At 50.6% G+C, this 111,096-nt stretch overlaps 2 protein-coding genes and 1 non-coding gene across 9 annotated transcripts; 1 reads left to right on the forward strand and 2 right to left on the reverse strand.

Moving 5' to 3' along the window:
- Nucleotides 1-8,699: 8,699 nt before the first annotated feature.
- RPS14 (ribosomal protein S14) lies at nt 8,700-13,381 on the reverse strand. Of its 2 annotated transcripts, none has more exons than XM_019734426.3 (5): nt 13,126-13,381; nt 11,871-12,021; nt 11,052-11,213; nt 9,933-10,009; nt 8,700-8,820 (listed from the first exon to the last, which is right to left on the reverse strand). In XM_019734426.3, exons 2-5 carry the CDS (start codon nt 12,017-12,019, stop codon nt 8,753-8,755), a joined length of 456 nt encoding a protein of 151 aa, XP_019589985.1. In that variant the 5' UTR covers nt 12,020-12,021; nt 13,126-13,381; the 3' UTR covers nt 8,700-8,752. The 2 variants fall into 2 exon arrangements, with proteins under 2 accessions (XP_019589985.1, XP_019589986.1); XM_019734427.3 differs by having other exon boundaries at nt 12,922-13,134.
- A 2,803-nt stretch (nt 13,382-16,184) lies between these two features.
- On the reverse strand, nt 16,185-16,288 carry LOC141567412 (U6 spliceosomal RNA). Its single transcript, XR_012489995.2, has one exon. It is a non-coding gene; the product is annotated as a U6 spliceosomal RNA (small nuclear RNA).
- A 20,305-nt stretch (nt 16,289-36,593) lies between these two features.
- Nucleotides 36,594-95,672, forward strand: NDST1 (N-deacetylase and N-sulfotransferase 1). 6 transcript variants are annotated; one of them, XM_019734326.3, is made up of 16 exons: nt 36,594-36,814; nt 55,058-55,145; nt 64,857-65,756; nt 71,848-72,342; nt 75,112-75,199; nt 76,269-76,423; nt 77,085-77,270; nt 78,970-79,098; nt 79,865-80,047; nt 81,019-81,115; nt 82,264-82,387; nt 84,635-84,809; nt 87,077-87,247; nt 87,913-88,022; nt 89,730-89,832; nt 90,618-95,672. In XM_019734326.3, exons 3-16 carry the CDS (start codon nt 65,244-65,246, stop codon nt 90,735-90,737), a joined length of 2,649 nt encoding a protein of 882 aa, XP_019589885.3. In that variant the 5' UTR covers nt 36,594-36,814; nt 55,058-55,145; nt 64,857-65,243; the 3' UTR covers nt 90,738-95,672. The 6 variants fall into 6 exon arrangements, with proteins under 6 accessions (XP_019589885.3, XP_088654860.1, XP_019589887.3 ...); XM_019734327.3 differs by lacking the exon at nt 36,594-36,814 and adding an exon at nt 37,098-37,252; XM_088798734.1 differs by lacking the exon at nt 55,058-55,145 and having other exon boundaries at nt 36,594-36,836.
- The last annotated feature ends 15,424 nt before the right edge of the window (nt 95,673-111,096 follow it).

Below are 111,096 nucleotides of genomic sequence, written 5' to 3' on the forward strand. Positions count from 1 at the left end.
ACACTGTTGAACTTTCCTATTTGGGTGATGGAGAACATGACGTCATTCATAGAAACAGGAAGTCTCTGGCACATTTGAGGAACAGAAAGAAAACTAGTAAGCAAAGGGGAGAGTGATTTCGGATGTCGACGTTAGGCCAGGGCCAGACTGGATAGGCCTGGCAGCTGCTTGGGTGTTATTCTAAAAACAGTAAGAAGCCAATGGAGGGTGTCAGGCAGGAAGGGGCTGGGTGTGGTTTATGTTTTAAAATGCCACGTGCCATACAGATTTAAGGGGGGCAGGAGAGGCAGCCAGGAAACCAATTAGAAGTTGAAATAGTTTAGTTAAGAGACGGTGGTGACTTCAGGTTGTTGGAGACGGGGAGAAGTGGGCAGATTCGGTAGCTGTTTTGAAGGTAGAAATGTGAGGACTTGCTTCAGGAGTGAGGTCAAAGAGGGTGCCCAGGTTTCAGGCACCGATGTACGATGGAGAGCAGCATTCATCGAGACGGGGAAGATTACGAGAACACATTCTGGAACAGGTCTGGCTGTATCCTGTGGGACGCCCATATGCAGACCTCAAATAGAGGGTTGAAGGTATCAGACTGAAACTGAAAAAAAGAATGAACAAACACATTTGTGAATTATCAACTTACAGACAGTATTTAAAACCATGGGACTAGGGCTGAGCTCTGGGGACTCTCCACAGTTAGAGATGGAATAGAGGAGCAGCCGTGAGCAGCGGAGGAGTGGTCAGGGAGCAGAAGAAAATGGGAGAGGGTGTCATCACAGATCCCAATAGAGGAGTGAAGGAGGGAGTGTCATCTATGTCAAACACCGCTGAGAGGACAGGGCAGATGAGGACCAAGAAATGCCCACTGAACTTGGCCACATGGAGTCATGAGAGACCTTGACAAGAGCAGTTCTGCAAACTGGGCTGGGAGGTGACCGGGAGGGGAAGCAGCGGAGCCAACAGGATGAGGGGAGCAGAGAGGTGGGGGCAGCAGGTGGAAGAAGACGCAGGTCATAGTGTTCAAGCATGTTTGTCTACAGACAGATTGGAATGACTCTGGAGGGAAGGAGGAGTCCTGCCCAGCTCCCACTTTGTGAGTCCCATGGTGCTTCCACCGAGCTGCCCCTCTCACTGCAAGATCACTTTGTCATCCAGCCCCTCCCCCAGCAGGAGTGGCCCTCTCCTCCAAGACAGCCAAACCAGCTCCCTGCTACCTCTCTTCCTGCTTCCCAGCACTCAGACCTCCTTCCTCAGCCTGTCAGCTCAGGTCCCAAATGCTGCCACCAACAGCCCCACCCACTGGATTTGAGGACTTGGCTCCTGACTTTCATTCCCTCTTGGTGGAACTGTGTCTCATCTCTTAATAATTGAGTATACAGCATTCTCTATGTTTTCTCACTTTAATGAGACAACAGCCCTGTAAGTCTAAGTGTGATTAAATAAGACGTACAAGTAGTAGCTAAGTGTTCGTAAGTGGCACACCCGGGATTTGAACCCAGGTCTGAGCTGTCTGCAGAGTCCATTCTATTAAGTACCATGCCACACTGCCTCCCACAGACCCCTTACTCACTTGGATCAGTCTTAGCAGAGGCCATGCCTCCTGTGGCCCCTATTCCCAAGGAGACAGATTAGAAAGGCAGGCAGGATTCCTTCCCAATTTTTGTTTCATGTGGGCAATTTCTACCTTCATTACTCTCCAGACAAACTTATTATCAGTTCCCCAGGCTTCTGTCCTACTCACGAATGATCCTTCTCGAGCACTTCCTCACACGCTTGCATGCCTCCAGAGACAGAGAGCTCACTAACCACATGAGCAGCATGGCAGTCCAAAGCACGGACTCCAGCCAAAGTTGCTTTGGTTGAATCTCAACTCTGCTACCTACTAGCATCGTGTGCCTCAGTTTCCCCATCTATAAACTGGCAATAATAGTAGTACCTACTTCCTAGCATGATTATGAGAATTAAAAGAGATGCCACATTTAAGTTGCTTGGTAAATGCTTAATAAATTTTACTTACTAACAATACCATTATTGATATTTTTCCTGAGGTAGAGCTACAGTTTGCCTCCCTATAACCTCCGCACTTTGGGTTTAGCCCTGTCCCTTAGAATTCTGTCCTCTTCTGCACTCACCCATAGGTTATTCCTGTTCTGCATTTCTCAATTTTCATTTTCTCCTGATACCAGATTTTTTTTTTTTTTTTTGCAAGCCCAGTTATTCATCACACAAACATGATTTTCCTAATGTCATGGTTTCTCCTTGACAGAGTCACTGGTTGTTTGCCAGGCAAGCTTGATGCTGTCAAACACATAACTGGGGGTGGGAGAAAGAAAGCTTCAGGGCCTGGCCTCCTGCCCACAAAGGCCTGCTTGCTGGCTCCCAGGCTTTTGCTTTCCCTGGATTTGGAATCCCTGTCAGTGGGCCCATTGATTGCACATCCTAAGCATCTACCATCAAGGGAGGATTATGTTAAGATAAAGAGCACCGACTAAAGCCAGATGGAGCCAAGTTCAAATTCAAGATGCTCCCACTTACTTGCTTATGAGCTTGGCCAAGACAGTTTCTCTGAACCTCAGTTTCCTCATCTGCAAAATTAGACTAATCATCTTGCCTACTTCACAGGGCGTTGTGAGGATTCAAATAATCTATAGAAAGCACTCAGCACAGTGCCTACCTAACTAAATGGTTGCCATTAATATCCTGGGGCTATAGTGTCTAATAGGGCAGCCACGAGCCACGTGTGGCAGGTGAAGCCTTAAAACATGGTTACTCCACATTGAGATGTGCTCTAAGTATAAAATATACACTCGACTTCAAAGACTTACTACAAAAAAAGGATGTCAAATATCCTGATAGTAATTTTTATATTGATTATATGTTGAAAATATTTAGTACATAATAGGTTAAATAAAATGAATTACAATTAATTTTATTTTTATACTTTATTAATATGGCTACTAGAAATTTTGAAATTACACATGTGGCCCAGTTTTGTGATGTTCATTATATTTCTTTTGGATAGTGCTATGATAGTGGGGTTTATTTATTTTTGGTGATTTGTTTTGGTTTTTTCCAGTGGAGGAGAAGAGACTCGTACATTTGATTTGGGGGCATTTGAATTTTAGTGGCTACACTTGTCTCATAGATGCATTTAAACTCCGTGGCCCTTTGGAGATTATGGAGATCCAATTTCCTCTCTGTAAAAATAGGGACACTGAGACCCATTAGGAAATGGGACATGCCTAGAGCCACAGAAGTAATGACAGCAGAACCCAGATGCCACCCCACCCCAGCAGGAGTTTCCTGTCAAAATGATGCCACCACCTGGTGGTCACTGATATCTGATGGCTGCAAGTTCCAGAAGCAACTGGGCTCCCTTGAGGTGCAGCACTCTGCTGCCATCTGCTGCCCACCCCCCTGCAGACACACAGGGACAGGGAGGGTCCTTCTCTGCCTCAACCTCACAGCCAGACTGATTGCACGGAACCCCACCTGCCAGGGGTATGACCGCAGCAAGCAAGAGCGCAATCTGTGGTTACAGACAAACGCAGGTGTGCACCTCAGCTCTGCCTTTTCCTAGCTATGAGTCCCTGGACAAGTCACTTAATTCCTCTGATGTTCAATTTCCCCGTATGTAAAATGTGGGTAACTACTTACCTCAAAGAAATCGAAAGAGATAATGCCTGAAATGAGAGTCAACAAGTATTTACAGAGCACCATCACTCACGCACTGTTCCCAGGGTCAGGATACAGCAGTGACCTAAACAGACAAGTCTGGTGGTTCTCAAAGTGTGGTCTTGAGACCACTGCGACCGGCACTACCTGGGAACCTGTTAGAAATGGAAATCCTCAGGCCTCCATCCCAGATCTGCCGAATCTGAGTCTGGCGCATGCTCAAGGTTCAGCACCACTGGACTCGGAGACAGACATACATATCAGGTGGGGTTACGTGTATATGGCAGGAAAATGGATAAACAGTTTGAGAATGATGGTCGGAGGTAGTAGAGGGGAACACTAATTGATCTGTGAAAGACTGATAGATAAGGTGACAAGTTTCAACAAAGATCTAAAAGCAATTATCTAGAGGAAAGCGGAAAAGTACATGCCTTTTCCCATTCAAAACAATTCCTGTATTTATAAGATAAATAGGTCCTGGGGATGTTATGAGGTGTGATCAAAAACTACGATGAATGTCTAAATTTTAAAAAATTTTACTACAGTAAAAGACACATTGCCATTAATCACCCTGAAAATTCTACCCCTCGCTATGAACACACCCCTTCGTTCTTGCCACTTTCTGAAGCGGTTCTGGAAGTCCTCTTTCATGAGTATCTTTAGTTGCACTGTCATGCTGCCTCGATGTCCTGAATTGATTCAAAACGTTTACCTTTCATGGTCATTTTGACTTTGGGGAAAAGCCAGAAGTCACACAGTGCCAGATCCAGTGAATAAGATGGATGACAACATACTGTAAGGTTTTTTGACAGAAATTGCCATGTATTACCAGAAGCGATGTTACACAGAACATTGTCATGATGGAGGATGATTTACCATACACTTTAAAACACATCTCTCAAGCATAGCTCACACCCGACTGACTGCACTGAACAAGTTGCAACTTGTCACACACACTTACTAAGGTTCGATGTGCGGCTTCCTATATTGAAGATCCCTGCCTTTCCATTGGATGGCACTCAGCAGCAGCATTCACCATATTGTTTGTTTGATCACACCTTGTATCTAGAGCACGGTAACTATACTTTTTTTTTTTATATCAGAGGGATTATTCATTATGAATTTGTACCAACTTCACAAACAGTTAACCAAGCTTACTATTTGGAAGTGCTGAAAAGGCTGCGTGAAAAAGTTAGACAACCTGAACTTTTCACCAATTCATGGCTCTTGCATCACGACAATGCACCAGCTCACCTGGCACTGTCTGTGAGGGTTTTTAGCCAGTAAACAAATAACTGTATTGGAACACCCTCTCTACTCAGCTGATCTGACCTCCAATGACTTCCTTCTTTACCTGAAGATAAAGGAAATATTGAAAGGAAGACATTTTGATGACATCCAGGACATCAAGTGTAATATGATGACAGCTCTGATGGCCGGGCAACTATAATTTAAAAAATGTTTTTAAGATACTTCCTGTAAATTGCATACACAACTTCTGCTTAACTTATTGGCCACAAGTTAGTTATATGGGCCACACCTAGCTGCCTGGGGAGGCTGGGAATTGTAGTTTTATTCTAATCAGCGATATATCCAGCTAAAAATGGAGACTCCTATTTACAATAGAAGATGAAGGAGTAGCATATTGGGGTACAACTGTCTCTGCCACACTAAGAAATTCTGATGTAACTAGGCTTTGGAGTCTGGTTTATATTTCCATGCCTCCAATGACGGGGAGATAACTCTTTCATGAAGCAGTTTTATTCCCACCGAGCGGCTCTTAGGAAACTTCTTTATTTGATGCTCAAGTCTACCTCTCTACAACTCCTTCCCACTGGCCAAGTCCTACGTGCAGTAAGACTGCTTGCTCCCTCTCCCCCGGGATAGGACTTGACCTATCTGAAGGCCCTTACACATCTTCTCTTTGGGCCACCTACGGTCAGTAACACTCTACTGAAGCTACATCGGGAAAGATTTTCCTGATCCTGCATTAGGAGATTGAGAATGGCCTTGACAATAGCCTCCGGGATGACAGAAAGCCACCCCATCATCCAGGTCAATGAAGACAAGGCCTCAATTGTAGATGGTTTTCTCCGCAGAGGATATGCTTTTGTTTCTGTCAAGAGCCCGGGACAGTCCTACCTGGGACCTTAGCTCAGAAATCTGAGGATTTCCTGCTTACTGTGAAGGTCAAGTTCAGCTCCCTCACCCTGGGGTTAGGGACAGAGCTTAAGTTTAACTTCCTGGCACTGGTTCTGGTATTTGCCCTAATGGCTACCACAGCTTTCTTTACCTATAGCTCTCTGCTCCCTAATCCATTTCATTTTGATGTCTTTCTGTCTCATTTCTTTAATGCCCTTTACTTCTTTGGAGCCCAGGAACTTACATATTTTTATCCATGATCTAGAAAGGCCCTTCAAACTATCTAGTTGACTTAACTACAGAATGTGGAAGCCCATTCATCTATTTTTTCAATGACTCATCAAACAAATCTTGATTGAGCTCCGACTTTGTTGCAGAGACTGGGCTGGGTGCTAGGGTGGCAGACACTGAACAACACATATTCCCTGTCCTCTGAGAGCTCACAGATTAGTGGGGAAAACAGGCTACTGCGATAAAGGGTGACCATACAGAGAATAAGGGTGCTGTGGAAATTCAGCGAAAAAGCACCTTGAGGGGCAGCCAGGAAGATAACTTTGAGCGATGAAAAACTGATTCTAACAGATTAGCAGAAGGTAGTGAGGACAAGTAAGGGAAAGCAGATATTACAAGAGCCAAGCTGGGAGGAGGGAAGCATGGGCAAAACACTTTAGACATGAATTGGTGAAGTGAAAGGACTAGGCTTGGCTTGGGCAGAGAGGGTGAAGGGGGAGGGCAGGGCCAGATAAAAAACACTGGGGATTCCTGCACGAGACTGGATTCTAGACTGAAGACAACAGGGTAGGGCAGCGATAAGCCCCTGGAAGTGATATAATCCAATTAGTTTCAGATCACCTAGTTGGAGCAGGAGGTGGGGGTGGAGGGGTGGGGATAGGCAGGGGCCAGAGAAGATAAGGAGACTGGTTAGGAGACTGCTGCAGGAACTCAGGTGAAAGGAGCCAGGAGAGAAGCTGGGACCATCTCGAGGGGCCTGACTGGGCTTGCAGGTACAGCCAGGGACATCAGGCTCATTTGCCAAGGCTGGGCTTCCAAGGTCTGTAATCTCAGGTGGCCAACACCTCATGGAGTCCTGCCCGCCTCAGGGCCTATAGGTCACTACATTCCAACTTGAGCTGCAGAAATTAGCTCTCCTTGAAAACAAAACCCTCAAAGGAACTGCTTTCAAAGACCTGGCTGGTTGCATCCCTGGTTACCAAGAAACAGCAGGCCAATTTGCAAAGCCCCATCACAGGAAATAAAGAATGCCCCAGCAACCGCCAGCATTTTCCCACCAGGACTCCAGCCAGCTGTCACTCATTCTGCTTGGCATAAGAACCGAACCAGCATAAGAATAGCGGCTTCTTCAGTGCCAGGCGCTGTGCTAAACACTTTAATGATACACTTCTCAAAACTAAGAAACTAATTCGACACCAGACTTTTATTTAGATTTTTTTTTACACAAATGCACTTTCTGATCCAGGGTCTCATTGCACTATTATGTCTCCTTAAACTCCTCTGGTCTTTGTCCTTGTTTTTCATGACTTTTGACAGTTTAAATAGCTATTTTGTAGAATGTCCTCTAATTGGGTTATGGGTTTTCAGAAAGAATTATCGCAGAGGTGGTGCTCTCATCTCATCAAATCAGAGTACGTGGTCATCGACATTTCTCACAAGCAGTATCACCCTCAATAGTTTGGTTAAGGTCTCTCCAGAGCATCTCCCTCGTCCACGTTCTGTCCTTTGGGAAGTGAGTCCCTAAGCCCAGCCCACACTCAAGGGGAGGGAAAATTAATTTCCACTTACTGGTAGGGGAGTTTCTGTATTATTTGGAATTCCTTTAGATTTCCATTTTCTTCACTTACTAAAATCAATGATCAACATGGATTCCTTTTATACGTTAGGTTGTAATCACATTCATTTTTAGGATGGAGTCCAAAAAGGTTGACTTGTCCCCCATGGGTGCGTTAGTGAGCGCCACAGCTAGGCCTGGGACTCTAGGTGCTTCCAAGGGGTGAACAATGTCGTGTCTCCAGACAATAGAATGGTAAGTACTGACAAGCTATGTGATGAACCTGGAAACGTTCTGCTGCTGTCCTACGTCTCCTAATACCCGTTGGGGTAGTAGTCACCACAGGGCCCTGTGCCAATCCCTTACAGAACACTCAGTACCATCTGGTGCCACTGGGTGCTTGGAGCTGGATACAAGCTTCCGGAAAGCAAAACTTTTTTCATCGCTGATGAAAATAGGGCTTGGTATGTATTTGTGGGATGACTGGATCTTTATGTACTTTATGTACTGCTGTGGAACAGTCTCCAAGATCTTCCAAGTGAGAAAAAGCAAGACGCAAGAGTGCGCTACCAGTTCTGCACAGCAGGTATGGGGGACGAGTCTCCACCCACGCGTGTGTATATATGGCTCAAGTCTGGAAGTCTCCTCCTCTGCTCAGGCCACACTTGGCTCAAGTTTCCACTCCACTCTGGCTCTTTAAGAATTGGTCCACTTTTGGAATCAAGACCTCCACTTTTAAAACAAGCTTCCCGAGGCCTTGGTCTGCTTTAGGAACCTGAGGTAACTTAATGCCACAACTCAGTGCACACGAGTCAACTGCAGCACCAACCTCTCACCTCTCCTTGGGCTCCTCCTCCCAGGAAGCCAGTTTGCAGAACCAGGCTCACGCCGTCCCACGTCAGGGGCTGAATCACCCCTCTGGCGTTCCTGTCGGACAGGTTATACACGTCCTCTGAAGCGACGTACCTATTAAATGCCTGCTGGTTTAACACTGTACCTGTGATCTCAACTCAGTCCCACACCCTGGTTAGACAGACAGGAGAAAGGAATCAAATTTCCCTGAGGGGTGGCCTCTACATGAAGGAAAGAAAACTATAGTCGAAGCAGCTCATACAAAGGCAATTTATTAACAGAAAACAGAAATTTGAGGAGTCCTGTTCACAGACGGCGACCACGGCGACCCCCCTTCCTGCGGGTGCTGTCGGAGGGGATGGGGGTGACATCCTCTGTGGGAAGGAAGAGAAAAAACATCATTGACTGGAAGGAGGAAGGTGGGAAGGTGTCCAGGCCTCCCTAGGCTAGCGGTGCAGTGGATGAGCTGGTCCCCGAGTGAGTCCTCAGGATGTAACAGATGGACATGGAGCTGCAACCCCCCCCCCCCGCTGCTGCCTCAAAACTTTCGATGTGTTTGAACTCACTTTCCAGAAGGGAAACTGAGGCTCAGAGAGGGTAAGCAACTTGCACAGGATGTCAGAGGCAGGCAACAAATCCAGGTGTGTGACACCTAGCCCAGAGTCTAGTAGAAAAGTCCTCCTGAACAGTGTAACTGAAGACTATCTCCTTTTCAATAGGTAAAAGGAGGCTGAAAACACTCTGGGAAAAAAAAATCTTAAAATAGGATTGGACCATCAGACCGAAGAATCAGTGTATGTTGCCACCAAGTACACAGAAACAATAGAAAAGGGCTAAGACCTGTGACTACACAAATGTAGGGAACTTGCTGAATTCTCAACCATGGGAGTTGCAGCCCCACCTCCATTCATTGTCACAATGACTAGCATTCCACACTGACAGTTACAGGCATACCCCCAAGACATTGCAGGCTCGATTCCAGACCACTGCAACAGTGAGTCACAAATTTGGGGGTTTTTCTAGTGCTTATGCAGTTGTTTAAACTATAGTCTCTTAAACGTGCAACAACCTTACCTAAAAGAACAATGCACATACACCTCAATTAAAAAATACATTATTGCTTAAAAAAATGCTAACGACCGAGAACATTAGAAAAATAATGGTGCTGGTATTAGATTTGCTCGATATACAGGGTTGCCACAAACCTTCAATTTGTGAAAATTCACCTCTTAGTTCCACCTGCCACTGTCAGGAAGAGGTGCAGAAGTGACACGGTACTGACCAAATGCAGAAAGGAAGGACTTTCACATCACAGTGACAGGGGTGTCCAGATTTTGTCACATAGTGCGGCACAGCCTGCATTAACTAACCTAACTGCCGACAGTCACCAGATCAGGCCCTATATCCATTTGGCACACACACCACATGCTTTCTAGGGTCAATGCTTCAAAGCTAATTCAAGCATCAGCTAGAGGAGGGCACTTACCAATCCGTCCGATCTTCATTCCCGAGCGGGCAAGGGCTCTGAGCGCTGACTGGGCCCCTGGTCCAGGAGTCTTGGTCCTAGGAAATGAAGGTCTAGTTATTACAGGCTGCAAGCTCTCACAAGCCTCTAGTTCAGTGATGTGCACTTTCCGTAAAGGGCCGGACAGTAAATGTTTTAGGTTTAGCAGGTCACTTACGGTTTATGTAGTTTTGTCACATACTTTTTAAAAATGTAAAAATTATTCAGTCCACAGACCACACAAAAATAAGCAACAGGCCACATTATAGCCACGGGTCAGTTTGCACCCTGCTCTGCCTACAGCCTGTTTAAGCACTGCCCTTCCAGCCACATGTTATGATTCTAAATCTTCTTTGATGATTTGTCCATTTCCAACTGCTCCACCCACCCAAGACACTACCATTTCTCCACTGGACCAGCTTAATTTCTTATCTGGTCTGTTCCTCACAGAACAGTCATCTTAAAACAAACACACATACCCAATCCCACCAAGTCATTACTATTAAACAGTATTTATACCCCGCCCCCGGTCCAAATTCTTACCTACCAGATCCTTCATGACCTAACAGGACCTCGTTCCCGCCTATCTCTCTGATCACACCCCATGCCACTCTTCCCTCAGATGTGCCAAGTTCATTCCCTTCTTAGGACCTTTTCTTTGCAGTTGTTTCTGGTTGGAAGACTCTCCTCATCCTTCCTTCACTGGACTGACTGCTGGCACATTTAGGTCTTATGTTTAAATTACACTTTATCATCAATCTACCCGTGACACTGTATTTTCACCTCCCAGCACTTGTTGCTAACAAGCTCTCCTGTTCAAAGTCTCCAAAAGCCTAGGTGCCACACAAGAGGGCAGAGGCTGTCTTTACTTTCCCCCCATCACCCTTTTCTAGTACCCAGAACACAAGAGCCTGGTGTGCAGTGAATGCTTAATAAACATAGTAAGTTGCTTGGGGGAGGGAGACTATAGAAACCAATTATTAATTACGTACGTAGCTAAGATATGCTGTACAAAGTCAGAAAAGAAAAACTAAGCCTCAAATTAAGATGCTCTGGCAGCCAAACCCAGTCATCTTACAACCTAGCCCCAGCCTTACCTACCTATTTCCTCCCGTGGCCCGGAGTTTGATGTGGAGAGCAGTGATGCCCAGCTCCTTGCACCTCTGGGCTACATCCTGGGCAGCCAACATGGCAGCATATGGAGAAGACTCATCTCGGTCAGCCTTTACCTTCATCCCACCAGTTACACGGCAGATGGTTTCCCTGGGGACAAAAGCACAGGGTCATTTCTTTTCCATCTAACAAGGACTCAGAGTACATATCCTGCCTTAATGAGTAAAGAGATCTGCAGCTCTGGTATGACAGAGGATGAAAATCAACTGGAACATGCATCCTGGTCTCTGACAAGACTGCCACAGGCTCTGCCTTCATGGGTTTCAGTCTACTGGGGTTCAAAGGCATAAGATAGCTCAACTCTGTATTAACACTTTATGGTTAGTTACTTTTGCATTAATTTCTCCCAATTACTCTGTGAGGTAGGCACTATTATCGTAATTTACATCTGCAGAAAACAAAACTTAAAATAAGTGACATCACACAAATCACAAAAACTTGCTAATGACAGCCCAAACCTGTACCTAGGGCTAACGTCCAGCCCACCATTGCCTCTACAAAGTACCAAGACTCAGGACTCAATAATCACCACCCTGACAGGCCAGAAGTGCACAGAACATCTCTCTTGTAACTCCAGTGCCTAGGAAATTAGTCATCTGTGGACTAAGCACCCAAGCACATTTCACCTGAACATTCTTTTTAATTCTTTCAAGAAAACCCCTTAAACTACCACCCTGTTCCAGGACCATTTCTTCCCCCACACCCTTTGCTTAGTTGGGTCCTGCACCTCTACACCCAGATACTCACTTGCCAGAAAGATCGGTGACATGTACGAAAGTGTCATTAAAGGATGCAAAGATGTGGCAGACACCAAATACATTTTCTCCTTCAGCCACCTGAGGTCCGAGGCTGATGACCTGTTCTTCCTTTTTTTCCTTCCCCTTGCGAGGTGCCATTTCTAAAAGAAAATTTTAAAACATCACAAAGTTTACAAAGGGTTTCCAGAAACCCTTTTCCCTGGCTATTAAAGAAAACCCCAAGGATTAGCTGACATTTGGTCCTGTCCAAAATGCCCATGGAGACATTTGGTTTTGTCAAAAAACAAATCCAGGCTTAGAAAACGTCCCTGGGTTCAAATAGCCCGTAACGTTTATACTTTTGCTTTACAAGATTATTAAAAAACAAAACAAAACCCACCATCCTGTTTTACTGGTCCAGTTAATTGTACTGTGGCTGCATTACCAATAACCCTTCTTACCTAACTAGCCTAGGTGGTTAATGGCACATGATCAAGGACCCTTCGGCAGGGACCAAATGTCCTGCAAAGGATCCGGAGAAGTGCCCAGGACACGCACGAACACTCCCGCAAACAGGATTCCCAGGTGGGTCTTATTGGAAAACACCCGCCGCAGCCCCTCCCAACAGGCCTGCGTTCCACCCCCTTCTCTGCTTTCAGGGGCAACAGTCGCGTGGCAGGACTCAGCGAACACTGATGTGCCTGGCGTCCCTACACCCAATGTCTGGCTTGGAGGCCGGCCCTGAGCGCCCAGAACTTGCAACGTACCCGGCTTTGCAATCGCCCAGATTTAAGAAACACGGAACTGTTTTCCCTGCCTTCCCTCCTTGGATCCACACTACCACCCCACGAAATCGGCGCCATAATTATGCTTGATTTTCCAAACGAGGAAACTAGAGATTAGGGTCCTGGTTGCGACCGCCCAGGAAGAAACTGACGGGATAGAGGCAGGAGCCCACGTTAGACTAGGATACCCGATCCTTCCCAACAACACCGCCCCACTTAAACGTAGCGGTGGTCGTAGCGCAGGGCCAAGGCCTTTAAAGCTAGACCCTCACTCACCCCCACTTTACAGGCTCCTTCCTGAAGCAAGGAGGCCGCCTCCCGAGACAAGGCGAAAAATTGCGTATGGGGTCGACTGGCCGCGCTTTTCTCGCCCAGCACCTGGCTCAACTTCCACGGAAAGACCTCAGACCCGCGCCCCCAACTCCGCTGGACCCCCTTGCCGCAGGATGCCCCCCGATTGTCCTCGCCCAGCACTCCTACCTGCGTGTCTTCTCCAGACTCCACCACCGGAAAGAGAGAGGAAGGGCGGGACGAGGGGTCACGTTGCGTACCCGGAAGTGTACGTCTGAGGTCACGGGGCGAGGCCTCACGGAAAACACTGGCTTTAGCGTTTCCAAGGAGATTAAGCCTCGCTCTCGAAAAGACTCTTTTACTTAAGGGAGCGCCAAAGATGGCAAGGGCCTGGGTGTCGCACCGAGCGGGTCGGCCTCTGAGATTGCACCAAACAGCTACATCTATGTTCTAAGATGGCGGCTGCCAAGGCTAGAAGGACTTCCGCCAGTTTGACCCCAGGCCTGGTCAGCCTGGAAGCAACAGCGCACCTCGTGGCACGGAGGGGAACAACAACAACAAAGAAGCAAGAGTTAGGCCTACTAGGTATGTGCTAGGGAAAATAAGAACAAATTATTCAGTATTTGTTATATACCAACTTGGGCTAAGCAATATGCATTGCTTCATTTAATCCTTACAGCATGATCAAATAGATACTGTTTTGATTTCCCATTTACAGATGAGGAATTTTAACTGCGATCATACATTTGTGGCCAATTTGGAATTCTGACTTCAAAGCTTATAGGTTTAATAGCTACTTCTATATACCGATCTAATAACAATATTGGAGGACCTTGAAACATTGGGAGAATGTATAGATAGAGATATGGGGAAGGGCCAAAAAGTAGGTTATATCTGTGTGTGTGTATGTGTCTATGTATTTATGTATAGGTGCATATATATACCTACACATGTACGTAAAACCCATGAATATATATATATATATATATATATATACACACACACACACACACCAGGGTGCCAAAAAGTGTATACACATGACTTGTATTCCTCTTTTGTTATCAGTACATATTGAGTATTACAATTTTAATACAATTTTTTCCTTTCTTTTTTTCTCCCCCTTTTCTTCCACCTCCACCTGATTATGACAGCCCAACTCCAGGGAGAGCTGTTGTTCACAGTCTTAGATGTAGGGGGTGCAGCTCACTGGCCCATGTGGGAATCAAACCAGCGACCTCAGAGTTAGGAGCACAGCACTCCAACCACCTGAGCCACTGGGCCAGCCCAGTGTGCCAGTTTTTTCCTTTCTTAAAATGTATATACATTTTTTTTGGTCACACACCCTCTGTGTGTGTGTGTGTGTGTGTGTGTGTGTGTACACACACACACACAGAGGGTGCCAAATATATATTTATATATATGTAATTTTTTGAACAAAATGAGCAATTATGCAGAATCGCATATAGCCCTTTGTGCGTTGGAATTGATGCCACTGAACAACCTGAGTTTAATTTAAGGAAGAACTTCTTAAAACTGTAGTGCCCCCTTTCCCCTTCGCAAAATAAATTAATTATAGAAAAACCCATAAAATAGAAACATGCAGAATGGAGAACAAAAAAGAGAAAAGAAATGACATTTTTACCCACAGCTATTACCTTCTCCAATATCAGCTATGCATATACTTACAGAAGAGGCACTTCTTTTTCTTTTTAATGTTTTTTAACTTTTATTTATTTAAGTGTGTTTTTCCAGGACCCATCAGTTCCAAGTCAAGCAGTTGTTTCAATCTATTTGTGGAGGGTGCAGCTCACAGTGGCCCATGTGGGGACTGAACCAACAACCTTGTTGTTAAGAGCGCCGGGCTCTAACCAACGGAGCTATTCGGCCGCCCCCCGAGGCACTTTTCTTTAAGAAAATAAAATAATCTTAACAATATTTTTCCTTGATGGTTAAAAAAACCATGCTCATTATTAACAATTCACACAATACAGAGAAATATGTAGAAAAAAGTGAAAATCATCTCTAAATTCTTTCTTCTAGAGGTACTACCATTATCAAATTGAAACATCATTCCGGACATAACTTTCTGTACTTATGTGTATACCATATCTTTAGTATATAATATACAATCTTATGTAGATGAAATTGTATTCTGTACATCCCTTGGTAACTTTGTTTTTCCCATAACAACTAGTGAAACCTACATTTTTTACAAATACTTTAAGTTTTATTTATTATTTTGAATATTAAATGCATTCGCAAAAATAAAAAGTTACAGTTACCAAAAAGTATACACACAAAAAACCCTCCTCCTCTCACTTCTGTCCTTAGCAACCCAATCCTCTGCCTTGCAAACAACCAGAATACCTGTATTGCATCATTTTCACTACGATTTGATATTCTTTTGCATAGCTGTACCAGTATTTATTTAACCAGTTCTATATTGTTGGACATTTTGGTTATTTCCAGAATTTGCAAATATAAACAAAACTCTCAAGAACACACTTGTGCTATTTCCTTCTGGCAGGGTAAACTGCCAGAAGTCAAAAGGAACAGGTATTTTATGTACTGATATGTGTTGCTAAACTGCCCTCCAGAAAGTGCACATCAATTTTCACTTCTGCTAAACTGAGAAACTAAATATATCTCCTTGTTGTGTTGTGTTTCTCCCAGGATTAGTAAGGTCAGACATCTCTTTATGGATTGTTTTGAGCATTTGCATCTCTTCTGTGAATTGTCTGTTTATATTCTTTGAAAAAGAGGGCTTTTTGTTTTCGAGTAGTGAGCTCCCCAATAGAGGCCTTATGTTAGCAGAGACTGGAGTCTTGTGGAGTGGATCCCACTTTGTATTAAACAAACAGACCTCTAAACCTCAGAGAGGGAAGGCTTGCTGAAGAGAGCATAGCTTAATGTTGTGGCTGAAGGCCGTCCACCCCATCACCTCAGGACAAATTTTTCCACAGGAAATTTTTTTTTACAAATAATTCTTTTTTTTCAATTACAGTTGACATACAATATTGTATTAGTTTCAGGTGTACAACATAGTGATTAAACATTTATATAATTTACGAAGTGATCACCCTGGTAAATCTGGTACCCATCTGACACCACACATAGTTATTACAATATTGTTGACTATATTCCTTATGCTATGCCCTACATCACCATAACAATTTAGTAACTACCAATTTGTGCTTCTTAATCCCTTTTCTTTTTTCCCCTATCCCCCAACCCCCCTCCCATCTGGCAAAAATATGGAATGCTTCACGAATTTGCATGTCATCCTCACACAGGGGCCCTGTTAGTCTTCTCTGTGTAGTTTCAATTTTAGATTTCCAAAGGAAGCACAGGAAATCAGCATCCCAGAAACCATCAGTCACTGTTTTCAAACTCCATGTTGATTATTTAATCAACATGTTTATTATTTCTACAAATATTATTAGTGGTGGGTCTTTGGGCAAAAATTGTTTCCTTTCTGGGCCTTCGTTTTCTCACCTGTAAAATGGTATAATAACAGTATTGAAAGAAATGCATATTGAAACATATGTCTTTATTGGGAACTTACTCAGTGTTAAGCCCTGAGATGCAATAATAATGGCATTTAAGCTAAGACTTGAAACACAGAGTAGGAATCAGCTAAATGACGGGGGAAGAATGGTCTGAGCAGGGAGAACAGTTTATATGAAAGTCCTGAGGTGGGAAGGCTCTGGGAGAATTCAAGGAATTCAAAACACAGCCAGTATGGCTGGGGTATTGTGTATGAGGAAAGAGAGATGGAAGGAAGCTCAGGCTGGAGGAATGGCAGGAGTCACTTTCTGCAGTGTCTTCGCTCCCTGTTGCCTTGTCTGTTTTCCCCATCCTATCCCACCCCACGCACTGTCAACATTGTGAGCACAGGGAATGTGTTTACCATCCTCTCTTGTAGTTTATTCATTCATTCCATTCAGTACATTCTTTAAAAAAAAAACTATTGGGGAAGGGGTACAGGACTTTATTGGGGTACAGTGTGTACTTCCAGGACTTTTTTTCCAAGTCAAATTGTTGTCCTTTCCGTCTTAGTTGCAGGGGGCGCAGCCCACTATCCCTTGTGGGAGTCGAACCAGCAATCTTGTGGTTGAGAGGACACACTCCAACCAACTGAGCCATCTGGGAGTTGGGCGGCAGCTCAGCTCAAGGTGCTGTGTTCAATCTTAGCTGCAGAGGGCGGAGCCCACCATCCCTTGCGGGACTTGAGGAATTGAACTGGCAACCTTGTGGTTGAGAGCCCACTGGCCCATGTGGGAATCAAACTGGCAGCCTTCAGAGTTAGGAGCACGGAGCTCCAACCGCCTGAGCCACCGGGCTGGCCCCCATTCAGTACATTCTTATTGATTACCTAGTATGTGTCTGGCACTCTTCTAGATACTTGGGATACACTGGTGACCAAAACAAGATCCCTACCCTCTGGGAGTTAACATTTGGCAGGAAAGACAGACATAATATGTAAGTAAATTTTCTATTATGTTAGAAGGTGATCCATAATATGGGAAAAATAAAAGTCAAGCAAGGTAAAGGGTATTGGAGGTCTGAGGAAAGAGGTGGGGCGGGTGGCAGAATTAAACAGAGGTGGCAGGATCGCCACGTTGAGGAGAGATTGGAGCCGAGGTGTGAGGGAGGAAAGGGAGCAAGACATGCCAGCATCTAAGGGAAGATTATTACAGGCAGAGGGAGTAACGTGCAAAGGCCCAAGGGTGGAATCACCACCGGTATAGTCTAGCAATAGCAAGGAGGACGTTGTGCCTGGAATGGAGTATGAGTGAGGGGACGGGGTGACAAGGCGATGACGTGATGGGAAATACTGGGAAGTGGGGGAGATTATGTAGGCCTTTAGGTCATTGTAACGACTTTGGCTCTTACTCTGAGCAGAGCCATTGGAGGGCTTTGAGGAGAGGAGTGGCAGAATCTGACTTAGGATTTAATAGGATTCCTGTAGATGCTCTGTGGAGAATAGATTCTCAGTGGCGGAGGTAGGAAGCTAACATAGAAGCAGGGATCGTGGTTAAGAGGTGAAAGAAGATATTGGTAGCTAAGACCAAGGTGGCATGAGTGGGACCAAAAAGAAGTGGTCAAAATTTTATTGTATTTTGGAAGTAGACCCAACAGGATTTTCTGATAGATTAGACAAGGGACATGAGAAAATGAGATTATCAAAGATGATTCCAGTATTTACGGCTGGAGGAACTGGAAGGATGGCGTTGCCATCAGCTGGGATGGGGAATGTCGATGGTGGAGCAGGTTTTGGGGGGAAGAGCAGATGTTCAGTCTGAGGCCTGAGTCTGAGATTTTTTTTTAAACTATTATTTATTTAAGAGTGTTTTTCCAGGACCCATCAGCTCCAAGTCAAGTAGTTGTTTCAATCTAGTTGTGGAGGGCACAGCTCCCAGTGGCACATATGGGGATGGAACCGGCAACCTTGTTGTTAAGAGCACACGCTCTAACCAACTGAGCTAACCGGCCGCCCCTGAGATGTTATTACATAGCCAAGTGGAGATGCTGAGGAGGTTTGGGATGGATGAGTCTGGAACTAAGGAGAGGATCTGGACTCGCGGTGTGAATTTGGGAGTCGTCGGCCTGTATCAAGGTGATATTTGAAACAGTGAGACTGTTTGTGACACCGAAGGGCTGAGTGTAGCTAGAGAAGAGATCCGAGGACTGAGCCTCAAAACATGGGGGTAAGAGAAGGAGATGGCCAAGGGAAAAGGAGCAGGGAACAGGGAGAAGGGAGGAAAAGCAAGAGAGCGGATGTCCAGGAAGCCAAGTGAAGAAGGGAAGTCAAGGAGAAGGGAACGGGCAGCCATGGCAATGCACTGAGAGGTCAGGTAAGATGAGGGCTGAGCGTGACGACTGATGTAGCAACTTGGAGGGCACTGGGGACCTTGACAAGAGCAGTTTCAGGTGTGTGTGTGTGTGTGTCAGGGGAGTGCAAATACTCGAATGGAATACATTTAAGAGAGAAAGAGGAAGGTAAAATGTGCAAAGGGGCAGAAGAGTGAGAAAGTGAGATCAAGAGGTTCTTTGTTTTTCCTTTAAGATTCATCAATAACAGACACTTGCACACCAATGGGAATGGTCTAGTCCAGAGAGAAAAAGTGATGATGGAGCCACATCCTTGAGTAGTGCACAGAGGGAGGAACTAGCTCTATATAGGAGAGTGGATAGTGCATCTGTGCACATAGGGAGAAGGAAGATGCTGGAGGCTGAGCGCATTGGGAGTGGGAGCTTGTGAACATTCTCAAACGGGAAGGAGGAATCCAGCAGCTATGAGGCTGGGCCGTGGAGTGAATATTGAAGACTGGAGCTGAGAGAAGGTTGTGAATGGTCATGGAGGTGTAAGGGATTCGAGCATGATTCCGGGGTAGCGTTAAGGGTCTACTGGAGTTTGGTGCTTGGTGTTTTCGCCGGCCATGTTCAGCTGCATGGATGTAGGCACGGAGGAGGCAGAGTGTTGGATTTGACCAGAGTTGTGGTTCTACCAAGAGAAGAGAACTTGAGAGAGGGGCAGAGAAATCAAGGGTGAGTGCACAGGAGCAGTGAGCACGACTGAGAGTCGTATTGAAGGTAACTGGGGTAGTGGGAGCATCAAGGGGCTAAGGGACAGTATACAGGCGTGGGAGCTAAGGGGTTAGAGGTCCTGATGGGGCAAGGGACGGCTGGGGTCAGGGACTGGGGGCCATGAGATTGAGATGGTGGTTTAGGGAGGAGTTGCAGTCGTGGGTGCTGACCGTGGGACTGAGTGGCCAAGATGGGCTGGGGAACAAGGTCATTAGAGAAGAAAATATTAAGGGTGATGGCAGCATCATCTGTGTGAATGTTGAAATGACCAAGAACTAAAACATGAACAAACCAATTGAGAGTGACATTGAGTCCAGGGTAAAGCCCTCCAGGATGAGAGGTGTGAGCCAGAGGTTGGTAGACGGCTGTGCTGAGGTAAGGTATGAGTGCTACGGGGTAGCGACAAGCTTCAAACCTAGTGTCCTTTAGAGAGGAGAGAGGGCGAATGGCCTGAAAGTGACAGTGGGGAGCAGAGAGGACGACGTGCTCACGTCCTGTAATGTCTCTCTTCCCTCACCCGCCCCCCCTCACTTCCATGGGCTGTGGAAGAAAAAGGAGAAGCCACTGGGAGGCCTGAGGGGGACTGTCTCATCCTCAGGGGAGAGCCAGGTTCCCTGGGACAAGATGGAAATATTCAGAGAAAAGACTAGAAGAAAGGAGACTCCACTGCGGAGGTTCTGGAAGTCCTGAAGGCAGCAGAAGGCTTTGAGGCCTTCAGGAGGAATCCAGGGGAGGCCTGGGGAGGGGTTGCCCAGGGCCCCATGGGAACCAAAATGCTGGAGACAAGGGAGGCCCTGGGTGCGGAGTAGGCAGATAAAGGCAGCATGAGATTAGAGACCGAACACTGTAGTTGCTCTGTGAATAATAGTAGCAAAGATAGCCCTATGTTAATTGAACACTTACAATATACAAGACCCTGTACTAAGCGAGTTGTATGTATCATCTCATTGAATGCTCTCAATAGCCCTGTGATGTAGAAATCTTTTACTCCCCTCATTTTACAACTGAGGAAACCAGTAAGCAGTCAACAGCTAGGTAGTGGTGCTGGGATCTGAGCCCAGGCAATCTAACTCCAGAGCCCAAATATTTTAAATCTTGGATCCAGGCGTTGTCCTAATATCTGTTGAGTACATGAATGAAGAGCAGGCAATTGTTCTTGAAAAGCCAAACCTAAGCCCTTTCCTGGACCCTCAAGCCCAGCCTGGAAGGCTCCATACTTCCAATTCTTAGCAACACTTCCTACTTTAATTAGTCCGTGGGATCTGTCCTCTCCTCCCCTTGGAAGGAAGTTTTGCAAAAAGTAGCAAGGAGAAGGTGGGGAGCAGTAGCTGTGGTGCAGAGAGGTTTAGTTAGTTCACCATAGACACACATACAGGAGTCAGAGACCAGCTGCAGCCCAATGGGTGCTGGGCCTGGAGGTGGGGCCCAGCCTGAAGCAGCACCCTCCATCCTTCCTGGAAACCTCTAGTTTCCATCCTCCACAGGCTGTGACCCTCCTGCTTCAGATGCTGACAGGACTCACTGCAGTCTGAGTACATGGGCGCCGGACTCTCTCAGCACTGAGCACGGAGAGGAGAGCGTTACAGGCCTTTGTCAAGGTCTTCGCCTGACGAGCATGAAGGCAAGAAACGTGGTGCCTGTGCAGCAGACGTGGCCCCCGGGCTTGGGGAGGGGGCTTCAGACAATGGAGGGCAGCTCTAGCCTGGGCAGGGCCCATTGAAGTAGAGGCCCAGTGTGGGAGTAGAGCTCAGCCAGGACAGGAAGATGAAGGTGGGGAGAATTCCCAGACCATGAAAACCGCCCGTGTGAAGGTCTTGAGTGAAAGGAAAACGCCCATCATTCAGGATCATTCATGAAGTTCTGTGTGGCTGCAGTGGAGGGAATGGTGGAAGGTAAGCGCAAAGATTGGGGGGCAGGAGGCCTGCGGGGTTCAGGGTTAAGATTTTATGTTGGGCAAGAGGCTAAGCACCCCTATGGGCAGCCCCTCTGTTTGCTCCTAGGCCCAACTCTGTCCAGAGTGGGGGCCCCACCCTAAGTGGAACACAGGGGCTGAGAAAGCCTGTCCCCTAGAAGCCCATTAGATGGCGCCTGATCTCCACACACTGCTGGGGAAGGATGGGCCTTGGCAGAGGCTGGTGTGGGGGGGTAGGGGGGGCTCTTAGGGAGGGGCTTTGTGGTTTCTGAGCCTAGAAGGTGGTTGCGGAGTGTGAGTGTCAGTCAGTGGGTAAATCTGCATTTCAGTCAAGACATGTGCCTGGGGCATGGGTGTGATGTGGCCTTGGCAGAGGTTCTCCCCTTTGCCTGTCACCCCCGGGGAGCTCACTCAGATGATCGGTTCCGTTTTCAGAGTGGGACGCTGAGGCAGGAGGCCAGGGGTGTGCGTAAGGCCACTCGGCTGGTTCACAGTGGCATCAGTGGACACCGATTGCTGCCAGCCCCGCATGCCCTTTGCCACGCTGCAGGGCCAGGCTGCAAAGGACTTGCTCTGAGTTGCCCAGAAGGGAAGAACGGGACCCAATGGGCTGGTGGTACTAGGATATAGGTCCTGGGTTGCTTATCCATGTAGCACATTTGTTGAGCATGTACTATATGCCAGGCACTGTGCTGGGCATTGGTGAATGAAAAGCAACGGACAGCATAGGCAGCAAGCCACAATCTAGTGGGGGAGACAGACAGATGGTATATAGTAAACTGGCCGACAACTTTATCATTACAGATCCTGCTAAGTGCTGTGAAGGAAACAGGTAGAACTGAGGAGGTGACAGGGGTGGGCTCATTCTCTTAGAGGGGGTGGGAAGCAGACTCTGAGGAAGAGACCAGAAGGGTGAGAAGGTGCAGGTAGGAGGAGGGCTGGAGAACCAGCCAGCCTGCAGACAGAGGGAACAGCACGACTACCTTTACCTGATTCTCCAAACAAAGCCAGCGCGGACCTTGACATATACAAATCAGAACATGCCAGCCCCTGCTCAGAGTTCTTCCCTGCCTTCCCACGGTGTGTAGGACACCATGCATGCGCCTCGCCAGGGCCCACCAGAAGCCTGGCCTCCGGGTTGATTTCACCTCTTCCCCCTCTCCTTCCCTGCCCCCACCCCCACAGTCCTTCAGCCCTTCTCGTCCTTGGCAGCTTGCGCACTAGCTGTTCCCTCTGTCTGAACGCTGGCTGGTTCTCCAGCCCTCCTCCTACCTGCACCTTCTCACCCTTCTGGTCTCTTCCTCAGAGTCTGCTTCCCACCCCCTCTAAGAGAATGAGCCCACCCTTGTCACCTCCAGCGTTCAGACAGAGCTGACGATGGCTCAGAGCATGATGGCAGCTGTGAGCATGGAGGACAACATCCAGATTTGAGAGATACATTGGCAAGAGAATCTGGGGTTTCCAGATGGACTGGATGTGGAGTGAGGATGATTCCAGGTCCTAGGATTGAGCAATAGGGTAGATGGTGGGGCCACGTACCAAGGTGGGGGAGCCTGGAACCAAGGTGGGGAATTCATGACCTTTGTGGAGAGTGGGAATCAAGCTCAAGGCCTGTTATTTTTGGAGCCACCCATGTGATTTCCCAGTAGAAAGATGGGGCAGGCAGTGGGGGCTCATCTGAAAGGAGGGGGCTGCTAATATAACTTCAGGAGCCTCTAGATTGTACTGAATGTCAAGGGATTCGATGCAATCACACAGCCCACAGTCCAGGCAGCTCAACAACAGGAGATAGTGAGGGCCCATCCCTGCACACGTGCAGGGGAGCCTGGCTTGTGTCAGGCATGACTGCTAGAGAGGGGAGGCCCCTTTGAGGGAAGTGGAACAAACTGGCCTCTGAGGATGCCAGAAACCAAGACCCCAGGTGGTCTTGGGGCTGCGTGGAGGAGCGGACATGCTGACTCCGGCTCTTTGTTTACTTAGGTCCTTCCCAGGGCACTTCCCCCACTGCCATCTGGCAGGGCCCAGAGACACGGACCCCGGGGTGGGGTTGGAGGGGCAGCCTCAGGCATGGGGCTGTAATTTCAGCTGAGGGAAAGGCTCCTCTGTTTCAGCGCCACCTGGTATGAGGTTCCTCTTTCTGGCACCTCCCCCATGACCATCTCTGCTGACAGCCCCACCCCACGCCAATGGCAGTTACTCAGCATCTCTTGGAGGAGGGCCAGACCCAGAGAGTAGCTACTGCTAGCTACTGCGTGCCCACCTGGAAAGGCATTGAATTAGGTGGCTCAGCATCCTGGGGGTGGGGGGTAGGGGGTAATTGGAGGGGGCTGCCAAGTTTAATTAGTGGTTGTGAAGCCCTGTAACCTGCATCTGAGAGGCCCCCCCAGACTTTCATCTTCAAAACTTCCCCACCATCCTGGATGAAAGGGCCAGGGAGAGGCCAGGTATTAATAGTAATTATTAGTTTCACTAATAAAGAGAAGAAACAGGATTATCACCAAGCCCAACTCATCCTCCCCCCTTTGTCTGCCTTTCCTCTCCTTCCTCCAACTCTGTCTCCTTTTTCTTTCCTCTTTCCCTCCTCCTCCCTCTCTCCTCTTTCTTTTTCTTTCTCTTTTTATCCAGGCCTTGCCACTTCCATCTGTTCTTGCTTGAAGCTTCAGTATCCATCTACCCCTCTGGGTCTTGTCAGCTCTCTGTGTTGGGGTGCCAGGGGCTTGTCTGGGTTGCAGAGGGAGGGTGGGAGGTGATGGGGGAGAGAGGGGTGTGTTAGGATGTCTGTGTCCATTCACTTATGTATTCATTTACTGTTTTACACATAGTTATCGAACACCTACTATGTGCCCAGCACTGGGTCAGGCCCTGGCGATTTGGTGCTGAATAGGACAGACATGGGCCCTACCCTCGGGGAAATGGACAATAAACAGTAAACTGACAAGTACGTGTGAGGTCACAGATTGTGATGCACCCTGGGACAGAATAAACAGCAGATACGAGGGAGAGCGATGTGGGTGGCCACGTTAGACAGGGGCCATGAGGGCCTCCCTGAGCGGGCGGCATTTGGGCTGACTGACGAGAAAAGCCCAGTTATGAGAGAAGACTGAGAAATGGGTTCTCAGCAGAGAGAACAGCCTTTGCAAAAGCCCTGAGGTGGGAAAGAGCTTGGAATACCGAGGATATGAAAGGAGGGTAGGGTGCAGGAGGGGTGAGCCAGAGGGAGAGGGGTGAGAGGCGCTGGGGCAGGCCATGCATGGGCTGCCACCTCTGTACTCGCACGGGCCCCGCACTTGGTTGAATGCTCTGTGTCACTGTCTTAAAATTCTTAATTTTTGAACAAGGAGTTCTGCATTTTTGTTTTGCACTGGGCCCCATAAATTATGTAGCTGTCCGGTCCGGAGTTGGGGAGGTGGGCAAAAGAAGTGAATGTCTGTGTGTAGAAACATGAGGGCCGCTTGGCTGGTCTTAGGTGAATGAATGAAGGAAGAAATCTGTGCGTACATGTGTGAGCTCATCTCTGCGGCTGTCACAGGGCCACGTTGACCTAGACCAGTGGCTGCTGCTACGTGTAGAGGGCTCACACACACATGCTTCAAGCCCCCAAGTCCCGCAGGGCCTGCTACGTTTCCCAGGGCCCGCAGCTTGAGGGGCTTCCAGGCGCTATGTGCACCAGGTTTGGAGCAGCTCCGTGACGGGGGTGAGGCCAGGCACATACCAGGCCCCATTTTGGGAAACAGGGTGACTCCTCCACCCCAGGAAGAGGTGACCCTACCTTGCCTGTATGGACTGAAACTTTGGAGCCAGACAGACTTGAGTTCAAATCTGGCTTTGACACTCTGACTACTGAATGCAAATAACTGGACTTGGGCAGGGGATTTGCTTCTCTGTGCCCCAGTCCTCATCTATAAAATGGGGGTCACTGCTGAGAGTCGCTGAGAGGATTAAATAAGGTATTGAGAGGAAAGCTCGTGACAGAGTCAGAGCTTGGTAAATGTTTGCAACAACAATAATAGTTATTATCATGCACACTCTGGAGACTTGGATAAACATTGGCTTCTGCCTCTAAATGTCTGCATAATCATGAACAAGTCCCTTAATCCTCCTGGGCCTCAGTTTCCTTTTCTGTTAAATTGGGCGATAACCGTCTAACCTGTGGTCGGGACAATCTCACACCATCACTGTGGAGCTTCTTTGTAAACTGCTGTGAGTTGTTGGCATATTCCTGACCCTGTCCCTCCCATCTCGGGGCAGGAGTTCTCTAAATCTGCCCACACAGAGAGGAAAGCACCCTTTGGTTCTTAGCAGAGCACAGAATTCTGTCCCTGGATTCCCAGTGCTGAGTTGTTGTCTTCACACTGGGAAGTCTGCCCGGGATTGAACCTCAAGTTCAAGGTTAGTGGTTGCACAAGGAAGAGGAAGGTCCAGAAGTTGGGGCAGGGGTGGGGGAGGATGAGCTGAGGGCTTCCTGTCTCCCTCTGGACAGGAAACACCCAGAAAGTGGTGAGAATTAGTCTCTGACAAAAGGCCCAAGCGACAGTCTGACAGTCTCGGAGCCCCCAGTTCATCTCCCGTGTACACCCCAAAGGTTGATTTGCTGGAGCCTCCAAAACTTGCGGGAAGCCCTGAGCAGCAGCAGCAGCTGCCTGCGGAGGGGAGCTGCCTCCCAGGGGAGCGCTGGCTGGAGGAACCCTGAAGGGAGAAAGAAAAGGGCCCTCGGCCACCGCGAATGACTACTCTGAGCTCGGGGGACAGGATGGCTGGCCCACATCTAGGCATGGCCGCCAACCAGCAATTTGACGGCGGGGCTACTTCGCCTTTCTGTGCCCCAGTTTCCTCATCTGGAACACAGGGTGATAGTCACATCTCAGAGAGCTGCTGGGAGAACTAAGTGTGCTAAGGTTCTTAGCAAAGCCTGGCCACACAGTGAGTGCTTTAGAAAGGTTAGTTATTATGTCCTTTAGAAAATGAGGCCACCCAGTGAGTTGTGACAGAGTCTGTCAGATCGTCTGATAGACTAGTTCAAAGCCTTCCCCTATAGTTTGCTGTATTTTGGACTGGCAATAATCATTCATTCATTTGTTTGTTGAATAAATATTTATGGACCATATTTATGGCAGCAAAGGGCAGCAGCTTTGGGGGGGGGGGGTTGTTGGCGCAGACCTGACTGGTTCCTGGAGGGGCATTTGAGCAAAAATTAACATTTATTCAGCACTAACTAGGGGCTTAGCTTGTGTACACGCAGACTCCCACTACTCTGGAGGTGGGTATTAGCCCAGTAACAGAGGAAGGAGCCCAGGTGACGTCACAGACACAAGATCACACAGCTGCCAAGTAGCAGCCCTGGGACTCGAACCCAGGCCCACCTCACCCCTAAGTTTGTTTTTCCAAATCTAGATTCCAGGTCTACCTTTCTGCTGTAGCTCCCCCCCCCCAACTTTGGCAGAGCCAGATCCCAGAAACCAAAGCTCAGGGTGCTTTCTGTTGCCGTCTATAGCAGGATCTTTGTCATTTCCTCCCTGGTTCTCCTGACCGTGGGGAATGGCCTTGGGGCTCTCTCTGGAGGGGAAACCCGGCCTGGAAACAGCCCAGCTTGGAAAATGTGGCTGCAGGTGACTCCTGATGTTTGTCTTCTCGGCTGCAGAGCATCTGGGTAGGGTACCTGGTAGCAGATCCAGGTGGATGGCCACCTGGGTGGGTGCTGAGCCAGTGACGCCCCCAGGGGCCTCCCTCTGGCTCTGTAAGCTGAGACTGGTCATAGCCCCATTCAGGGCCTCAGTGTCCCCATCTGCAAAAAGTGGAACAGTCACAAAGCTCCAGCACTGGCCCTTCGCATTGCATTTGGGCTGGGAGTTTATGTGCGGATGGCCAGTCTTCCTACCCAGCTTGCTTCTTGGGCTCTTGTGAGGATAAAATGGGACTGTGGCTACAAAAGCATGTTGAGATGGAATACAGACCTGGATAACAGCGCCCATTGCTGGCTGGGACTCGCCCCATCAGCTCCAGCTTCTGCCTCACCCAGACCCCTGCCTGTGCCAAAGCCCTGATTTCCTAGACCCTCTGGAGGACCTGTGGGCCTGTGGGCAAGGGTGAGCTGGGAGCAAGATTGAGCCTGGAGCAAGGTTGGAACCAGGAGATATCTGGGCTTGGCGCAAGCAGGCCCAGGAAGTCACCTGGATACACATGGGGGCCTTCCCACAGCCTCCCGACATCCTGCCATGCGGATTTGCACCTTGACTTTCCCCAGACTGAGGCGGGAGTTTGGAGCAGCAAGAGGAAAAGCCATGGCTAACCAGGAGGCATTCATCTGGGGCTTGCTTAGGAAACCCCTTCTCTCGGGCCTCAGTTTCCCCATCTGCACCACTCGAGGCATACATCACACGACCTCAGAGAGCTGACATTTGCCCTCCTCGGGCATGACTTCTGCCCTCCAGGCTGCAGCCTCGGGCAAATGGAAACCAGTTCTACCCTCAGGGGATTCCATCTGGGCTTTTAACCACACTCCCCAGCTCCATCTGCTACAACCTGCCCCAGAGGCTCTCCAGAGTAGGAGGGAGGCAGGGGCACACTCCCCACCCCCACCCGGAGAGACTCAAAGACAGGAGTCTCACTGCCAGGCTTGTGCGCATGGATGGACAGATGACGAGCCAGAGGGATGGCGGGTGAGGCAGCTCCACGTGGAGAGGCCGGCACCCTGGGCACGTGGGCACACCTACCCCTGCTTCCACCAGCTGGGCCTGATGGTCGGGGCAGCAGAGGGGAGGGCTCCTTGCTCCCTCACCCCCAGAGCTTCTGCAGGGACCTGGATTTCTTTACACACACACACACACACACACACACACACACACACACAAAGTGTGAGGGGAAGCCTTATCCATGAGCGGACTTGGGGAGACATTTTAATCTGGTGGAATCACAGTTGTAGCATTACAGAACCTTAGTATGCTGCGGAATTCTAGAATCTCAGAGGCACAACATGCTAGAATTTTAGAGAAGTGAGTCACAGATTTTAGGTTTCTAAACTATGCGGTGCAACACTGTAGCCACTAGCCACGTGTGGCCATCGAGCATTGAAATCAGACTCGTCTGAAAGGGGATGTGCTGTAAGTGTCACATACACAGCAGGTTTTGAAGACTTGGCACAAAAGATTTAAAACATCTCATTAATAATTTCTTTGTATCAGTTACATGTAGAAATGATAGTATTTGGGGTATATTTGGTTAAATATATTATTTAAATTAATTTCACCTTTCTTTTTACTTTTTTTAAACATCTACTAAAACAATTAAAATTGTGTGTCGCGTTTCAGAACTTTAAAGGGACAGAATTTTAGAACCAGACTTCCAGATTTTTACATCAATGGCTTCAAAGCTTAGACAGTTAGTTACTCTGAGAACCTGGAAGAATCTGGGGAGTTCTGGTCCTCCCACCAACACGGGGGTCCTCCAGCCCACCCTGACCGGTGCTGACCAGCCTCTGCTTACCCCCTCCCTTCTCCCAGTTGTCACCTGGTGAAGAACGAACTGTGCCCAAGTCTACTGGGCTTTCTGAATGGTTTCCCCTCATCAGGTGGGATCTGCTTCCCGCAGCTTGTTCCACCCTCACGGTTGGTTCCCAGAGCACCTTCCAGGGCCTCTGAGAACGAGTCTGCATTCCCTTCCCCATGAAAGGTGGGGAGTCTGGGTCTTGCCCTCTCCCCCTCACCTCAGGCTGCTGACCTGTAGGCTGTGGACCTACCTTGACACCTCTTCTTACAGGTGGGCTTCAGGGACTCTCAGCTCCACATGACCCTCTCTGCTTCCCCATCCCTCAGCAGAACTGTTCCTGGGACCCCAATAATGGAGTGGGGGTCCTTCCAGCCTCTCCCAATTTGTAATTATCCTGTTTGTCCACCTGGGTCACTGGCCTGGGGCCTCTAGGTCCTGCCCTGTTTTCAGCTCCAGGAAGATGTATGATGGTGACTACAGTTGCTAGGACGTGGGGTGACACAGGAATCTTGAGGTTGATTTAGGGTATCCCATATTTGCCTGGAAAATACTTTTTTCAGTTTCAACGGACTCTGGGGAGGAAGAAGGAAGAGGCTTTCTCACCAACAAAGTCAGGAATTCCAAAGCAGTACCAAGTGGTCGTGACTCACTCAGAGGGCCTCAGCTATTCAGAGGAAGAAGAGCAGAGGTCAGAGAAGGCTTCCTGGAGGAGATGGGACTGGAGCTGGAACTTGAAGGAAAGTGGGGAGGGGTTAGAATTGTGAAGAGGTAGAGGTGAGGGCATTCTGGGCAGAGGGGATGCTGGGCACACATGGCACATACCCAGGCCTTGAAAGTTCCGGGCTGCCTAGAGTAGAGGGGTCAGAGGGTACAGGGCTGTGAGGGGGGGTCAGCTGGCTAAGGCTAGCCTGAGAGTTAGCCTGTGGTGTGTGTGTGTGTGTGTGCGTGTGTGCATATGTTATATGTACAATAGAGAGACGGGAACCCCAATGAGCTACAGAGAAGTGTCAGATAAAATAACAGTAACAATATAGCTATGCTAAGTGGCTCCTTAATATCTCATTTAATCTTCTTAACAACCCTATGAGGTAAGTACTATTATCCCCGTTCTAAAAATAAACAATTGAAGCCAAGTTAAGTGACAGTAAGTGAGGGCTGACCTTAGTTAGATTCCAATGCAGGACAGTCTGGCTCCAAAGCTCTTAAGCACTGGATGGAAGGAGGTGGGTGGAGGTGAGCGATGTGTGCAGTGGACAAGTGAGTGAGTGAAGTGTGTGTGTGTGTGTGTGTGTGTGTGTGTGTGTGCATGTGTGTGTGGAGTATCGCTCCCATTTCCCTCATTCTCCCCTCCCCAACCCCAGCTCCACCTCAGGACAGACCCAGCCCAGACAGGTGGGTGTGCAGAGGACCTCGGAATGAGAAGAATCCACATGCCTGTTGGAGCAGAGAGCCCCAGACAAGGGTCTGACCAGTAGGCCAGTCTGGAGTCAACTTCCCGCTGGAGTCAACGCTGTTCCCCTCCCCACCCCCCATGCTGGCTCCTCTCCAAGGGCCCAGGAATGAGATCTAGACTTGACCCCGGTAGTTCTTGCCTTGCTGGTGCTACTTCCTTGTCAGGTGCTGGTGCGCACACAGCTGGGCAGTGGGGAAGGGTGACAAGCAAGTCACTCAAGCCCTCCCCAGGTCATCCTAGCTCAGCTCTGTCACTGGCGATGTGGGCAGGCCCCTGCTCCCCCCTTGGCCTTGGTCTCTCCATTTCTGTAAGGAGGTGGATTGATTTTTTTCTAAGGAATTATAAACTAAGATGCAAGGGGGCCCAGGAGAATAATGCAAATGAACAAAACATGTTGGGAGTGGTGTGTGGAGCGGCGGGAGGGAGAAAAACTGGGCAGCAAACCCCCAGATCAGATGACTCGATGACCAGCCTTCCCTGTTTCACTTGGGGGGGGTCTTTCTAGATCTCTGCTGTGGGGGTACCGGGACCCTGAGCCTCAGTTTCTTTAAGTAGAAAGTGGGAGTTGTAGTATCCCTTACCCCACGCGAGTGGTGAGAAGGAACTAGAATAATCGATGGGAAGCTTGGGGAGAAATCCCACCCCATTTTTTGGATCAATCTTTTGATTTGCGTGCCCTTAAAAATATTTCGCTCCAGGTGATCAAGGGAAGAGAACTGAAGAATAAGGAGGTTAGATGGTGGAGGAGTGGAGGAGAAATGGCCTGGGGGTGCGGCAAGGTCGGGACAAAGCCCATCTGAGAAGCACCTGAGAGGTTTGGTCAAGTTCGTCCAGCTACTACAGACCTTGGCACCTGCCACCTTGACTGCTCAGCCTGAACTCGGCCCCGCCCTGCCATGCCTTCAGAGGACTTTGAGCTGATAGCTGTCACGTCATTTAGAGACCACACGTGCCTCTGAGTGTTTTTCTTTGTGAGGTTGTAATTGGTGCATCACAATGAGCATCGTAAAAAGGGAAATTAAGCGATTTACATTTGTTTGCAAAAGCCATTATCTTCTCTGTGTGAGGATTCTGAAGATCTTTCACTCCTCATCCCTGTTCTCTAGGTCAAGTTTAAACCCTCCAGGGACTTGGAAGAATGTGGGCAGGTGGTCCGAAACTGTGTTTAGCACAGCTTTGCTCTTTTGCAAGCTGAGGGGGTCTCCCACAGGTTCACTGAACCTCCGTTTTTCTCATCTTTAAAGTGGGAATGAAAGGTCTCCACTGTGACTACCTCTCAGGACTTTTGTGGGGTCCCCAGGAATTGGTTTACAGAATGGGAAAATGCTTTATAAAAGAAACAAAACAAAACAAACCAGGAAAAATGCTGTACACGAAAGGGATTGTGCTACAGTCTTTGGCCCAGTGGCAGCTCCTGGGAGTGAGGGACGACCTGGAGAAGGTGTGACACATATCCTTAGATTCTGCCTGAAACAGGAAACCTGGCCCCAGAGGTGGGACTGCTTTGGAAACCAGCTGCAAGTTGGTTGCCCTTCGAACAGCAGCAGCATCTAACACAGTGGATCCATGGGAAGGAAACCCTGTGGAAACAAAGAGGAGGCACAGCCCCAGGGGGTCTTGCACAGTTTGGGGACTTGTGGCCCCCCAAGCCCCGGGAGGTGGAGTAAAACAAATCGTGAGAAGAACTTAGTCTTTTAGTTGTGTGGATCAGGATTTGAAACCTCCTCTGCCACTCTTGTCTGGGTGACCTGGAGGCATTTGCTTCACCTCTCTGAGCTTCCCGTTCTCTGGGGTTGGGGAGTAACAACCAGAAAGCAGGTGACATGCACCAGAGTATGTAATCAATTGCTATTAATTGCTCCTATCTCCCACCGCAGTCTTGCCCTGGTTTCCAGAACATTTTATATCCGTTGTCCATTGGAAGCATTCATAACCTGCCCATTTCACAGATTTTCTCCTTATTTCTCCTTGTTTAACAGATATCAAAGTCTGTCAGGAAGCAAATAGTCCCATCCTTGAAGGATTTGCTGTGTGTGTGTGTGTGTGTGTGTGAAAGAGAGAGAGAGCGAGAGAGAGAGAGAGAGAGAGAGAGAGAGAGAGAGAGGAAACTGTTACACCATGTGGTCAGTGCTGTAATTATGGTGACCATGTTCTCTAAACCACAAATCAGGTCACGTGGTCTGACAGAGGCTATTTTCTGCCTCCACTGAAGTCCAACATGAAATCACATGTAGTTACACATTCATTGAATCACCTTTTACTTTTTTAAAGAAGCAAATGACATGAAATTTGGATTGTTCTTGACAAATCCCACTATAGTCCCAGAAAATCACTAGAGCCATGACTGAGGCCCATACAGAGCCCAGGCAGGAGCAGGAAGACTTCCTGGAGGAGGTGCTGCTTAAGTGAGGCCCTGAAGGATGAAGGAGGTCTCCAGGCAGAGAAGGAGTGGGTGGCCTGAATGCCCTTGGGACAGGACCTACCCTTCCTGCTATAAAGACATCCCTGCAGGGAACTGGGGATGATAGCTAAAATAGGCAACAGTGTCTGTTTTCAGTTACTTTTTATCTTTGTTGTTCCAAAGGCTTCACAAAACAAAATTGTTACAGGCCAGTGTAACAACCCCATTAGGCTACATTGTATCATCTGATGCATTTACATGTCTGTCTCTATAGTAGACTATACATTCCTGGAGGACAGGGGCTACAACTGTCTTGTTCATCTCTGTTTCCGTCTGCTTCCCCTCACCACAGGAGGGTGTGAGGGAGACTATAGGAGAGGTACTCATCAATGTCAAATGAATAAATGGTTGAAATACCGTGGTTGGGCATTTTGTAGGCAGACAGTGTCCTCTGTTTTGTGACGAACCTATTTATTTTCATTTCGTCTGTTTAGTCAGCCAATATCTATGGGTTGCCTATCCTGTGCCTGACACTGTGAGACAAACGTGGTCCTGCCCACACACAGCTTACACTCTAGAGAGACAGGCAACCTACAAGTTACTATACGGGTGATGAAGACCAGATGTGACATGTAGACCAGGAAGCGTGGTCTGGATTAGAGGTGGAATGAAAGCCCCAGGAGGAAATGAAATTTAAGTTGATATCCAAAGGATCATAATTAATCATTTAGCTAATGTTTATATAGTGCTTATCGTGTGAAAGGCACCACACTGAGGATTTTACATATTTAATTTATTTAATTCTCACAACAGCCTTATGAAGTGCATATACTATTATTATCCCCACTTTAGAGATGAGGAAACTTAGCACAGAAATGTTGAAAAACTGGCCCAAGGTCACACAGCTTGTACGGCAGAGCCAGCATTCAAACTCAGTCTGGATTGAGTCCATACTCTTACTGAGGAATTAGGCAGGTAAAGAGGAAGGTAGGGTGAGGTGTACTATTTGGGACAAGAGATGAGGCTGGGAAAACAAAATGGAGAATTTATCCTGAGAGCAGTGGGAAGCCATTGGTGGTTTTAAATAAGAAACGGGCGTGATGAGGTTGCATTAGAAGGGGCAAAGTGGGAGAGAGAGGAAGGGTAGTTAAGAGACCATCAAGACAAGACATTAAGACAAGATGGTGGCCTGGATTAGGGTGGTAGTCATGGAGACGAATTGAGGTTGGGTTACAGAAAAAAACTGGAGGCGGAACCAAGGGGACTGGCTCATGGACGAGATTTGGGACAAGGGGCTGGTGTCAGATTTCTGGACTGGACATGTGAATTGGGCACAGGAAGAGGGGGTGAAGCAAGTTTGGGTGGAAGATAATAAGTTCAGCCTTTGATTTGTGGAGCTGGATAAAGGCGCCCTTGAGACAGCTAAGGGGAGTGTCAAGTGGGCAGTGAGACCATCTGGGGCAGAGGAGGGGGTCTGTGTAGGGGAAGCCGTCAGCACAAAGGAAGTCCCTAAAGTTCTAGGAGATATGGTGAGTCCGGAGGGGATAGAGGAGGGGATCATCTCAACAGTCTTCCTCAGAACCTCCTGGGGAGGCCACTTCCCTGAGTGGGGCCTGGGCCTCCCCTCCTTACAGGCTTTCTGGGTGAGAGTGAGCTGGAGGGCTTTGGGTCCAGCGTGGGGAACAGCGACTCTGAAGACTTAAAGAGAATAGGAAGAGTGGCTAGTGACAAGTTTCCCTCTCTCACAGATGCTCCCCAAATGGGGTGGATTTGCAGCTCCACTGGCCAAATGCAGCCTCTCACTCAGCTCAGGTGGCCTCCCTTCCCCTCTCTCGTATCACCTCCTGCCCCTGCTTGCAGCCTTCTCTCTCCACCAGGCCCTCAGATGTCCAATCCCTGGAGCCCCTCACACAAGGTCACCCATCACCTGCTCCTAACCCTCCTCTCCAGTGTTCTTGCTCATTCTTTCTTTCCTGCTTCCTCCACTCTTCTCCCCCTTCCCCGGCCTCCTGCCCTAGTAACACTCAGCTTTTTCCATGCGGCTTTGCACAGGTTGTCCTTTGTACCGAGAATGTCCATCTCCCCACCCCGATCCTACCCATTCCTCTTGACCCTGTTCAGAGGCTGCCTCCCCCAAAAGCTCCCTCACTCTGTGGGCTTCCCTCTTACTGTGGGCCATAGCACTTGCTCTCGGGGTCCCCTGCAGGCCTTCAACTCTGCTAGCCTCTGGACACAGCGAGGGGCTCACAGATCATCTCCAAACCCATGTCTCTTTCAACCTTGCGTCTCCTTACCGGGAGCCCAGTGCCTGGCGGAGAAGATGCCCACAGGCCCTCAGGTGGATGGAAATGGTCTTCTAAAGTAGAGATTTACATGAGTAAGATTCTAGGGGCTTGTTTAACCTGCCCAAGACCCAGACCATTTTCAAGGACCCGAGGACCACAGGAACACAGATTACAAAGGAGAATTTGCTGGTGGGTGCTATTTCCCTGGCTGCCCTGGTGGGGTGGCCGGAGTGTGTACTAGAAAGTCACAAGGCTGTATTTGAACGTGGACTGAAGCTTAAGCTTGGTCTTGTCTGACTACACTCTATCCAAAGCTGTCACATGGACATGTCTGGGAGTTAGAAGCCTGGGCCCATCTCCTAGCATCTTGATTTCCCCACCCCCAGATGAGCAGGCCAGCTGAACACCCCTTCCCCAAACGCAGCACAGGAGTTTACCCTTTGAGGGAAGCAGGATGAGTCTATCTCCGTCAAGCTTGTCTTCTCTACCTCCCTTTGCTTTGCTCTGGTTGCTCATATGTTTTTGCTTTGCTCTTAGATAATCTTGAGCCTCTGGAGGTCCTTAGGAAATCGCCAATGCACTGTTTTCCAAATGTGCCCCAGCCTCACCCCAAGCTCAGGGAATCAGCATCCCCAGGGGAGGTGCCTGATGATTTGCATAACTGCAAGCTCCTTAAGGCTCACTAATCAAATCCACACGCCCCACCCCCCACCCCCATTACAGGCTGGCTCATGGATGGCCAAAGGCCCTTGCTTGGAGCAGTCAGAGCCTAGTGCAGGCTGGGGCTCTCAGCTGCATGTGACACTCCCAGAAATCATCTCACTCTCTGGGCTTCCTCCCCATCTGTTTGATGAGGACGGGCCCTGTAACCTTGCCTAACTTGCAGGGTCGTTTAGGTTGTTGAAATAACACTGGGGGTGGGAAACTGAGGCTCAGTGGGAGAAAATATTTTCGAAGGTCATCCACCTTTTCATTTGCCTGTTTATGTGCCAGGCTGTGGGGATTCAGCTGGGAATAACTTGTTGGGGGCAGATGACATTCTAGTAAACAGTGAAACCAGTAAGTGAACCAGATAATCAAGATAAAGGAAATAAAGGGGTTTTTCAGAGTCAAGGCAAAGGTGGGGAGGAGAGGGCCCCTGCAAGACCTGTCCACGACAGGTCATTCCGGCAGAGACCTGGATGTTGGGGAGCGGTCCGATGAGGCCCTGGAGGGCTGTCATCAGCCCAGTGGCTGCGGAGCCGGGAGGCCCCCTGGACCGGGCCAGGGCGCTCCCAGAGCCCTTGGAGGCGCGGCGGGCGCGGGTCTTTGTCTCCCTGGTTCTCTCCACAGCTTCTCCGACCCCCAGCGCTGTTCCTTCTTTGACCCCGAATAACTTGTTGGTTTCCCCCGGGCTTTGTTTCCGGGGGTCAACGCCCCCGAGACGCCAGGCAGCCGCCCCGGGCCCTCGTGGGTCCTGCATCTGACACCCCTTCTGGCCCCCGCCCCCTACCCGCTCAGAGACCGGGGTCAAAGGCAGCCCCGCGTCACGTGGTCGCAGAGCAGCACCGAATCGGCCGGGAGAGCCGAGGGAGAATCCGGGTGGAAGCCGAGAAATCCAACCCCGATAGCAGCTCGGGGTCCCGCCCCGGCCCCCGCCCCGGGGCGCTCGCCTCACTCCGGACTGCCGCCCGGGCCTCCGGAGCCGATCTCCGGCTGGCACCCACGCTTCATCACGGGATCGAGCCCTGCTCCCACGGCCGCGATTCAGGGAGGTAGGCGCCGGAGCCAGAAGGGGTAAGGGGAGATGGGTTGGGGGACCCTCCGCCCGCGGATTCGCCCCTTTGTGCTCCGCGGGCCCGCAGGGTGCGAAGCAGCGCGCCCCAACTTCCAGTCTTCAAGGAGACCCCTACCTCGCGGCCGCGGGAGGAGGGGGAGCCTGCGAGCTGCCCCAGGGCAGTATCGGGGGCCGCCGGGACTGGGGGCTGGGCACCGGGAGGGAGGGGATGGGGGAGGAGAGCGAGCCGGAGGCGGAGCGGGCGGCGGCGGAGGCGGTGGCGCGGTGCAGGGGTGGGAGCGGCGGGTGGCAACCGCGAAAGGGTTAACCCGGGTCCCGGCCAGAGCCCAGCGGCACACGCACCGCCAAGGGACCCAGGCGTCCGGCGGCTCGCTGGGAGCACCCCCTCCCCAGCGTAGCGCCCCATCCGTGGCAGGTAAGAGGCTGGGAGGGCCGAGGCCGGCCAGTCCCCTGTCGCGGAGCCGGCGGGGCCCGAGCCCGGCGTGCAGGCCGCGCGGGGCCCAAGCGGCCGCCGGCGCAAGTTTGGTGCGGGCGGGCGCCGGGCGGGCGAGTAGAGTCTGCCGGGCCCCGCGCTAGGGGTGGGAGGACAAAGGGGTGGGGAACCGCGCGGGGGCCGGGGGCAGGCCGGGGTGCGGGCGAGGGCAGCGCGGCAGCTGTAGGTCACGGATAATGTCACTCACGAGGAATGCCCCCTCCCCCTCCCCTACTCCCGAACAGGGGAAACTTTTGTCTGGCGAGGGAGGGGGTTAGAGGCCGGTCCCCGCTTCGGGTAGGGTAAGGCAGCCGGACCGGTTTTCTCCCGGCTGAGAGCGGCCTGGCCTATAGCTCCCCTCCTCCCTCAGGTTCTCGGGAGCCAGAAGACCCTGCTTTGAACGCTGCCCTTTAACGCCCTGGGACAGAGTGAGGAGGGGGCGCCCATGGACTCGTGGGTCTGGGACAGGCTGGGAATCCGGGGACTGGCCTCCTGGCTCTTTCCCAGATTCAAACACCTGGGTCAGCCAGGAGCTATGCCAGGGCCAAGGGATACAGAACCCCAACTCCCTTCATGCCCTAGTGCCCCCCACTCCCCCCAAAAAGCATAGGGAATGGCCTGGGGCAGTATTGGCTCCTGGTCTGAGGTTCAGACTGACCTGGGTGTCTGTCACTTTCCAGCCCGCTGACCTTAGACTGATTCCTTACCTTCTAGCCTCAGTTTCCTCACCTGTGAAATGGGCAAAATGTGGTATCTGCCAGAATAAGGATGAAATGAGAACCCGTGGGACCTCAGTAAACAGTGGCATGTTTGTATTCAGCAAGTACTTATTGCATGTTTACTATGGGCCAGGTACTGAGCTAATTGTTTTACATATGCGATTTCATTTAATTCTTCGACGTTACTGTTAATCACATTTTACAGAGGGGGAAACTGAGGCAAAGAATAGCAAAGGTCACACAGGTGGGAAGTGGATTTGACTCCCTCCCCCAGCCTAAGTTTCAACTAACAGGGCTCTACAAGAGCCTGCTGTAACTGAGCTCACAATGTCATGTTCAGTTGAAATTATGAGGACAACTGCCCCCTCTGCCCAGTACCCTTACCACCAAGTGATGCTCCTGCCTGGCACTGGTGCCAGTGATGTCTTGTGCCCTGGCTCTTGTTGTGGGAGGCTGGAGCAGGAGGGTACGTCGGTTGGAGGCAGGGCCTGGACCTCTGTGATGGTCCAATTTCTGTTGCTGGCTGGGCCCATGGCAGGAATGCTCTCCCAGTGTGGATGGTACAGGGAGGCGCCGTCTCCCTGGCTTCAGCTAGGGACAGCTGGTGACTTTGTCAACAGACCTCTCCCCAGCGCCCAGGGGAGGACAGTGCCTTTCATCTTCATTAGACCAGGTCACTTTCAGATCAGCAGGGGGCAGAGGTGGGGCCCAGAAGCAGAGCCCTTGGGGTGATGAGAGACCTAAGGCCGCGGGATTGCTCTCTCAGGTGTCCTCTTGTGTGACTCATCAGCAGGGTCCTCTGTGCTAAACTTACAGGTGGCTCTAGGTGCCCCAGCCCCAAAGGTCCTTGAGGACCCTAATGGGGGTGGACTTGGAGCCAGCATCAGGACTGCAGAGCCCTGATGGAAAATGCATGCGGGTGTGGGTTTCTGAACCCAGAGCACACTATGGGCTCGCCATAAATCCCCTGCGAGGGAATGTGGGGTGGGCCAGACTTGCACTGGCGTGGGTGCCCTGTGCTGGCCCAGTCTCTTGGTGGAGGTACCATCTCATGGCTGTTAATCAAGCTTTCATTGGGGGCTTTGAGTAATTTTTTTTAAGAAATAGAGAGCAAATTATTTGTTCATAAATCCCATCTTAAAACAATGGAGTGGAGTAGATAATGAATGAAAAAAGTACGTACTTGGGAGAGGAAAGTTCGCGCATTGCTGTTCTAACTGCTCTGAGGACTGCTCTGAGGACTGCTCCAGCCCTGCACCTGGGATTTGCAGGGTCTGTCGGCTTTTCCTGAGCCCTGGGAACAGGGGCCTCATGTGCTGACAGTTCACTTTCAGCTTGTAGGAATATGAGTGGAAATTCCACTACTGGCTGGACTTCGAGGGGACTCAGGAGTGTGGGGGAATGAGTAGATGGGCCAGAAGGCAGAAAGGGGTGCTGAGGGAGGGGGATGACCCTTGGCATGTGGTCATACTGTCCTTGTCATCATAATCAGAGTAGGGGGGAGGCCTCAGGGAGCATCAACAGGTGAAGGGAAGGAGCCAGAAAGCAAGACATGATGGGTAGTGAGCCTCCTGTCAACAAGGGGTATGCAAGAACAGTTTTACAATCACAAGTGGAAGTCGAGAGTATGAAATGATAGGTTGCGGGTTGGCCTATGGGCCACCTGAGAAAGTCTACATCTGAGAAACTCAGAAATGGGCCCTGGTCTCTCTCTCCTGGGCTATGGACCTGCTTGACCCATCTTCCAGACTTAGGGACCAAAGCCAGGCCTGAAGGTCCCTAGAGACTGGGCAGACTTCTGCTGGTTTAGAATTTGCTTTGGGGTATGGCTTGAAATATCCGGAGCGTTTTGAGGACTTGGACATTCTTTACTTGAAATGGAACGTTAGGGTAATTTGTTAAATATGTATGGAAAATGTCTGTGGACAGGGGTGATGTATACGCGAAATGGGCTAAAGGTGCTGTTGGCTTCTGACTGGAGAGGCTGCTGATCTGATGGGGGAGGGAAGACGAGGATCAAGTGATCGGGAAGAGGCAGGATGTGATCAGTGATAGATGGCCTTTGGAAGGTCGGTGGAGGGGAAAGCGCCTCGGTTACTAATGTTGGTTGTTAATGTCGGCAGGGTTTCCTGGGGGAGGAAGTGTTGGTGGGGCTGCAGGCTGTGGTGAGGGGGGCAGGGGGAGACAAGATCGGTTGTGGGGAGCTCGCCATATCTGCTCAGGAGTTTGGATTTTATCCTGCAGCCAGTGGAGAGGACAGAGGGTTGTAAGCAGCTCATTGAGTCGATGCCTGTTACGGTGCCCTGTGCCAGGCTTCTCACAGACGCTCCATTGAAATCGTACAATACCCCTGCAAAGTAGCTGCTGGTGCTGGTAACCCCACCCCCGCCCCATTTTCAGATGGGGAAATGGAGGCTCAGAGTGCTCAAGTCACTTACAGAGCTGTATTTGAACGCAGGCCCAAACTGTGTCTGCCCTATGGTGTTGCTCTTCGCAGGTCATTTGGCCAAAGATGGTGGCAAGGCGGGCTGGGTTGAAACCAGCTCAGAGATGATGCTCATTGTGTTCCAGCAGAGAGCTGACCAACGTCTGACTCAGGCCACGGGACTGAAAGGGAAGAAGAGAGGGGCTGCAGGACTTGGTAGCTGCCTTGGGGAATCAAGGTCATCACAGGTGGTCTAAGATTTGGGGAAGGACCCTTAAGTGGCAGTGTCGCTACTTTCAAGTCCGTGCAGGGCTCTCTATAGGTAGAGAGCATGGTCATGTCCTGTCTGGCTTTTGAGGGCAGAGACAGCACCAAGGGTTACAGGGAAGCTAATGGGAATAAACTGCTTGGCCAGGAAGCAAGGGCCCCGTTACTGAGGGTATGCAAAAAGGCTGGAGAGTTGGAGAGGGTGCAGAGGGCCTGTACCAGGAAGGGCAGGCCTGGGTGAACTCTTTCAGTTCCCACTTTACCCTAGAATCTCAGCGTTCGGGGTGTGTGGGGGTGGTGGTGCTTGGCCCACTTCCACCCTGTTTTTCTCATAGCTTTTTGGAACTGCCCCTTCTTGTACATCTTGGGAAGTTCCCCTTACATGTTGGGGTCCGCCTGGGAGTGTCCTTGCCCCATGGACTACACTCAGCCCAGCTGACCTTCGAGGGGCCCCTTGGGATGTCTGGATCAGCCACCAGAACCTGGGCTGCTGGGAGCTATGGTTTGACAGAGGACTGGAGCCTTCTCTTTCCATTTCCCAGTCTGTGAAATGGGTTCAGCCTCTTTTTCCTCAAATAGGAGGAAATAAGGCTGAATCATGAATCAGGCTGAGTCAGCTGGGGTTGGAGGAAAGGGCTGGTGGGTTTAAAAGTGAGGAGTGGGAGGGGTGGGATGAGTGGGAGGGCAGGATTATCCCCTTCCTTCCCCAAAGTAGGGGTTAAAGCAGGGTCTCCTGGTGTTGGGGTCCACCAGCAAAGGTGCTTTCTCCCGCCTGCAGGGCTGGTACAAAGCTCTGCTCATCAGCTTTCACTTAGAGGTTTAGAGCTTGGTAAAAGGAGTGGACCTGAGTGCCTGGGACGGTGGCCTCAGGGCTAGAGCCAGTCTGTCACCAAGGGAGTTACAGAGGTGACAAAGCTCTTATCTAGATGGGAGAGAGTGTGTGTTAAGTTGTTCCTGGCCCTTTTGATTCCTACCTGTTTTATTTCTTAATACAGATTGGAGTAACCTAATTTTAAAACATGAATGAACATTTGTTTTTTGGAGAGCAAGATATGGAAGGTGGCTGGCTATGTGACTGCAGGGCCCGTTTCTATTTCCCCTCAGCCGTCAAACAGAGCCTGCCACTTTTCCCTCCCTGTGGGCGTCCCATCCCTTCCTGCCTCCACATCTGCTCATGGCAAAGATGCTGCATCCCAGTGACATCCCCTCACCTGCCCCCAAATCCTCTCCCCCGCCCGCCAGTGCCCAGCTTCAGTGTCATTCCTAATTCCGCCGAGCTGGTGTTGCCTCCTCCCTGCTTTATGTGTGCAGAGCCTATTATCTGGCCCTCTTACGGGCCCTTCACACACACCGGACTTTGGATTTTGGTTTCTTAAGCATATATCTCATCTCCCTCAGAATCTGTGCCCCAGAAACAGGGGCTGCGTGTGGCCCCTTTTTGCAGCAGTGGAGGTAGGCAACATTGCAGAGTAGAGTCAAAAGTCCTGGGTTCAAATCTCAGCTCTGCCACCATTGGCTGTGGGATCTAGAGCAAGTTACCTAAATCTCTCTGGGCACCAATTTCCTCAACTGACAAAGGAAGAGAGTAAGAATCCTATTTTGCTAGGGAGGTTGAGTAGATCATAGTAAGAGCCCAGTAAGCAGGAACTCTTCAAGGATACCATGGGTATTATTGTTGTTTATGCCTGGGAGGTGATCTGTCCTTTCAGAGATGGAGGGAAGAAGACTCTGGGGAGTTTGAGTTCCTGAACTTCCGGTCTAATGGCCTCAGAAGGCTGTTCAGGTTATGAAACTGAGGCCGAGAGATAGGGCAATTGGCATGGGATGCGGGATCTGCTGGTCTTATACAGGAAGCCTGGCAGGATTTCCTCTCGTTGTTACACCTGTTTTTCCTCTTCCCTTCTTTCATCAAGGTTAAGGTGCTCAAGTTCTGTAGACCCAGCCTGGCGGCCATGTTGGGCAGTATCTAAAACATGTGCGAGATAAGATGGCTTGGCTGGCAGGCCCTGTGGCTGCCCTCACGACCAGGGACCCAAGGCCCAGACTGTGTGCACTGTGGCCTGGATCCTCCAGAGGCTTCCTGGCAGCCTCCCTGTGCCCTGGGAAGGGGGAAAGGATGATGGCAGGGAGAGGTGACCTGGGCCAGGGCTTGGGGCAGGTGGCTAGGACACAGAGCAGAGGCTGGGAGGCAGGCTCTGGAGCCAGACCCTCTGGGTTCAAGTCCCTGCCGAGCCACTTCCTACGTGGTGGACCTTGGGCAAGCTGTTTAGTTTCTACATCTGTACAAAGAGGATCATAATTGTCCCTGTCTCACAGCATTTAGAGCGTAATGCAGGGAAGGTGCTTAACAACAAGCTCCTTGGCAATTGTTACAGTCGCCAATGTTATTGACTAAGGCGCTCCCAACAGCAGATGGAGACAGGTACCGTATCGTCCCCTTTTAGCAGATGCGGTAACTGAGGCTTGGCGAGGTATACAGCTTTGCCCAGAGAGGTTCAGACTCGGGGGAAGAGGGGTCTCCTGATCTCTGAGGGGCTGCTCTGGCCAGATGAAGCACCAGAAATGAAGAAACTTCATCAGAGGTACCCAAGAGGGAGGGGCTGTGTCCGGAGGTGTGGACCAGCACCCTGGCGCTCACGTGGCTGACATGTGGTGAGGACTCGGGCCTCCTTCAGACCTGAGGTCTGGCTTCACGAGGCAGGGCGTGGATTCCCGTCACCCCCAGGCTGGCCAAGGACCGGCCTGTCCAGGCAGGTGCAGGGTGGCAGTCGGTGAAGGTTTGCTATAGTCATTGCGCAGTGGCAGCCACCTCTGGTTTACCTGCCCAGGCAGAGGCCAGGTGAGGAGGAAGGAATGTCGTCATCACAGGGCCTTCACTCACGCTGCGCACTCTGCCCGATCCTTTCCTCCTCTCCTCACACCTGGGCAGCGCCTGCTTTTACAGGAGTGTCAGCATCACCTATTCACGGAAGCTCTTCCTGATTCACCTGTAGGTGAAGTAGTCCCACCCCAGATACACTGAGTCAGAAACGGGGGCGGGGGGGTAGGGGTTTGGTGGGGGAATGGGAGCTGGCAGTCTGTTTTAAGAAGCCCTCCAGGTAATGTCAATGCATGCTTAAGTTTGAGAAACACTCGGTTAGGTACGCATAACTAAAAAAAAAATTGATGCTTCTCTCCTTGGGCTCTCAGCGTATCCAGACATCCAGCAAATGTGGGGGAGCCAGAGGAAAGCCCAGTTTCTCTCCATCCTATCTTCAAGGAGCCACCATCTTGTAACAGCTTTCTAACCCCAGGGAACAATCTTGTGATACAGTGATGGGGTTCAATAGAACCGCAACTGGATTACAGGAGACAATGCTGGGGCCACTTGAGGGAGGCAGTATTAGGTGCTGGGGGGGCTGTATAGGTGACAAGGATGGGTGCCAGGAGCAAGCCAGCTGTGTTCTGGGGCTGGGGCCAGGGCTGGGGTCCTGCTTCAGAGAACAGTATGTTCTGGGTGTGGGGGTGCATGGGTGGGTGATTACAGTGGCCAAATGTCATCTGAGAGGGTGAAGGGGCCTTAGCTGTCATCAGCCCAGTGGTTTTAAGCATCGATAATTTTAATGATGATGATCGTATAACTGCCACTCCCATTTACTGGGAGCTTATAGATGCTTGTTAGACACTTCTGTGTCATCACCAGAATAATCCTGTAAAGGAGGCACTAGTACTGTCCCCATTTATAGGTGAAACTACTGAGGCCATACAGCCCTAAGGTGATCGATCTAGGAATTCTATAGGATTCTATAGGCGGGACTAGAAGCACAATCTCATTGGAAAAGGGCAGCAGACGGTTGTCCTGAAGTGTTTGTGTAGCAGGCACAACTGAGATTGGCTTTCTAAAGATGCAGAAATGTACGTTTTCTCTAATACGTGAATACGGCTTTGGACAGGGGCAGTGACGGGATTGTTTTGGGGTGGTTAGGGCTCAAGCCTCCAAGTTAGGGCTTTTACTGCAGTCGCTGTTACTCTCCCTGTCATGGATGGGCCACTCGAGGCACAGAGAGAATCAGTGACACGTTCCAGGTCCCACAACGAGGGCAAGAGGTACAATCAGAGAGAGAAAAAGGGGGTCTCCTCTAGTTCTAGCATGAGGGATGGAGGTCAGAATCAGAGCCCATTGTCTACCCTGCTGTTCTTTTCTGCCTCAGTGTCCCCCAGGTACTGCCCAGGAGCCCAAGGGCTTTCCTGACGCAGCGTTCCCCTATATTTCTCAGTGGGAAACTGAGAACTGGGGAGGACCAGGGACTTGCCCACACAGGCCCACACACTGACAGCGGAGACCAGATCCCAGAGCTGTCTCTGTTCTGACCAGGGAAGGCTTTGTTTCCCGCAAACGGCCCCCCCCATCTTTGGCAGGCTGGGTAGCTGGAGCCCTCAGGCTGGCCCAAGAGCAATGCTGGGGGGCAGAGATGGGTGTGTGCTGGGGAGAAAGCTGCCAAGGAGGGGTGGGGCAGCTTCCAGGGGAAGAATGCCAAGAAGCCCAAACCCCAGACGGAAACCAAATGTATTTTCTAGGTCCTGAGAGGATATTTAGAACAATGGAAGTAGGATGGGGGAAGTTGGACTACAAAAAAGTCTTCTTGATATCCTTAAAAAAAAAAAAAATTAGTAAAGTCTTTAGGTTTGACTTTTGTTTTTCTGAAGGATGTTTATGTAACTTCCTGAAGCAGGATCCCAGGGCCCCTCAAAGTTTGTCAGATGCTGTTGTGTCTCGACTCAGGCCTTTGGGGCTAGGAAGGACTTGATTGGGTAGTCTCCCCATTTTACAGTTGGTGGAACTGAGGCCCTCAGAGGAGGGAGGTGCCTGCTTGAGGTTGCACAGTGAGGCAGCAGGAGACTTGGGACTAGAGTGTGGGTCTTCCAGTGCCTTGCAATGGGCTGTTGGCTTGACTTACCACTCCCAGGGTCCCAGCTGGCATGGAGGTTGGACAGGAGCTGTGGAGGGGTCCCCCTTGGAAACACTCAGAGCTGCTGGGTTCGGGACAAGGCCAGGTCTGGTCTGGAGTGAGCTGGGCCCACTGGATGGTGACTTGCGTGGTTGGGAGGAGGCTGGGATGGTTTGCATGGTGATGCCACCCCTGTCCAGATGCTGGGGCCCAGCTGTGCACCTTCTGCCCAGCAGCTGGGAGCTGTGAGTCATACCCAGTGGGTGCCGAGGCGAGGGTTATTGCATGTCGTGATTCATTCTGTTCTCCCAGCCCTGAAGGGATGACTAGGCCCTGAGCCTGATTCATGCTCAGGCCTGTGGACTTAAGCGGCTATGCGTTTGGGCTCCAAGTTTACAGATATGAGGGGGACCAGAGGAATTGGGGAAGTCCCTGTCCGCTGCCACCTCCTATCTCTTGATCCTATGTATCCTACGATCTTCACCCATCCATTCTCATCAATGCAGGGATCTGTAAGTCCCCGAAATCATATGCAACGTTTTGGAGGCATTTCTGTGCATTCTTTTTCTGCAGAGAGGAGTCCACAGGTTTCATCAGGTTGTCAGAGGACTCAGCGTCCCCTGCAGTGCTGACAAGAGGGCAAGGGGCTGCATTCTGCACCGTAGGCTTGAGAGAAGGCCGGTGAAGAGGCAGTGTGGTCCTAGTAGAAAGTAGCCTGCGGGCAGTGCAGGTTCAGAGTGTGGTCTCAGAGGCCACAGATGGGTCCTAAGCCGGTACTGTCACTTGTGAGCTGCGTGACTGTGGGTGAGTTACTGTGTCTGCTTCAATTCCCCAGTTATACAACGGGAAGAATAAGAATAGTTATCTCATGGTGTGACAGGCTTTTAAATAAGATAATGCACGTAAAGAACTTATCCCAGTGCCTGGTTGGTACAAAGCAATCGCTTGGTAAAAGTTTGCTATCATTATCAGTTCCAGCTCTCTGTTAATTTGCGGTGTGATCCTGTTAAGCGTCTTGTCTTGGGGTCTTAGTCTCCCCATCCAGCTCTGCACTCTGTGTGGGGCTTTCCAGGACTCTCTGTAGAACAAGGTTGGAGAGTGGGGTGGATGGGAGGGAGGGGGAACCCCTCTGCATTCTGGGATTCCCTAGCCCAAACCCCCTCCCTCCCCCCTGCCTTTGTCCTGAAGCAGGGTTATGTAACCAGCCGGGCCTGGCCAGCAAGACACGGTTCTCAACCTCTTTTTTTTTTTTTTTTTTTTTGTCTCCATTGTCTCTTCCTCTCCCTTCCCCCAATGGAGCTGTTGCATTAACTGACCTGTTCTTCAAGCTCTGGGGATGAAATCGAACCTGTGCTAGTCTGCCACCAATTGATTTAGTCCGGAGGTTTGCTGGGCAGGTGGCCCCTCCTGGGGACAGACAGAGCTGATGCCTTTGTGCCTGCTTTGGGGACAGAGACAGGGATTCCTTTATAGGAGGAAAGGCAGGTCATAGGCAGGGGGTGGGGGGCTTGTTCCAGCAAGTACACCTATCCCTTCCCCATGACTCCCTCCCCAGGTGTGTTCTCCCCATCCTTTCAGCCCAGCACCAATGCCTCCTCTTCCAGGAAGCCTTCCCTGGTATCATAGCTGCAGGGAAATCGGCTTCTGCTGAGTTCCACAGCATGTTATCTGTCCCTTTTAAGCAAACAGAGGCCACAAACTGGCAGGCCGCATCCGCCCCACAGGCACATTTTGCTTGGCCCGTGCCAAAAGTTGCCTACAGGAGAGTTTACATAAATATCCCTATTTCTGGCTTTACTTCAAAAATTGGAAGATCAGAAAACTTTGAGTTTCCATTCTCCAGTGGTCGCTACTAGAGATGAAGCACAGCCCCTCCACTTTGCCCCAGCCCCACCCGCCACTTTGCACATGATCTTTCTGGCCCTCTAGGCATGAGTTTGCAACCCTACTCTGATGGCAGCGACTGCTTTCTCTCCTGCGTTGTAGTGGTACCTCTTCTGTCTGCTCTGTGGGCTCTTTGAGGGTGGTGCAGGGTGAGGGACTGACTCATCTCTGCATCCCTTAAAGCACTATGCTCAGGCTCAGGGCCGTGTGTACAGCAGGAGGATAATAAGTGCTTCCTTTATGAACGAAGGAGGTGGCAGTGGTGCTCCCCGCCTGCTGTGAAGTTTCCGTTTAATAGAGGCTCTGGATCTGCCTGCCCTGTGACCCTTGAATCCTCTCCCACATAAGCTGTGGCTGCTTAGCCACTGACCCAGACACCTTCTTAAGCTGCGGATAAACAGTCACTGAAAGTGTCCCCATGCTGCAAGACGACCAAAGAGAGGAACATTTCACCTGCAACTGTCCCCACGGTTCACTGTCCCAGAGGAATTAGAGGAGTGCTCAGGGAGAAGGGAGGAGGGGATCAGCAGCCTTCAGAGGACATGAGTCCAGACCTCTGCATCCTGCGGGGACGGGGGACTGGACGAGAGGGTCATTTCAGGTGTTTGCTAGACTGGGCTTCCTCTCCTTGGGGCCTTTCTCTGCTTTGTTCTCCTTCTAGAGTAGTGCTTTATCCATTAGCTCCTTTACCCAGCTGTCTGTCCAGCTAAGGTTTATTTCACCCTTTTAATTGAAATCCTAACCATCCCCTGAGGCCAGCTAAGACATCCCCTCCTGGAAGAGGTCTTAGTTGAAAGGCTGCAATTGCTCTGGGTACAAGAAAAACCTGGGAAGCTTCTAAAAAAATGCATATAGATTTCTGTCCCCTGTCTTTGATCGCTTCAGTTTTGGGAACAGTCTCCCTCGCCTTTCAGACATAAAGGTCCGTAGACATGCTTTGAGGACCCCCAGGGCTGCTGGGGAGGACCCCTGGGTGGCAGTTGTACTCTGTGACATCTACATGCCCCTTTCCCTCTCGGGGCTCCTCCTTCACCCCTGCACTACCATGCTGGGCTCTTCGCGGTGGTTGTGGCTGAAAGTTCCTTGTGAGCCATGAAAGAGGGGATGGGGCAGGTGCCAGTGTCTGGGTGGGGTGAGGACCCCACTCCTGGCCCCACACTGGCCAGGCTGAGGAGGATTTCAGAGTCTTCAGGCACCAGCTCAGGAGAAGAATTACCTGATGTCAGGGGAGGAGGCAGGCTGAGAGCCTGGGTCAGAGTGGGCATGGGCTGGGTCCCTGGTGCCAGGCCCCGCAGGGAGGGCCTGAGCCCGGGGTGGGTGGAGGACTGGCCTGGGCGGGCTCGTGACCTGGCTACAGGCTGAGGGGCACTGTGTTATGTGATTCTGTGGCAGGTAGGCTGAGGCTTCAAGTGCAGGCCTGGACAAGCTGTTTACAGATGGGTAAACTGAGGTACATAGAGGAAGGGACCCTCCCAATGTCACCTATGAGTACATGGGAAGTCGGGCCTGGACTCCAGGTCTTCTGACTCCCAGGCAAGGCCACATGCCTTTGTTCCTCCCCCCCCCCCCCAGGGTCAGTGCCCCATCAGTCAGCTGGGATAGTCATCTGATTGTCTATGACGACCTCGAGGCTAGGGCCTGGGACAGTGAAGCCACCATCCTCACAGCTACCCTGGAGGCATGAAACCAGTTGGGTGTGCAAATTACCCCTCAAACAGCATCCATTCCCCCTCCTTTTTTTCCCCGTAAACTGTTGCTGATGGGCCAGCTGCCTCTGTGCCCATTTCCGCCTGGCACTGGGCTTCACACTCTTTATTCGGAGAACAAAGCTTCCTTCTGATGGTCCTGCTGACAACAGGAAAAGGGCAGGCGTGGCACTGGGCCTCCCTCCTCCACCTCCTCTTGCTGGGAGCATGGGGCAGCCTTCGTCAGTTGCCGGACCCGGACCTGGCAGCTCCGGGGGGCTGGGAGGGAGGACAGCAGCAGCCCAGTCCCTGTTCCTGCTAGTGGCTGCAGCTGCCGTGTGGGCCCAGCTGTCAGGCCCAGAAGTTCTCCTTCAGTGGCCAAAAGGGTGGGCAAAGGCATCGGACAGGGACCAATGTAATTGCCCTGTTCTGATCTAAGCCGTCAATTGTCCCAAGACAGGATGGGGATTTGGCCGGGCACAGTTCATATGACAACCCTCTGGGTTTCAGCCAGCACAGGTGGGGTACCAACTTGGCTTCCAAGTCACTCAGGTCTCTTAGGGGGCTGCAGAAACTGTAAGGTGTGTCCAAATGAGGAAGGCAGTGGTCCTTCATGCAGTGGTCCTTTTAAAGCATCTCTATTGTTCCAGGCACTGGGGCACAGCAGTGAACAAAACAGACCGAATCCCTGTTTTGGACGTGGGACTGACTTTCTAGTGGGGGGATAGAATCAACAAACCAACAAATACTAACTCAGCACTAGCTATTTGTCAAGTCGTGAGAAGTACCTGCAAGCACGATAAAGCTAGTTGGGGGTAAAAAGTGTGACTTGAGGGAGAGGCTGTGCTGTGTTGGGTGGTGGTCTTGGAAAGTCTGGAAAGTAGACTTCAGGAGGGAGAGGGGGAGCCATGGGTTATCTGGGGAAGGACATTCCAGGTAGAGGGAACAGCGTCCCCAAGACTCTGAGGCAGGAGGGTACGGGATGTGCTTGAGGAACGTCAAGGAGGCTGGTGTGGCTGGGGCAGGAAGACTAAGCACCATCCTGGTGGGAGATGGGCCTCCTGACCCACCAAGAGGACTTGGCTGTTTAGTCTGAGTAAAGGGGAAGCTGCTGAGGGGTTGGGCCAAGGTCAGACTTGTTTCAACCTCCATTTGAGAGGGATCATGTAGGCTGTCGCATGGGGAAGAGCCTGGAGGTGGAAGCTGGAATCTGACCAGGAGACGGCTGCTGTCATGTGGATGAGGGAGAAACTCAGCGTGGGGTTGGTCAGGGAGGCAACCAGGGGTTGGCTTCTGGATTGATTTTGCAGGATGAACCAATGGATTCGATGGGGGTGTGAGAGAAAGAGGTGTCAGTGGCCTGAGGACAGTGTTGGCCTTTATTAAGGGAAGGTTGCAGGGCAGCCGGCTTGGGGAGAGAAATGGAGCTTTCGGGTCAGAGGTGTTAGGTTGGCGCTTATACTGTGGTGGGGGCACATGGGTAGAGGTTGGTCCTGGGCCTTGGTTTCCCCTCCTGTCCATAGAAGTGTTGAGCTGGCCCAGGGCTCTGAGGGTGGCAGGGAGCACTTCGGGAGGCTGCATAGCACAGTGCTTACCCACCTGGACTTGGAGTTTAGGCGTAGAGGTGAATCCTTTCTCTGCCCGTGGCATAACCTCTTGGCTGTGAGACTCTGGGCGACCTAACCTCTCTGAGCCTCAATTTTCTCATCTGTGAAGATGGGCAAACCATAGTACCTGCATCACATCATGGGGTTACTGTGAGGCTTCAATGAGAAAATGTGCACAAAGCACTTAGCAAAGGCCCTGTGCACGTACCGCATCCAGTTAACAGGCTGTTAGTAACAGACCCGTGTAGTGGGTCAGGTTAAGGGGTTTTACCTGGTGGGTGGTAGGATCCATGGAAGATTATTGAGTGGGAGCATGTTACACATGTGGTTTGAAGGGACAGCTGTGAGTGTGGAGACTTGGGCTGGGTCCTCTTGGCAAGTCCCTGAGCCCCTCCCACTGAGGGCTGGCCCTGAGGGACTCCCTCACCCTTCCCCACCCGAGGGTCTTCACTGACTTGGTGTGGGTAGCCTCTGCCTTGCACAGGTCCCTCAGGATGGGTCATTTTCCCTAAGGTCTCCTACAGGACCCCTTGTCTCTACATCCCAGTGGCTGACCGGAGGGGCATTGAGGAGCAGGTGACGTTGAGGGGACTTGAGTTGTATGTAGGGCTCTGGACAGGGCTGGCAGGGGCAGGGCAGACGTGGAGTGGCATTCCACTGGGCACTTGGATATGACCTCGGTTCCTCGTCTGGGTCCAGGCTGGATGGTGCTTTCTGCTGTGGAGCCATGGAGAGGTTGACAGAGGCGGAATGTGGCCTCCTGAGGACCCACACTTCAGTGGTGCCCAGGCATGCCAACCCGGCCCTGTGCTTTTGCAAGCCCGTTTCCCAGCAGTTGAGTCGTGCCAGGACGGCCAAGGACATTTTAGAGTCCCCCAGGGCTCCCAGCCAGGCCGTCACCGAGCATTGCCTGTTTTCCCAGGGTCCAAGCATTTTTAGGGATGGAGGGGGCTCTGGAAATGTTCCAGGGACTTTTCTCAACAGCTGGGTAAATTGAGAGAGAGAGCAAGGCACTTGACCAAGGTCTCACAAGGCCGCCTTCCTCCTATCTGTCACCTCACTCTGTTCCCATGTCCCTTGCTCAGACTCCTGGCTTCTTGCCCGGACCTTTGTAACAACCTCCGTCTTGTGGGCTCTCCAAGAGCTTTGTTTGTCCTGCTATTATCATAATCTTCCTATAACCTGCCAGGCACTCACACTATTTGAGTGAGTCTGGTCTCCTGGCCCCTCTAGTCCCAGACAGAGCAGTGCAGCACAGAGGTTCTGAGCTCAGCCCCCAGAGCCAGACTGACCTCGGTTCGAATCCCAACTCTGCCCCTTCATAGCTTGGCGACCTGGGGCAAGATGCATCACGTTTCTGAGCCTCAGTGTGAAATGAAAATAGTAGCAATACTTAATTTAGGAGGACAGTATGATGGTTAAATGAGATAACATCTGAAGTCCTGGGTATAATACCTGCCCAGAGTGAAGCTCTCAACAATGGCCATTGTTGTTATAATATAAAGGCCCATCAATGCCGATTGCACTGGAAAGACAAGGGCATGGAGGGAAGACAAAAGCCCTGGGCCAGGAGGCAGGAGACGTGGGTTCCAAATTCACTCTGCAACACCGTCTCACTGTGTGCTTTTTGGGAAGTCACTCCTCCGCTGGGAACGCCGCTTTCCTCATTTGAGAAAGAAGTCCCCGTTATGTTCCTATAAAGTTGTCACGTGATGCCCAAGCAACGTCTGTGAAAAAGCTTTGCATCTGTGTAGTGATTTAAAAACGGCATGGCGGTGGCTGTGGTGTGCTGAGGGTGATGAGGACACTGTAGCCACAGCAGTGGATCACTGGCTTGGCTGGAGGCTGGTCAGCCTGCAAATGCTCAACGCCCACACAGGCTTCCCATCCCCACCTGCTGCCGGCCTCCGCCAGCCTGCCTTTCCCATCAGCCTCAGCATTGGACATTCAAAGATGTGGGAGGTGCAAAGACCCAATGGCATCCTGCAGGCCCGAGTGGGTTGTGGGTGATCTGTGGCTGATGCCGTGGAATGTAGGGATCAAAGCCAGACCCAGGTTTGAATCTCAGCTAAGCCCTTCCCAGCCGGGAGCTTGCGCAAGTTGCTAAATTTCCACGAGCCTCAGTTTCCACATTTGTAAGAGGAGGCCCTGCTGAAGCGGAGCCGAGTATTTAGCAAAGGGCCCAGCACCAGTTCCGTCGTCGAGGTTGTATAATGTGTTTTCCGCCTGGAGTGTAGTGACTGATGGATTTATGGATGTGGGGAGTTGGGGGCCATTGTGTCCATTTCTGGGATGAGCTGTGGTCGTCGGTTATGCTCCCTACGGAATTGCCCAGCTTAGAGATAGGAGGACCCTTGGAGCACCTGGCACTCTTCCATTTTACAGGTGAGCAGAGCAAGACCCAGAAAGGAACAGTGAGAGGGGCTTGCCTGAAGTCACTTGCAGGTGGGATTAGATTGGGACTAGGGTGACTCTAGTGAGGCCCCTAGAGCCACCTTGAAGGAGAGTTCGCCCTCAGGTGCCACTGTGGGGTGGCACTCAGGCTCAGCCTCATGCAGCTATAACAGCACCTGAGAGGGTTAGCGTCATGCCTGCTGCCTTGCTTGCCTTACTGTAGCCTGGTCTGGGACTAGAAGTGTGATGTCCTGATCCCATGATCTGTTCTCTGATCCTTGGGGTGCCGGGACACCTCCGAGGCTCACCAAGGAACCTGCCATCCATAGACCACCGGCACTTTTCGCTGTGTCTCTGCTCTCTAGCTGTCTGTGCTCCAGAGAAAGCAAGGCCCTCCTGCCCACTGCCCCCGCCTCCCGCTCCCTTCCCTGCCGGCAGTGCCTCTGTGGAGGCTTATTGAGCCCCTCACCGCCGAGGCATGTTGGCGGTGGACTCCTGTGGCAGTGACCAGCCTCAGGGAGTCTGGAGGGACGAGGCTACTTTCTCATGGACCTTGGGTCTCAGCAGGCCCCCGTGTGGTGCCCTCCAGGCCCCCAGAAGATTAGGGGGCTTCTGCAACTCCAAGGGCCTCAAAGCTTTCCCTCTCTCTGCGTCGCCCCCAGAACACTGGCTTCCCTCCGCTCTGTTCACAGGGCCTGGAGCCTTTCAGTTTCCCCAAGGCTTTTGTGTCTTCCTGGCAGCCTGGTCTTGGAGCATCCATGTGGGTCAGTCTCCCCATCACCACCATCGGGCCTGCTGGCTGGGCCTCAGGTGACTTGTTAAGAGGTGGCCAAGGCTGCATGCTCATCCCTGCAGGGGTTCCTAGGATTTACCTGGGGCTGACAGCATCCTAGCCCACCCTCATGGTGTGACGTGAGGGGGCCTGGGACAGTCGCCCCAGTCTTCATACCCCAGTCCCATGCCTACAGGCATACCATCTTTTGTTTCTCCTGCTGCTCTTGGGGCCTGACATTCTGCCCGTAGCAAGCTGCCTTGTGCTTTTGTTGGCGTCCTCTAAAAAGGCAAATACCCTTGCAGGTGGACGCTCCTCCATGTTTGCTGTTGAGAAGTGAATCCAGGCCAGCCTGGCCCTTTTCCAGCTGCCTGTGTGACCGTGGCCAGGTTGCTTCTCCTCTCTGGCCTGTGGAAGGCCCTTTTCAGCTGGCATAGATTCTGCCCCCTCCACACTGGCAGTGCCCCTCCTTCCTCCTGTGCAGGTGTGGAGGGGCAGGAGCCGGGGCAATGGGAATGGCCTGGCAGCTGGGCTGCAGTGGGGCGGGGGCCAAAAGCCAGTGTCACAGATGCCTTGACCACCGGCTGGCCCCAATAAGTCCCTCTTTCTCCTTGTCTCAGGACAGGTGGGGAAACTGAGGCTGGAAGAGGGGGAGGGCCTTGCTTAAGATCACTTAGGAAGTCAGGCAGAACCACAGCCAGAGCCAGGTTACAGTTGCTGCCAGTGAGGTTTCTTCCACTCCTGGCTGCCATCTTGAGGGGAACGAGGGGCCCGTCGGCAGGAGGGTTGGGGACATGCTTTCTCTTCTGTGGAAGACGCCACCAAGGCAGGGGTCCCTGCCTGTTGTGGGGATCCCTGGGCAGAGGGCTGAATTGGACAGGACATTCTCTTCCTGATACCCGGGAGGTAGAGGCTGCTGGCCTCTGACAAGGGACATGGGGTGGGGGCTGGAAGCTTCCGGGAATGTGGTTGGTGGCTCAGGGTGCCCTAGGGCCACCTCCTCTCCTTCCCTCCCGGGGAGAGGGCTGGGCCAACAGTAATGCCATTTGTCTTGGCTCTGGGATTAGGTGCGGCCGTGCTAAGTGAGGAGTGTGGAGCCATGGAGAGGACGCGGTGAAGTGAAGCGGAGCCGAGCGGCTGCTGCCTGGAGCTCTGGTGGGTCTTGGCATTGTCTCCCCGGCCTCCCCGGCCCTCTGACCACAGCCCCTGCGGCTCTCCCTCCTGTCCAGTCCTCCCAGGTCTGTCTGCATGTACGTGTACATGCGTGATGCACGTTCATACCCACGCAGGCAGGGCCCGGGGCGCAGAGCTGGGGGCAGGCTGACCCTGGAGCCCGGTGTGGGATCCTGTCTGCCTTCAGGACCAGAAGCAGGTTCCTCCAGGATCCCCCCAGGGCCACCCCAGGCTGACCTGGCAGATTGGAGGAGAAGGAGGCTGTGGCTGAGGGATGGGAAGGAAGGAAAAGCTCAGTGTGTTTTGCAGCTTCTCCTGACAGCTCGGCAAGTCCACCAATCTACCTGAAGCCAGCAGGTCTGAAGTTAGAGATTTACCGCAGGACCGTAGGGAGAGTTGGAATGGCAAGGTCCCCGGGTGCTCAGATGTTACATTCGTGGCTTCAGTCCTGGAGCACCACAGCTGGAGGGTCTTCTAGAGCGTTTCCATGTCCTTAATTTGGGGACTAGTCACAATCACCCTGGATTTGGCACCTGTCTGGGGTCGAGTCCACTAACAGCCTTCATTGTATTCTCAAAGGGTTCTGTAACCCCAGGAGGTCACAAACGTCTGGTCTAGTCCACTCCCCTTATTGTCCAGTTGAGGAAACAGAGGCTCAGAGATGGGAAGGACCGAGCTGGAGGCGCACAGGGAACGAGTTGGAGGCACTGGGAGGCTGATGTGGACCCCAGGCCCACGTAGATTTTGCTTTCTGCGTCCGTGAGATGGAGGCCCCCAAATATGCCTGCTTCTCAGAATCTCTCAGGGGGCATCTGGCGACTTGGGTGGGCATGTGGGAAGGCAGGCGCTGGGTCTGACCGGTGTTTTGCGGCTCCTCTGCAGGGGTGTCAGACCGGGGAGAAGTTCAGGGCATGATAAACTTGTTTCTACTTCATTAGGAACACATGACAAATAAATGAGGTCATCAGGGGGAAGTGCTTGCTATAATGCCCGGTGTGCAGCAGACACGTGAGGCAGGCTGCTCACCATTGTCCTTCTCATCGGCTCCTCTCTGAGCTCTCCTCTTTCTGACCCTCACTCCTGTATCTCTTTGCTCTTCCTTAGCACAGAGGCAGCCCCCCTTTCTCATGTGGGGTACCTGCCTGTCTGCCTGCATGGGATGACAGCGGCCCCTGGGTCAGGGGAAGTTGAGGCTCTGCTGGCTGAGGTCCTGCCTTCCTGGGGACCTGTGGTGCCCCTTGTGCCAGTGAAGGCTTTCCAGTTGCAGGAGAAGCTGGGTCAGTCTGCCTTTAGCAGCCGGGGCTGGTCACCTGCAAGAAGCTTCTCTCTGGATACTGTCTGGGCTGCAGAACTAGCGTAAGAATGGTGTGGAATGCTGGACAGCAGGACCATATAGGGGTTACAAGAAGCATGGGCTCCAAGGTAGGCTGGCGTGGGGCTCTCCTAGCTACCCCTCTGCCCAGCTGTGTGACTCTGAGTCAGTTGTTCACCCTCTCTGAGCCTACGTTTCCTCATCTGTAATGTGCACACATCAGTGACACCACCTTCTCAGGTATGAGGAGTGGGTGTGATAAGGGAAAAGCTCTTAGCACAGCCGGGGTGTGGGGCTGGTGAGTTACCAGAAGCTCAGTCACTGCTGGCTGCTCTCAGTGAGGGAGGTTATGATATTTGTAAGGAAATATCATCCTATTCTTTTCAAGTGCCTAGGATCTGAGCCTAAGAAAAACAGAGATGGATTTGACTATGTTCATAGGCGGATTTGGGGGTTGGGTAGAGAGAGCCCTATTCTGGGAAGCTGCATGGGCTAATGTGGAGCATGCCCTGTGATGGGCCTGCCCAGCTAGGGCTGTGTTGGGAGCTTCAGGGACAGGAGGGCAGCTGGTCCTGACCTGCTTGTTCCCCGCTCCTTTCCCCTCCCCCAAGCTGTCTTGTTTGTTTACTTGGTAAACCCTTTCTTCAGAGCTGGTGCAAAGGTAAACTCTCAACTTGAGCAGTGCCCGCCCATTGGAAGAAAGACAGATTCTCAACAAGCTGGTCTAAGTTCCTGAGGTTTCTTGCTGGGCATCCCCTGTGGGGGGGAACCCACAACAAATCCCGGGTTGAGAACCTGGGAGTGAATCAGGGCTTTATGCTTTGTTTGCTTGTTGATTGATGGATGATTTGTGGGTCTGCTTCCAAGAAGGATCTTTAGAAGCTGCTTTTATGTTAAAATACACATAAAATGGGTGAAAACAAAAGCAGAAAGAACACCATTCAAAGGGAGCCATGAATGGGATGTGTGGGGCACTGCTGTGCCCTGGGAGAGCACGGAGGACCCGTGGTCCAGAAGGATGACTGAGCCCGAGCTGCTGAGCTAGGAGGGTCTGCGCTGAGATTCTGGTCATCCCCTCCCAAGCCCTGATCACTGTGGCACCTCATGGCCTCCTCTGGGCCTCAGTTTCCTCCTCGGTAGAGTGAGTGGAAAGTAGGTCACGGTGCTGTCATAAGGGTGAAATAATCGCATGCAGTACAAGCGTATCATGTCTAATAAAAGGAAGTTCATATTATTAATGTGTTTAGCTTGGAAATACCTCATAGCAGATTCAAAAAGGGAAGGTGATTGGCAAGGGCACATGGCTCCTGGGTACCTACTGTGAGTAGGAAACCACTTCTGCCTTGGAGAGCTTCTGGTGAAATCGGGGGACCTGTGTTCTAGTTGCGAGAGCAGCTGTCATGTGGCAGCGCCAATCCGGCATTGCACCGTGGGATGCAGAGCAGGAGAGCTCCTGGAGGACTTTTGAAATCCAGGCTGGCCAAATCCAACTCCTGGCCGAGGCTGGCCTTGGAGTGGGACGGGCAGGGTTTTCATGGACCAGAAAATGGGCCAAGGTAGGTGGTGGTGGGGCAGGCCTGGCCGGCACAACCCTAGGGATTCCTTTTCTCTCCCTGGGCCTCGGTGTTCCTGTGCGCTCATTGCAGGGTGGGCTGCACACTCTGTGTCCCTGAGACTCTGGACCAGCCTGCTGACAGTCCCTTGGTGGCGGCCCTGGACTCCAGGGTGACTGATGGGCAGCAGCTTGGCCCCCAGCCAGGCAGCACTGCAGAGCTGTGGGGGATGGGTTGTGCAGCACATTCCAGCAGAGGAGGGATTTGCTTCTGGTCTGGCCTCCCAGGAGTGTAATTGCACTGGAGAAACTCCCGCACAGCTGGGAAGCAAATGTGGAGGATTTTCTAGGCTGTGCTATCTATACATGCTGGGTGGGACAGGCTGGGGCAGGGTGGCTGGTGGAGCCGGATAGCTATGAGGTGTGGCTGGGAAGTGGGTGGTAGCATGACTGTGCTGGGGGTGTGACAGGCTGGGAGGGGCTGGGTCAGCTGTGGGGAGTGGCCCTGGGTTTGCATGTGGGGCTACCAGAGACTGGCCCGCAGGCAGCCCTCCTCCGGCAAGCCCAGTGTCCATTTACATACTTTTTAGCCTGCTTTCAGGGCTCTCCCTGCACTTCCTCTCAGCTCCCCACCCCGTACTTGTGCCTGTGGTCCAGATGCCTGTGATGGTACCATGTGGACATGTCAGCACCATGTGAGTTTGCCTGTGCATTCGTGTGCATGTACTATGTTCAGGGGACATTGTCAGGAATGATCCAGGAAATCAAATCTGGGCTGGGTGAGCATGCAAGGCTGTGGCGATCTTCCTCCATTCACCCACCTGCAGCAACATCACACCTGAGACAAACACCTGCAGAGGCCTGCATCTTCAGGTGCCCAGGGCCATGCTTGTTCTCCTAGTGGTCATCTGCTTGTCGCTGAATCCCAGTGTGCTCCCAAACCCGACCACCTTTCCTCTCTTTCTGGATTTTTAGTTTGATATGTGTCTTTGGGCCAGTTCCTTCCTGAGCCTCAATTTCCAAATCTGTTAAATGGATCATCATTTTATTAACCTATAACACTGTGTGCTGGGCACTGAGCTGTTTTACACACATCATCTCAGTCTTGGCAGCAGCCCTTTGAGATAGATAAGTAGTGTAAAGCCTATTTTATACTTGGGCAAACTGAGGCTCAGAGAGGTTGAGAGATTTGCTCAAAGGTCACAGGGCTAGTAAATAATGGAGGCCAGATTCAAGCCCAGGCAGGCTGGCTCCAGGCTGAGCCCTTCACGGCCATGTTAGTGGCCACTGCATTGCTGTCTCTCAGATTGTTGGGGTGAAATGGCATGAGGCATACAGCCCGTCACATCGTAGGCACCAAGTGTATGCAAGTTCCACATTAGCTGCACTTCACCACAAAAAGCACAGAAAGCGCCATCTCAGGGAGCTCTTGGTTGCATTTCTGGAGCCCACCTGTCCATCCAGGGCAGAGCTGGACCCCCTCCCCTGTCCTGATCTCCAGACAGCTGGGTCTCTGAGAAGACCCATGCACCTCTGCCTCCTTTCTCTTTGGGTCCCAGAGAGGACTACGGGGCAACCAGAGCATTTTGGAATGGGGGATGGGGTAAGGAGTGACTTTCAACTCCAGAGCAGTGGCCACAGTTACTGTGGTATTTCCCGAAAGTGCGGCGTTGCCATGGAGTCTCCATGACGACCAGAGCATCTCATTCATTATCCCCAGCACCTTGGCAGGGAAAGCTGGGCCTAGGGCTGGGAAAGCTCAATGGGAGTCTGGCTGAGGGCTGGAGACCTCTGGTGGCTGAGGCCCCTCATGCTGTTTCCCATCCCAGCCAAAATTCCCCTGAAGACTCTGGAACCGGCTCCTTCTCATGGGGTCTGGGTTCAAATTTCAGCTCTGCTACTGACTAGCTGTGTGATTTGGGGCAAGTGACTTAATGTCTCTGAGCCTCATTTTTCTCAATTGTAAATGTGAATAATGACAGTATTGGTTGTAAGGAATAAATGAGATAAGGTATGTAAAAGTGCTTAACACAGGGCCAGGCTCATGGTAAATTCTCTCAATACATGGTAGCAGGTAAAATAACAATTATGATAATTAAATGGTATTATTGATGTTATTTTTATTATAGAAACCCCTGAGTTTCATGGAGGAATGACAGACCAAATTTGAAGTTAGGAAGGAAACCTGCTTGAGTCAAGATTTAGCGGTTTCCTATGTGACTGTGGCAAGTCATTTTACCTTGGAACCTCAGTCTCCTTTTCTGTAAATTGGGAATAATAACATCTGCTCATTCATTCATCTCTTGAGTACTCAATAAGGACCTTTGCCTGGGGAAAGTCATGGGAGCTTCCAGGATAAATCAGAATTGTCCCCGGCCTTCAGAACACCCAGGCATGTGGGGAAGGGGAAGAAAGGAAATGGGTATTTGGGGAGGGCCTCTGTGTGCCAGGTGCCAGGCAGGGCCTGCCCACGCAGAGGTCAGTGAGTCTTGATCCAGCTCTGGAATCTCCAGGCAACAGGCCCCAGGGCTGTGTGTAGGGACGTCCCAAGGCCACTGTGCATGGACCACACACTCAGGTGCACCCAGGGGCTGGGCAGGAAGCCAGCTGAGGGAGGAGGTTGCCTGTGGCACTGTGTTAACTAGAGAATACCCAGGTGGCTGCTTAAGTGCCTAAGCTGATGGTGGCCGGTGGGGATGCGTGCCCAGTGTCACCAGAGCACGATCTTTTTAAAAAAATAGTTAGAAGCTCTGACTGTTATGTGAAATCTCCTGATTTTAGAATGTTGATAAGTGATCTCAAATGAAAGAACAATGGTGTGCAAGTCAAAAAAACGTACCTCTGTGTCCTGTTCGGGCCTGAAGGTGCTGGTTTTCAGCCTCAGCTATGGAGTGGGAACGGGGCGGGAGCCCGAGGAATGGGACCTGGGGGCAGGAAGGGTGGCGGTGCACGGGGATGACTTCAGAGAGGTGACGACACTGGAACTAGGGTCTTGAAGGATGAGTAAGTGTCCCAAGCGGCAAGGGGGGCATTCCAGGCAATGGGAACTTCATTAGAAAGGCCTATATGCATGACCACAATTGATGACTGGTTGGGCGAGGCTGGTGTTTGGGGGATGCCGACAAAGCCCACGCAGGCCCGGGGATAGGGGTCGTGGGGGCCTCAGCCCCCCACCCGCTGTCCTTGGGGCCTCGGTGGCTCTAGGGGGATTAGAAGCCCCCCAGTTCCCCATGTCTTGATCCACAGGGGTTCTGCAATGGTATGAGGGCATTGCAGAGATAGCAGCACCCGGCCTTTGAGGGGATTGTGGTGGGGGCAGTGCTGGAGGCCCCCCTGGGCAGCACACTGCTGGCCAGCGCTTTGTTTATAAAGCAACTGGCTCTCCCTCCACCCCCTCCCTAGGGTATTAGGACTTCTTTGGGTACAGAGGCTGGTTGGCTCACTCTCTTGCTCCCTTTACCCTCTCTCAGACCTGGGTCTGGGCTTTGCCATGGCCTTCTCCCTAGCCTCCTGGCCTCTAACCATCTGGACCCATCCAGTTCCTGGGAAAGGCCACAACCTCTGAAAATGGGGATTCAGGATTCCAAGGGCTATTAGAGACGAGAGAGAGAGAGAGAGAGAGAGAGAGAGAGAGAGAGAGAGAGAGAGAGAGAGAGAGAGAACGAACGTGCACAGAGCTCCAGTGTTTTGTGGGCTCAGTTACCCACATGGTGAGTACATTAAATAAACAGAACCGCATGATAATAGAGCTGACCCTTACTCAGCGTTGTCTGCCAGGCCTGGTCCTGAGTGTTTATATGTATCAACTCATTTAATTTTCACAACTTTGGGAAGTATGTCAAGTTTTCCCATTTTACAGATTAGGAAACTGGGGGCACTGAGAAGTTAAATAACTTGCCTAGGATCATACAACTCCTGAGTGATGGGGCTGGGTTTGAACGAAGCCACCTCGCTCCAGTTTGAACACGTAACCATTAGGCTGTATTAGTCTAAGACTTTATTTCCATGGACGGGTTTGGGGACACGGGGTCTGGACTTCTCAAAATCGTTAACAATATTTTCTAGTGTATGTGCATTTTTCTGATGGGAAAATGTTATCAGATTCCCACAAGGGTCCATGACCCCCGATGCCTGACTCTGCTGGTTGCATCATTACCACATATGCAGGAAGGCTGTTAGTGCAATAGATGAAGGGCCAATGACCACAGCACCCAGAACTGCAGGGGAAGGGGGGTTGGCTAGTCGGATTGCGCAGGTGCCTTCAGGTGTCAGTGGCAGCAGGGCACCATCGGGACAGCTCGACCTCCGAACCCCACTGTGCTCCTGTCCTGGCCCCTGGCCAAGGGGTAGGGCTTGCTGTGGCTGAAGGGCAGAGGGCTGCTCTTATCAGTGGGAAACGGGACACGAGTGCACCCTGGGTACAAACAGGACCAATCACCCCAGCCCTCCTGCCTCCACCCAGGAAACTTGCTCCTCCTTGGCTGCTCTCAGCTGGAGCTGCAGAGTCCCTGGAAAGCTCCGCATGCTCCTTCTTCTCCAAGCTTGGTATATGCCCCTCCCTCTTCCTACCCTTGGTCAATCTTGTTCTTCTGGTCAGTGCAGGTACCACACTTCCTCCAGGAAACTTTCCTCTGTTCTCCCCACTTCAGGGGTGTTCGGTGTCCTCAGGTCTCTCAAGCACCCTCCTCTCCCCACTGTCACAATTGTCCCCCTGTATTATAGGTGCCTGTTTTCTTGGTGGACTCGGGTTCCCCATGGTGCTGGCACATAGTAGGTACTGGATTGTAGACTATCAGAGGTGGAAGAACCCACAGGGATCATCTGGCCCCAAACCCCCTCTAACAGGCAGGAAGCCCAGAGAGGGGCAGGGTATGCTGGGGGGTCACACAGCATGTCATGGCAGAACTGGGAGCAGACCTGGCGTCCAAAACTTGTCCTCATTTTACACCTCTGCCTCTTGCTTCTGGGCACATCTTTTAAGGACATTTATTTTCACAAAAATAATAAATGATGATTATAGAAACTTTAGGAAACAAACAAAAGAAGAAAATAAAAGTCACTCTGAGATAATCATTAACTTTCTTTGTTCTGTTTTTGGATTTATGACCTGTTTCTGGCCCATGCATAAAAATTTTTACCAAAAATATGACCATGCCCACTGTTTTATACAAGTTTTCCACTTTAACAATCTATATGGTAATTCTATTTCTGTGTCAGTAACCGTTCTTCTTAGACATACTGTAAATGGCTGCCTGGGACGCCATCACCTGCGTGCATCATAATTGCTAAAGACAGTCCCCTATTGTTGGGCATTTGCTGTCGTAAGCATCCTCTGCTGTCATAAATAGCAGTGGAGTTCAGCACTGGGGTTGTCTTTTTGTGGGGAAATCTGTACGCACTTCTGCAATTACTACCTCTAGGGTAAGTTCCTAGAAGTGTAATTGTTGGGTCTCTGGTGTGTCCTCGCGCTGAACACACCATAGAGTCTTGGAGCTGAGAGGGACTTTGAAGATCTTCACCTCCAAGTCTGGGTCTGAGGCTTCTATTTCCTCCCTGGCTACACCAGCCCAGTCCCTCACACCGGCTGGCCCATCCCCATCGCCATCGCCCTCGCCCTGGGGAGCGCTCCTGCTACCGTGCTTCCTGGAAAATAAGCCCCGGTCTTATATTAAGGTTTGCTCCAAAAGACACATTAGGGCTTATGGTCAGCGGATGTCATACTGAAAAATCATGCCAGGGCTTATTTTCCGGTGAGGTCTTCTTTTGGGGGAAACACAGTAACTTTCAGCAGCTGCTTTCACTCATGTTGAAGGGAGACAGCAGGGCGGTGGTAGGGCTGCGATTTGGAGTGAGGATATTGGGGCTTTGGTGTCGTGGGTGTGGGTGTGTGGTCTTCATTAACTCACCAGGAGACCAACACAGGTGGCATGCTCTGGGCTGGGGTCAGCTGAAGGAGAGGCGGGAATCCAGAGTGGGTGGGCAGATGCCCAGTGAGGGAGGTGCCTCCCCACCTGCTGGGCCCTCCACAGGCTCAGGATCCTGGTGTGTGTACCGGTGGGCGTGTGCCCTGAGGATGAGAGATGCCTCTTATGTTGGGGCAGATAGTGACAGCTGCCATTTCTTAAGTGTTGCTTGTGCTAAACTCCTTGGACTGATTCACTCCGTTATCTCTCAGCCCTAAGCCTATGCTGTCAGGGTGCTTATTTCACAGATAAGGTCACTGACGTGTGAGAGGGGCATTCTAGGACAGCCATACCACAGGTGCCTAACAGCCCTGGGTTTGAATCCTGGCTTGGCTGCTCTGCCTGAGCCTCAGTCTTTTTATCTGTCAGATGGGGCTCCGGACGCATTCAGAAAGAAAAATGGGTGGGGAAGCACTGCGAGTAAATGAGGGGAAGACGGCGAGGACATGGTGTTCAGGCACGATTTAGAATTCCACCTCCAGCTCTCCGGCCTTGTAAATGTTTATTGTGTCACTTCTTCCTGCTTCCGGAAGTTTTCTTGGTTTAGTCTTGGAATCTAATAATTATAATAAATAGCAACGCCATTGAAGACACCAGATGCTATGTGCTGCTCTAAGCGATTTATACACATTACTGGACTTAATCACCCAGCCTCTCTCTTGTGAGGTAGGTACTATTGTCAGCCCCATTTCACAAATGGGAAAACTGAGGCTCAGAGAGATTAAGGAGCTTGCCCCAAATTACGCAACTGGGTCGGGCAGCAGTACTTGAACTTGAGGCTACCTAGGTCAGGTCCTGTGCAGCCAGTCAGCAGACACCCAAAGCCCACACTCTGACTGTTTCCCTTCTGACTCTTCTCTCCACAGCCTTGGTCCCGGGGGCCCCACCAAGCAAGCGGCATGCGGCACCCCCGGACCTGCCCAATGTCATCTGGCCCGCTGCCTGGCCCCCGCAGGAGGCCCTGACGCCCTGGGGCACTTCTGCTGTGCACAGGAACACGTGGGGGTTTGCCATGGTGACATAAAGGGGCGCAGAGGAAGGAAGGAGCGCAACCAGCCTGTGGACTGCGCCCCTGGCTGGGAGGAAGGGCCGGTGGCCCGGATCCTCCGCTCCTGCTGCCCACCGAGGGCCTCGCCTGCTACGTGTCTGTGAATTTGTTGGTCAGCGGACGACTGCAGTGTTTCCTCCTGTGTGGGGCCTTGGGGTGGCCAGGGCGGGCAGGGCCTCTGGTGGCCGAGGTCTTGGGGACCAGGATGCCCACCCTGGCGCGCCTCCGCAGGCTGTGTCGGCACGTGTCCCCACAGGCTGTCCTTTTCCTGCTGTTTGTCTTCTGCCTGTTCAGCGTTTTTGTCTCCGCCTACTACCTATATGGCTGGAAGCGGGGCCTGGAGCCCTCAGCGGATGCCCCCGAGCCTGACTGTGGGGACCCGCCGCCCATGGCCCCCAGCCGCCTGCTACCGCTCAAGCCCATGCAGGCGGCCGCCCCTTCCCGCACGGACCCACTGGTGCTGGTGTTTGTGGAGAGCCTCTACTCGCAGCTGGGCCAGGAGGTGGTGGCTATCCTGGAGTCCAGCCGCTTTAAGTACCGCACAGAGATTGCACCGGGCAAGGGGGATATGCCCACGCTCACCGACAAGGGCCGTGGCCGCTTCGCTCTCATCATCTATGAGAACATCCTCAAGTATGTCAACCTGGACGCCTGGAACCGGGAGCTGCTGGACAAGTACTGTGTGGCGTATGGCGTGGGTATCATCGGTTTCTTTAAGGTATGCAGGGAGCAGGGTCTCTGAGCAGTTAAGAGCTCCAGTTAAGTTTGAACCCCATCTCCACCCTCGTTAGCTGAGTGCCCGACTTTTCTCATCTGTAAAATGGGTGTAATGGTAGCACCTAATTCCCAGAGTTGTTGTGAAAGTTAAATGGGTGAGTGTATATAAAGCACCATACGTGGTGCCTAAAGGATTAGCTTTTATTAGGAGCACATGGAAGGGGATTGCTTGCCATGCGTGGGACCCGGAACACAGCAGGCATTTGCCTGAAGGAGACCCTGGGGATGGGTGCGAGGAAGGAGAGGATATGCTCTGCTAGGTCTCTTCAAACTTGTTATGGCAGTCCTCCCAAGGGATGGGGTGTGTCCCCATTTTGCAGATGGAAAAACTAAGTCTCAGGAGAGTTAAGTTATGTATATGAAACTGAGCAGCCTATAAGTGGGAGAGCCAGGATTTGAACCCAGACTTAGCTAGTTTGGGCTCTGAATCCTGTGTTCTTTCCTGTTGGCTGTGGTGGGGTGTGGAATGCATGTGCCTCCGGAATCAACCAGTTTGCATTGAAAGAGAGAGGAAAAAGAAATCCCAGTGGGCAGGGGAGCTGCTCTGGGCTCTGTGGGGCAGCCAGAACGACTACTCAGATCAGAGTCTTCTCTGAGTGTCATGGAGAAGTTGTCTTTGGAGAGGGGAGGTTGGGGACAGCTGGCTCAGGGATCCAGAGGCTCTGGCCAGAGAACTCTGACCTGCCAGATGAAAGCAAGCGCTGGTTGACACTCCAGTTGGGTGCTTGGGGAGCATATGTTCCTTTATTCAGCAAATATTTACTGAGCACTTACTACGTTTCAGGTCCTGTGCTAGGCGATGGGGACACAGTGGTGATCGAAATGTGCAAAGTCTCTTCTGTCATGGAGCTGACATTTCAGTGCTGTGGGGTGGGGTTGGTGACAAACAATGAACAAATAAACATGCAATGTGTGGCACATGGTGGTAACTTCAAAAAGAAATACAGCAGGGGAAAGACACAGGGGGAGTTGGTATGGTGGTCGAGGCTGTTTGACTGGCCAGTGGAGTCGTTTTGTCATGAAAGTGACTGAAAGGAAGTGAGGGAAGGAGTTGGGTGGCTCTTTGTGCAAAGGGCCTTCTGGGCAGAGGGGACAGTAGGGTGCACAGGTCCTGAAGCACGTTCTTGCTTGGCCTGAGGGGGGAGAGGAGCAGGAGGTAAGTCAGAAGTGGCCTATGTCCACTGTTGGGTGACCATTCATCCCCAGGCACTCGTGGGCATCTGTGTGCCCTGGCCCTGTGCTCGGTGCTGGGAGGAGCCCAGTCTAGTGATGGGTCTCCCACAGTGTGTTCTTTCATGTGCTAATGCAGCAGGAGGCCCTGCCACTCAGAAAGGTTTTGTGGGCCAAGGAATTGAAGGCCCTTAGAAGTCCTGCACTAGAGCAACCTGGAGAAATTTGTTCCCCAACTGGCTTGATCACAAAACCCTTTACTTCACAGAGCACCCCTCTGGGAAACACTGGCCTGGTTTATGGCTTTATAGTGGCATAAAGTAGACTGTCTTCATTGTCTGGTTTTTCTTTCCTCCTGGACTCTGTTCCCTTTCCTGCCATGAACTTCATTAAATTCGACTCAGAGCCCCAGGCCTGAAAAACATCAGAATGGCTGACATTTATTGAGTGCTCACCCAGCGCCGTGCCCTGTCCTATATATTTTACATGAATTAACTCATTTAACACTCATAAACCATCCTCCAATGCAGGCAGATATCCTGATGTAAGAGAGAAGGAGAAAGGGGCAAGAGAGGGTGAAGGAATGTGCCCATACTCGCATTAAGTACCAATCTAGGAGTTAAACCCAGGCAGTCTGGCTCTCGAGACCTAGCTGTAACCATTGTGCAATGAGTCCAGGAGCCTCAGATGCCATTTACGTAGTAGAATTTGCATCAGAGGCCACATCCAGTGCACAGCTCCCATCTCTGGAAACCGGGCAGTAGGCTAGGGTCATGGGACACAATGCATACAACAGAGCTTAGACCTTAGCTAGCCACAACTCCTTGCTCTACAGGTGAACACGAGGCCCAGGGAGGGGCAGGGGTCTGCTCAGTCTCACTGTGGGGTCAGTGGCAATTCCAGGCCTTCGTTCTCTTCCTACCCTATTGCATATGACAAGACCCCTCTTTGGTTTTGAGCAGAAAGGCCTGTGACTTTCTGCTCTTACGGGCGCCCTCTGGTGGTCAACCTGCGCTTTTCAGCTCTTTCTGCAAGGCCAGCTTGTGTGCTGTGCATTGGGTTTACTAAACACAGAGGACTGTGAACCCCAGGGATCTGAAGACTCATTTTCCAATTCCTACTGGTGCTGGATTCCTAAGTCAGTGTGAGATTGAGAGCAGGGGCTGAAAAGACCAGACCCAGGTTCAAATCTTTCTGTCACTTATAAGCAGTGACCTTGGACAGGGTATTCAACGTATCTGTAAAGTGGGGCCAATCACAGCTCCTGCTTCACTGGGCCATGTTGCAGATAGAAAAAGGCAGTGGCTGGGAAGCAATAGCACAGTGTCTGGTACCTGTAGCTACCTAATAAATGGCAGTTGCCATGCTTTGTCATCTCTGTGTCCAGCAAACAGCTGGTGGTAACACTTAGTCTTGTGGCTCTGACCAAGATGTGGTCATGTGAGGTCCTCAAGGGTGGGAGCTGGTCTTTATCAGTAGCCCTGCTTCCCGGCACTGTCATGCCTCAATCTTGCTCCTCTAGGAGCCTTGGGGCTGAACACAGCCTGGCAGAGGACTGACAAGAGCTACCTGACTTCTTTTTTTGCACGCTTACTATGTGCCAGATAACTGAGTTCTTTGCTTTGCAAGCCTCACCCTGTGTAATTCTCACAACTACCCTGTGAAGTAGCTTTCTTTACAGGGAAGGACATACGGCTCCAAAGTTAAATGGCGGTCTAAGGTGACATAGCTAATAATACAGTCAAGATTTGACAACCACGCTCATGGCTTCTAACCCATCCATAGGTGAGCAAGCTGACCTGTGGCCTGGACAGGAGATGTGGGGTCCCCAAGGTCATCAGCTAGTCACTATCTCAATCTGTGCTGGGCCTTCCAGTTCCCAGACCAGGGCTTCCTTCCTCTGCCTGGATGACCCCATTGGAAGATTTAGTGTCTCCTGAGTGAGTCCTCAGTGCTGAGGAATAGGGGGGTTCCCTTCCCATGGGGGTCAGCCTCTGTGAGACTGAGGCTTACTCTCCATTCCCTTCCCCAGCCGGTTTCTTTTATTACGACCTGGAATGGACGACCAGCAACTTGGCTTTCTCTCTTCCTCAATGTCTCCCAGCTGAGCAACTGGCTGAGTTGCCAACGCCTGGCAGTCAGCTCAGAGTCGGGGCTTTGAAATGGGATCCCCCAGGACCTGTGGTCCAGCCTGGCCTTCCAGGCCACAGCAGATGAGGGACAGGGCCTGAAATGTCGCCGGCCTCCACCGTCTTTGCAGTTCTAATCCTTGGCCAGTGCTGGCTTAGGGGAATGGGGAACCTGGCGCTGAGAGACGTGGCCTCAGGATGAGGCTCTGCCTTGTGTCTGGCTCAGGACTGAGTGCGGAGTTGGCAGGTACTCCTCGGGAATCCAATGTGGGCTCCTTATCACAGTTTACAAGGTCAGGGCCCTGCAGAACCTTAGGAAAATTAGAAAAAAACACTTCTGCATGGAGGATAAAAGGCACCCTTCTGGGCAGATGCAGCCCCACCTTGGGGCACAGCTGAGAGTGCTTTTGTGCAGTGCTTACCTGGCCAGCTTTCCAGGGTGGCCTTGTACACCACCTTGCCTCCCTCTCTAACCTCATTTGGTCCCCTTTGTCCCCTGTTGCTTTGCCCCACCCCATCCATTCTCCGCACTGAAGCCAGATGGGTCTTTTAAAAATACAAATTGGAACCTGTCATGCCTCCGTGCAGAACTCTTTGATGGAGTCTTTGATGGCTTCCCACAGCCACTTCAAGCCTCCAGGGTTCTGCAGATCTGGCCCCAGCTAACCTTTCGGCCTCATCACCTCTCTCTCTCCCTCTATCACTCTGCTAGCCTCTTGCTGTTCCTTGTCTGTGCTGAGCCCTCTCCTACCTCAGGGCCTTTGCACTTGCTGTTCTTTGAACTTGACCTCTACCTCTCTCCTAGTTGATGCTTACTCATTCTTTAAGTCCCTTTCTCTCGGAAAGTCCCTTTCTCCAGGAAGCCTTTCCTGAGCCAACTGACTATGCCCAGTTACCTACTGTTCTAGAACTACGAACCTCTTCTGTGGAAGTTTTATGTTTATCTCTGCAGTTTTGATTGCTGTCTCTCTTCCTTGCTCAACTTGAAGGTTCACGAGGGCAGGGACCCTTTTTACTTACTGTATCCCTAACTCAAAACAATGCCTGACATGGTGAATAGTTGTGAAATAAACAAATGAAACCTGTACTGAACAGCTGTCAAGTGCCAGGTGCTGGAGAGCTGTCTGTTCCTCTTTCATTCTTTTGAAAAATCCACTTACTCATCTCAAATACAGAGCGTGCCAAAAAAATGTGTACACATTTTAAGAAAGGAAAAACTGTATTAATTGTAATACTCAATATATACCGGTAACAAAAGATGAATACAAGTCACATTTGACTTCTGCAATTACAAGAGGTGCTCAGAGTGGTTACCATCAGCATCCAGACACTTCTGATTATGACGAACTACTGCATGAGCATAGATAACATCTCTTAAAATGTGTATAGATTTTTTTGGCACCCCCGGTGTGTATTTGCTCCCATTTGGTGTCAAGCCTGTGCTGGACACCGGGAATCCAGAGGTGAAAATGACAGAGCCTCTGCTCTCAAGGGGGTGCCGACTGGTGAGAGAGAGAGAGACCTTGAACAGAGATGTAGCAGCCAAGGTAAAAAGTGCTGTAGCTGCTGAGGCTCAAATGTGCAGAGAAGAGGATATATGCAATGGGTTTTGAAGGATGAGCAGGAGTTTGCCAGGCCAAGAAGACAGAATGGAATTGGCACAGAGACTAGGCCAAATTATACCATATCCAGAGGCAGGTGGCTGGGAGGGTAAGGGGTGGTATGATGGAGTAGGGGCTGTGAGCCTAGGGGAGAGGAGAAGCGGAAACTGTGGGTACTGTTTGCGGATCCCAGGGAGCTGGGCAGCAGCAGACCCTGGGAGGAGAAGGGTGATACAGGGAGCTGGATTTCTGTGAGGGGGTGACCTTGGAGGCGTTGGGGGAGTCTGGGGGTTGGGAACGCCGTGGGGTGGAGTGTCTCTCATCTATACTGGCGTCACTTCACATTTCTCCTGAAAAAAGGGTAGTGTGGCAAAAACAGTTTGGAAACCCCAGGCAATAGAGCCTGGTGGTCAGGTGTGTGGGCCTCAGGGCCAGACCGCCTGGCTGCAAATGGTGGTTCCTCCTAACCTCTGTGCAACTGAGGGCCACACTCCCTTCAAAACCTCAGTTTCCTCACCTGTGAAGTGGGATAACAAAGGAACCTGCCTCCTAAGGCTGATGTGTGGACTGAGCGAGCAATGCGTGATGCCACTGGCCCTCTTCCAAACACTTTGCCAGCATCCGCTCCCATCGTCTTCTACCTCTCCTGAGGTATTTACCAAATTCTCAGCCACACTGTACAGCAGAGGGAACTGAGGCACAGACAATGTTCATAACTTGCTCAAGGCCAGCCAGTCTGGGGGTGGCATCCATGCTCTCATTGCCAAGTTACCTGTGTGATTTCGGGCAAGTTATCTACTTCTTTGGGCCTCATTTTCCTCATCTGTAAAATGGGAATGATAGCAATGCCTCCATCCCAGGGTCACTGTGAAGCTTAACAGCACCCCTGCATGCAAAGTGCATGAACCCGGTGCTTGGCTCTGGTAAGTACGTCATATGTGTTAACTCATATAGGTGACGCTAAGTTTGCGCGGCCAGGTTAGCACAGGGCCAGGGATGTGGCAAGTCCTTCATAAAGGCGAGTGAATCTGTTGACATTGCTGTTATCAATGCACACACGATATTCCATGATCCATTGGGGTTCTGGATCTGACGGATCTGTTCTTCCCTCCCTGCCTCACCCCCGCTGCAGGCCAATGAGAACAGCCTGCTGAGTGCACAGCTCAAAGGCTTCCCCCTGTTCCTGCACTCGAACCTGGGCCTGAAGGACTGCAGCATCAACCCCAGGTCCCCGCTGCTGTACGTGACACGGCCCAGCGAGGTGGAGAAGGGTGTGCTGCCCGGCGAGGACTGGACCGTGTTCCAGTCCAACCACTCCACCTACGAGCCTGTGCTGCTGGCCAAGACGCGCTCGTCGGAGTCCATCTCACACCTGGGCGCCGACGCCGGCCTGCACGCCGCGCTGCACGCCACCGTGGTCCAGGACCTGGGCCTCCACGATGGCATCCAGCGCGTGCTGTTCGGCAACAACCTCAATTTCTGGCTCCACAAGCTCGTCTTTGTGGACGCCGTGGCCTTCCTCACTGGCAAGCGCCTCTCGCTGCCTTTGGACCGCTACATCCTGGTGGACATTGACGACATCTTCGTGGGCAAGGAGGGCACGCGCATGAAGGTGGAGGACGTGAAGGTAGGGCCGCGGCCCCAGACTGGGTAGGGCGGGGTCGCCCCACCTTCAGATCTTCCTGTACCCCATCAGGCCTGTGCTGTCTGCATCTCCTCTGTGCTGAGTCCCCCTCCCTTGACCAGTTGATTTTATTCATTGCCTTATTAGAAGCCAGTGTCATTTAAAATTCCATTCAAGTATTCAATACAGAGGAATTTTGCATCTGGAGTGTGGAGCTCAAGAATATATGTGTGGAGGCAGAGACTCATTCACCGAAATACAGACATGGGAGCTATGCCGGGGTTGTTTACCCGCCTTTTAATCCAGAAATGATTTTTAACTCTCAAAACTGTTTATGTCAGTACTAGAGCACCTACAAAACACTTGAAACAAGAACTAGAGCTTCAACCATACACAAGACACATTTTAACTAAGATTTATATAGATAGTGGAATCCATGTTCAAGATGTGTTTACCAAACTAAACTCCGTGTAAACACTTTTTGCATGCTATGACATTTTACACACGTCTCATTACTAAAGAGAAGCCGGCACATTAAGACCGTTAAGCAATCTTTAAAATACAGTTTTCATCTATGTACTGTTTTTACTCAGTCATTTGCAAAGGAAGTGACCTCACTAGTGTAAATGGGGAAATCAGTACCCATACATACAGGGCAACCTAACAATAGCTTTAGTGAAAACAAAACCGAGAGATTAAATTCTAGAGATACTGCTGCCTCTGACCACCTGTCCTCTCTTCTACAGGATTAGCAAGTGTCAAAAACATATTAGAACCAAACCAAGACTTCTTCTTGATGTTAGGAGGATTGAAAACGAGAGTTCCCAGAGGAATGCTTTTCCCCCCTGAGTGCCTCAGTGTCTGTGCTGTGTCTCCACCCTCCTGAAATCACAGTTGGGACTGGCCTTGGGACCTGGAAAGGAGGCTGGGGGGCTGGGGTTCACACACCTGCCTTAGTCAAGAGTGAATTCTCTACTCTCTCTCACACTTCCCAAGGAGAAGGGCAGACCGGATGGTGTTGGGGAGCAGGCACTGTCTGGCGAGTTACGATTTGGGTTCAAGTCCCAATTTGCCCCTCACTGGGTGACTTGGGCAAGTGCCTTCCCAGCTCTGAGGCTCAGCTATAGAATGACAAGATGGGGTGGATGGGAGGGTTTCAGGCGACTTCCTGACATCCCAGGGTTTCACAGAGATGCCCTGGGATAGCTGATGTGAGGGATGAGGGGGGCGTGTGCCGATAGCCAGGCTCTGAGCCCTCTTGGGCTTTGATCTGCTTTCCCCACTGTGTTTCCTCCTGAAGTTTCACTTAGGACCGTCTTCTTGTAGCCCCGCCTAACTCTCTCCTGCGGTAACCTAGGTCTTTGCTGCCAATCCAAAATTGACCCCAGGAGGAAACCACTGCGTACCCCATGAACCCTCGGGTTGCCCTTCTTGGTTCTTACTTTCCCCATTTTTAGAGTGAGAGGAATGCTAGCAGGTTGGAGCCATTTCTGTAGAAGAATACTAATAGAGGCACCCTCTGTGTACACTCAGCTTAGCACAGACTGCAGAGTGCCTCACCGGCCAGGGTCCTATTTGCCTTAAATGTCCTTGTGAGTCAAAAAAGGCAGAGGTTTTTTTTTTTTTTCTTTTTTTTTTTTTCCCCTTTAATCCCAAGCACAGGCTACAACTGAGCCTTTCTTTCGGAGACATGAACGTCGCCTCATTCACTGGTACAGGACTGGCTGTGCAGCGCAATTTAAATAATACCAACAGCAGCCGCTTATTCAGGGCTTGGCAAGGGCCAGGCTCTGTGCTCAGCCCTTTCTGTGTGTTGCCTCAGCTAATCCTCACAGCAGCCCTGAGAAGTGGGCTTTGTCGTGAGTCCCGTTTTATAGAGCCGGGCACTGAAGCTCAGCGAGAGCTGAGGTACTTGCCCGAGACCACACAACCAGCATGTGTGTCTGTCAGTCAGTCCATCGTCAGGCCTTGGGAAGATGCTGGTGGTGGCGCCAAAATGTTCAGATAGCAGGTTTCTTAGCAGCCTTACGCGTCATGCTGGGATGTTTTTGAGTCTTGACCCCAGAGTACAACTGTGCATTTGTTCTCACAAGTATCAACATCCCTTGATTGATTTGCAAAGCACTGGGTGTGCCATGCAGGGGAACATTGCATTGCTGGGTGCCCAGTACATCTTTGGAAAGGTCATGGTCCTTTGACATCAGCCTTGCATTCATCTATGAGGAGAAGTCTTCCGTATTTGACAGGTAGAGACATGAGACGCATAGTGGCAGTGACCACAGACATAGGACACCACCATTTTCATCACTTACCAAATGTCAGGCCATTTAACATGCAAGAGCTTATTTAATTCCCCAAGAGCCCTATTCATTTGTTTGCTCATCTCACCATGAGGGAGATGATATTAGCCCCATTTTACACATAGGGAAACTGAGGCCTAGAAAATTACACAGCCCTCTCAAGGACACACAGCAGAGCCAGGCTAGGGTCTAGGACTTCTCTTGTCAGAGGCCTGGTGGAGGTGGCCTCACAGTGCTGGCTTCATAGATGTGGTACCTGTGCAGTCACACGCTCAGAACAGCCCATATGAGGTTTAACACTCTGCTATTGCTTTCTTGACAGTCTTAATTTTTGAGCCAAGGTCCCACACTTTTCCCTGGGCTCCACAAACTTTGTAGCTGGTCCTACAGTAGCAGGACACTTCCTGGCCCTCAGTGGGAGGAGTGGAGCTCCTGGCTTTCCCCTCACCCCTTTTTCCTCTGCCCATCCTAGGCCCTGTTTGATACACAGAATGAACTACGCACACATATCCCAAACTTCACCTTCAACCTGGGCTACTCAGGGAAATTCTTCCACACAGGTAAGTGGGCCTGGCTCTGCCCCCACTAGCAGCTTCCCAAGGCGCTCACATCCACACCCTCAGAGCACTGTGCCACGGGGGCATCAGGTGGGCTGAGGGGCTGAATTAGGGGCTCGCTGGACCCCTGCGACACTTCTGAGCCGAGAGCCCACAGAGCAGACAGCCCCAGGCAGAGGACATTTGGGGACAGCAATAGCACGATGACAGCTCCCACTCGCATCTCCCTGACCTGTGGGCTGTGTTATCCTGGGGAGACATCTTCTCCCTCTCATCACCGTCTCATACCCACCTCTTACAATGATTTGTACTCTTTGCTTTAAAAAGTAACTGAATTTTAAGGAATTATAGAACTCTCTGCGTTTATTTTTAAGTTCTAAGGGTTGAGGTTGAGGGCCGCGGGCTGCCTGCTTGTTGCCTTCCCTCCTCTTTCGGGCTCTCACATTCCTCCCATGCTGCCCTTTGGGGACAGGGCCAGAGGAAACACCCCCAGGGGCTCCTGCCCTGAGCATTTCCTCCAGCTGCCTTCTGCTTGGGCTGCAGTAAGGACAGCCTCTCTTGAACTCCAGGCAAAACCTGATTAGTCTGCGATTCTGGGGGAGAAGTGTACAGTGTATAGCCCCAAAGCCACAGAAGAGGGAGACTGGGTGGTCTGTCTGCACTTTTGATATTCTCAGTCCTTAGCATAGCAGAGATCGTTGTCGTAATATGCATGAGACAGAGAATTAAACATTTGGCAGATATACAAAGCTTCTACAGATCAATAAGTAAAAGACGAATGACTCGATAGAAAAATAGGAATAGGATTGGAGCAGACATGTCAGAGCTGGAAGAAGCCCTTGGGATCATTGCCTCGGAACCCTGCGTTGCACCAAGAGAAGGACTTGGCCAAGGTCACAAATTGCATCAGAGCCGCAGTCTAGACTGGGGCTCCGTCTGCTCCTGTGCTGTAGCTCAGACACCTGTTCCAAGCAGCTCCCATGGCCGTGTGCTCCCTTCCCTGTGCACCAGCCCAGCTTGGAGGACGTCATGGCGGGGGCGCCAGGCTGAGCTGCCTCTGCTTGGGCTGCAGGTACTGATGCTGAGGACGCTGGGGACGACCTGCTGCTGTCGTACGTGAAGGAGTTCTGGTGGTTCCCCCACATGTGGAGCCACATGCAGCCCCACCTTTTCCACAACCAGTCTGTGCTGGCCGAGCAGATGGCCCTGAACAAGAAGTTCGCTGTCGTGAGTAAGATTGCCTACGGGGCAGAGCCGGGCGGGCGAGGGGCTGGGCTGGGGGTCCGACCGCGGGCCTCTGGCTGCTTTCACAGTTCAGTCTGACAGAGTCTGTTAACATCTTTGTAACGCATTGAATCCTCACAGAGACCCCAAAAGGCAGGTGTTGCTAGCCTAGCTTTTGGACAAGACACCGGAGCTCAGGGAGGCCACATCAGCTAATGAGAGGCCAGCCGGCACTTACACGTGGGCCTGTTTTCTCTTGGAGCCCAAGCTCTTCTCTTCGGGCTAGACTGGGCGCTCCAGACAGCTAGAGGGGGTGCTTAGCTCCTGGAGAATGAGGCCTGGTGCTGCCTCAGCCTAGGCCCACCAGCCATTAGAGGCCCCAAAAGGCAGGAAGAGCCCTGTCTTGCTCCTCACTCTTGGGTGCTGGAGGGCATGACACTGGGCCAAGAGTTAGAGTCCCAGCTCAGCCTGTCTGTCACATGGAGACTGGGTATGTCCCCTTCCCTCCAGGGCCTCAGCTGCCCGCGGTCTGTACCCCGAGGGCCTGGACCCACGGCCCTGCCCATCTAGCCTCTGATTTCTCTCTCCCGTTGTTCAAAGGGGAAATGAGGCTCAGCGGGGAAGGAGCCCCGTGCTCACCCTGCGCTGGCCCTCCTCTCCCCAGGAGCACGGCATCCCCACGGACATGGGGTATGCGGTGGCGCCCCACCACTCGGGCGTGTACCCTGTGCACGTGCAGCTGTACGAGGCCTGGAAGCAGGTGTGGAACATCCACGTGACCAGCACGGAGGAGTACCCCCACCTGAAGCCGGCCCGCTACCGCCGTGGCTTCATCCACAACGGCATCATGGTGAGTGGGCCCCGGCAGACGGGACCCGGCTGTGCATGTGCTGTCCTGGGAAGCGTGGCTTTGGTGAGCTGGTGAAGGGTTTCAGGCCAGTGGCTGCCGCCCCCTCTGGCATCTGAAGCTCTCCATCCCCCGGAAGGTGGGCTGCCAGTCTGCTCCTTTCATGAGCTCCTAACCTTACCTTTCATGTTAGGGGACCAGGGGTGAACATTCTTCAAAGGGACCTCTCGTGAGGCCTTGGGACTGGCCTCTGTCTTATTCATTTGTTTGCTCATTTAAAATTCTTTCATGAGCTTTTCATGAGCTTCTACTTTGTTCCCTTTTCTAGGCAGTGGGGATACAGAAGTGCACAAACCCAATGAAAGTCCCTGCCCTTGTAGGCCTGACATTCTAGTGGCAGGAGACAGACAGTGAGCTCATAAACATGTAGAGTATATAATGGTCAGATGGTGGTAAGTGCTGTGGAGAAAAATCAGGCAGGACAGGGACGTAGGGAGTGCTGGGGAGAGGAGAAGAGAAGCTGGTTTAAATAAGGTGGTTAGAGAGCGCCTTCCTGGGAATGAACAGGCTGCTGTCTGAGGAAGAATGTTCAAGGCAGAGAAAGCAACAGGTGCACAGGCCCTGAAGCAGGTTTGTGTGCGGTGTGTTTGAGGACCAACGAGGAGGCCAGTATGGCTGAAGGGGAGCAAGCGAGGGGGAGGGGGTAAGAAATGAGGTCAGAGGGGTGATGGCCCTTATGGGTAGGGCCATGTGAGGCCATTGGATGCACTTTAGCTTTTAGTCTGAGATGGCAAGGTTTTGAATGGGGTGCTATTAGCATCTGACTCATATTTTAAAAGGATTTCCATCTTTCTGGCTGCTGTGTGGAGCAGAGACTGTTGGAGACAAAGTGGGAAGCAGCAGACCAGTTAGGAGGCTATTGTAGTCTTCCAGACAAGAGATGGTGGTGGCTTGGACCAGGATGCAATGTTGGGACGTGATCAGACTCTGGACTTATTTGGAAGTTAGAGCCAGCAGGATCTGCTGACGAGTTGGATGTAGGGGGTGGGAGACAGAGATGAGTCAAGGATGATTAGAGGATTTTTGGCCTGAGCCCCTGGCAGGATGACTTGTCAGCACAGATGGGGCAGCTATGGGAAGGCCAGGTTCATGCATCCATCTATCCATCCACCCATCCATCCATCCATACATATACCAAATTCTTCAGTACCAGGCACTCATGTTAACTCCAGGATGAGGTGGTGACAAGACAGGCAAGTTCTCTGCTGTCTTGGAGCCCAGAGTTTCACAAGGAGAGACAGATAATAAACAGTTAAACCAACGCAGGACCAATACCAGGCAGGTTCTCATGCTGCGAGAGGAGTAGCAGAGCGTGCCTGGGAGAGCTGCTCTAGAGAGGGTCAGGGTCCCTCGCCGGGTGGACAGTCCACGTCTCCAGAAACATTCTCACTCGCCGCTTTCTGTTACTTTTGGGTCTGCTCATCTCGTACAGAGAAGTAGCCAGGGCCAGTGGGCTCACCTGGGGATGTGTCGCAGACTGCAGAAGGTCTTGGCAGCAGAAGACTCTCAAGGGTGTGAGGGGCTGTGCGGTCACACGGGAGGCTGCCTTTCCCAGGAGACACCCTGGCTGTTCTGAGGAAAGGTCCTTGCACCACCATGCATGCCTGGAGACACCACGGCTCCTGTCTTCCCCCATCCCCAGGTCCTCCCACGGCAGACCTGCGGCCTCTTCACGCACACCATCTTCTACAACGAGTACCCTGGTGGCTCCGGCGAGCTGGACAAGATCATCAACGGGGGCGAGCTCTTCCTCACCGTCCTCCTCAATCCTGTGAGTGGCCCACAGTCCTCGCTGGTGGTGAGGCGGGGCGGCCAGCCAGCCTGTGTGTCCCGGGGCAGGCCTCCCTGGGAAGTAGGAGGAGGGCATAGAGCAGGTGTGAGGGCTGGGAATTGGGAAACCCACTGTGCAGCCCTGGCTCTGTGCCAGCCATGCTGCGTAACCCTGGGCAGAGCATCCGAGCCGTCTTTTAGTTCCCTTTCTTAATCTTGTACTTTAGTACAATAGTGTTAGCATTTTTGTCCATGTTCTCTTTCCAGTCTTTGTGTGTGTGTATGACTATGTAAATATACGTTAATGTACAGAAACTATTAATATATATAATTATAAATATAATATATGTATTTTAAGCTGTTCACCTGAGCTTTCTGAGTCTCTCTTTCCTTATCTATAAAATGGAAGTAATCACTCATGTTTTAATATAGATATCAAGATATTAAACGGATATCAAGTGGTGGTATTATTTAGCTTTGTGGGATAACCGAGTACTCCTCATCTTCTATGCACCCCCAGCCCCAGAAAAATACAACAGAGCACCCAAATAACTGCACAGTAGATCAGCCTCCCATTTCAGGGCCGTGATAGTTGGTGGTCAGTCAGACCTGCATTCATCTGGCTGTGCCCGGCCCAAGGTCACACAGTGAGTTTGTTGATGACCTCGGTGAACCTGTAAGCTGAAGCAAGACCAGAGGGTCAGAAGTGGGGCGAAGGTGTCTCAGAGGCTGACCAACCTGTTTCCCACCTCCCTCCCCTGGAGCAGATCAGCATCTTCATGACGCACCTGTCCAACTATGGGAATGACCGCCTGGGCCTGTACACCTTCAAGCACCTGGTGCGCTTTCTGCACTCCTGGACCAACCTCCGGCTGCAGACACTGCCCCCTGTTCAGCTGGCCCAGAAGTACTTCCAGATCTTCTCTGAGGAGAAGGACCCACTCTGGCAGGTGGGTGGGTGAAATGGGGGCCTGGAGGCCTCGTTGCAGGGATGGAATGCCCACGGCTCACAGGCGCATGCTCCAGACATGGGCTCAGGGTCTCAGCCCTCATGCCCTCTGAGTCTCTCGAGTGGAAACTCAGGTTCACACTTGCTGACCAGTGTGGGCACACTCGCTTGTTCTCGTGTGCACATGTGTACACACCTCCCTCCCAGACCTGCAGGCATGTACTCTCATACATAGCCTCTGTTAAAACCTCAGTACAGAACTGTTAAGTGAACGTGGTGTAGATGAAGTGTAGAAAGCAGCTGCCTGGACTGGTTACCCTCAGAGAGCCTTTATGCCCTTCTCATTCCAGCAGGCCCTGAGCCATGGGGGAGGGGGCTAATGGGAGAGTTTTGGGGAACAGTTCTTAGGGAAGTTTGCCACTGGGGCTGTCAGAAACTGGAAGCAGAAGCTGGAATTGATGGCAATCTCATAGTTTAAACCAGAGGTCCACAAACCATGGCTCGTGGGCCAAATCTGGCCTGCAGTTTGTTTTTGTAAATAAAGTTTTATTGAAGCCCAGCCATGCTCATTCTTGTATGGACTGTCTGCGGCTGCAACAACAGAGTTAAGTAGTTGCGACAGAGACCGGAGAGTACCCATGCCTAAAATATTTACTAAAAATTTGAAAAGATTTACTAAACTTTACAGAAAAAGTTTTCTGACCCTCTGGTTCAGACACAGCCCAGCCAGTTAATTTCAATAAGCACTCGTGAGCTCCTGTTACGGGCCAGGCCCTGGGCTATTTTGCTAGGATTGACCAGAAATGGCCCCTGCCTGCCAGCGCCCAGTGTCCCGAGATGGGGATGTGACAAGGACACATACAGGAAAGTCTGTCAGTCAGGGCTATAAGAGCTACATGTCAATGTGCAATGGGAGTCCACTCCCTGGGTTCTTGGGCCCCCCCCCTAACATCCTGTCCACTGTTGTTTTAGGACCCTTGTGAGGACAAACGCCACAAAGACATCTGGTCCAAGGAGAAGACATGTGACCGCTTCCCAAAGCTCCTCATCATTGGTCCCCAGAAAACAGGCAGGTCTTTCCACTCTTGACCAGCCTCCCCCAACCCCTGCTGTCTTAGCCACAGAATTCTGGGGACACCTTACCCTGGTCCCACTCCCTAATAATCTGCCCCCTCTTTCCCAGGAACTAGAAATGAAGTTGGGGTGAACATGAGTTGCCTATCAGTGTGGAAATGGGAACTGGGTGGAGGGTGGGAATGGAATTCTTCATTCTGTCCTGAACCATAGCCTCGGGGAGCTCTCCCTGTGTTCTCCTGGGAGCCTCCGAGTCGAGGCAGAGAAGCCCAGATCAGCTACTCTGCAAGTTTGAGCAGTGCCAGGCAAAAAGAGGACTACGATCAATTAGTCTTGTCTGCCAGACGTGCAGGAAAGAGCAGTGATGAGATGATTGCTAAGTATTTGCCATCCACGGTCTACAAGGCACTAATGGGTACTCCCATTTTATAGCAAAAAACTCGAGGCACAGAGAAGTTAAATGACTTCCTCTAACACATTCAGTTAGGAAATGGCAGACCTCAGTCTGGAACCCTGGTCTGAGTAACCCTAAAACTTACACTCTTACGCACCAAACTCTATGGTCTCCTTCCCTGCTGGGACCTGTCATGGTGTATCAACCATGAACTCACACGAAAGAAAGGAATGAACTCTCTGAAGGAGGAGGGGGTATGAGTAAGGGAAGGGCACCCAGAAGAAGAGGCAGATTTCTTAGCCTTTCAAGAATTTCGCATAAACAGACTGGAGGGTCTGGAGCTCCATTTTCTTTGATCTCCTCCCGAGTGTCAGAGAGGACAGAGGCCCAAAGCTAGAGGGGCCCAGCAGAAACCATCGAGCTCTAGGACTTTCAGGTGACAGTAATCAGTTGGATGTAGCTGCTGGACTACAGTGGGAAGAAGGATTCTGAGGCTAAGGCCTTATTTAGTGGGGAAGAATGCTGTGATGGATTAGCGATGTCTGCAATGGGTACAGGAGTTGGGTGCTCACATGCCTGCCATGTATTTCCTTCATTGTATAGATGTGGAAACTACGTCCCAGAGAAGGGAAGGGACTTTCCAGGATCTCGCAGTGAGAAATGGGAGCTAGGATCAGAAGCTAGGATTTTAGGCTCCATCTTTATGTTGGGGGCTGGGCCCTAGTCTCAGCCGCCTTCTGTCTCCATAGGTACGACCGCCCTCTACCTGTTCCTGGGCATGCATCCGGACCTCAGCAGCAACTACCCCAGCTCAGAAACCTTTGAGGAGATCCAGTTTTTTAACGGCCACAACTATCACAAAGGCATCGACTGGTGAGTGGACCTTTCTGTCCACAGCGGAACAGCAAGGCTGTCATAGAGCCTGCCCAAGAGAAGGTCTGCTGTGGCCACAGCAGGAAGCAGCTGGCGCTTGCTGACATGCAGCTAAAGTTCCTGTAAACAGGGACAAAGTGCAGTGACCCTGGAGTCATGGTGTTGGAGCCTTGTCACAGATGGGACACTCGATGAGGAAGCCCTTTGCCCCTTTGCATTATTGCCCCGGTTCAGAGGCTGCCCCTCCCTTGGTTGCACAGAAACACCCTGATTCCCAGAGGAGGACAGGGATTCGCCAGAGGTCCTGAGAGCGAGGGACAGAGTAGGGGCTAAAATCCAAGTCTTCTGACCCAAGAGCTGGCTCTCCCTACTGTGTTTTGCTGACAAAGGAGCAGGAGGTCTTCTTTGGGCCCTTCAGAGGCAGCTAGCTTTCAAGGAGTCGCCTGGGGAGGTGGTTTACATTGTAGCTTCCCACCAGAACCTGTCACCAGAGGTTACCTTGGGATGTGGGGGTCGCATGGGGATGATTTTATGCTCCAATTTTTCAATTTGCATCATTCTCTACTGCTTTCTTACATATTAGGCATTTTTCTGTGTGTATTTTTTTTTCTCTCTCTCTGTCTCTGTCTCTGTCTCTCTCTCTCTCTTTAATAGACTGAAAACATAGACTTGATTGGAAGTCTTTTTTTTTTAAATTGGGGAATATTGGGGAACAGTGTGTTTCTCCAGGGCCCATCAGCCCCAAGTCGTTGTCCTTCAATTTTGTTGTGGAGGGTGCAGCTCAGCTCCAAGTCCAGTTGGAGTTTTCAATCTTTAGTTGAAGGGGCACAGCCCACCATCCCATGTGGGACTTGAACCTGCAACCTTGTTGTTGAGAGCTCATGCTCTAACCAACTGAGCCATCCAGCCGCCCCTGCGGAAGTTCAGCGGCGGCTTGTTATCTTCAATTTCATTGTGGAGGGCGCAGCTCACTGGCCCAGGTGGCAATCGAACCGGCAACTCTGTTGTTCAGAGCTCGCACTCTAACCAACTGAGCCATCTGGCTGCCCCTCTCTCTCTCTTTTGTCTGTCTATTGTCTCTCTGTCTGTCTGCCTATCTACCTACGTTCCTCCCTCCTTTCCTGTCTGTCTGTCTATATCTCTATTATGTCCACCACCTCTTATCTAAAACCCATTGTAGCCAGATGTATTATGGGAAGTCAGCATTTTTCAGATTGTAGAGAGGTAATGTATTGTGACACCATATATTTAGCAACATCTTCAGCAGGGTCTGGGGCAGCACCCCATTAGCAAATACATCAATATGTCTGTAGCAAAGTATGTGAATATTTACACTAAGTAAAATTCCTAAGTCAGATTTTGCTGCCAAGTGGCTTTGCTACACACTTAGGGAAAAAAGCTTCTGTCTTCAGAGCTTTCTCAATTTAGGTATTACAATGGATTGTGGATAGATAGATGCATTTTATAAAGAAAATTCAGAAAGATGACAGAGAGAGAGAGAGAGAGAGAGAGAGAGAGAGAGAGAGAGAGAGAGAGAAGAAATTCCTCAGCTCCATGCCCAAGATTTTGATTTTGTAGGGAGGTGTAGGGTAGGTGCCCCTGTCTCACAAGCCCCCAAGTGGTTCTGATAAAGGGGCCCCTGGAACCCCCCTGGAGAGCCCCTGTCTCACAGGACAGAGTAGGGATCCTATACCTTAACTAGGGTGGACCTTGTAGGCTTTGGTTCCCACGAACCCCCGAAGTTGTACCTCTATTTTGCATGAGTAGGAGTCCCTGGGGGTAGAGGGAATCTGGTGTGTTATCTGAGGGGTCCTCAATCTAGAAGTGGTCCCAAAGGACTGGTATGGATGGTCCCCCCCTAGGATATGGGAGGTTCGTGTCGAAAGCTGGCTCAGATTGCCCCCTAGAGGCAGTGAGAATTAGAGCCTGGTGAGTTTCACGCTGGGAGCATTGGTTTAGGATAGATAGAAAGACACATGCCCCCCAAGTCTTCACACCTGTAAGTCTTCAGATCCTCCTGACCCCCAGGTCTCCCATGAAAAAGGATGAATTCTAAAAAGGGCGTCTGCGAAGTGGCTATTTGTGTAGAATCCTTGCCAGAAGCGAGTCCTTATTTGTCTGGGACTGATCTGCTGCGCTTGCTTTCAGAAGTTCTACCCCCAGCAACCCTTGCCCTCTCATGCTGCATCCCTCAGGCCCCTTCCTCAGGAATCTTGTCTGTGAGCCTCCTCTCTGGGTTTCCTGCAGGTACATGGAATTCTTCCCCATCCCCTCCAACACCACCTCCGACTTCTACTTTGAAAAAAGCGCCAACTACTTTGATTCGGAAGTGGCGCCCCGGCGAGCAGCTGCCCTGTTGCCTAAGGCCAAGGTCCTAACCATCCTCATCAACCCAGCGGACCGGGCCTATTCCTGGTACCAGGTGAGCTGGGCTGGGGCAGGGCCCCCGGGGTGCGGGGCTCCATCTACCACTTGGCTACTCAACCATTCATTCCACAGATATCTACTAAACACCTACTATGTGCCAGCCCCAAGCTAGGCTCCTGGGATGGTAGGTAAGAATAGAGTCCCACCTCTATAGCACTTCTAGCCTGGTGGGGAGACAGGCAAAAGTCCATGGTGAATCCCAGCCAACAGTTCCTTGCCCACCCTCCTAGCTTTGCCTGGGGTCCTGCCACTCATTCTGACATCAGTGAGTGGTGGAGGCTGGTTCCACTTGGACAAAGCTTGCATTTGGTGAACAGTGGTCTGGGCTGACACTGACTCTGGCGATGGGCGGCGGGGGTGGGAATTCAGAGAAGGACAAGACATAAGCCCTGCCATTCTTAGGGGAGCACGCACAGCCTGATGAGAAGGAAGTTGCCTGGACTGTATCCATGCCACACAGTGTATGGCTCCCAGTCCCTACTGGGCTAAGTAAGAACTAGAACTTTCTTTAATTTTGATGACCTGGCAGTGTCTTCTAAGCACCCTTCTCCTGGGCTTGCAGGAATGCTTAGGCTCAGGTCTTTCGGGGGGTTTCTTCCCCTGCCTGCCACATGCTGGGGTGTTGGGGATACCTGGCCTACTGGCTAGTCCAGGAAGGCCTGGTCAGGCCACTTTTGACAGCTCCCTGACACCCTATGAACCTGTTCACTGGGGTGCTGTCTCCCCCCTGGGGCCTCATTGTATCCACAGTGCTGGCCGGGGGCCGGGTACAGACCCCCTTTGCTCTCTTCTCCCAAGTCCTCTCCCCTCCCTGAGCTGTATGTGATCCTTAGTGGGAATATGGGTGCTGGTGAGTGTTACCCCATGGTCAGCAGGTTCCTGAGCTCTGGACTGTGGGCATTCTGCGGATGCCGACAGCCCATGGCATTATGTTAGGTGGTTCAAACCTGGGGTTTTCCCCTTTCCAATTCTTTCCCAGTCCTGTTCTAGTTTGCTTGGGCCACCGTAACCAGGTGGCTTCTACAACAGACTTTTATTTCTCACAGTTCTGGAGGCTAGAAGAGCAGGCTCAAGCTGCTGTCAGTACAGTTCCTGGTGAGAGTGCTTCCTGGTATTCAGACAATTGCCTTTTCACTGTGTCCTCACATGGCAGAGAGACAGCGAGAGAGAGCCAGTGTACTCTCTGGTGTCTCTTCTTAGAAGGACGCTAATCCCATCACACGGCCCTACTCTCATGACCTCACCTAAACCTCATTACCTCCCCAAGACCCCATCTCAAATGTCATCGCATTGCGGGGGATAGGGCTTCAACATGTGAATTTGCAACACAGACTGGCACTTACTCATTTGGGGAGGGCATTCTCAGTGCACTTGCATTGGCTTCTGAATGCATGGGATTATCAGCCATTGACAATATTTTTCCTGAAATTATAGTTAAGTCATAATCTAATGCTGAGAAACCCTTTTGGGAATTGGGGCTGTTCATTATTGGTTTACAGCACCTTCTGATTTCTGTAAAGGAGAAATTCTTAATTTGACATAATGACACTTAAGTCCTTTCTAACACTGCTAAACTGGTTTCTTTTTTTTAATTTATTGGGGTGACAATTGTTAGTAAAATTACATAGATTTCAGGTGTACAATTCTGTATTACATCATCTATAAATCCCATTGTGTGTTCACCACCCAGAGTCAGTTCTCCTTCCATCACCATATATTTGACTAAACTCTGTTTTCAACAAAGAGAGCGCAAGCTTTGGGTTCAGGCCTGTAGCAAACGTTTGTCTCTGGCTGGCGTTTGAGAACATTGTTTTATTTGTATTGTATTTATGAACAATTACCTTCTATATGTGACAACTATTCTAGTTTTCCATTTATGGAGGTGATAGTTTCATTTTGAAATAAATTTATGTGAAATAAGAAAGAGGGGTCAATGTACAGAAAAGTAGGTCGACATTGGCACATACACTCTTATAAAGCACCAAACCCTACGGTTTGTGGATATTACAGAAATCACAGAGATGGTGTGAGGATGACCAACATTTGGAAACGCTGATCTTGCCCAACTAACATCTTGCAAGATGGGGAACCTAGGCTCAGAGGGGCCAGTGACTTCCCTGAGGTGAGACGGTAATGTGAGACAGAGCCAGGACTCCTTATTTCAGCCCAGGGCTTTCTGGCCACCTCATGGCTGCTGTCCCACAAAAGCGTCTTCCTTTGTGCCCTCCGAGTGACATGCTGACCCTCTCCCCTTGCCCGCAGCACCAGCGAGCCCATGACGACCCAGTGGCCCTGAAGTACACCTTCCACGAGGTGATCACAGCTGGGCCTGATGCTTCCTTGAAGCTGCGTGCTCTCCAGAACCGCTGCCTGGTTCCAGGCTGGTACGCCATCCACATTGAGCACTGGCTCAGCGCCTTTCACGCCAACCAGGTAGCTACCTGTCCCTGACCCTTTGGAGGGCAATCGCAGTACTGCCTTGCTGCAGTTAGCAAAGAGGCTCAAAGTCTCTTTCACTAGTCACGGGGCTGGAAATGCTGTCGCTGGAGAGTTAGGCCTTTGAAGTCTTCAAAGGTTTCAATCTAATTTATTCCAGGGTTGATGTGTGAGAATTCCCCAAGCCCTTGTCTCATCACAACAGGCTCTGTGTCCCTAAGGGGACCCAGAAAGCTCTTGGGTAGGACCCTGCAAAGGGGTGGTGGTGGAGGGAGAGCTTGGCTGGAGAGATAGGCAGCGCCAGACTGCACAAGGAGTTTTAGGAAAACTTTGAAGATTTAGGCAGGAGAGTGACCAGAAGGCTGGGGAGAGGCCAGAGAGGGATGTTGTTGAGGTAGGAGGATTAGGCAGGGTTTGGTGACAGCTTGAACTCTAGGAAAGGATGACAGCAGTCAGGGGAAGCTGGCAGAGAGCAGGCAGTTAGGCAGCAGAGGGCTGAGATTTGAGGTCACCTGCCGTTCAAAAGTGCAGGAGGAAGCAGATTCCACAGAGTGCAGGGACCCCCCTTTGTCACTTGGCTGCTGACCAAGAAGACGGGGGACTGCTTGCCACTGGAGTGAAAACAGGTTCAGACCACCCTTCTCTCTTTTCTTTTTCCCCAGATTCTAGTCTTGGATGGCAAATTGCTGCGAACAGAACCTGCCAAAGTGATGGACACAGTGCAAAAATTCCTTGGGGTGACCAACACCATTGACTACCACAAAACCTTGGCGTGAGTGTCGTATTGGCCTTTCAAGAGGGGGATTTTCTGAGCAGGCACCTGGGCCAAAAAGCCAAAGTCTTGGATGATTATAGGAGAGACATGGGCTAATTAGCATCAGCAAGTGTGAGAAAGTATGCATGTCCCTGATGGCAGTTTAGCAGAAAAGCTAATATTAATATGACTTGAGTCATATTTATAAAGGTATCAACTGAAGAAAAAGGGAGATGATGAATCTGTTCTACTCTGGTCAGTCCCACTCCTGGAGTGCTTGTTTTCAGTCTGGGCTGAATACTTTCGGAGTGTTTTATTTTAAAGTAAGTTAAACCAACAGTGAGAAGCCCCAATTCCCACAAGGGTTTCTTAGCATTAGATTATGACTTAACTATAATTTCAGGAAAAATATTGTCAATGGCTGATAATCCCATGCATTCAGAAGCCAATGCAAGTGCACTGAGAATGCCCTCCCCAAATGAGTAAGTGCCAGCCTGTGCTGCAGCAACTTAGGGCTGGGGAAAGGCTGTCTCCCAGGGCTATGTCACAGCCAAGTGACACACTCAGCTCAAGAGAAGGAAGAATAAGGCCCGCTTTCCTGACTACCTTCTTAGGAAAGCCTTGCAGCGAGAATGGTCCCTTCTCACTGTCTTGGCAGTTGAAGGTGGGAAAGGGAATTGGGTCCTTCACTTGGAGGCAGAAGGGAGCAGCAGCTGAGGGTGTGGGCTGTGGCATCAGAGATGCCTAGGTTAGGCGCCCAGAGCCATGACTTCTTTGGCCGTGTGACCTTGGACAAATGTCTTAACTCCTTCAAGCCTCCCTTTCCTCATCTGGAAGTTGGGGAGAAAGGTAATGATTCCTACCTCCCGAGGGTCACTGTGTTGAATGAAAGCATGCATGTGGCTCTCTTAGCTCAGAGCCTGGCATGTACTAATGCTGTCTAAACAGTAGCTGCTGTCATCGTCATCATCTGTACCTACCTGTGGCCCATTCAGACACCCGTTTCCCTCACCTGCCAAATGTGAATTCTGTTTTCCTACCATTCTCATGCCCAATAGTCCCCTAAGGGTTCCTGATCTGGGGCTGAATTCTGATGCCAACATTCCTTCCCTCCCCATGACAGCTTCAAATCTCATCGCCCAAAAATGCCCTTGAAGGCCCAGCATGATTTTGAATCCCAAAAGCAGTTCTCTGTCATTTCTGAAAGTTACTCCAAAGCACAAAACTTTCCAGTGATTGACATGCTTACGTGCAACTGCAGATACTGCATTTCTTAATAAAAATAACAATGTATTAAAAACCAAAAGAACTTCACTAAACTTCCCCCCCCAATTGGGTTCTTGGGTAAAAAAAAAAAAAATTTGTTGCTCACCCCTGAGTTGGAGAATGCTCAGAAGAGGTTCCCGGAACCATGAAGGCGGGAAGTGTCATGGATTGCCTTAGGAACTGGGGCTGCCAGCCAGGAGAAGACGTGGCTCAGGGCATGTGAACCTCCCACTGCTGGGAAGAAGGGGCAGGCGGGTCTAGGGGAGGCCAGGGACAAAACACGGGCCAACACATGCAAATATCAGCCCACGCCGTCTGTGTGTTCCAGAGTGTGCATAGGGGAGAGGATTCTGTAGTCCCCTAGGCTCTGCCATTCCTGGGGTCTGTGAACCCTGCCTTAAAGTGAGAAGGAAGTGGGCTGGGCCAGCTCCCACCCACAGGCTTTCCCCACCTCCACAGGTTTGATCCAAAGAAAGGATTTTGGTGCCAACTGCTCGAAGGAGGAAAAACCAAGTGTCTGGGCAAAAGCAAAGGCCGAAAATACCCAGAGATGGACTTGGATGTAAGTGGTGGACATGCTGCCTGTGGCAGCTGGATAAATTATCCCTGTACTAGAGGCAAGCTTCTCTCACCTTTACCTTACACCCAGCACAGTAGTGACCTTGGTACTTTTTGGACAGTGTTCTTAAGAGGAGGCCATGTGGGCTGGGATATGGTGAGTCAGAACTGACTCAGTCAAATGAATATTCATTACCCTCTACTGAGGGCTGAATGCTGGGGGGCTTCGAGGATGAATCAGACTTGTTCTTTGCCTTCAAGCCACTCCTAGTCTAGGAGGGAAATGAGTCACACACACACCAATAAGGAGAGTATAAGGCAGGAAGTGCTTCGTGTAGTAGGAAAAGTGTGCACCCAAGTGCCATGGGAATTGAGAACAAGAAGATGCCACTTGAAGCTGGGAGAGGAAAACAGGTTTCCCAAAGTAGGGGAGAGGTCTCTGGAGTTGGGCCTGGAAGGATGGGGCATATTTGCAAGAGAGAAGGGCGTGTACAGAGTATATAGGGTAAGGGTCACACACTGACTTTTATTATGTTTGCCTTCTCCCGTTCACCCTGGTTTTGATTAATTCTCTCTCTTTTCTGTCTATCACAAGAATTTTGACCTTGTGTGCTGTATTTTGGTACTCTTACTATGTAGGAGCTTTCTTTTGGAGGCTACCATTTTGAAGAAGACTGTGAATAAATTATAGGCCTATGGGATGGTGCCAACAGAATGGTGGTTTTAAAGAGGAGGGGTCACTCTTGAGTCAGCCCATCACCAAGATCTGAGCTTTCCTTCCTGTTACAGTCCCGTGTCTTCCTGAAGAACTATTATCGGGATCACAACATCGAGCTTTCCAAGCTGCTGTACAAGATGGGCCAGACACTGCCCACCTGGCTGCGGGAGGATCTCCAGAACACCAGGTAGCCGTGGCCACCACAGCCAGACTGAACGTTTGTGACGGCAGGGATGTCCCGCCACACGCTGAGCCAGGCTGACCTGCAGAATGGGGAGCTGGGCCCGGGCTGGCCAAGCACTTATGAGCAATACTCTGCCGAGGCCCAGGCAGAGCCAGGAGAAGAGCCCAGGCAAGCCCACAAGCGCCTCAGAGCACCCAATGCTGCTGGGTCTGTGGCCTCTAGGACCTCCCTAACCACCCGAGGTTCATTCCGTTCACAGCCTTTCATGGGGAGGCCACTTCCTGTTGGTGGAAGGCCACTTCCTGGTAGGAGAGAGTCCATGAGACTCTTTTCTGTCCCTCACTGTGTTCTACCAACCATACCCTCTCCTTCATCCCATCACTCCCTGCCCCAGCAGGGTATCCCCTCAGTATTAGCTGCCATATTTTCCCTGTCCTCCAGACAATGAGGGAGAAGTGCCCAGCTGGACCTTTTGCCAAACCAGGGAGAGAGACTGGATGCTTCCCTGACTATTTCGAGCCAGGCCCTTCAGAGGGGTCAGCTGGGTACCCAGAGTTGGTTACTAGGCTGGATGTGAGGGTGGCGCCTCGAGAGAGCGCTGAACTTTCACACATTCTGGTTAATACCTTCACATCTCACCTTCCCTTTTTGGGGAAAGAATCGCTGGGTCCTACCGTGTCCCCCCAGGCCTGAAGGCCTCCTCCAGGGCCCTGGGGCACTGTCATGCCATTTGGACCTGGAGACCCAGGCCTCAATCCCACCCCCTTTTTTCATCCTGGGATATGACATGTGTGGTGTTTCCTGTGGTAAAAGACTGAGGTGGTTCAGGAGTCTGCCAGTATACATGTTCCCATGTACATACATTGTCCCCATGCCCACCCGGCCTTGGCCCCTGGCAGACACTGGGCAGAGCTGATGAGACTGCCATCTGCGGCTTTGCCCCAGCGACCTGTGGCCGAGGGTTCCTAGAGACCCCCTTAACCTCCCCAATACTAAGCTAAAGTATTTTAATATTTTGTTTTTTTCTTGGTGCCAGAGTTTATACCCTGGGTGCTGGGGTCGCACTGTGTTATATATATATATATACATATATATATATAATTTGTATATATATATTATATTTTTTTTGGTTGGGTTTGTTTTTAATTCAGTCATACAAAATAGTGGCAAGCCCCAGTCCCAAAGGGTGTCCCATCTACGTGCATGAAAAAATGAGACGGAAGGGAGGGGGCAGGCATGTTTTTGTGTGTCTGGGCCTCGAGGAGACAGAATGAAGGTGCCCTGGGAGAGGTCTCTGTTCCCTCTCCCAAGTGCCATGGCTGTCCTGGGGCTGCCCTCGGTGAACTGAGGTGGTAAGATCAGGGAAGGGAAGACCTCCTCTCCAGGAAATCTGGCTTCGTGAAGCGCAGTGACTCTGGAGGAATTTTGGCCAAAGGAAACAGACGGGCTGGGGTGAGCGACCTGGGCCAAAGCCTGGCCTGTTCCCCTCCCCTCACTTGGTGCTAGGTGGGGAGCTGCCCTGGGAGCAGGAGGCCCTGCAGACACTGGGTCTCTGGGCTATTTTCTGGTTGGGGTCTGCTCCTACCCTCCTTTTAACAATGTGAAGTGACTAAGCTGGGGCACTCTCCCCAGCCCCTCCCACTGCCAGTTCAGCTTTGAATTGACACCCAGGAAGTTCTTTCTGGAGAGCCTTGTCTTATTCAGAAGACTCTAGCATCTTGGGGCTGGACGGGTTCTCTGATGGGTATGGAAATAGATCTAGAAAGGGGAGGTGGACTCCTTGGCCCATGTCACAGAGCTGGTTGGGAGTAGGGCCGAGATTGAACTTGGGGCTCCTGATACTGAGTCTAGTGCTCTTCTTCCAATGCCACACTGCCTCTGAACCCCTCCTTGGAACCCTACTCTGTGCCAGGCTCCTGTCCCTCCCTCAGTCACACCCTTGGTCATTCCAGGACATGGGGACAAACCACTCCTTCCCAGCCAGGGTGCCTTTGAGTCGTCTCAGTTCCAGACCTGTATTGTCATCCCTCTCTTGCTCTCTCCACCACGAAAAGTCCTTCCCAGGCTGCAGAGTCTGGGTCTGTCTTAGCTCTGAACTGATTCCCTTTTCCCAACTTCTTCACTGGGATGGAGAAGATGTTGGCTACTCAACAGGACCAGCTACATATGGTTTCATTGTCTACCCAGAGAAACATTCCCATCATACTTTTCATCGGGGCCTTTGAGCCTGGGAGCACTGGGCCTTGTGAGCCCTGCAGGAGATGAAGAACAGAGTGTCTGAGGACAGGGTGGCATGCCTGCTTGTATGGTCCATGGAACCAGACTCCCAGAGTGGGGCAGTAACTTCCCTCGTGCAAGTCCCAGGCCTCACGTCCCATCTGTCAGCAAAGGGCTCGGGCTCTGTGAACTGTGATGCACCCACATTCTGAAATCTACCTTCTGGGCCTGGGTGCCGACTCCCGCCTCTTGGAGTTCTGAATGCCTGGTGGGATGGCAGCTCCACTTCTCTGTGCCTCTGGCCTGAGGAAGGAGCAGGCAGATGTGAGACCCTGTGGGAGCAGAGGAGATTCGGGATTTTGTCCAGGCCCTTCTGGTAGGCTGGGGACTTGACCTGCCACATGCTCTAATTCTGGTCACTGCTATTACTTCCCTTCCTGCTAATGAATTTCTTGAGGACACTCGTGAGAAGAAAAAATCAGAGGTCAGTGGGTACAGTAGCATCAACTTCTTCCATGTTCACTAATGTACTAAGCCTTTGCACCACCCGCACCACCACCCCGTAAAAAAGAGTGAGACATAGCCTAAATCATGTCGATGGCTCCACCATCTATTCTGCTGTGCCCTCCACGAGCCTTTGCCCCATAGGGTGGGAGCAGGTGGGAGGTCAGCTGAAGCTGCCTCAGTCACTTGGGGGTCTATGGTGTGGGCATCTTGTGCTGGGTGAGAGTCTGAAGTTTAAAGCTAGGCCTTTTCCGAGCCCTAAGTAGCAGCAGCCAGTGCCTCTGGGGCCCAGCCAGGGAGCAAGCGGTCTGTCCCCAGCAGCAGAAAACTGCTGGGCTGACCCACAGAGCGTGGCAGTCCATGTGGAACTGACCTCATGGGTTTTTGAGTGGAGAGAGCAAGTGAAAAATGGTTTTATGAACACCACTACCCACCATCTAGATTTAAAATGAACATTTTTACCACATTTGGTTTTTTTCTCTCTCAACGTAGATTGTTTTTTTTAATTAGTTTCAAAACAATGTAATAGTTAGACATTTATCATTTATACCCCTCACAAAGTGATAACCTCCCTCCCCCAATAGATGTTTTTCCTGAACTACCTTAAAAGTAAAAATAATGAGACTTCACCCCAAAATGCAGCCTGCATCTGCTAAGAGGCCATCTCCTACGTAGTGGCCCAGTATCATACTGGAGACAACAGTAATTTTCTAACATCTGCTCTCCAATCCACATTCCGATTTCCCCCCAAGTAACTTATACCTGGTTTTGGAAGTTGAATCCAATCAAAGCGCACACATTGCATTTTGTTATCTGTGTTTTTAAATTTCTTTGCTGAAAAATCTTCCGTCTGCTCGCTTTGATTTTTTAAATGGCATTATTTCTGAGGCCAGTTGGCCTGCTGTCTTAGAGAAGTCCCATGTTCTAGATTTGTCTGTTTTCTTCTGGTATCATAGGAGAAGTTCCTCTAGGCCCTGGATTGTCAAGAATAATTTAGGCTGTATGGACTAACTTCCTCTTTTGTGCTGACTTGACAACTTTCCTCTAGCCTAAGGTGCCCCTCTACTGTCACCTGTATCAAGTGCCAAACCAGCAGAGGGGCTAGCTGGAGCTCCAGGAGCTCAGAGGTGGGCAATGGAAGGAGCCCTGCAGCTGGGCCTGGGAGGAAGGGCTGGGCCTCTAGGAGGAAGAGGCTGCATGCATGGAGGCCGGACCAAACAGTGTTGGGCCTGTTGGAACTGAGACGTCTCTGGCTCAAAAGAGCCTGTGCTGCTCCATTTGATCCTGGTAATGGATCATAGAGCACCAAACAGCCTCTCTCTCTCTCTCTCTCTCTCTCTCTCTCTCTCTCTCTGTTGTGGTCTCTGGGTCTTCACTTCCTGGAGGCCCATGGTCTGTGCACTGGAGCAGAGCCAGGCCCCTGGAATGTACCAGGGAAGGGCCTAGCTGGGGAACTAGCTTCCCCCAAGTTGTGGTGTAAGAAGAGCACTGGGCTGGAGGCAGGAGATAGGAAATTTCATCCCAACTGGGTATATTTAGTAGCTGTGTGACAGTTTTCTTCCTAGGGCCTCAATTTCCCCATTTATAGAATGAGCAGGTGGGGCTACAGCAGGGGTTTTCAAATGTCGAAAAAGGAAGTAAGTCTGCTCTAGTTAAAGTGAGGATGGAAAATGGAAAACCCAGGCATGCCCTCATCCTCACTTTCCAGTGCTAGCCCTGGGTGGCTGCCCCCCAGACTTACTCTTGCCAGCTCAGATGGCTGGAGATTTTTTTGGCTCCCACAAGGGACAGGCATGGGTTTTGTGTGTGGTCAATGTCAAGGGCCTGGGGAGACTGGCTGTGTTTTGCCCTAATAAGTCCATCCCTCCCTCTCCTTCCTCTCTGTGGCCCTTGAGGAGAATGAGGGAGGAAAGGGTTTTCTATGACTGTGCTAGCTTTTATTATCAGCAAGAGGGCTCCTTTTATAATTTGTGCATGAAATTCATGTCATTTCCTAGGAAGAAAGGAGGGCTGACTGGAGAGGGTGGGGGGCAAGTTGGGGGAGCAGGCAGAGGTTTCCTTCCCTTGTGGGGGTGGGGAGAGGTGTGGAGAGGGGGTACTACCCAGCTCACCTGATCAGGGCTCTCGAACCAGCCGTTTTGGGTTGTGTTAAAAGTGGGAACCTTCCTCCATTAATGTACAATCTCGAACTAACTACTAATAAAGTGGGGTTCTGTTTGTACACATTGGTCATGTCTGTCTGTCTGACCTTCCAGCAAGGCATGCAGGGGAGGGTAGTGATATGGACATTTGCATGCATAACCACTCTGGCCACTTCCTCCTCCTGCCACCCCCCCAACCCCCCACCCCACACACAGTGACTTGGTAAAGTCAAAGGTCATTTCCATTGGCTTGTAAACTGAAGCTATTCTAGATAGCAGACGCCTGTTTCAGGGCAGGAAGAGGCCTGTCTCAGATGAGGAAGAGCCTTCAGAACCCCCTAGATCACAGAAGTGCTGGGGATTGAGCGCTGCACTACGAGGAGACTTGGACTATAGAACCAACTCTGCCACAAATGTGTCTTGTGACTGGGGACAAGTCACTTTTTAATTTTTGATCCTGTTTCCCTCATCTTTTAGGGATGTGGAGGTGAATTGGACTCAGTGGCTGCTCCTGGAGAATTTGCTTAAAATACCAGATTCCCGGGCCACATTTCAGAGATTCCTCCCTGGCAGATGTGGGGTGGGGCCCAAGCACCTGCATTTTAACAACCTACCGGGCACACTGAGTCGCCCCACTTTGATAAACCCTAGCTGAGATCATTGGTACCTATGGGCTTTAATTAATTCAGTTCCTCTGTCCGAGGAATGAAAACTTCAGGTAAAACAAATGACTTCCTAGCCCTCCCAGCCTGACACGTTTACCGGTGAGGGTCCCCAGCCAGCTGTTGCAATGCCGGTGCCTGGACCTGCTCCCTCAAAACCCCCTGTGAAGCTTCACAGGATGCACATTTCCAGGCTCCCCCAAATCCATTCAATCAGAACCTCCGGGAGTGAGACCCAACAATTGCATTTTAACAGAGTCCCTGATGCACAGGAAGGTCTGGGGACACTGAACCAGGGCTACCAAGTATGAGCCAGAGAAAGTCACAGAAATGTGGACCACTGCCGAGGGGCATGCTGGGGCCCAGCTGGGAACACACCAAAACACCAACCGCAGGGACACAAGGGTTGCACTTGCAGAGACCACTTTGGGGTTTGTCATCTGGGAGCTCGGTACGGGTCACGGCATCACCAACAAAAACATGGCCAGAGGCTTCACGAATGGGAGCAGACCCAGAAGGCATGATACAGACGGGATTCCTGTAGCAGGTAAGGGGTTGGGCTACACCAGAGATCTTGAATGTTAAAACAGCCAAGATGATTAAGAAATTTAATTAGCAACAAGGTAAAGGCAGTGTCCTCTGGTTGGAGTGGAGGTGAGGGTTTGGACTCTCACCAGCTCAACTCCTCCTCCCTGTCCCGCATCCTATCTGGAGCCCTGTGATTCTTGGAACACATTGTGAAAACCCAGCCCAGCTGCTCTCAGAGGTCCGAGGAGTCCTGCAATTCCAATAGGTCGAGGGAACAAAGACACATTAGACCTTCCTCATCCCCTACAGTGAGCAGTGCACGCTGGGAATCTGGTATCCTAGGAGCAGTCCAGGCTCTGGAGGTGGGCACGTCCCTTAGAAAAGCCCTGGAATGTGTGCACAGGGCTGTGTGTTTCATTATAGCAAAGCCCTGGAAACAACCTTGAGGCCCATCCAAAGGGGATCAGCTAAATAGCCTCTAGCGTAGCCACACGCTGGGACATGATGCAATTGAAAACTTTCAGTCCTGCCAGGGAAATTTCTACAAGAATGGCCTAGACAGTATGAACCATTTGTGGAAGGAGACTGCTATAGAGTATGTATTTTTTCTGGGAGTATAGACATATATCTTTCACACCACACTGATAACAGCAGGGGGTGAGGACAGGGGAAAAGGGTTTCCCAAGGGGACTTTACCTTTGGATGAAACATTTAAAAAAAAATTAAGATAATGTATTCATGTATCATTTGTGGAATGAAAAAGTCTTAATTAAAAAAAAAAAAGACTAGAAATGGGTGAAGCAGAAAGGAGGGGGCTCCAGGCAGCTGGACTTTTGTGGGTGCCATGAAGGCAACACTGTCCGTCACCCACCCTTAGGCTCCCATCAGAGTTCAGGGCCTGAGAAGGCCCAGGGCAATGGGGAGACGTTCTTGCCTTGCTGCAGTTATTCTGAGCACTTGTCAAGACCCTGAGCTGAGGACCCTGACTTGCTGTGAGACTATCAGTAAGTCTCTACTCCCCTCTGGCCCTCAGAGCTGAACTTCCCCATGTTCACAGATGAGGGACTGAGTTCACATCATCAGTCTTGGGACAAACTGACATTGTGTGACGAGGAACCAGCCTGACACCTGTGACATCCCTGACAAAAACAGGTAACATGAATCTAGCCAAGAGGAAACAGCAGATGCAGCCATGTTGAGGGACACTTTGCAAAACAACTGGCTTGAACTCTAAAAATGTCAAGGTCATGAAATATAAAGAAAGGCTGAGGAATGGTTCAAGATTCAAGGATAGTAAAGGGACGGGGCAATGAAATGTCACGTGTGACCCTGGAGGGGTCCTGGAACAGGGAACAATTAGCTATACAGGACACCAATGGGGCAAGGGGCAAAATGTGGATATGGATTGTGTGGGTTGGATAATAGTATTGTATCAGTGTTATACTTCCTGATTTTGATTATTGTACTGTTATATAAGAGTATATCATTGTTCTGAAGAAGTACACGCTGAAATAGTTACAAGTAAATGGGAAGAAATGGAGCTGAATTTTGACTCACGCTCGTTCCCTAGTGGGTCAGACATATCTGGTGCAGTTCAGAATATGTCCACCAGGGGGCAATGTCACCCCAGCCTCTCAAGACTAGGGTCAGTGTGAACCTCCCCACAAAAGACCGGGATGCTGGTTAATAGTGGTGGGGTAACAATACTATAAATAAGAATAGCAATACATTAATATGAATAATAAAAAGTATTTCTCACTCTGAGTCAGGCAGGTCCTCTGATAGTCAAGTAATATTTCTTAATCCTCATTAAGATAGGTATTATCATTCCCATTGTACATATGCAAAACCTGGAACTCACATACAGAAGTTTGAGGTTGGACCTTTACCTCACACCATATACAAAAGTTAACTCACAATGGATCAAAGACCTGAATTTAAGAGCTAAACTATAAAACTAGTCGAAGAAAACACGTGTACATCCCTGTGACCTTGGATTTAGTAATGGTTTCTTAACTATGACACCAAAAGCACAGGCAACAAAGGAAAAAATAGTAAATTGGTCTTCATTAAACTTAAAAACTTGTGTGCATGAAAGGACACTATCAAGAGAGTGAAAAGACAATACACAGAATTGGAAACAATATTTGCAAACCATATGTCTGGTAAGGGTTTAATATCCAGAATATATATGAAGAAACCTGTCGTGCAGGAGACCCTGCTCGCTGTGCCATTTGTCGTGCCAGGAGTCCGGCGGGGTCTCTGGTCCCGCTCCCCACATAAGAACGCAGGATATGGTGAGGCCAAAAAGGAACACCCACGGAGCCATAGAGGGGGAGTCATACCACTATATTCTCTCTGGCAGCACTATACTCTCACTGGAGGCTGGATCCACACTGTCCGCAAACCGCCATCCACGCTTGCCAGCCCAGCCACCATCTTCTTGCTAGCCCCCATTTTTCTCCTCTTTCTGCTAGCGTAGCCATGGCAGTTATATTAGTGGCCAATGGCTCACTGGTTACAGCTGACGGCCAACTAACCACAGCTGATGGCCATGCAATCACAGTTGGCCATTTACTACCTGAGCCAGCACCTGTCTATGTGAGGCCGAGAGCCTGGAAACTACTTTCTGAGGCTCTGCCCCCACAAAACCCAACTACTCAATTCAAAAATGGGCAGAGTCTGAATAGACATTTCTCCAAAGAACATATACAATGGCTAAAATGAAAAGATGCCCAACATAATTAGTCATCAGGGAAATGTAAATTAAAACCACTTCATACCTATTAGGATGGCTATAATTTTTTTAAAAAGGAAAATTAGTTTCAGTGAGGATGTAGAGAAATCGGAACACTTATACATTGCTGGTGGGTCTGTAAAATGGTGAAACTTCTGGGGAAAACAGTTCCTCAAAACGTTAAACATTATTCACAATAGCCAAAGCTGGGAACAGCCTAAGTGTCCATCAGCAGATGAATGGATAAACAAAATGTGATATATACGTACATGGAGTGGAATAGTATTCAGTCAAAAAAGAGAATGAAATTCTGGTACATGACACAACATGAATTAACCTTCAAAACATTATACTAAGTGAAATAAGCCAAAAGACAAATATTATTGTATGATTCCACTTATATGAAATATCTAGAATAGGCAAATTCATAGAGACAGAAAGTAGATTAGAGGTTACCAGGGGTGAGGGGAAGAGAGAGTAGGGAGTTATTGCTTAATGGGTCCAGGGTTTTTGCTTGGGGTGGTAGAAAATGTTGGAAATAGATAGTAGTGATGGTTGCACAATAATGTGAATGTACTTAACGCCACTGAATTGTACACTTAAAAATGGTTAAAATGGCACATTTTACGTTATACATATATATTTACCACAATAAAAAATACATATACAACATTAAAGGCAGCTCTGATTTTTTAAATTTGAGATATAATTTACATGTCGTAAAGTAATGCTTTCAAGTGTACAATCCAGTATTGTATATTCAGTATATTCACAAAGTTGTGCAACTATCACCACTATCTAATTCCAAAACATTTTATCACCTCAAAAGGAAAGCTCATACCCATTAGCAGTCGTTCCCTGTCCTTCCTTCTCCTCAGCCTCTGGCGAACACTAAACTACTTTCTGTTTCTATGGATTGCTTATTCTGGACATGTCACGTAAATGGAATCCTGCAATATGTGACCTTTTGTGTCTGGTTTCTTTCACTTACCATAATGTTTTCAAGGTTCATCCATGGTGTGGCCTGAATCAGTACTTCAAACTGTGTTCCACGGTGGCCAAACCATTTTACACTCTCACCAGCAATGTAAGAGGGTTCCAATTTCTCCACATCCTTGCCAGAAGTCGTCATTTTTCATTTTTTTATTCTCTCTATCCTAGTGGGTGTGAGGCAGTATCTCACTGGGGTTTTTCATTTGCATTTCCTGGATAACTGATGACGCTGAGCTTCTTTTCATACGTTTGTTGGCCATTTGTGTATTTTCTTTGGAGAAATGTCTATCCGGGTTCTTTGCCCATTTTTGAATTGGGTTGTTGGTCTTTTTGTTGTTGATGTGTGAGAGTTCTTTATATATTCTGGATACTAGACTCTTATCAGGTAGGCCATTTAGGTCTTTGATCCGTTTTGAGTTTGTTTTTGTATATCCTGGGGGGTTGGGGTACAATTTCATTCTTTTTCATGTGGTAGCCAGTTGTCCCAGAATTGTTTTTTGAGAAGACTCTTCTTGCCCCCCATTAAATTGTCATGGCACCCTTGTCAAAAGTCAAGTGACCATAAATACAAGTATATACTTATATCTTCAATTCTGTTCCATTGATCTATATGTCAGTCCTCAAGCCAGTTTCACACGGTCTTAATTACTACAACTCTGTAGTAATTATTGAAATCAGAAATGATTCCTCTAGCTTTGTTTTCTTTTCAAAATAGTTTTTAGCTATTTGGGTTCCTTGCATTTACATTTACATTTTAGGATCAGCTTGTCAATTTCTACAAAAAAGCTGGGTGATGATAGGGATTGTGTAGGTCACTGGGGAGTTGCCATCTTACCAATTTTAAGTTTTCACTCTCTGCCATGCCAGGCTGTGTATTTATGTGGTGGGAGATGGGCACTGATTCCTTCCCTGGATGACCCCCCACACAGCCCCACAAATCCCCTCTCCCTCAAGTCTCTCCCTTTCCCTCCATCATGACATTTTGGGAGACTGATTTCCTGTCAGATTCATAACTCTTAAGTCTCTCTTCTTACAGGAAGTTTTCCTAGCTTGTCTCTATGTACTTTTTGATCACAGCTATCATAGTCATTAAAAAATATAGAAATATAATATTAAAGAGTATGACACAATAATATACAATATTATATATGGATTATATTACAGATAATTTTATTATACCATATGTTTATATTATCACAAGGTATATATTTTTATTATATTACAGATAGGGACTATAGTCATTTAGTCCCAATGCATAAATTTATTAGTTAAGCATAATATGGTGGAGCTGAGAAGGCCCATCTCATCTCTTAGTTCCTCTCTAACCCATTTTAGAGATCGGTAAGTTGAGGTCCAGGTACATAGGTAATGGGGCTCAAGTGACTTTGAGGATCCTTGACCTCCGTATCCCCTTGTCATTTGAATATAAGAGCACTTAAGTTTGAGCCACCCAATTCTCTAGCTGTCCAGCTCATTGCAGCTTGTGGTCTAAGGATGGGAGGCAGAGGCCAGTCCTCAGTGGCCAGCCCAGCCCCCCATCCAGCCCCCAGGCAGCCCTGAGCATGAATGAGGGCTTGGCCATCTGCACAGCTGGAGCTGGTTACCCAGCTGTTTATGGGTCTTTGCCTCTGGTGTTTATAGTTCCGCCTTTGGGTCTGCTTTGTGTCCCCACTAATTAGAACAATACTCCAGGAGGCAGTGTGGGGTGGTGGGGGATCATAGGATGGGGAGCAGTGGGCTGGACCTGCACCTTAACTTCTGCCTTGCCTCGTTCCAATAAGGATTTCAGGCCTTTTACAAGGACACAGGAAGGAAAGCAAGATGGCACCAATTAAAGGCAGGTGAGAAAATAGGCACACAGGGCTGGGGAGCAAGTGGAGGCAAGAAAAAGGCTAAAAATATCATCTGCTGTGACTTAGACACTTAATGTAAGGCAAAATGTTGGGCCAAATCTCTCTTTATAAGAAAACATATATATATCTTTGTTTTATCAAAAAGTTATAGATGTCCATTGTGGGAAATTGAGAACCTACAGACAACTGAAAAGAAAATGAAAATATCTATGTCCCATTACTCTGGGATAACCATTTTTCATATTTTAGGACTTCTCCTTTCTGTCTGATGTATAAAGTCGTTCTTATATAAATGACATTCTATTTTGCTAACTTCTTTTTAATCATAATAAATTGTCAACATCTTTATGTGTTATTAGATAATTTTCTACTGTACCAAATTATATCATTTCCATTTTTATTGTGATATAAGATTATTGTGGGGAAAATTGCAATCACCAGTGACGTGCACAAAATCTAAAGCTCAAGTGTCCCTCTTGCCCTGGTCCCTATGGTAACACTTCTAACTCTTTTGTGGAATTTCTCAATTCATTCTCCTTTGCACATTGTACAGCGGGGTCATAGTTTATTTAAATGATCCCCTTGCATTGGACATTGAGGTTAGGTATATAGCTGTGGCTCAAAGTCCACAGGCAGCCAATGTAATCAGGGAAAACTCCTGGTACCAAGAGCAGATTGGTTTCTCCCAGAAAAATCTCATGAGTGCGTCATACAGTAATAAGCTATGGCCTCAACAACATGCTGAGGACTGCCACATAGGAGTGCCACACTGGAGATGTGACATGTCCTCTCTCTCTCCCTTCTGTTCTCAAATACTCAGGAGCCTCCTCCTTTCTGTGCCCAAGTTCCATTGGGCTGCTTCCTTGTGAAGTCATATTTGTTTTTATTTTTTAAATTAATACAAATAATACACCTTCATTGCAGAAATTTTTTAGAAATACAAATAAGCAAACCTAGGAAAATAAACATCACTCATAACACAGGGATGAGTACTGCCCACACTTTGGTGCTTATAATCATAAAAGCTAATGCTTACTGGTTGTTTGTTCTGTGCCAGTCTCACTGTGCTAAGTGCCTGGTACACATCCTAGGAGCAGTGTCCTCCCCACCTCACAGATGATGCAATGATGGCGTTTAGGTTCAGTGACTTGTCCGTTATCTCCTGGCTAAAGGGTGACAGAGCCTGCTTTTGGACTTGGCCCCTCTAGCTTCCGAGTCTACACTCTGACAAGGCAGCCCTGCTTCTTTCACCTATCAGCCCGGAGGTTTCACTCATCCAACATAATATTTTCTACTCTGCTGTTTTTTCCTCTTAAAGATAAATTGTGACCCTCTCTTGGGTGTCATCAAATATGCGTCTCAGGATTCCATTTGGTGAATGTACCACATTTCATTTAACTGTTGGACGACTGAGTTATTTTACGTTGTTTGTTTAATAAACAAAGCCACGCTGAACATTTTTGCAGCTGAACCTGTGAACATGTCCGTAGTCATTTCCACAGGGCTGCTGTCTCTAACAGCCCATACTGAACCATCACACCAGAAGGCAAGGGGGTCTGGGTGACACCCAGTGAGATGTGCATACCCAGCTCTTGGCTGAGCTGTCTCAACTTGAGGGAGACACCTAGTCTGTGCAAAAGACAGCAGGAATGGCATGTACTTTTTACGGTCCTCCAGAAATGGTTTGTCAGCGGAGCTCACTGAAAGGCTAGGAGCTAGCCCACTCAGCAAATGACTCCCATGTGGGTACAGCCCCCTTGACTCGACAGATGGTTGAGTTAGAAGACAAACAAGAGAAAATCAGTCTGAAAAGGTGGCGTCCCGTCTCCAACACAGGGAGAGAAAGCACCTCCTTCTTCCACAGACATAGATACTGAATTTGGGGTAGTCCCAGAGAAAGGCCCACAAAGTCCCCAGGCCTCTGCTCCTGGAAGCACTGCCAGGGTTGGGGGTTGCTCTGGAGCCCAGCGGGGCAGGCAGGACATCCTGGTACACGGGGTGCTTGGCTGAATCTTGGAGGATGGGTTAACCAGGGTGGAAAACAAGAGGGTTCCAGACAGGTGAAAGCACGAGCAAAGCCTGGAGGTGAAGGACAGAGGGCCAAGGGCTGCAGAGAACCTGGAGGCCTTAGCCTGGAGAGTGGAGGTTGGGGCAGGGGTGAGGGAGGAGGGCTGGAGACTTTGCTGGGTCCTTGCGGCCTTGTGCAAGGGGTAAGGATTCTGCCCTTTATCACGATGGTAATAGGACTGCCACACTGGAGATGTGCCATGTCCTCGCTCCCTCCCTTCTGTTCTCAAATACTCAGGAGCCTCCTCCTCTCTGTGCCAGGCTGTGCAGGGTACTGGGAGGGAGGCAGGGGGAACGTGGGTTCTGCAGACTAGGTTTTAGGAAGCTCTGGGGGCAGGAAAACTGACCAAGCAGAGATTCTGGGGACTACGGCTGCTTGCCAACAGACCCGTGCACCGGAGACCCTCAGCGGAGGATGTCTTAGCTCCCTCAGGCAGGCCGACGGTGCCGACCACTCATGTAGCACGTGGGGTAGAGGCAAGAGCCTGGGCTCCAACTGCGTCCTTCGGCTTCACACCCCAGCTCTCTCTCCCCTCAGCTGTGTGGCTTGTAACCTGGTTGCTTTCCCTTTCTGAGTCATAGTTTTGTTATATGTAAAATAGAAACATTAATAGGAGGAGGAGGAAGATTAAATGAGATGGTGCATGTAATGCTAAATGCAGCCCCCACCGAGGAAGTGCTCAGTAGACATTAGTTATTACTGTCTGGTCTAACCCAAAGCTCTAGTGCTGCAATAGACGCAAGCCCCCCTGGTCTGCCACCTTCAGGGAGCTGCGTCCTGCTGCTAAAGCTCCCTTTGTGAGGCCCCTTTGAAGTGTGAACCACAGAGTTGATTGCACCCGTATCTCCTCTTCGCAAATGAAGTCACAATAAAGGTCAGCACCCCTGCTCCAAGCTGGGGTCCTCTCCCCCGTTAAATTGAGTTTGTGAGCCCCCTGACCCTGGGCCCCTGCCAGGCTGGGCTGGACTCTAGGTAGGAAGTGCATCCTGTGTGCCAGGCCCACACTACATGCTAAGCATCGCATTACTGAAATCTCCCAGCCCCTGAAGGGGCTCTGTTACGCCCCTGCGCATGGAGGGTGCAGGGAGGTTCTGCAAGTTGCCCAGACAGTGCCTGGCAGGGTCAGGACCCCATTCTTTTCTCTTTGCAGGCCCTGGCTCCTAACTGTTGTGCTGTCTTACCCCCCACAGCCCATCCCCCACCGGAGGTCCCCTCACACTCTTTCCTCCCAGAGGCTGCCCACCTGGCCCGTCCTGTGCGGAGGTGAGCCCAGCCGCACTCTCACAAGGCACCATTCATCGGGCAGGCTGCTGATTGAAACCATGTGTGGTGAGGCCGGCCAAGGCCAAGGTGGCGGCAGCTCCGGAAGCCAGGCCTGGCCCGGGGCCTGTGGGTGCTGGGAGGATTGGGGGAGGGGGGCCCGCGGACCCACAGGCCTGCCAGGCTGGGGGAACCTCCAGGGCAGGATGACCTCCCCCTGCCACACGCACACACCCAGGGAACCCTGAGTTGGGGCCCTGACTCCTGCGCCCAGGTTGAGGATGCAAGCGGCAGAGGCCCTCTCCAGGTACGGGTGGGGAACTGGGCCTGGAACACCTCGGGGCCCTTTCCAAAGCTGTTCTTAGCAGGGTTTGGCTGCTGAGGAAGATGTGCATGTGTGTGCCTGGTGTGTGGTGTGTGTGTGTGTGTGTGTGTGTGTGTGCACGCACGCACGCACGCGCTGAACTCTATACACGGTGTCCTGTGCCCTTGGACTCCTGATCTCTGCTGGGTTTCCAAAGTGCAGTTTGGTGCAGTGGTTAAGACCGTGGACTTTGGAGGCTCACAGACCTGGGTCTGAGTCCACCTCTGCTGCTTTCAGGCTGTGTGACGAGGCAAGTTGCCCAACCTCCTCTCCTCCGTTACCAGATGAGGACTGAGGCCTGCTCAAAGGGCCCGAGCAAAAGTGGAGCCACATTGGCTGGGCTTGAGTTTTGGGTGCTCATGGCTGCCCTACTGGAGAGACATCCCTATTCCCAGCCCCAGGGCCCCTGACTCCTGACTGCTGAGTTGTGGCCTAAGAGTATGGAGGGTGCTAAGAAAGGGGTGGGTTTCCCCTGATGCCTAAAGGTGCCAGGTAGTGGGGGAGAACGGGAGCATTAGATCCTGGCGGGTGTGAGGTGTGGCTGAATTAGCTACCCTTTCCCGGGCCAAGAACAGAGCAGGGCTTTGTTCACAGGGCCGCCTCCCTGGCACTGAGGCCCCCACAGGAAGGGGTGGGCGGGCCAGGCCATGGCCAGCACTGACCACAATCTTGGCTGAGCTGGGACCCTTCAGGGGTCTAGGGCCTCAGGAGGCTTCCCAAGGAATGCACGTTCTACTGGGCAACTCAGGCTTTGTCCAGTCTGAGGCTGGGGAGAGAGACGCTTTGAGGGCATTTGGTCCTGCTTAGGTATCTCTTATGGGATGCCCTTGGGATATTTCCAAGGGTGGGACTAGCCTCGGAATAGCAGCTCCCTGGAGGTAGGGGTCCCCGTACTCCACCGTGGGCTCCACCGCTAGACCCTCTAATGCCAAACCTGGAAGAGTCCTGCCCCTCCTGACACAGAACAATGCTGAAGCTAGAAGAAGGGGGTACCCATGTCACACAGAGCATCCAGGAGCAGAAGCTTAGCGTTTTCCTTTGGAATGAGCAGCTGAGGTAACTGGGAGCAAACAGATTCCTGTTGTGAGAAGGGGAACCTGAGCTGACATGGAACAGCCCTCTGCTTCCTGGCTGAGTAACGAGGGCAGCCATTTACCCTCTCTGAGCCTTCACCTACTTCTAAATCAGAGAAGAGAATCCACCCCAGAGGCCTGTATGAGAGCTGAAACGGATCAGGTCGTGAAGCAGAACCTGAGAGGGGGAAGAGCATGTCCTGGAGACAACCTGGGTTCAAGCCCCAGCTCCTCCATTCTCAGCTATGTGACCTTGGGCAAGTCACTTTTTTCTAGAAAAAAAAGAGTTTAGAAAAAAATCTTCCTCACAGAATTGTTGGAGAAGCAAAGTCTCCGGTCTGTAGTCATGGGCTTGGCATCACATTGGCCCCATGCTGTGATGGTCGGTTTTATGTGCCAACTTGTTCAGGCTGCAGTGTCTGTCATTCAGTCAAACACTGATCTAGGCATTGCATGGAAGGTGTCTTGGAGATGCAATTAAAGTCCGAACTCAGTTGACTTTAAATAAGGAATATTATCCTACATAGTCTGGTGGTCCTGATTGAATCAGTTGGAAGGCCTTAAGAGCAGATCTGAGGTTTCCCTGAAGAAGATATTCCACCTGTGCCTGAGAGTTTCTTACCGATAGCCAGCCCTACTTTAGGCAGGGCTCTCCAGGGAAGTGGAGAAATGAACCCATGGAGTGTGTGTGTGTGTGTGTGTGTGTGTGTGTATGTATCTTTTCAAACACACACACACACACACACACACACACACACACACACACACACAGGATGATTTGGCAAGCTGGATACCCAGGAGAGCTGATGGTGGGATTTCAGTTTGAGTCCCAAAGCCCAACAACCAGGAAAGCTGATGTTTCAGTTTGGGTCTGAAGGCAGGAAGAAGCTAAGGTCTCAGTTCAAATGCATCAGGCAGAAAGAATCCTCCCTGACTCATGGAAGGATCAGCCTTTTTGGTCTATTCAGGCCTTCAGCTGATTGGACGAGGCCCACCCACATTAGGGAGGGCAATCTGCGTTACTCAATCTATTGATTCAATTGTTAATCTGATCCAAAATCACTGTCACAGACACAGCCAGAATAATGTTTCAGCAAATATCTGGGCACCTCGTGGCCGAGTCAAGGTGACACATAAAATTAACCATCACCTGTGTATTTCAGTTGAGTAAGCTAAATCCTTGCAATAAAGCTCTTACTGTGTATTTCCTAATGCTTCTGTTTCTCTGGCTGAGCCCTGACAGATATACCCAGTAAGCTAAAATAAGAATAATTGGGTGGCGGTTGCTCAGTTGGTTAGAGCGCAGTGCTCATAGCACCCAGGTCGCTGGTTTGATTCCCACATGGGCCAGTGAGCTGCGCCCTCCACAACTAGATTGAAAAACAAAACAAAAAACACACAGCGACTTGACTTGGAGCTGATAGGTCCTGAAAAAACACACTGTTCCCCAATATTCCCCAATAAAAATTAAAAAAAAAGAATATCAATCATCATCATCTTCTCTGAGAAGCCCCCAGCAGTGGGCCTGCACATAGTAAATCCTTGACAAATGCACAGGAGCCCTGTCCTATAAGAGGGCAGAAATCACGTCAGTTTCTTATGACCCCATAGGGGTCCAAGCAGCAAGGACAAGTCCCTTCCCAAGCCCCCAGCATGGGCAGCCGCATGGCCCCATACCGTGACCTGGCGGGCACCTACGGATGCCAAACAAGCAGAGGAACCACACACATAACTACATTGCACACCAGGCCCTCTACTAAACACTTCACATATTAACTAATCTAATCCTCACAACAGCTTACTGAATTCTCCCCATTTTACAGAAGGGGAAACTAAGTCACAGGGAAGCTCACTGAAGGGTCTTGGCACCTTTGTCGAAAGTCAGTTGAGCACAGCTGTCAGGAGTACCTTCTGGACTCAGCGCTACTCCATTGCTCTGAATGTCTAGCCGTTTGCTGGTACCGCGCTGCCTTGGTCGGTGGCTCTGTAGTAAGTTTTGAGTTTGGGAAGTACGGGTCCTCCTGCTTCATTCTTTTATTTTTCAAAGTTGTTTTGACTATTCCAGGCCCCTAGAAATTCCATATGAGCTTAAGAATCAGCTTGTCAGTTTGTACAAAAAAGGCAGCTGGGATTGTGACAAGGATTGCATTGAATCTGTAGGTCAGTTTGGGGAGCACTGCCATCTTAGTAATGTTAACAGTCTTCCAATCTGTGACCATACGATGTGTTTCCATTTATTTAGATCTTTATTTCAACACTGTTTTGTAGCTTTCAGAGATAAGGTTTGCATTTCTTTTGTTAAATTTATTCTTATGTATTTATTCTTTTGGATAGTGTTGTGAATGGAACTGTTCTCTTAATTTTGTTTTCAGATTGTTCATTGCACATGTATGGAAATCAACCGATTGTTGTCTATTGATCTTTTATCCTCCAGACGTGCTGAACTTATTTATTAGTCCTAAGAGTTTTGTAGTGGATTACTTGGTATATTCTTATATAAGATCATGTCATCTGCAAGGAGAGATTAGATTTACCTCTTCCTTTTTAATCTGGATCCAGCCTTTTATGTGTATTTTTTCTTGCCTAGTTATCCTGACGAGAATTTCCAGTTCAATGTTGAGAGAAGAGTTAAGTATAGACATCTTTGACTTGGCCCTTCCCTTCAACAATAAGAGAAGAGCAAGGAAACAGCTTTGGTTAAGGGATCAGGCAAGAATCTGCTATCGTCTTGCTGTGTGACTCTAAGCAAGTGACGTAACCTCTCTGAGCCTGTGTTTTCTCATTTGTTAACAGGAGGTTAATGAGAGTGGGCATGTCACAGCTATGGATACATGAGACCTGGCCCCTTGAGCAAACCCATGGACAGGGTGGGAGAACAGGATGGGATACACTAGTGAGGGTTAGAGTGTGATGCTCCTCCCAGGTCCCCCCTTTCCCCAGGAAAAGGCAGGGCTGGTGGGGCTTGAATCTGCAGACGGGGTTTGGTAGAACTCTGTGGGTTGGTAATAAATGGACAGGAAAAAAGATTCCATTACGCAGGAATGTCTGGGGAGGGTGTGGGGAAGGAGCCGGCTCCCCTCCCAGCACCAGCCAGCCCTGCAGCCTTGATTGATGTGCCTTGTAGCGCAGCAGCGTCTGGGCCTGGCGGAAGGAGGCCCCTCTGCCGCTCACCCCTGCTGGAGCCAGGCCAGCAGCCAGATGTTCCTGGCCTTTGGGGAGCTGGGATGGGGGCAGGGACGGCCGGCAGTGGGCCAGGGAGCAGCCGCCCAGATGTCAAGCCTCTACCTCCTTCTTCTCAGCAGCTGGGCTCAGGTGGCATCGGTTCCGCTGTTGACCTTGGACCAGTGGTCCATCTGCCTGAGCCTTGACTCTGTTCCGAATTGGGGATAGTGATCCTCAGCCACCCTGTCCTGATGGGGGAGGCACGTAGCTACCCAGGAAAGGGCTTTAAGCTCCAAAAAGGAAAATGTCCCACCTGCCCAAGGCTCTTGTGTTATTCTGGCCAGAGCCACAGGGTGAGGTATGAAGAGGGCCTGAGCCTTCCATGGGGTGGGGAGAGCCAGGGGGTCCCCTGGATTTGTGACAGGGGAAGTGGGTCTGTAGGCAGATTCTGGGCAAGTACATGGTGATCCCCCAGCTCTTATTGCTCATGTGCTCCTCTTGGGCCCCACGGTTGTAGCAAAGAGTTGCACAGCATCATCTCCGGGCCTTCTAATGATTTTTAATATGAAACACATAATAATTAGAAGAGAACAGGAAAATGTGTGTGTGTGTGTGTGTGTATGTGTGTGTGTGTGAGGAACAACAAAAAAAGAGAACTAAACATCACCCCGCGATTCACCGTAGAAGGACTAAGTGCTAACATGGCCGTGTACATTCTTCTGTTGTTTATATTCGGGGTCTATGTATATAAATATTTGTGGATACAGATTTTCCCCAAAGTGGGCGCATCATGGGCGTCTGGCT

This window comes from Rhinolophus sinicus, chromosome 5 (genome assembly GCF_057876585.1).
Source record: "Rhinolophus sinicus isolate RSI-liver-muscle chromosome 5, RSI-T2T, whole genome shotgun sequence".
In the NCBI taxonomy this organism is placed as follows: Eukaryota; Metazoa; Chordata; class Mammalia; order Chiroptera; family Rhinolophidae; genus Rhinolophus; species Rhinolophus sinicus.

Bases quoted from the DNA above. Each gene is read 5' to 3' on its own strand.
- RPS14 (XM_019734426.3), bottom strand. From the start codon at position 12,019: ATGGCACCTCGCAAGGGGAAGGAAAAAAAGGAAGAACAGGTCATCAGC. The intron at 11,214-11,870 runs GTGAGTATCTGG...TTTTGTCCCCAG, and splicing joins GTCACCGATCTTTCTGGCAA to GGAAACCATCTGCCGTGTAA. The intron at 10,010-11,051 runs GTAGGTAAGGCT...TTCATTTCCTAG, and splicing joins CGGGCCACGGGAGGAAATAG to GACCAAGACTCCTGGACCAG.
- NDST1 (XM_088798734.1), top strand. From the start codon at position 65,244: ATGCCCACCCTGGCGCGCCTCCGCAGGCTGTGTCGGCACGTGTCCCCA. The intron at 77,271-78,969 runs GTGAGTGGGCCC...CCCCATCCCCAG, and splicing joins TCATCCACAACGGCATCATG to GTCCTCCCACGGCAGACCTG. The intron at 80,048-81,018 runs GTGGGTGGGTGA...CTGTTGTTTTAG, and splicing joins AGAAGGACCCACTCTGGCAG to GACCCTTGTGAGGACAAACG.